The 137,060-nt window shown below is 33.4% G+C and overlaps 3 protein-coding genes across 3 annotated transcripts; 2 read left to right on the top strand and 1 right to left on the bottom strand.

Annotated features, from left to right (window-relative positions):
• Positions 1-16,145: 16,145 nt before the first annotated feature.
• On the bottom strand, positions 16,146-103,962 carry LOC142225125 (uncharacterized). Its single transcript, XM_075294901.1, has 4 exons — positions 103,784-103,962; positions 22,820-25,326; positions 16,386-16,508; positions 16,146-16,177 (listed from the first exon to the last, which is right to left on the bottom strand). Exons 2-4 carry the CDS (start codon positions 24,360-24,362, stop codon positions 16,146-16,148), a joined length of 1,698 nt encoding a protein of 565 aa, XP_075151016.1. The 5' UTR covers positions 24,363-25,326; positions 103,784-103,962.
• A 15,859-nt stretch (positions 103,963-119,821) lies between these two features.
• Positions 119,822-123,835, top strand: LOC142225124 (uncharacterized). The gene is made up of 2 exons (XM_075294900.1): positions 119,822-120,993; positions 121,069-123,835. The coding sequence occupies exons 1-2, from the start codon at positions 119,822-119,824 to the stop codon at positions 123,833-123,835; spliced, it is 3,939 nt and encodes a 1,312-aa protein (XP_075151015.1).
• Positions 123,836-124,066: 231 nt separating this feature from the next.
• On the top strand, positions 124,067-130,611 carry LOC142226608 (uncharacterized). The gene is made up of 2 exons (XM_075296701.1): positions 124,067-124,340; positions 129,276-130,611. Exons 1-2 carry the CDS (start codon positions 124,337-124,339, stop codon positions 130,091-130,093), a joined length of 822 nt encoding a protein of 273 aa, XP_075152816.1. The 5' UTR covers positions 124,067-124,336; the 3' UTR covers positions 130,094-130,611.
• Positions 130,612-137,060: the final 6,449 nt, after the last annotated feature.

The raw sequence follows: 137,060 nt of genomic DNA, 5'->3' as shown, positions 1-137,060 counted from the left end.
ATTTATCTGAGGGCTATATATAACTATAGACCGATATGGACCTAGTTAGACATTGTTGTTAACGGCCTTATAATAGCTCAATGTACCAAATTTCAACTGAATCGGATGAAATTTGCTCCTCCAAGAGGCTTCAAAACTAAATCTCGGGATCGGTTTATATGAGGGCTATATATGATTATGGACTGATATGGACCACTTTTGGTATGGTTGTTAAATATCATATACTACCACCACGTACCAAATTTCAACCAGATCGGATGAATTTTGCTTCTCCAAAAGGCACCGGAGGTCAAATCTGGGGATCGGTTTATATGGGGCCTATATATAATTATGGACTGATAGGATCCAATTCCTGCATGGTTGTTGGATACCAAGTACTAACATCACATACCAAATTTCAACCGAATCGGATGGATTTTGCTCTTCCAAGGGGCTCCGGAGGTCAAATCTGGGGATTGGTTTATATAGGGGCTATCTATAATTATGTACCGATTTCGACCAATTTTTGCATGGGTGTTTGAGGCCATATATTAACACCACGTTCCAAATTTCAACGTAATCAGATGAATTTTGGTCTTCCAAGAGGCTCCGAAGGTCAAATCTGGTGATCGGTTTATATGGGGGCTATATATAATTATGGACCGAAGTGGACCAATTTTTGCATGGTAATTAGGGACCGTATACTAACACCGTGTACCAAATTTCAGCGGGATCGGATGAAATTTGCTTCTCTTAGAGGCTCCGCAAACCAAATCGGGGGATCGGTTTATATGGGGGCTATATATAATTATAGACCGATATGGACCAATTTTTGCATTGTTGTTAAAGGCCAAAGACTAACACCACGTACCAAATTTCAAGCGGATCGGATGAAGTTTGCTTGTCTAAGAGGCTCCGCAAGCCAAAACTTGGTTTATAAGGGGGCTATACGTAAACGTGGTCCAATATAGCAATACCATCTGACCTACATCAATAACAACTACTTATGCCAAGTTTCAAGTCGATAGCTCGTTTCGCTCGGAAGTTAGCGTGATTTCAACAGACGGACGGACATGCTTAGATCGACTCAGAATTTCAATATTTCGATGTGTTACAAACGGAATGACAAAGATAATATACCGCCATCCTATGCTTGAGGATAAAAAAACATTAGTGCTTCATATTTGTGAAAATTGATAGAATCCCATAATCAATCCACTAGGGACTTTTCTTCTAAATAAAATTTAAATAAACGATATTTCCTTTTCGTGGGAAAATAAAGGACTTCCCAAAAAAATAAATGATTTGATGTTTATTCCATAATAAAGAGGATAGTATTCACCCAGCAAAAAAAAAAAATGCGTCGCCAAAAAAGTAGTGAAATGTTCTTTTTAGTGGTGCAAAATTGGCACAGAAGCAATGAATTTACGATGGGCTTGTCATAGGACGGATGTCCACCATTTCAACAGCCGTTGCACTGAATTTGCATCACTTCTTAAGGTGTGATCCGAATTCAGTTTTTTTTGATGTAAATTAAAAAAAATGTTGTGATATTTCGCCAAATAAATAATTTTTATAATTTTTCATCATTTTTCGAACGCTTGTCGGAAACGTTTACCTCAAATGTTTTAAAAAATTCGTAATTTTTGGATTTTGCATTTTTTGTGCAAAATTTAAATATTTGCGCCATTTTATTAATTCTCATTCAACTTGAAATAATAAAATTTTAAAATTACCCATTATGAAAAAGCGAGTTATAAAAAATTGAATTAAAAGAACTTCCTTCCATATTTGGGAGGAGATTTTTGGAAGTGCTTTTAAAGTTGTGTCTTTAACAACTTCCAAATTTTGTTGATGGCTCGTTAATAATGAAAAACAATACCATCAAAATTGCCACGACCACCACAATCTTAGGACCGGTATGTTTTTTATAAAGTTTTACATAACGAAATCGCAGAGTTGTTGATCTATGGTCTCGAAAACATCACGAATTCTATCATCGCGTTGATTTTATCCTTCAGGTGTTAAATCATAAACCGGCTTCTCAACAACGGCTTATATTTTGGGAGTCCCATAATACACAATTTTTCATGTAGAGCTAACCACACAGGTCTCTTCTGTGAAGACGTTTTCGATTGGTTTTATTTGTTCCTGAAGATTTTTTTTCTGACGAAAGAAAACTTCTTTGCTCTAAAATTCCGTTCCTAAAAAAAAAATTCTCAATGTTCATAACAATTATGATTAATTCCCTTACTGGCTCTGTACAAATCCAAGATATATTTGTTTCTGGAAATGGACTGTATCATATGAGCTGTTACGACTGCCAGAAATGCAAATAAGTATAGCCAGAAAATAAAAGAAATAGAATAGGTCAAAGTTAAATTTTTAATGTGGGATTTATTGAGCAATAAGTTGCGTACATCTGAGGGCCTTGCTACACAAGTGAAGTTCACAAAACAAGGGTACAATGGTTTCACATACAATCGAGAAGTTTTGTAGTTTAATGCCAAAATAGGACAAACATTATTAATTTAAGCTAAAGCGTTTTCTTAACTTTTTAGAGTTATTACATTTGAGATAAAATTTAAATTCAAACTCTTAATTCAATATTTAAATTGCCATAATTCATTTCATATAATTTATTAATATAATTGATTTTAACTATAAAAAAAACTGTATGCAACATTAGCAAAGTAAAGTTCCGCTAGTATTCAGTCCACAGACTCTAACCTGACCTGCATTTTATTATAATTTCTCTCATTACTGGAATTGACAGCAAACCGTTGGTTATCATTTTGTTTTTGGTGTAGCTTTGAGAGATAAAAAATCCAATGTGATTAACATTCATTGTTTTTTTTTTTTTATGTGGAAATCGAAACCATAATTAATGTAAACAGCCTCAATGGAATGCCAATTATGTGGAATTTATAGGTCATTATTAAAATTTACCTTGAATATTTTTTTTTATTAATTTCTCACTATTTTACACTTGTACATTGGTGGCAGTACATAACGCATGGGATTTAATTTCAATTTCAACACCACAATAACAATAAAAATAAAAAAAAGCAAGTATATACGGCCGTAAATTCGGCCAGGCCGAATCTTATGTACCCTCCCCATGGATTGCGTAGAAACTTCTACTAAAGACTGTCATCCACGATCGAATTACTTGGGTTGCGGTAACACTTGCCTATGGCAAGGTATCTTAAAACTTCTTAACACTGTCTTCTCAATTGTAAGTTTGTCCATACGTGGTATATATTTAACAAAAAAAAAAAAAAAACGATTTAATACGTATATAATTCAGTTTGACAAAATTTTTCTATGGAAATAAATATTTGACAATAGGTTCTATAAAATAAAATTTTGACAAAATTTTCTATAGATATAAAATTTTGATGAAATTTTCTATAGAAATAAAATTTTGACAAAACTTTCTATAAAAATATAATTTTGCAAAATTTATATAGAAGTAAAGTTTTAACAAAATTTTCTATAGAAATAAAATTTTGACAAAATTTTGTATAGAAATAAAATTTTGACAAAATTTTGTATAGAAATAAAATTTTGATGAAATTTTCTATAGAAATAAAATTTTGACAAAAGTTTCTATAGATACACAATTTTTACAAAATTTTCTATAGAAATTAAATTTTTATAAAATTTTTTATCGAAATAAAATTTTGACAAAATTTTCTATACAAATACAATTTTGACAAAATTCTCTATAGAAAAAAAATTTGACCAAATTGTCTATTAAAAAAAAATGACAAAATTTTCTATATAAATAAAACTTTGACAAAATTTTCTATATGAATAAAATTTGTCCAAATTTTTTAAAACGTAAAATTTTGTCAAAATTTTCTACAAATAAAATATCGACAAAATTGTCTGAAGAAATAAAACTTTTTATAGAAGTGAAATTTTCTATAGAAAAAATTTTGACAAAAGTTTCTATAAAAATATAATTTTGCAAAATTTCTATAGAAGTAAAGTTTTAACAAAATTTTCTATAGAAATAACATTTTGACAAAATTTTCTATAGAAATAAAATTTTGATGAAATTTTCTATAGAAATAAAATTTTGACAAAACTTTCTATAAAAATATAATTTTGCAAAATTTCTATAGAAGTAAAGTTTTAACAAAATTTTCTATAGAAATAAAATTATGACAAAATTTTCTATAGAAATAAAATTTTGATGAAATTTTCTATAGAAATAAAATTTCGACAAAAGTTTCTATTTTTTACAAAATTTTCTATAGAAATTAAATGTTGACAACATTTTTTATCGAAATAAAATTTTGACAAAATTTTCTATAGAAATAAAATTTTGACAAAATTCTTTATAGAAAAAAAAAATTTGACCAAATTCTCTATTAAAAAAAAAAAAATTGACAAAATATTCTACAGAAAAAAACTGACAAAATTTTCTATAGAAATAAAAATTGATAAAAGTTTCTATAGATATACAATTTTTACAAAATTTTCTATAGAAATTAAATTTTGGCAACATTTTTTATCGAAATAAAATTTTGACAAAATTCTCTATAGAAAAAAAATTGACCAAATTCTCTATAGAAAAAAATTAAAAAATTTTCTACAAAAAAAACTGACAAAATTTTTTATATAAATAAAATTATGACAAAATTTCCTATATGAATAAAATTTGTACAAAATTTTCTAAAAAGTAAAATTTTGTAAAAATTTTCTACAAATAAAATATCGACAAAATTGTCTGAAGAAATAAATTTTTTTATAGAAGTGAAATTTTCTATAGAAATTAAATTTTGACAAAACGTTCTATAAAAATATAATTTTGCAAAATTTCTATAGAAGTAAAGTTTTAACAAAATTTTCTATAGAAATAAAATTTTGACAAAATTTTCTATAGAAATAAAATTTTGACAAAATTTTCTATAGAAATAAAATTTTGACAAAATTTTCTATAGAAATAAATTTTGACAAAATTTTCTATAGAAATAAAATTTTGACAAAATTTTCCATAGAAATAAAATTTTGACAAAATTTTCCATAGAAATAAAATTTTGGAAAAAAATTCTATAGAAATAAAATTTTGACAACATTTTCTATAGAAATACAATTTTGACAAAATTTTCTATAGAAATAAAATTTTGACAAAATTTGCCATAGTAATAACATTTTGGTAGATTATTTTTGGCGATATGGCCCAATTTTTGTGTGATTGGCGATCGGCTATATATAACTATAGTCCAATTGTTGCATGGCTGTTAGCGGCCATATACCAATATACCAAATTTCAACCGAATCGGATGAATTTTGCTCTTCGGTCTATGTGTGGGTTATTTCAAAATATCGGATTAAAGCTGTGACTTCTATATCCTGAAATCGGGAAATCGATCAAAATGGGAGCTATACGAAAGCATAGACCAAAATATACCAAAATTAGCATATATATACCCAGCAAAAAAATTTGGAAGTTCTTCCAAAGGCACAACTTTAAAAGCACTTCCAGAAGATGCACTTCCAATGATGTTCTTTATTTTAACTACCCAGGAAGTTCTTTTAATTAAATTTTTTATAACTTATTTTTTTCATACTTTTAATGGATAATTTTAACTTTTTTTGTTTCAAATAGGTTAAAAACAGACTAAGAATTCATAAAATGGTACAAATCATTTAAATTTTGTCGACAAAAATGCTAAATCCAATCTGAACAAATTGATAATTTTTGAAAATATATGAGGTCAACCATTTCCGACAAGCGTTACAATCCATTTAAAAATTATAAAAATTATTTATTTGACAAAATATCACAGAATTTTTTAATTTACATCCAAAACATTGAATTCGGATCGCACCTAAAGAAGTGATGCAAATTCAGTGCAACGGCAGTTGAAATGGAGGACTTCCGTCCTATGACAAGCCCATGTTAAATTCATCGCTTCTGCGTCAATTTTGCACCACTTCCGGATCCAAAAAGAACATTTTCATTATTTTGTTGGCGACGCTTTTTTTGCTGGGTACTGGTCTTTTAGTATTTCTAAATTTGTAATTTGAAGCAAATCGAAAAATAAGTCAAATTGTCAGATCGGTCTATATAGGATCTACATCCGGACGTAAACCGTGGTTTACCAAATTTGGCACATCTCTTTATGGGCCTAAAATACTTTTAGATTTCCAACTTGAAGCTAATCGGATAAAAATTGTTGCTTCCATGATCTCCACAAGTCAAATCTAGAGATCGGTCAACATGGGGGCTATATCAAAACATGGAATTATGTTTGTACCAAATTATGGACCCAAAATAACTATCGAATAAAAATTACTTCCTCCAAGCTCGCAAGTTAAATCGAAATATCGGTATGGGGGCTATAGGTTAGGTTAGGTGGCAGCCCGATGTATCAGGCTCACTTAGACTATTCAGTCCATTGTGATAGCGCATTGGGGGGCTATACTGAACATGGGCTATTATTTACCAAATTTGGCACATCTTTGTATGGACCAAAAACGCATCTAAATTTTTAATTTCTGTGTGGCTGCTATGCCCTCAAGATTTCATCGGGAGATCAGTCTATATGGGGGCTATATAAAAACATGGATGTATTTATACCAAATTATGAACCAAAAGTACACGTCACGCCATGATACCAAAATATCCTGGGCAGGATTACACAGTGGGGCATTATTCTTTCTATTTCGAATGTAGTTTGTATTTTTCAAACTAAAATTGGACAAAGCGCAAATTTTGTATTTTTCAAACTAAAATTGGCAAAACACAATTTTCAGGATTAGTATTGAATATAGAAACCTTTTAGCCATAAAATACACTTCACGCCCTTTCTCCTAATACCAACATATTCTGGGCAGGATTGCACAATGGGACTTCTTTCCTTATATTAATCCATCCAAGTTGGTATATTTCCATTAAATTGGATAAAACATACTTTTCTGGTTTGGTTTGGAAATAGCCAGAAAGTACTTGTCACGTCCTTTCTCCTAATACCAACATATTCTGTGCAGGATTGCACATTGGGAAATTGTTCTTTATATTTCGGCCGTATTTGCATTTTTTCATAATATTGGACAAAACACAATTTTCTGAATTGGAATGGAATAAATAAACCTCTTAGACATAAAGTACACTTCACGCCCTTTCTTCTGCCATATCCTGGGCAGGATTGCACAGTAGGCCAGTTTTCTTTATATTTCTATCTTAGTTTGTAGTTTCCTATTAACTTGGATAAAACACAATTTTTTGGATTAGTTTGGAATATAGAAACCTTTTAACCATAAAGTACACGTCACTCCTTTTCTCCTGTCCCACTGTGCAATCCTGGGCAGGATTGCACAGTGGGACATTTTTCCTTATATTAATCCAACCAAGTTAGTATATTTCCATTAAATTGGATAAAACCTAATTTTCTGGATTGGTTTCGAATGTAGCGACCCTATAGCCGGAAAGTACTTGTCACGGGCTTGCTCCTGATATCAAAATATTCTGGGCAGGATTGCACAGTGGGACGTTTTTCTTTATATTTCGGCCGTAGTTTGCATTTTTGCATAAAATTGGTCAAAACACAGATTTCTGGATTGGTTTCGAATATAGCGACCATATAGCAAGAAAGTACACGTTACGCCCTTTCTCCTAGTACCAAAATATCCTGGGGCATTATTTTGGAAATGAAAAGTATCCCTAGCTCTCGATTGTAAGAATTTACTGATGCTCCATATTAGCTTTTAAATCTTATGAATTCAATGAATTTAAGTTTGAGAATAAAAAGAATTCCGTAATGCTTGCAAATATTTTACCTTGAAAATGTTTTCCTTTGTTTTTCTCCACAATATTGTGCTCTTATCAATTAATAATACGCAAATGTTTAACTTTACAATTTTAAGGATCTTAAGTACATGCACCCTTTTTGTCTTTGAGTACAATTTAGGCGGTTTTGTTTCGAATCAAAAAAAAAAAAAAAAATTCAAAGACAAAAGGTCATTTTGTTCTTAGATTGTTGGAAGGACTTCCTTACAAAAATCGACAACAAATAACGAGAAACCACAAGGATACGCACGAGGAAGCAAATTCTTGAGGACCAACATTTATTTGGGATTATTTGAATCGTCCTTTACGAAGCGAAATGAATTCCTGGGTGTGTTTTTTTTTAAGCTTCCATCAACGTTTGCCTCATTTATTTATGTTTGTCTTAAAGTCAGCCAGAGTAAATGAGAGTAGAAATACTCGTAAATATTTAATTAACAATTTAAATAGCTAATAATGAAGTGATGAATGGCATCGAAAGAAGCAGCAAGACATTAGAAAGAAGACTGGTGACCTCTATCATCATCAGCATCAGTCTTCGTCTGGCTTGATAATGATTATTACTAAGAACTCTGATGAGAGGATGAATGAGCAAATAAATGGATGGATAAATGGATGATTCTTAAAAAAGAAAGAAGCGAAGATGCCTGGCAGCCTCATCCATTCGTCGTCGTAGATTTCAACGACATTGCCTTGGAAAAAATCCAATTCATGGCCATAATGCAATTAAGAAATGTGTAAAAGCAATTTAAAATTTAAACTACGATATAAAGAATGAAAATTGTGGCATTAAGTATGACGATCATAATATCCATCCACTTGGTATGAGGAAAAAAATAAATTTCCGAATGGAATTATGTCTAAGTGTCAGAGAAGATTTCCTCTCAAACGGAAGTTGAAACGACGACTACATCGTTATTGAGTGAATGTTCAATAGAAAAATGATTATGCTTCAGCACGAAGGAGATTAACCTAAATTATTGAAATGTGATGATGTTAATAATAGTCGTGTTTTTTGTGGGGATATCTAAAGCAAAGCTATGACGTTTTTTTAATATTTAATAAATTTATATTCATTAGAAATATACCATTATTTCTAATGTATACAAATTTATAAAATCTCAGTATCACCGAATCTTTGGGGGGTCGAAATTTCGGTCAGATGAACACTATACTAAGGATAGTATGCAAGAAATTTTACAAGGTTGGGCTCAAAATACAGCCTCAAGAAAATCAGTTGAAATGCTAAGGTTCCAGAAATTAAGATTAATGAAGTACGTATATAGAAAAGATATAACACACTGAAAAAATATTTTGGTGATATTAAAGATTACGAAACCTAAATTTTAGGATGCGAAATTTACAAAATATTGATTTCTTTAAAATAACGAAATTTTAATTAAAATAAAGTTTATGATTTCTTTAAAATAACGAAATTTTAATTAAAATAAAGTTTATAATCATAGCTTCAAAATTTTTTTTCATTAAATTTAGGACACAAATTTTGCACATTTGCGCCCCTCCGTTAAAGTCACATGTCTTTGAACTAAGGCTAATTTTCCTTAAAGTAAATGAACATTTTTTACTTTGAAGTATCCGTTACAATTTGGATTTCCAATGTGGCATTTGTTTGTACATGAGTACCTTTATTAATAAACCTCGAGAAGAAAATGAAAATTTGATAAATGAAATCTGTATCCTAATTTTAAATTTAATGGTCCTAGATTTAAAACCAGATAGGTCGCTAAAAATTTCAATACCAAAATCCGTAATAGAAGGTCAAAATCTTTGGATCGACGTAAACTTTTTTTGAGTGCAGATTCTGGATAAATAAAAAATGTTTTTTTTTTATTACTACCGAAATTTTATATTCCTTGTCTAAACCTTCAAAGGTTTAATGAAATTTTCCAAGCACTCAACACTGAAAAAAATATTTACCTAGAATCAAAAAGATCACGCAACCTAAATTTTAGGACACGCAATATTCACAATATTAAGGAAAACATGTGTTTGAAATAATGAATGAATAAGAAGGTTTATAATTTTTGCTTCAAAATTCAATAAGAATTTAGAACACAAATTTTGGAAATTTGCGGCCCTCCGTTAAAGTCGCATGCTTTTCAACCAAGTAAAATTTTCTTTAAAGAAAAAAAAACATTTTTGATTTAAAGAAATCGTCCTTAAATTAACTGAAACATTGAATTTTTAGATTTAAGATAAAAACGCTTCAAATATAGGCTAAGGCATATTCTGAGGATTTGGTATCTTTTGTTTAACGTTTTTATACCCTCCACCATAGGATAGGGGGTATATTAACTTTGTCATTCCGTTTGTAACACATCGAAATATTGCTCTAAGACCCCATAAAGTATATGGGTCGTGGCGAAATTCTGAGTCGATCTAAGCATGTATATCCGTCCGTCTGTTGAAATCACGCTAACTTCCGAACGAAACAATCTATCGACTTGAAACTTGGCATAAGTAGTTCTTATTGATGTAGGCCGGACGGTATTACAAATGGGCCATATCGGAAAACTTTTTCGTATAGCCCCCATATAATCCGACTCTCAGATTTAGCTTGCGGAGCCTCATGGAGAAGCAAATTTCATCCGATCCGACTGAACTTTGGTACATGGTGTCAGCATTTGTCTCTAGCAACCATGCAAAAATTGGTCCACATCGGTCCATAATTATATATATATCCCCCATATATACCGATTCACCGATTTGGCTTGCGGAGCCTCTAAGAGAAGCAAATTTCATCCGATCCGGCTGAAATTTAGTACATGATGTAAGTATATGGTCTCTAATAACCATGCAAAAATTGGTACACATCGGTCCATAATTATGTATAGCCCCCATCTAAACCGATCCCCCGATTTGGCTTGCGGAGCCTCTAAGAGAAGCAAATTTCATCTGATATAAACCGATCCCCAAATTTGAACTCCGGAGCCTCGTGGATGAGCACATTTCATCCGATTCTGTTGAAATTTGGTACGTGGTGTTAGTATATGATCTCTAACAACCATGCAGGAATTGGTCCATAAATATGTAGCCGCCATACAAATCGATCCCCAGATTTGAACTCCGGAGCCCTTTGGAACAGCAAAATTCACCCGATCCAGTTGGAATTGGTTACATTGCGCTAGCTGCTAACAATCATGACAAAATTGGTGCATATCGGTCTATAGTTATATATAGCCGATCCCCAAAAAAAATCTATCAAAATTTTATTACTACAGAAAATCTTGCCAAAATTTTTTTACTAAAGCAAATTTTGTCAAAATTTTATTATTATAGAAAATTTTGTCAAAACTGTATTACTATACAAAATTTTTTCAATATTTAAGTTTATAGAAAATTTTGTCAAAATTTTGTTTCTATAGGAAATTTTGTTAAAAATTTATTACTATACAAAATTGTGTCAAGATTTTATATCTATAGAAATTTTTTCAAAACTTTATTTCTATAGGAAATTCTGTCAAAATTTTATTGCTATAGAAGATTTTGTCAAAATTTTATTTCTACAGAAGATTTTTTCAAAACTTTATTACTGTATAAAATTTTGTCAAAATTTTATTTCTATATAAAATTTTGTCAAAATTTTATTTCCAATGAAAATGTTGTCAAATTTTATTTCTATAGACAATTTTGTAACAATTTTATTTCTATAGAAAATTTTGTTAAACTGAATTATATACGTATTTATATATTGAATTATATACGCTTTTTTGTTTAATATATACCCCGTCTGGACTAACTTACAATTTAGAAGACGGTGTTAAGAAGTTTTAAGATACCGAGAGAGCCACCGTGGTGCAATGGTTAGCATGCCCGCCTTACATACACAAGGTCGTTGGTTCGATTCCTGCATCGACCGAACACCAAAAAGTTTTTCAGCGGTGGATTATCCCACCTCAGTAATGCTGGTGATATTTCTGAGGGTTCCAAAGCTTCTCTAAGTGGTTTCACTGCAATGTGGAACGCCGTTCGGACTCGGCTATAAAAAGGAAGTCCCTTGTCATTGAATTTAACACGGAATCGGGCAGCGCTCAGTGATACTAATCTAAGTGAGCCTGATACATCGGGCTGCCACCTAACCTAACCTAACCTAAGATACCTTATCATCGGCAAGTGTTACCGCAACCCAAGTAATTCAATTGTGGATAACAGTCTTTAGTAGAAATTTCTATGAAATCCGTGGTGGAGGGTACATAAGATTCGGCCTGGCCGAACTTACGGCCGTATATACTTGTTTTTATACCCACCACCATAGAATGGTGACGGGGGTATAATAAGTTTGTCATTCCGTTTGTAACAGATTGAAATATCGATTTCCGACTATATAAAGTATATATATTCTTGATCAGGGAGATTTTCTAAGACGATATAACGATGTCCGTCTGGCTGTCTGTCTGTTGTAATCACGCTAAAGTCTTCAATAATGAAGCAATCGTGCTGAAATTTTGCACAAACTCGTCTTTTGTCTGCAGGCAGGTCAAGTTCGAAGATGGGCTATATCGGTCCAGGTTTTGATATAGTCCCCATATAAACCGACCTCCCGATTTGGGGTCTTGATCTTATAGAAATCGTACCAATTTGCCTGAAATTTGAAATCTGGAGGTATTTTATGAGGTATTTTATGACCGAGGTGTGCCAAAAATGGTGAGTGTCGGTCCACGTTTTGGTATAGCCCCCATATAGATCGATCTCCCGATTTTACTTCTTGGGCTTATAGAAATCGCAGTTTTTATTCAATTTACCTGAAATTGGAAATCTAGAGGTATTGTAGGACCACAAATACGTGTGCCAAAAATTGTGAGTATCGGTCCATATTTTGGTATAGCCCCCATATAGACCAATCTCCCGTTTTTATTTCTTGGGCTTATAGAAATCGCAGTTTTTATTCAATTTACCTGAAATTGGAATCTAGAGGTATTGTTGCACCACAAATACGTGTGCCAAAAATTGTGAGTATCGGTCCATGTTTTGGTATGGCTCCCATATAAAACGACCTCCCGATTTGGGGTCTGGGCCTTATAGAAACCGTAGTTTTTATCCAATTTGTCCGAAATTGGAAATCTAGAGGTATTTTAGGACCGTAAAGAGGTGTGCCGAAAATGGCGAGTATCGGTCCATTTTTTGGTATAGCCCCCATATAGACCGATTTCCCGATTTTACTTCTTGGGCTTCTAGAATCCGAAGTTTTTATCCTATTTGCCTGAAATTGGAAATCTAGAGCTATTTTCGGGTCATAAAGAAGTGTGCCGAAAACGGTGAGTATCGGTCCATATTTTAGTATAGCCCCATAAGAACGATCTCCCGATTTAACTCCTTGGGTTTCTAGAAACCGTAGTTTTTATCTGATTTGCCTGAAATTGTAAATAGTCTGGTATTTTAAAATCACAAAAACGTGTATCGGATTAAGTTTTTATCGGTCCATTTCGGGAAGTGTCCTCAAGTCCTCAAGCCCTCCTGAAATTTCAAAGGAAACCCTAATATTTGGTTCATGGTGGTGGGTATTTAAGATTCGGCCCGACCGAACTTACTGCTGTATCTACTTGTTAGTTGAAATGTCTTCAATCACAGAAAATCAATTAAAAAATGAATTGACCCAATTAATTGTTGTGAATGAGTTTTGTTTCAATTAAAAAATTTGTTGAACCAATCTAATTGATTTTTTTTTAATTCAATTAAAATTTTAGTAGGAAATAAAATTTGTTTTTTTTCTGTGTCCATCCACTTGTGATTTTCCAGCAAATTGAAAGCAATCAAACTATTACACTTGAATTTCGCCACAAATATATTTATTCAAACTCTACTTCGAGTACAAATTATGTCAGAAACCTTTGTGCCTATGAGAATATTTGTTTTCAGTGTAGCACAAAAATAATGGAAAACTTACTACACCATTCAAAAATTTGCTTTCAATGTCAAGAGCATAATTTTTATTGGAAAGCTCCTCATTTCTAGAGTGAATATATGTATATTAAAAAAAAAAAAAAAAAAAACACACACACACACATTTCAAATAATTTACATAAAAGGTCCTCGTGTTCAATTCAAACATCATTGAAAATATTTTCGTAGTTATTCACAAAAGAGGAATCAAATAACCTTTTAGTACTTCAACTGTTCTAGCAGATTTAGACACAAATTTCATTATCTGTCAATTTTCCACGCTCACTTATCGATAGGACATAATGAAATTTTTTCTAAATAAACAATTTGGCAATATACCAGTACGAGGGTAAAGAAAAAGAGATTTCCCTTTTATAACTCATTCTCTCGCTCTCTCTCATCTTCTTAGCCATGGGGTAGAACATGTTATATGTTGGTGTTATGTATATATAGATGGGTTCAATGAGTCTGTAAAATAAATTTCGTGGAATTTATCCCTCCAATGAAAAAGAATTTTTTTGTTTTTTGGATGTAAAATGTTTGCCATGTTTACATGGATACGTTGGTGGTGACTAGAAGTGAAGAAGTCAATGCATCGGTTGAGTAATCAATGTAAGACAAACTGAAACGGAAATTGTGAAAATACCAGATGGTACAAGAAAAGGGTATAATACCATATATTGGAAGCATGTTAGACATACGAATAACTTAAGTAGCATGTTTTGGACAGAAATATTAAATAATATGTAATTCGGCACATATGGATTTCCGTACATAATTCCAAATTTTATATACAGAAAACAGAAAAATGTTTCAAAGGAAACAAATCATGCGAACAATTACTAAATTGTACTACAATTTTTGAGATTTCTACAATGCGTCGATAAACAACGAAAATGTAATGAACTTCTACTCTTTGTTAACTGCCAATTAAAATAAGTTTGTACGACCGAAAGTTCTGTAATGCTGAATTTAATATAGCTTCCACCAAGCGATTGCGTACAAAGTTCTACAAAGTTCCACAATCTTATTAACAGGTTGGCTGATAAGTCCCCGGTCTGACACATAGATGGCGTCGCAAGTATTAAATGCATATTATTTATGATTTATGTCAAAATTTGACGTATGTAAGTCAATTAGTTTGTCAGATAGAGCGTCTTTTGTGAAGTAACTTTTGTTATTGTGAAAAAAATGGAAAAAAGGAATTTCGTGTTTTGATAAAATACTGTTTTCTGAAGGGAAAAAATACGGTGGAAGCAAAAACTTGGCTTCATAATGAGTTTCCGGACACTGCCCCAGGGAAATCAACAATAATTGATTGGTATGCACAATTCAAGCGTGGTGAAATGAGTACGGAGGACGGTGAACGCAGTGGACGCCCGAAAGAGGTGGTTACCGACGAAAACATCAAAAAAATCAACAACATGATTTTGAATGACCGTAAAATGAATTTAATCGAGATAGCAGAGGCCTTAAAGATATCAAAGGAACGTGTTGGTCATATCATTCATCAATATTTGGATATGCGGAAGCTCTGTGCAAAATGGGTGCAGCGCGAGCTCACATTTGACCAAAAACAACAACGTCTTGATGATTCTGAGCGGTGTTTGCAGCTGTTAACTCGTCGATATGTGACTATGGATTAAACATGGCTCCATCACTACACTCCTGAGTCCAATCGATAGTCGGCTGAGTGGACAGCGACCGGTGAACCGTCTCCGAAGCATGGAAAGACTCAAAAGTCCGCTGGCAAAGTAATGGCCTCTAATTTTTGGGATGCGCATGGAATAATTTTTATCGATTATCTTGAGAAGGGAAAAACTATCAACAGTGACTATTATATGGCGTTATTGTAGCGTTTGAAGGTCGAAATCGCGGCAAAACGGCCCCATATGAAGAAGAAAAAAGTGTTGTTCCACCGAGACAACGCACCGTGCCACAAGTCATTGAGAACGATGGCAAAAAATCATGAACTGGGCTTCGAATTGCTTCCCCATCCACCGTATTCTCCAGATCTGGCCCCCAACTACTTTTCCTTGTTCTCAGACCTCAAAATTATGGTCCCAGGGAAAAAATTTGGATGCAATGAAGTGGTGACCGCAGAAACTGAGGCCTATTTTGAGGCAAAACCGAAGGAGTACTACCAAAATGGTATCAAAAAATTGGAAGGTCGTTATAATCGTTGTATCGCTCTTGAAGGGAACTATGTTGAATAATAAAAACGAATTTTGACAAAAAATATGTTTTTCCTTGTTAGACCGGGGACTTATCAGCCAACCTGTTACTTCGACTGTGGTAATAATTACTGACGACAAATTGTAGGAAATCATTTAACATTGTCTTCTAAACTGCAAGTTCGTCCACATATATCAGTTCGTCCACTATGTAGGCCAAAGTTTTTGATACTATCTCAAATCCTTTCAACTAATTGTGAGCCATATAAAGTTGTATAAACTTGCATTTAAATCGTAACCGATTGGGACATATTTAAAGCTAAAGCCATTTTTTTGAAATTACACACAAGTGCATTTATGATTTATCGGACAATAAATATGTATTAGAGAAATAGGTGAATATGAGCCAGTTTTATAATTTTTGCTACTTAGCAGTGGCGATTTGACAATGAAATGTGATAGATCTCGCCAAGATAGGTGGTTAATTGGTTTTGGTACAATATTTGGCCAAATCGGGCGACATTTACACAATTCGGAGCCTTGTCCAAACCAGTCAACGTTTCTGTGGAAAGTCATTATAGTGTGTAGGATATAACATGGCATGGCTAAAAGAGCTTCACGAAACCACACGTACACTGATGTGCCAGCCGCTGGCCAATGGGTAGGATCCATCGGGTCAATCCGGTATAGAAAACCCGCCGCCGTGGGATTGTCGATGACATATGCGATCGCTGATCAGTTATTTGACTGCAAGAAATATGAGGATATCTCCCACCAAATCCTCAGCCACACTATTCACTACATGGACGGCGGAAGTACGCTGGCAGTTGAATGTCAGAGTCGACAGCGAAGTAATTTCGACCACAAAATACACCAAGATTCTCGGGGTCACATTCGACAGCCTTTATCGTCTGCCCATGCCACTGCAATTTGTGATAAGCTCCGCCGTAGAAACAAGGTCCTCAAGTCGCTTGCCGGCAGCACTTGGGATACGGACAAAGAAACCTTGTTCACTACATATAAGGCAATTGACCGGTCAGTGGTAAACTATGCAGCGCCAGTGTGGACACCTCAAACGAGCGACATACAAATCTGTCAGAATGCTGCCTTTAGAACTGCAACAGGGTGTCTCCGCAGTACACCCCTCGATCACCTTTATGTGGAGACCAAGATCATCCCAGTGCGTCGACACAATTATATGTTGTCAAAGCAGTACCTCTTGGGTTGCTATCAAAGTTGTCATCCAAATCACCATCTTGTGGATAGGATACCTCCACCCAGGAATGTAAGGGTTGACCTTCAACTTCTAGAGCGCGAGATCCAGCGTTATAAAAGAGAGCCTCTAGGCAGCATACCAGACAGTCTGAACAGGATTCATGAGGATACTGTAGCTGAAGCGGTGAGAAGCTAAAAAGTTAATCCTGTTCTCGGAGCTCGACCACCGCCCATAACACCGGAGGAGAGAGAACTCCCACGGCAGAACAGGGTAGTTTTGGCCCAACTAAGATCATGCAAGTGTAGCCGCCTCAATTCCTACTTGTCAGTGATTGATAGCAGCGTAGCTGACGTGTGTCCCATCTGTAATCAAGGTCCACATGACACTCGTCACCTTGCCAAGCTAAGCCTACACGTCTCACGCCAGATCACTCTGAACACACCCCATCCTTGTCGCAGAGTTCCTTGATCTGGCTACTAATTCAACTACTAAGCATACAACAAAATTGATGAAACTACATTAAAAAACTGTTATAACAACAACAACAACAAGAGCTTCACGATTTCAAAACTGGGAATAGGTTTATAAGACGGCTGTACATAATTGTAGACCTATATGGACCAATTAGTGCATGGTTGTTAGAGGGCACATACCAATATCGCGTACTAAATTTCAACCGGATCCAAAAGGTTTAGAATGTCACATATGGTGGATGACTTTATTTGGCGGTTGTATTTAAAGTGGTCCGATAATTTCCATTTGTAATCACGGTTGCCACAGTTGGTAGAATTGTACCAAAAAATGGTAGATTTGTTACTGTTTGGTAGATAAAAAAAGTGTGTGGTTTATTTTTGGGTTAATTAAAACTGCCTGAATTTATTCTAATAATTGGTTGATAGTTTTGCTGCAAGTAGAGGGTGCTGATGAGGAATGTGGTAATTCCGAAACGTGCGTCCATCCAACCATCTTGCAGTCTATAGGGCTTTGCCCAAATAAATTTGACAAACATTATTTTCCTCTGTTGGTTAAGCTACACTTGTAGTTTAGTCAATGTATGGTTTTAAGCTGAAATAAAAAAAACAACAACAATGAAGAAAAAAAAATTGACAAATTTTCTATAGAAATAAAATTTGACAACATTTTCTAAACAATAAAAATTTTGACAAAATTTTCTATGGAAATAAAATTTTGAAAAACCTTTTTATAGGAATAAAAAATATGACAAAATTTAGAAATAAAATTTTGACAAATTTTTGAAAATTTTGAAAATTTTTCTATAGAAATAAAATTTTTACAAAATGTAGAAATAAAATTTCAAAAAAATTTAGAAACAAAATTTTGACAAAATTTAGAACTAAAATTTTTTTTATAGAAATATCAGTTTCTATAAAAACAAATTTACAAAATTTTCTATGGAAATAAAATTTTAACAACATTTTCTGTGAACAAAATCTTCTATAGAAGAAAAAATGTTGATACAATTTTCTGTAGAAATAAAAGTTTAACAAAATTTAGAAATGAAAATTTGAAAAAATGTTCTATAGTAATAAAATTTTGACAAAATGTTCTATAGAAATAAAATTTTAATAAAAATTTTATGGAAATAAAATTTTGACAAAATTTTCTAAAGAAATAAAATTTTGGCACACTTTTTGATAGGAATAAAATGTTGACAAAATTTAGAAATAAAATTTTGAAAAAATTTAGTAATACAATTTTAACAAAATTTAAAAATAAAATTTTAACAAAATTGAAAAAAAAATTAAAAATAAAATTTTTAAAAATTTTCTATAGAAATAAAATTTTTACAAAACAATGAATAAAATTTCGACAAAATTTAGAAAAAAAAATGACAAAAAATAAAATATATATAAAAAATATATAAAAAATAAAATTTTGACAAAATTTTTTATATAAATAAAATTGTCTATAGAAAAAAATTTGACAAAATTTTAACAAAATTTTCTATGAACAAAATTTTCTATAGAAATAAAATTTTGATAAAATATTCTATAGAAATAAAATTTTTGACAAAATTTAGAAATCAAATTTTGACAAAATTTTCTGTAGAAATAAAATTTTGATACAATTTTTTATAGAAATAAAATTTTGACAAAATTTAGAAATAAAATTTTCATAAAATTTTCTATAGAAATAAAACTTTGACAAAATATTCTATAGAAATAAAATTTTGACAAAATCTTCTATAGAAATAAAATTTTGACAAAAATTTGTATAGAAAAAAAATTTAAGAATGAAATTTTGGCAAAATTTTCTATACAATAAACCCAGCAAAAAAAGAGCTTCCAAAAAAGTAATTTGGATCTCCAATCTGTGATCCGGAAGTAGTGCAAACTTGGATCATCTCCACTGAATTTTACATGGGCTTGTCATAGGACGGAAGTACACCCTTTTTGGATCCTTTGCATTGCTTTAGAAGTTGTGCCCTGGAAGTTAATTTGAATGAAGAAATTTAAAATGCAAAAAAAAAAATTTTCAACCAATTTCACTTTTTTCCATCCATATGTTTTATTACACAATTATTTTCCTATCATATAATTTTTACAATTTGAAAAACTTTTTCGCTCCGACCAGGGGTTGAACCTGGGTTTGCTGGCACCATAACAGAACGCCTTAGCACACTCAGCCACAAACGCCATTGAACATAAAGCGTCGAAAGGTCAATTCAAATGTTTGTGATATGATCGTAATATGACACCAATGAATAACATTCTAATTGCTTCTCGCCATGTTCTTTATTAGTATGAACGAAAAGATAAGAAACGCAGGTTCAAATCTCAACAGCGGCATTTTTTATCAAATATTTTTCTAAAAAAAATATTTTTATGACATGCATATTTTATATTTTCGTCATATATTTTGGTATAAATATATTTTTTCCATTAAAAATCAACAAAAAAATTAAAAATTCTCGTAATTTGCAAAATGTTCTCAAAAGAACATCCATGGAAGCGAAAAAGTCAAATGACACAGGTTCAAATCTCAACGGGGATGAAATAAATTTTTTTATTATTATTTTTTTACTTTTGTATTAATTTTCTCTTGTTTTTATTTTTTTATTAGTTTTCTATTTTTTTGTAAAATTTAACTGTCAAAAATTTGCACTTAAACTAGCTTGATTGCGTTCTTTCTAATACTTGTCCACAAGGACTGCATCGGAAGTAGAAAAAACAAGTAAGGAAAGTCTAAAGTCGGGCGGGGCCGACTATATTATACCCTGCACCACTTTGTAGATCCAAATTTTCGATACAATATCACATCCGTCAAATGTGTTGGGTGCTATATATAAAGGTTTGTCCCAAATACATACATTTAAACATCACTCGATCTGGACAGAATTTGATAGACTTCTACAAAATCTACAGACTCAAAATTTAAGTCGGCTAATGCACTAGGGTGGAACACAATGTTAGTAAAAAAATATGGGAAGCATTTAAATCTGAAGCAATTTTAAGGAAACTTCGCAAAAGTTTATTTATGATTTATCGCTCGATATACATGTATTAGAAGTTTAGGAAAATTAGAGTCATTTTTACAACTTTTCGACTAAGCTGTGGTGATTTTACAAGGAAGATGTTGGTATTTTGACCATTTTTGTCGAAATCAGAAAAACATATATATGGGAGCTATATCTAAATCTGAACCGATTTCAACCAAATTTGGCACGCATATCCACAATGCTAATTCTACTCCCTGTGCAAAATTTAAACTAAATCGGAGTTAAAAATTTGCCTCTGTGGTCATATGAGTGTAGATCGGGCGAAAGCTATATATGGGAGATATATCTAAATCTGAACCGATTGCAACCAAATTTGGCACGCATTGCTACAATACTAATTCTACTCCCAGTGCAAAATTTCAACTAAATCGGAGCTAAAGATTGGCCTCTGTGGTCATATGAGTGTAAATCGGGCGAACGATATATATGGGAGCTATATCTAAATCTGAACCGATTTCAATGAAATTTGGCACACTTGATAATAGTACTAATTGTTCTTCTTGTGTAAAATTTTAAGCCAATTAGGGTAAAACTCTGGCTTCTGGACCATATAAGTCCATATCGTACGAAATATATATGGGAGCTATATCTAAATCTGAACCGATTTCTTCCAAAATCAATAGGGATCTATTCTGAGCCAAAACACATACTTGTGCCAAATTTTAAGTCGATTGGACTAAAACTGCGACCTAGACTTTGATTACAAAAATGTGTTCACGGACAGACGGACATCGCTATTTCGACTCAGGAGCCCACCCTGACCATTTTTGCCAAAGACACCATGTGTCTATCTCGTCTCCTTCTGGGTGTTGCAAACATATGCACTAACTTATAATACCCTGTTCCACAGTGTGGAGCAGGGTATAAAAATCATTGGGGGATCCCAAGATGCGCTTTAGAAGAAATGTTTGTGCAATTGGCCAAAAGGGCTACATCGGAAGTGGAAAAAAACTCAATGGGGGATTCTGGGATGGGCTTTAAAAGAAATGTTTGTGCATCAACTTCCAATTTTTCAAAATGAAATTTTTTTAGTTAATAGTTTTTTGGTAAAATTTTTGATAGTTTTTTGCAATACCATCTGACCTGCGTCACTAACTACCACTTGTGCTTAGCTTCAAGTTTGTTTCGTTCGGAAGTTAGCGTGGTTTCAACAAAGGGACGGGTGGACCTCGCTAGATCGATTCAGAATTTCACCAGGACTCAGAATACATACACTTTATGGGGTCTGAAACCAACATTACAATGTGCTACAAATTGAATGCAAATTTAATACCCATCCTACGATGGAGGGTATAACAAACAAAAATATGATCTTACAAATGGGAGTACCGGCAGGATTCGTACCCGGGTCATTATTGCCACTCGACCTAAAAAGAATCTACCAAAATTTGGAGAAAATTTTAATAAGAAACTACCAAACAAAAAAACTATATTTTGCAAAATTTTATCTCTATAGAAAATTTTATCAAAATTTCATTTCTAAAAAATGAAACAAAAAAAAATATATATTTTGTAAAATTTTATCTCGATAGAAAATTTTATCAAAATTTCATTTCTATAGAAAAGCTACGAAGTACCTCTTAGTTGGAGAAGTACCTTTTATTTTGCAAAATTTTATCAACATTTTATTTCTATAAAAATCCGTGTTATGAAGTACCTCTTAGTTGGAGAGGAATCTTTTGCTAAACCTACCAAAACATCAAGATTTCTACCAATCTACCAAACAGTAAAAAAATCTACCATTTGTTATGTGTGTTTGTAGTATGCAACTGGTAACCGATAATTATTGTGAATGGCAATCCACTATTTTTAAAACTTTGGTACTGGTAATGCAAAAGGAATGACTTTAGGTCTGGACAGGTAACTTATTATTTTTAAATACCCAATAATGCTGATGTTTATTACTTGTAATCCTGGAGGAATCATTAGTGGTTACCCAGTTTTGGTACCTTTTTAGTCAAATATTCTATAATTGTATTTAAAATCTCGTCTCTACGATATAATAGTCAAGCGTTTACATCTCTAAACATTACAATTTAATTACATTCATTTGGGTAATGTCACCCTCTCATTCGCACTATGTTATCATGCTTTCTTGACATTTTAAAACTTTCCAATTTACACTTCAAATTGTAAGACATAAATTCGAGGATTTAATTTGACTTTGATGGACACAATGGCTAGCACTTAGTCTCTGCATAGTCCGTGGTTATTATTGTACTTACCCGTTGGACTTGGTGTTAAGGACATCATGTCGAAACGTATATTACGTGGCTCAAACTGATAATCTTTGAAAAATGTTAATTTCGCTCCACGTGTCTTGTTCAGACCACTCACGGCTGTGTGTATGGCTCTTAGATATTCACGCTTTCCAAAATTCGTATGTGGGGCAATGAGACCAATATAGAGTTGTTCCTTGTTGGCAACCGATGATTTACTCATGCCACCGGCCAAACGTAACGCATTCGTTGGTGGGCAGGAATAAATTAAGACCATGATGACCATAAACATCGTTGAGAGATAACAAAAGGACGAAAACCTTGATGTTGATGTTGATGTTGATGAGGATGACGATGGCGTAAACAATGGATGCAGTGAATATTTGTTGGCAGAGATAGATGCTCTAGGTGATGAGGTTCCTCTTTGTCTGTCACTGTAGGAAATCACTGTTGAAGAATCGGCAGTAGACCAGGTATTTTTTCTGGTGGTGCTAGTGGTGGTGGTATTGTTTTTGGTATTCCTACTGTTGCCACTGCTTCTGGCATTTACAGCCACAACAAAAGCTGTAATTGTTTTAAGAAATCGCCTGAGTCGCCAAATGTATGTTTCGGAGGCATTGGCGGCATGGTTTTTGTAGCGATAATGTTGTTGCTGGAGGTGTTGATGTTGGCATTGGTAATGACATTGCTGATGGCTACCGGCAACACCACAAGGACCTTCACTACCACATTGTGGATGGTCATGGATGTTGTTGTTGTTGCTACTGCTATCCTGGTAGTGGCATTGTTGGTGGGTTGTTGGGGAAATGTTGTTGCTAATCCTGGTATTTGTTGTCGTTGATTTGGGGGAACATGTGGGCCCTGCTGATGTGGTCGTTGTTACCATTGATCCTTTAAGATCAGAAAATCTAACTTGCTTTATTGTTGTTGACTTTAACGTGGAACTTGGCGAATCGAACAAATCCCTTTTGGGGTCTTCAAGGTTCTCTTGATGCAATTCTTGACTATTATGAGACATTTTTGGACTTCTTGCTGTAAACTCTAGTGATTGTTGCCTCTGAGAAGACGGCAACACTTTCTCATTTTTCCAATGAGACTGATGATGTTGTGGTTGTCTTGTTAAGGATTTGAAGTTTTCCAGTGTTATAGGACAGGCAGTGTTCGTATCATTCATCCTTTTGGGGGAATTCAGTTTACTCCATATGTTTGATGAGGGCTTGTCACTCATCTTTTTGACTTGACAGATTTTCCAACGTTCATAGGGCGTTTTCATACCATCATGATGATGGTGGCATAAGGAAGGATTATCATTTCTAAACTCATCCTCATCATCATCAACTGCCTGGGCTGTGCCATCGATCTCCATGGGGCAACAACTATGGTGAACATTGTCTGTGGACAGATTTTGACTCCTGAGTTTTTGATGGTGCTTAACTGATACTGCAACTGATGTCTGGCATTGATGATGTCGTGGCCTCCAGCTGTTGTGTTGTAATGCAGACCTGCTGTTTAAGCCTTCATTGTTTAGAGCATGGCAAAATCCTTTCATTTTGTGATGATTGCTTTTTTGTTGTTGTTACTTTTGTTTTGGTCTCCCGTAACCTTCCTCAAAGGATTGTTTTCTATTTTTGGCGTTTTATGCCAACTTAACAAAATGGCACAATGAAGAAAAAAACTGGGATTGGGTGGGGTACAGAGAAAACTGGCCTGGCAATTGAACTTTTTCCCTTTGCTATCTTCGTTCGCTTAGTTTTTGTTCTTTTTGCGTTTCTTCACTAAATGTTCATTTTGAAAGGATTTGGGTTTTTATGGCACAATATTCGTAGCCCCCCATTTCCGCTCTCTGGGAAACATCATCATCAACATCACCAGTCGCGTTTTACAGGAATCATGTAGCCTGGATAACTAAGATATTTGCCGGTAGTTATTTTGTTGTTGCCTCTGAGACTGCTTTCAGTTTCGTCCTGTTAATGGCTATCAACGTCAAAGGAAATAAAATTCCAAAAAATCTCCTACTATAGGTTCCCTGCCAACCAACAAAGTGCAAAAAGGGTGATTCCCCACTTTCGACTGCTTATGAATTTACTTCAATGGCTTGATTGGCTTTTTTTGTTTTGGCTTTTGCTACAGAAAAGCTGCAAGAGATTTTGCCAAGTTCGTTTAGCTTCATTCAATATCTTTGCAAACTTTTGATAACGACAACCCCATTGTAGTTAGACACAAAGATGTTATTATATAAGCTAGGAAAAGCAATATTTCGTTAACGATTGGCAACAGCTTTAGAGAGACGAGTCAAGTGTATGCAATTTTGAAGGCCCAAACAAATCATCCGGATTTTCTTTTTAGGCTGTAGTGTTGCTTAGTACAAAATTGTATTGGAATTTTTGTCATTTGCAATTTCTTTTCAATCCTACTATTCTTAGTTGTAGTCTAGATTGGTTTTCTCATTTAGAGGTCATTTACATTTATTCCATTTGATTACTTTTTGGTTTGCTTTTTCACAACTTATTATTCTGTAATGAAAAGAAATGAATACAAGAGAATGTTTAATGAAAAGAATAACAAGATGACTTAGAGAAAAGTAAAATAGTTTCTTTTTGATTAACTTGATTGAATAGAGAAAAGGTTTACCTCTTAATCATGTACTTAAGTCACCCATAAACGTTAGGTGATTTTCCCCCCCAAGGCATAAAAGAGATAAAGGTGTAAAAATGTAGACAGTAAATAATAGCGAAAGACTTATTTTTATTAAATCACATTAGTGCAATTAGAAAAAAACAAGTTTGAAAAACGTGTATCGAAAACGTTTTCCTTTTGTTGCAGTTTTTTGAAATTCTTCGAAAATTTCAAATTATTAACACCAAAAAAAAAAAATTTTTTATCAAAATGTTTTTTTTTTCTGCAATAAAAATCAATATTGCTTGATCCAAAAACACATCCCATTTCATTTATATTTTCAGAACATTTTTGGAATATATGCAAAAATATATATAATCTTTTGTGTTTGGTCGAAGCAGGGATTGAACCCACGATCCTTTGTATGCCAGACGGGCATGTTAACCATTGCTCCACGGTGGCCAACTAATTTAATGTTTCTATCAAATAAAGTTTCTTTACATCGGCTAGTGGGCGCCGAAAACTATGCTTTATAAATATAACGGCTTGACTATTTGTGTTGCTTGTGCGTTGATGACTATAGCGATAATTGTCTGTTGATGACAATAACAGCTATGTAGCCCAGTGGATAGTGTGTTCGCTTACAAACTGTATGGTCCGCGGTTCGATTCTCCGTCCAGGCGAAAGATAAAATTAAAAAAAAAAAAAACAAACAAGTATATAAAGCAGTAAATTCGGCCGGGCCGAATTTTAAATACCCACCACCATGAATCAAATATGATAGTTTACTTTGAAAACTCTTCGTCGTAGTGGGTTACTTGATAATATATAGAATTGTAGGGGGTTTGATGACAAATCTTCTCCCAAGGCAGTCAGCTCCCGAAGACAAACTTTAAAGATTCTACCTATGAAGGCCAGATAAGATTCCAGATTTATGAGAACCAATTTTGTTTAAGTTTTAGAGAAATTATAAACATATCGTGTATATGATTAAATTACGCCTTGATTTGAAATCTTAAATCTGTAGATTTTTTCCGCCATTATTTAAATAAATACGATGAGTAAAATCTGTAAATTTTACTTTCAGTTTGAAGCAATTTTCATGATCAGTGCGCTTGCTATTTTAGAGAATTTTAGAGTTGAATAAACGAAAATACTTTATAAGAAAAGGAAATTTCGTTTGTCTAAAATTTCATTATAGATTACTAATTTCCAGCAAATCGGATAAAAACTACGGATTCTAGAAGCCCAAGAAATAAAGCCGGGAGATCGGTGTATATGGGGGCTACACCAAAACATGGACCGATAGGTACCATTTGCCAATCACATATTTGTGATCTTAAAATACCTCCAGAATTTCAAACAAATCGGTAAGAAAACATAGTCTCTAGACGCCCAAGAAGTAAAAATCGAGAGATCAGTCTATATGGGGGTTATACCAAAAAATGGACCGATATTCCTCAATTTCGGCACACTTATTTGTGGTCTAAAAATACCTCTATATTTCGAATTTCAGGCAAATCGGGTAATAAATACAGTTTATAGAAGATCAAGAATTTCAGGCAAAGCGGATGGTAAATATAGTTTCTAGAAGCCCAAGAAGCAAAATCGGGAGATCGGTCTATATGGGGCTATACCAAAAAATGGACCGATGGGCACCATTTTCGGCAGCATACCTTTTTATGGTCCCAAAAGAACTCTAGATTTTCAATTTCAGGAAAATCGGATAGAAAATATAGTTTCTAGAAGCCCAAGAAGCAAAATCGGGAGACCAGTCTCTATGGGGCCTATATCAAAACATGGACCGATGAGCACGATTTTCGGCACACCTTTTTATGGTCCCCAAATACCTCTAGATTTCCAATTTCAGCCAAATTGGATAAAAACTACGGTTTTTATAGGCCCAAGACTCTAAATCGGGAGGTTGGTTTATGTGGGGGCTATATCAAAACATGGACCGATACAGACCATTTTCGACTCACCTCTTTATGGTTCCAAAATACCTATAGATTTTCAATTTCATACAAATCGGATAGAAAATACTGTTACTAGACGTCCAAGAAGCACAATCGGGAGATCGGTCTATATGGGGGCTATATCAAAACATAGACCGATACGGACCATTTTCGACACACCTCCTTATGGTCCTAAAATACCTCTACATTTTCAATTTCAGACAAATTGGATAGAAAATACTGTTTCTAGACGCCTAAGAAGCAAAATCGGGAGATCGGTCTATATGGGGGCTATACCAAAACATGGACCGATGCGGACCATTTTCGACACACCTCTTTATTGTCCCAAAATACCTCTGGATTTCCAATTTCAGGCAAATCTGATAAAAACTACGGTTTTTATAGGCCCAAGACCCCAAATCGGGAGGTCGGTTTATATGGGGACTATATCAAAACTTGGACCGATATAACCCATCTTCGAACTTGACCTGCCTGCAAACAAAAAACTAATCTGTGCCAAATTTGGGGACGATATCGCCATTATTGAAGGCTGTAGCGTACAACAGACAGACAGGCAGACGGACAGACGGACATGCTTACATCGTCTTAGAATTTCTCCCTGATCAAGAATATATATAATTTATATAGTCGGAAATCGATATTTCGATGTGTTAAAAACGGAATGACAAACTTATTATACCCCCGTCATCATTTTATGGTGGTGGGTATAAAAAACAGGTAAGGAAAGTCTAAAGTCGGGCGGGGCCGACTATATTATACCCTGCACCACTTTATAGATCTAAATTTTCGATACCTTATCACATCCGTCAAATGTGTTGGGGGCTATATATAAAGGTTTGTCCAAAATACATACATTTAAATATCACTCGATCTGGACAGAATTTGATAGACTTCTACAAAATCTATAGACTCAAAATTTAAGTCGGCTAATGCACTAGGGTTGAACACAATGTTAGTAAAAAACAAGTAAGGAAAGTCTAAAGTCGGGCGGGGCCGACTGTATTATATCCTGCACCACTTTGTACATCTAAATTTTCGATACCATGTCACATGCGTCAAATGTGTTGGGGGCTATATATAAAGGTTTTCCCAAATACATACATTTAAATATCACTTGACCTGGACAGAATTTGATAGACTTCTACAAAATCTATAGACTCAAAATTTAAGTCGGCTAATACACAATGTTAGTAAAAAAAATATGGGAAACATTTAAATCTGAAGCAATTTTAAGGAAACTTCGCAAAAGTTTATTTATGATTTATCGCTCGATATATACGTATTAGAAGTATAGGAAAATTAGAGTCATTTTTACAACATTTCGACTTCGCGGTGGCGATTTTACTCCCTGTTCAAAATTTCAATTAAATCGGGGTAGAAGATTGGCCTCTGTGGTCATATGAGTGTAAATCGGGCGAAAGCTATATATGGGAGCTATATCTAAATCTGAACCGATTTCAACCAAATTTAGCATGCATAGCTACAATGCTAATTTTACTCCCTGTGAAAAATTTCAACTAAATCGGAGCAAAAAATTTGCCTCTGATTTAGATATAGCTCCCTATAGATATAGCTCCCTATATATGGGAGCTATATCTAAATCTGAACCGATTTCAACCAAATTTGCCACACATGACTACACTACTAATTGTACTCCTAGTGCAAAATTTCAACCAAATTGGGGTAAAACTCTGGTTTCTGGGACCGTATTAGTCCATATCGGTCGAAAGATATATATGGAAGCTATATCTAAATCTGAACCGATTTCTTCCAAAATCAATAGGGTTCTATTCAGAGCCAAAACACATACTTGTGCCAAATTTGAAGTCGATTGGACTAAAACTGCGACCTAGACTTTGATTACAAAAATGTGTTCACGGACAGACGGACAGATGGACATACGGACATGGCTATATCGACTCAGGAGCCCACCCTGAGCATTTTTGCCAAATACACCATGTGTCTATCTCGTCTCCTTCTGGGCGACGAGCGAACACCACAAAAATTTTCAGCGGTATATTATCCTCTCTCAGTATGGCTCTAAAAATGTCAAGCAAATCAGAGAGCGTACGTCTAACGTTCAAAAAGTAGGCAATGGGGAAGTCCCCTTCTCCGTCTAAATATAAAAAAATCAGGTACCCCATATTAATTTCACACATATTCTGAAAATTTAACTAAAACATAGAAGCTATTTTTATGTTGGCCTGATACCAATACAGGCTGGTTTTTCGTCCTAATTCATTACTTTAGAAGTTTCTTCGCTGTACTGCTAAAGTCAAGTAAATGGGGTCGGGGAGGGGCCCCGACAAAATATCGAAAAATAAAGTATTGGATCTTTCTCCAGACACCACCTCTAACTTTCCCTGAACATTTCAAGCAAATCGGAGAATTTTGGTGAAATAGATATGTGTATAAAACGCACTGGCCATATTTTCTACGAAATACGTATGGTAGTCTAATAGTGTGAAATTGGATATTGATAGACATTAATTACTGTGGATTTTCTTGTGAATTCATCATTTATGTGTATGTGTGTATACCTTTCTCGTATTTTAGACAGCTCCCTCGAGATGTACTTTTGCCACAACGACCACTAACGAACGCAATTATAAATCATTGGGGCGTATACGTATTTCTATCATAGCTTCATATAATATCACTACGCCACCCAGTCCCGATTTTGCAACCAGTATCTAATATATCCACAACTAGAGAATTTCAAAGAAGCAGATTAACGAGAAAATAAAAATGTTATCAATTCCGCGAAATAATTGTTGGTCATAGAATTTAGCCTTGTTTTGGTTTTAGTTAATAGGGGAATTTTGCAAATAGTTATGCTTGATAAGTTGCTTTCTCAATGTTCGAATAAAATTTCTTGGAATTCTATGGCAAAGAAATTATTTAAATATGCTAATATTTAGCAAAGGAATTCTCTAAAACTTACACAAAAATATATATGTATGTATATGTTTAAAGCTGTATGTATATGTTTAAAGCTGTAAAGCTGGGTATATTTAAAATATTCATATTTATTAAATATCTTAAATAGAGCAGAAATATTTTAGAAAGCTTCAATTTTTGCCAGAGAATTGAAGAATTCATAGGAAATACGGAATAACGAAGGCAATGGAAAATTTAATCCACATTTAATATTATTTTTTTTTATGATAATATTTCAATGATGACTTTGGTTGACATTTTTTTTTTTTTTTTTTTTTTTTTGGTCGTGCTTTTTTTTATTGAAATGAATGTAAACGTAAAGCATCCCTGAATTATTTCCTACCAAAAGGGCACAATAATAAAATGAACTTTGGCTTGAATAGCTAAAAGGCTTCTGAGAAAATAATGCCAAAAAGGAAATACGATTAAGTGTGACTGCTATTCTGGCTCTTTGAATTGTGTTTCGAAGTAACACTTTCCTATACATTTAAAAGCTTTAATTTTTATATTAAACACCATAGGATGAGGGTATAAAAATTTTCTTATTCGATGTCTTTCCAATATCGAAATATCGATTTTCGCTGGCTATAATATGACTCCTCTAGCAGATCCATCCTCTGATTTTACTACTTTAGGCCATGGAGGCAGCAATTATAACAAGCTTTGCTTGAAATTGGAATTCTATAAGAAGTCCGCATTAGAATTTGCTCAATATTTGAAATTTAGATTAGAGGTGTGCGTGTGACACGAAATTCTCGAGACACGCGTGAATCACATGAGTTGTAAACAAAATCCAAAGCCACTCTCGTGAATGGGACTAAAATAAATATGTCGTGCGTGAGAAATAAAAACGGTTCGTGAATAAAATTTCTGCAAAATCACACTCACAAAAATAATCAAGGTTTAATTCACACTGAAATTAAATTGGCTCTCGAAAAACTATATTGACTACCAAAATTTCATCTTCTGGGATTTTGTATGTGAGTTCGTGTGCGTGTACGGTGACTTGCAGAACGAACAGCAGCGCACGAACATACATACAAAATCCCAGAAGATGGTTAGTGGTACTAACCGAAATATTGGAAATAAATATTAAAACAAATGAATAATCGATTGTTTCTATGACCTCAAGCCGAACAAAATTAATAATGAGAATAAATTCTGATTATTAATAAAAATTTTGTTAAAACTTTACTTCTATAGAAATTTTGCAAAATTATATTTTTATAGAAAGTTTTGTCAAAATTTTATTTCTATAGAATATGTTGTCAAAATTTTATTTCTATAGAACATTTGCTATATTGCTACAGAAAAGTTTCTCAATATTTTATTTACGTATTTTTGAGTGTTGTTGTCCTATTTTATGTGGTATCACAATGAACTGAATAGTCTGAGTGAGCCTGATACGTCGGGCTGCCACCTAACCTAACCTAACACTCAAAAATACGTAAATAAAATTTTGAGAAACTTTTCTGTAGCAATATAGCAAATGTTCTATAGAAATAAAATTTTGACAAAATTTTCTATAGAAATAAAATTTTGAAAAAACTTTCTATAGAATTTTGCAAAATTTCTATAGAAGTAATGTTTTAACAAAATTTTCTATAGAAATAAAATTTTGACAAAATTTTCTATAGAAATAAAATTTTGACAACATTTTCTATAGAAATAAAATTTTGACAACATTTTCTATAGAAATAAAATTGTGACAAAATTTTCTATAGAAATAAAATTTTAACAAAATTTTCTGTAGAAATAAAATTTTGACAAAATTTTCTATAGAAATAAAATGTTGACAAAATTATCTATGGAAATAAAATTTTGACAAAATTTTCCTTAGAAATCAAACTTTGACAAAATTTTCCATAGAAATAAAATTTGGCAAAATTATCTATGGAAATAAAATTTTGTCATTATATTATTTCTACAGAAAATTTTGTCAACATTTTTTTTCATAGAAAATTTTTTAATTATATTATTTATACAGAAAATTTTATTTGGTTTTCATTCGTTTTGTTTTGTTATTGTTGGCTTCTTCCTTTAATCATTGTTGGTGTTTTTGATTTCAGCATTGACTAAACTTCTAAAAAAATTTTGTCAAAATGTTATTTTTATAGAAAATTTTGTCAAAATTTTATTTCTATAGAAAATTTTGTCAAAATTTTATTTCTAAAGCAAAATGGAAAATATTGTAAAAATTTTATTTTTAGAGGAAATTTTTTTTTTCATAGACAATTTTGTCAAAATTTTATTTCTCTATGAAATTTTGTCAAGATTTTATTTCCAAGAAAATTTTGTCGAAATTTGATTTTTAAGGAAAATTTTGTCAAAATTGTATTTCTAAGTAAAATTTTGTCAAAATTTTATTTATTTATTTATTTGTTCAGTCTTTGGATAATTCACAATATAATCCTTACAGACTCGCTAATTTCTAAATTGTATACATACTTCCAAAATGTTTCACTAAAAAATGTACTTATTTTTAAAATAAAATACATCCAAAATTTGATCAAAATCTTTTAAAGGAACGGATAGATCAAGATTACAATTTAAATTTATTGATTTAAATTCTCTCAAAGAAAAATTTTGTCAAATTTTTATTTCTCTTTTTTATTTTTATTTTTATTTCTATAGAAAATTTTGTCCAAATTTTATTTCCATAGAAAATTTAGTCAACATTTTATTTATTTCTATAGAAAATTTTATCACAATTTTATTTCTATAGAAAATTTTGTCAAAATTTTATTTCTATAGAAAATTTTGTCAAAATTTTATTTCTATAGAAAATTTTGTCAAAATTTTATTTCCATAGAAATTTTTGTCAACATTTTATTTCTATCGAAAATTTTGCAAACATTTTATTTCTATCGAAAATTTTGCAAACATTTTATTTCTATTAAAAATTTTGTCAAAATTTTATATTCTAAGAAAATTTTCTCAAAAAAAAATTTTTCAAACATTTTATTTCTATTAAAAATTTTGTCAAAATTTTATATTCTAAGAAAATTTTGTCAAAACTTTATTTCCATAGAAAATTTTGTCAAAGTGTTATTTGCATTGAACTTTTTGCCTAAAATTTTATTTCAATAGAAATTTTTGACAAAATTTTATTTGTATAAAAAATTTGGACAAAATTTTATTTCTATAGAAAATTTTGTCAAAATATTATTTTCATAGAAATTTTTTTCAATACAAAATGTGTTCGAAATTTTATTTTCATAGAAAATGTTGCCAAAATTTTATACTTATAGGAAGTTTGGTCAAAATTTTATTTCTATAGAAAATTTAAAATTGGAAAGGAATATTTACAAAATCTAACAAAACATCAAGAATTCTACAGCAAAAAATATTTACAAAATCTAACAACACATCAAGAATTCTATAGCAAAAATTCTACAATTTTTGCACGGAAGCCGTAACTTTCTTTCGCTGCTTGAAATTTTAAATCTAGCGGTACTTTCAGTCAGTTAAGAGCGACGTAGGGCGGCTATGTCAAAACACGGACCGATACATACCATATCACTTGATGGACCTAAAGTACCTATAGATTTCCAATTTAATCAAAATCGGATACATGTAGCGCCATTTATATACTCATAATTGAATTGAAAACAAGTAAGGAAAGTCTAAAGTCGGGCGGGGCCGACTATATTATACCCTGCACCACTTTGTAGATCTAAATTTTCGATACCATATCACATCCGTCAAATGTGTTGGGTGCTATATATAAAGGTTTGTCCCAAATGCATACATTTAAATATCACTCGATCTGGACAGAATTTGATAGACTTCTACAAATCTATAGACTCAAAATTTAAGTCGGCTAGTGCACTAGGGTGGAACACAATGTTAGTAAAAAATATGGGAAACATTTAAATCTGAAGCAATTTTAAGGAAACTTCGCTAAAGTTTATTTATGATTTATCGCTCGATATATATGTATTAGAAGTTTAGGAAAATTGGAGTCATTTTTACAACTTTTGGACTAAGCAGTGGCGATTTTACAAAGCAAATGTTCGTATTTTGACCATTTTTGTCGAAATCAGAAAAACATATATATGGGAGCTATATCTAAATCTGAACCGATTTCAACCAAATTTGGCACGCATAGCAACAATGCTAATTCTACTCTTTGTGCAAAATTTCAACTAAATCGGAGTTAAAAATTGGCCTCTGTGGTCATATGAGTGGAAATCGGGCGAAAGCTATATATGGGAGATATATCCAAATCTGAACCGATTTCAACCAAATTTGGCACGCATAGTTACAATGCTAATTCTACTCCCTGTGCAAAATTTCAACTAAATCGGAGTTAAAAATTGGCCTCTGTGGTCATATGAGTGTAAATTGGGCGAAAGCTATATATGGGAGATATATCTAAATCTGAACCGATTTCAACCAAATTTGGCAAGCATGGCTACAATGCTAATTCTAATCCCTGTGCAAAATTTCAACTAAATCGGAGTTAAAAATTGGCCTCTGTGGTCATATGAGTGTAAATCGGGCGAAATCTATATATGGGAGATATATCCAAATCTGAACCGATTTCAACCAAATTTGGCACGCATAGTTACAATGTTAATTCTACTCCCTATGCAAAATTTCAACTAAATCGGAGCAAAAAATTGGCCTCTGTGGTTATATAAGTGTAAATCGGGCGAAAGCTATATATAGGAGCTATATCTAAATCTGAACCGATTTCAACCAAATTTGACACGCATAGCTACAATGCTAATTTTACTCCCTGTGCAAAATTTCAACTAAATCGGAGTTAAAAATTGGCCTCTGTGGGCAAATGAGTGTAAATCGGGCGAAAGCTATATATGGGAGCTATATCTAAATCTGAACCGATTTGGCTGATATTTTGCAAGTTTTTCGAGACCCATAAAATATTTGGATGTACGAAACTTGAGGAAGATCGGTTGATATAAACGCCAATTATGACCAGATCGGTGAAAAATATATATGGCAGCTATATCTAAATCTGAACCGATTTTTTCCAAAATCAATAGGGATCGTCTTTGAGCCGAAACAGGACCCTATACCAAATTTTAGGACAATGGGACTAAAACTGCGAGCTGTACTTTGCGCACAAAAATACATCAACAGACAGACAGACGGACAGACAGACAGACAGACAGACGGACAGACGGACATCGCTAAATCGACTCAGAATTTAATTCTAAGCCGATCCGTATACTAAAAGGTTGGTCTATGATTTCTCTTTCTTGGCGTTACATGGAAATGCACAAACTTATTATACCCTGTACCACAGTAGTGGTGAAGGGTATAATGAAGGGATCATTTTAAGCGGGGCTTGGGCATTTCAGCAAGCTATTTTCTGCTCCATTAAGACATATTCACTTTTACATGCATTTGACCCAATTGCTGAAACACTTTTGCCACTCTGATTGAGGTATCTCCCAAAAATATGCAAACTTCGGAAACCGATCTCTTTGATTGAATAGGTTTCATCAAATACACCTAAAATTATTTATATTAAATGTATGTCCAAAACAGAGTCCTTTGATTTGCTACAGATCCCCATATTAAGCGTATTTCCACCATTTGTTATTGATCCATGATGGTGGCTATTTAAGATTCAACCAGCCGTATAAAACTGTCTATCAATAAAAATAATGAAAAAGGGAACTGTGCCATGCAAGGGTTTCACAGTGTACAAAGTGGTGTCGAAAAGACCATCATAAATAATTGAATTATTAAAGTCCATTATGCACACTACAGGGATTTATTTCAATAAAATGAGAGGCCAAGCCAACACACATGTATGTGCCTGTGTACCATATACCTAAGCCATAACGAATATGAAAAAAAAAATATCAACAACAACAACAACATTTGTTTCTTTGCAAGAATAAAATGAACTGATTAAGCTCGTCAAAAGGAAAGAGTTGTCCTACAATACCTCAACATTTCCAATTTCAGGTAAATTGAATAAAATCTGCGGTTTCTATAAGCCCAAAAAATAAAATCGGGAGATCGGTCTATATGACCATTTTTGGCACACCTCTTTACGGTCATAAAATACCTCTAGATTTCAAATTTCAGGCAAATTGGATAAAAACTACGATTTCTATAAGCCCAAGACCCCAAATCGGGAGGTCGGTTTATATGGGGACATTATCAAAACCTGGACCGATATAGCCCGGCAGACAAAAGACGAGTTTGTGCAAAATTTCAGCACGATTGCTTCATTATTGAAGACTGTAGCGTGATTACAACAGACCGACAGGCAGACATTCGATGTGTTACAAACGGAATGACAAACTTATTATACCCTCGTCCCATTCTATGGTGGTGGGTATAAGAATTTTAAAACAAACATTATAAACTTTATTTTAATTAATTCATTTCATTATTTCAAAGAAATTTGTCCTTAATATTTTGTAAATTCCGCAACCTAAAATTAAGCATTCGTAATATTTAATATCACGTAAATATTTTTTCAGTGCAATATTACTGAGAGGAGAGAATACACCGCTGAAAAACTTTTGGGTATTCGATCAAAACTGGGATTGAAACCCACGACCGTTTATATGTAAGACACCACGGTAGCTCCCATGAGCTGTGGCCGAAATTTTTGTCTGCCGACATTATCTGAATACAATTAGAGAGCGCCAATCTACCTTTACTGCGGCCCACACCAATATTATCGGCGGCGTTCTGGTAGTAAATCGAAGTTAATTTTACATTTTCATCTGACCTCTTTGGTAGATAAAACCGATCATTTTGTTTGTTCACTAACGACACAATTAGGAAGGATTACTGATCAGAGATTAACAACTGACCACATTTGTACAAGCGAAGAAACTCATTGGATTTTTCCAGTGTAACTTTTTATGCGTCGATGAGCTCTTTCACTTTTTATACCCTTCATCATAGGATAGGGGGGTATAATAACTTTGTGCACCAATTTTTGCGCCAGAATACGTATAGATTTTTAAATAAGGGTAAATCGAGAAAAACTAACTTGACCTGCTTGCAGACGGATCTATGCCAAATTTAAAAAACGAGAGATTCAATACTGAAGGTACTCGCTTAAATACAACAGACGTATCGTACATCGTTAGATCATCTTAGAATTTTCTCTGATCCAGAATATATTTATTTTATACAGTAGAACGCAAATATTTCGATTTGTTGCAAAGAGAATAGTAAAATTATGATAATCCCATCACGATTCTATGGTGCTGTGTATAAAACTACCACCTACTTCAGTTTTACTGTCATTAAGAAATACAATGTTAACTAAATACCAACATATCGATTTTTTATCCAGTTATTTTCAATGGGATTATTTGTTTGTAAAAAAATTATTTGCGCATGCAAAGAAAATCACTTCCAGTGATAAGCGATTTTCAATTAATGAGAATATCAATATCATTACCCAGTGGTTTTTAAATATCATCCAAAATCATCAAAGAGCAAGTGCATCATAGCAACGAAGCCCATTATTGACTAAAGGTAATTAATTATGGTAATATTTACATCATGGTTATAACGTAAAAGTGATTGAATAAATTAAGTCTTTCACTGACTGGGTCATATTTGTTACGAGTAAGGTCACTTAAAGGACATCAAACATGTAAGAAAGATTTTACATCAGGCCATATAGTAAAGTGCGGCTGGTATGTCTGCTGCAAGCTGTTTCAGATTGCCATCATTTCTAAGCCGCTCATTTGACCGATTTATTACAATGACTGCTTATTATATTGTTTACAAGCCTACAAACATATTTTGATCTATTGCATTCAGACATAAAGTGATGAAATTCAAGCGTGATAATGTGAGGTCCTCAAAATTTGGCTGATATACCATACGCAGCAATCGTGAGGAGGGCTCTCACGCATTTACAGTGGCGTGCAGAAATGAGTACATAATTATTATTATATTTTTTTTTTTAATTTCTAAACGAATAAAATAAACAGTAAGAAAGAAACTCAAATTAATTTTTATACCCTCCACCATAGGATGGGGGGTATATTAACTAGTCATTCCGTTTGTAACACATCGAAATATTGCTCTGTCGTGGTGAAATTCTGAGTCGATCTGAGCATGTCCGCCCGTCTGTTGAAATCACGCCGAACGAAACAAGCTATCGACTTGAAACTTGACACAAGTAGTTGTTATTGATGTAGGCCGGATGGTATTGCAAATGGACCCTATTGCTCCACTTTTACGTATAGCCCCCATATAAACGGACCCTAAATTTGGCTTGCGAGGCCTCTAAGAGAAGCAAATTTCATCCGATCCGGCTGAAATTTGCTATATGGTGTTAGTATATGGTCTCTAACAACAATGTAAAAATTGGTCCACATTGATCCATAATTATATATAGCCCCCATATAAACCGAACCCCCGATTTGGCTTGCGGAGCCTCTAAAGAAGTAAATTTCATCCGATCCGGCTGAAATTCGGTACGTGGTGTTAGTATATGGTATCTAACAACCACACAAAAATTGGTCCAAATCGGTCCATAATTATATATAGCACCCATATAAAACGATCTCCCGATTTGAACTCCGGAGCCTCTTGGAAGACCAAAATTCATCTGATTCAGTTCAAATTTGGCACGTGGTGTTAAAATATGGCCTCAAACACCCATGCAAAAATTGGTCGAAATCGGTCTATAATTATATATACCGATCCCCAAATTTGACCTCCGGAGCCCCTTGGAAGAGCAAAATTCATCCGATTCGGTTGAAATTTGGTACGTGATGTTAGTATATTGTATCCAACAACCATGCAGGAATTGGTTCATATCAGTCCATAATTATATATAGCTCAAATATAAACCGATCCCCAGATTTGACCTCCGGTGCCTTATGGAGAAGCAAAATTCATCCGATTTGGTTGAAATTTGGTACGTGGTGATAGTATATGATATTTAACAACCATGCTAAAAGTGGTCCATATCAGTCCATAATCATATATAGCCCCCATATAAACCGATCCCGAGATTTGGTTTTGGAGCCCCTTGGAGGAGCAAATTTCATCCGAAATTTGGTACATTGTGCTAGTATATGGCCGTTAATAACCATGCCTAACTAGGTCCATATCGGTCTATAGTTATATATAGCCCTCAGATATATCGATGCCCAATCACACAAAATTGGTCCATATCAACTTCATAATCAAATATTAGGGGTTCCTTTGAAATTTCAGGGGGTTTGAGGACAGATCAAGCAGAGCAGTTCAACCAGTACACTTCCCGAAGATAAATTTAAAGAAGACTATATCAGATTCTGAATTTATAAGAACCATTTTTTGTTAGAGTTTTAGAGGAATCATTAACATATCTTGTAAGTGTCCAAAAAAATTATAAAATAACGTCTTGATTTGAAATCTTAAATCTGTAGATTTTTACCCGAGAAGTAAAATCTGGAAATTTTACATTGAGTTTCAAGCAATTTTCATGATCAGAAGTGAAATCAGTCTATGTGGAGGCATTATCAAATGGACCGATAAAAACTTAATCCGATATACGTTTTTGTGAGGCTAAAATACCAGACTATTTACAATTTCAGGCAAATCTGATAAAAACTACGGTTTGTAGAAACTAAAGCAGTTAAATCGGGAGATTGTTCTTATGGGGGCTATTCTAACCGGACCGATGGGCACCATTTGCGACACACCTTTTTATGGTCCTCAAGTATCTCCAGATTTTCAATTTCAGGCAAATTTGATAAAGACTGCGGTTTTTGATAAAGACTACGGGAAGTCGGTTTATATGGTGACTATATCAAAACTTGGGCCGATATAGCCCATCTTCGAACTTGACCTGCCTGCAAACAAAAAAACGATAGCGCCATTATTGAAGGCTGTAGCGTAATTACAACAGACAGATAGACGGACATGCTTATAAATATCGTCTTAGAATTTCTCCCTGATCAAGAATATATATATATATACTTTATATAGTCGGAAATCGATATTTCGACGTGTTACACACGGAATGACAAACTTATTATACCCCATCACCATTCTATGCAAAAAAATCGTAAAGTAATTCAATTGTGGATGACAGTCTTTAGTAGAACATTCTACGCAACCCATGGTGGAGGGTACATAAGATTCTGCCTGGCCGAACTTACAGCCGTATATACTTGTTTTTTTTTTTTGGCTGTCAAATGCTCATGCAATATTGAATGCATATTGGTCTCATTAATGCCTAAGCTATCAAGCAAAAAAAGCGTCGCCAAAAAAGTAGTGAAAATGTTCTTTTTGGATCCATAAAATTGACGCAGAAGCGATGAATTTAACATGGCCTTGTCATAGGACGGAAGTCCTCCATTTCAACAGCAGTTGCACTGAATTTGCATCACTTCTTTAGGTGTGTTTTGGATGTAAATAAAAAAAATCTGTTATATTTTGTCAAATAAATATTTTTTATAATTTTTTATAATTTTTAATGTATTCTAACGTTTGTCGTAAACGTTTGACCTCAAATATTTTCAAAAATGCACAATTTTTTCAGATTGGATTTAGCATTTTTTTTTTCTACAAAATTTAAATGATTTGTACCATTTTATGAATTCTTACTCTCTTCTTAACCTATTTGAAACAAAAAAAGTTAAAAATTACCATTAAAAGTATAAAACAGCCAAGTTATAAAAAATTGCTTTAAAAGAACTTCCTGGGTAGTTAAAATAAAGAACATCATTGGGAGTGCATCTTCTGGAAGTGCTTTTAAAGTTGTGCCCATGGAAGACTTCCAATTTTTTGCTGGGTAGTATAAATCTAACGATAGGTCCCTTATTCTATATTGCAATATAAGTTGGAGCCCAGCACCTATGAGTTTCGGAACAAAAAAATGATTTATACGATTTTTACGAAATTGTCTTGGAGTGAACTCGGTTACATTCACCATATCATCGATAGACCCTAGTCCTTAATGGAGCTTCATAGCCACAAATTAATTAAGTTCATCGATGCACTGTTGTTGATTTAATGCACGCCAATAGTTGTAAAAAAATAATCGCATGAAAATGTTTACGATTTAATTCAATTTTTTGGGCGAGAGAATTTTTTTAAGTTGCCGTAAACGACACGAATAACGCTCGCATGTCAAATGTTCTGAGTACTTATAACCCCAAAAATGTGACGCTTTACGATAGAAAATTTAGTTGGCAAATTGCAACATCAGAGTTGCCCAATAACGCCAAATATGTGTTTTTAGTCATTAATACAAAAAAACTATATTTTTCGTAAAATTTTTATTATATGCATAAATTTTTAATTTAGTTTCAGCTCATGACACTATGAAGCAAAAATGCGTTTAAATTCAATATTTCAAATTGAATGAATCGCGACAAAAGATTAAATGAAAACAATTATTTATTAATTTTTATTCATATCTGACACAAATGAAAGTTATGCTTTTGGAGTACCAATAAATATCTATGGCCAACAGTGCTTTCGTCCTTTTGACACCACATCAGCTGTGACCTTCTGATACAAATTTAAATGCAAGCTTTTTACTTTTGGACAATTGTGAACTTTGTTCGACCATTTATTTCGTCAAAAATAAAAAAAAAGGAATTACACTTCATAACATGGCACAGACGCTTCCCTAGTATGATGCTGGTTTTTGTGATTTTTATTTTCGACAAAACTAAACATGTGAATTATTAATTTTTGTGCATTGTTTTATGCAAGTTTTTATAGCAATCACTCATGGGGCTGTTGTCATGCCACATTTTTTTTTCGGAATAACAAATACGGAAACAAAAAACTTTGGCCTAATTGTTAATAAACGTTTGACTATTGTCCTTTGTTCCAACATACAAACGAACAAATTGAAAGGCTGTAAGGCGAGAATAAAACTTTTAAATGTTTCACACTTGAAAATTTTGTTTTTATATTGCATACTAATTAATTGATGACATGTAATATTCAACTACATGTATGTTAACATTTATAAATTGTTAAATTTAATTTGATATGTTAGAAGAGTGTAAGATATTGTAAGTTCTTAATAGGCACATAGAAAAAATATCAAGTAAACAATAATTTTATTTAACCCTCGGACAGATACATGAGTCTGGCCAGACCTTTTTCGATTCTAATTGTAATTAAAATACATTTAGAATATATCAAGAGACTTGAAACTTCTGGTACCCTCCTAAAATTTTATACCTATCGATGTGGGAAAAAGTCAGGACGGAATATTCGACAGTAATAATGTAATAATATCAACAAAATAGCATATTTCCCATATAAATATATTAAAATACATAGTGGGTCTGGCCAGGCCTCATGTGTTACGAATGTGACTATCGAAACATGTGTATAACGGAGGGTTAAAGAGATGAAGTATTAAACACTCGCTTTGAGGGGAGAAATAGTTATTTTCTTTTTGACACCTTAGAGTTGCAAACATAGTATTACGATGAGTTCGGACAACTATTAAATATTTCTAAGACTGTTGAAAACGTAACAGGCATGTGGAGGGAGAGAGCATAAAGTTATTTTGGGATGGTCTCAAAACTGCATATACGACGAAAATACCTTGGATGTCTGTAAAGTCATATGTGGTATTGAGCACTGCAAAAAATATTGTAGTGAGACCAAAAATTTCATATCCTTAAACTACGAATGCTACGAATGCTAGCATAGAAGACGAATTTCTTTGATATAAATTTTTTCTTGGACAAGAGTAGATTAATTTTTTTATACCCACCACCATAGAATGGTGACGGGGGTATAAAAAGTTTGTCATTCCGTTTGTAACACATCGAAATATCAATTTCCGACTATATAACAGGTTGGCTGACAAGTCGTGATAATGAGTTTCCGGACTATGCCCCAGGGAAATCAAAAATAATTGATTGGTATTCAAAATTAAAGCGTCGTGAAATGAGCACGGAGGACGGTGAACGCAGTGGACGCCCGAAAGAGGTGGTTACCGACGAAAACATCAAAAAATTCACAAAATGATTTTAAATGACCGTAAAATGAAGTTAATCGACATAGCAGAGGCCTTAAAGATATCAAAGTAACGTGTTGGTCATATCATTCATCAATATTTGGATATGTGGAAGCTCTGTGCAAAATGGGTGCCGCGCGAGCTAACATTTGACCAAAAACAACAACGTGTTGATAATTCTGAGCGGTGTTTGCAGCTGTTAACTCGTAATACAACCGAGTTTTTCCGTCGATATGTGGCAATGGATGAAACATGGCTCCATCACTACACTCCTGAATCCAATCGACAGTCGGCTGAGTGGACAGCGACCGGTGAACCGTCTCCGAAGCGTGGAAAGACTCAAAAGTCCGCTGGCAAAGTAATGACCTCTGTTTTTTGGGATGTGCATGGAATATTTTTTATCGATTATCTTGAGATGGGAAAAACCATCAACAGTGACTATTATATGGCGTTATTGGAGCGTTTGAAGGACGAAATCGCGGCAAAACGGTCCCATATGAAAAAGAAAAAAAGTGTTGTTCCACCAAGACAACGCACCATGCCACAAGTCATTGAGAACGATGGCAAAAATTCATGAATTGGGCTTCGAATTGCTTCCCCACCCACCGTATTCTCCAGATCTGGCCCCCAGAGACTTATCAACCAACCTGTTATATATATATATATATATATATATATATTATATATATATATATATATAATATATATATATATATATATATATATATATATATATATATATATATATATATATATATATATATATATATATATATATATAATATATATATATATATATATATATATATCAGGGAGAAATTCTAAGACGATATAAGCATGTCCGTCTGTCTGGCTCTTCTAATCACGCTAAAACCTTCAATAATGGCGCTATCGTCCTAAAATTTGGCACAGATTCGTTTTTTGTTTGCAGGCAGGTCAGGTTCGAACATGGGCTATATCGGTTTTGATATAGTCCCCATATAAACCGACCTCCCGATGGGGCCTTGGGCTTATAAAAACCGTAGTTTTTATCCAATTTGGCTGAAATTGGAAATCTAGAGGTATTTTAAGACCACAAATTGGTGTGTCGCAAATGATCAGTATCGGTCGATGTTTTGGTATAGCCCCCATATAGACCGATCTCCCGATTTTACTTCTTGGGCGTCTAGAAACTATATTTACAATCCGATTTGGCTGAAATTGAAAGCCTAGAGGTATTTTAAGACTAAAAATTGGTGTGTCACAAATGGGGTGTACAGGTCCATGTTTTGGTATAGCCACATATGGATCGATTTCCCGATTTTGCTTCTTGGGCGTCTATAAAGTATATTTTCTAACCGATTTGCCTGAAATTAAAAATCAACAGGTATTTTAAGACCACAAATGGGTGTGTCGTAAATGGGGCGGATCGGTCCATATTTTGGTATAGCCCCCATATAGACCCATCTCCCGATTTTACTTCTTGGGCGTCTAGAAACTATATTTAAAATCCGATTTGCCTGAAATTAGAAATCTAGAGGTACATTTGGACTATAAAGAGGTATGTCGAAAATGTTTAGTATCGGTTCATGTTTTGGTATAGCCACCATATGGACTGATTTCCCGATTTTGCTTCTTGGGCGTCTATAAAGTATATTTTCTATCCGATTTGCCTGAAATTAAAAATCTAGAGGTATTTTAAGACCACAAATTGGTGTGTCGCAAATGGTGCGCATCGGTACATGTTTTGGTATAGCCCCATATAGACCGATCTCCCGATTTTACTTCTTGGGGCGTCTAGAAACTGTATTTACAATCCGATTTGCCTGAAATTGGAAATCTATTGGTATATTGGGACCATAAAGAGGTGTGTCGAAAATGATCAGTATCGGTCCATGTTTTGTTATAGCCCCCATATGGATCGATTTCCCGATTTTGCTTCTTGGGCGTCTATAATGTGTATTTTCTTTCCGATTTGCCTGAAATTGAAAACCAAAAGTTATTTTAGGACCACAAATTGGTGTGTCGAAAATGGGGTGTATCGGTCCATGTTTTGGTATAGCCCCCATATAGACCAATCTCCCCGATTTTACTTCTTGAGCTTCTAGAATCCGTAGTTTTTATTCAATTTCCAATAAATTAGAAGTCTAGAGGTATTTTAGGACCATAAAGAGGTGTGTCGAAAATGGTCCGTATTGGTCCATTTTTTGGTATAGCCTCCATATAGACTGATCTCCCGATTTTACTTCTTGGGCTTGTAGAATTCGTAGTTTTTACCCAATTTGTCTGAAATTTGAATTCTAGAGGTATTTGAGGATCTTTAAGAGCTGTGTCGAAAATGGTGAGAATTGGTCCATGTTTTTGTATAGCCCCCATAAATTGGTCATAATTATATATAGCTTCCATATAAACCGATCCCAAGATTTGGCTTGCGGATCCTCTAAGAGAAGCAAATTTCATCCGATCCGGCTGAAATTTGGTTCATGGTGTATGTATATGGTCTCTAATCACCGTGCAAAAATTGGTCCACATCGGTCCATAATTATATATAGCCCCCATATAAACCGATCCCCAGATTTGACTTGCGGAGCCTCTAAGAGAATCAAATTTAATACGATACGGCTGAAATTTTGTACATGGTAGAAGTATATGGTCTCTAACAACCATGCAAAAATTGGTCCACATCGGTCCATAACTATATATGATTATGCTCACAGTCGAATTTGGTGACAAAACTATAGATGCTCATAAAAAACGAACGCAACCAATCTGGCAGAATACAAAAATTACTTTTCTCCTCTCATCGAGTAAGTGATTGATTGCTTCGAGCCAAAAAGTTGAAAATTCCCTCACAATGTAATGATGATATTGTCCTAAAATTTGTCATATTTTCTTTTTTTTTTTTGTTTGCATGGAGGTCAAATTCGAAAACGGGCTATATCGGTACAGATGTTGATACAGACCCAATACCCCGATTTGGGGTCTTGGGTTTCTACATATCGTAATTTTTATCCGATTTGCCTAAAATTGAAAATCCTGAAGTATTTTAGAACCCAAAATAGCTGTGCGTAATATGGTGTAGATCGGTTCATAGTTTAGTATAGCCTACATAAAGATATATCTTTGATTTCTAAGACTTCTGCAAACCGCAATATATACATCCAATATGCCAGAAATTAGAAATCTAGAGGTAATTTAGGCATAGAAAGTTGTAGCAGTATATTGCTTGTGGTAGTATTTTTCTTATATCTCGCTTTCAATAACGACTTTGGAATACAACATTAACGTATTTATTCGAGAGATACTGGCAATATTGCAAAGAGTATACCAAAATTAGACTATGCGGACGTATAATCTTAGGCGCAGTCGAGGTCCACATTTACATGAAATAATGTTCAAATATTAAATTATATGGAACATACAAGCAATTTAAAATGTCATTAGTACCTTTCCCATTATAATATAAGAATTTATTATGGTTTGAATTTTTGTAATAAGTAAAAAAAAAATCGATTCAAATAGATTTCATGAATTTTTCTGAATTTGTTTTTTTTTTAATTTCGTATAGCTCTTAAAAAAATCACCCTATATATAGTATATGCATACGACACATTTGTTCAGAATTCTATGCCATTGACATTATTCAATTAATTTTAAAATAATTCCATTTTGATGTAAAAAACAAACTTTTCACCAATGTTAATTTTTCAATTCACTAAAAGGTTTCGAAGAAAATTTGCATACATATTAGATTTCTCATATGGATATTTGACCACTAAAGTACCAAATTATTATTTTTTTTTTATTAACGGCGCTCTCCTCTTAAATACTTAAGGTCCATTTATAAATGGAACATTTTCCACAAAATTTAAAATTCAAATTTTTATGGTACTTGTAGCCATCTGCCGTCGTCGTCGTCGTATGGAGAAAAAATAGCCCTTGTGCAAATCGCTCTATCTGCATATTTTTGTACATCCCCTTTTAGCAAGACCCATCATTTGTCATAGCACTTAGTAGAACCAATTTAGGTTAAAGTTTAACCTTCTGGGATGATAAAAAAAAACTAAAACAGAAACTTAAAAACCAAACAATAGTCACTCTCCCTTATACTTTTCTCTTTTTTTTGTTTAGGTCTATAAAAAGGCTTTTTTTATCCAGTGACCAGTTTGGCATTTTTTCCCAGTTTTATAGACAACATTACCATTTTATTTTAATATCGCCATTACCACGATATGTTGGCAGGACATTTGTGTATCTCTTTTTCCATCACTTTGTGGTGTTTTCTGTAGGAAATAGTTTTTTTTGGTTTGCTTATTTTTTTTTTTTTTTCTTTTTGTTCACAGTGACCAGATGGAGAAAAGATACTCCAAGTCCATATCCAACAATGCAAAGCTTAATTCAACTTGAAACTTAAACACTTTATACCACTTTAGATAATAGTGGATTTCCAGAGAGCTCCCAAAGACGTACTTAGACTTCAATTGTTGCTGTTGTGCCATTGTTGTCTACATTAAGAATTGCTAAACTATAAAAAAAATGTTGAGTATTATGTGCCTGATTAGGAGAATGAATTGAAAGTACATGTTAGCAAAGAATGTTGGATGGGTTCTAGTATCCCTTATAGAATGTGTTATATAAAGGAAATATAAGCAATGTAAAAAATCGCCATTAAAAAATAATACTCTCAAACATAAACCTAATTGGAGATAAAAAAATGAATCAGATATGGGAAATCGGTTCATATTGAGAATGTGTCTCAAAATCGGATAAAAACATAGCTTCTTGATACTTTAAGAAAAAATAGGAGATGTATAGCGCCCTATAAAAACTTTAAGAATCCTTGTTCCGATATTTGCAATCGCAAAAATTTTTTTTTTCTTATAAGGTAACAAATCGAGATACTCTCTGACCTCAAGACAATTTCAATTTTGACAAAAGTTTTATAGAAATAAAATCTTGACAAAAAATTCCATAGCAATAAAATTTTGATTAAATTGATTATAGAAATAAATTTTTGATTAAATTTTCTATAGAAATAAAACTTTGACAAAATTTTCTATAGAAATAAAATTTCTATTTTTCTTTAGATGTGAAGATTTGAAAAAAAATTCTATAGAAATAAAATGTTGACAAAATTTTCAATAGACATAAAATTTTTTATAAAAATAAAATTTTTACAAAATTGTCTATAGAAGTAAAATTTTGACAAAATTTCTTTAGAAATTAAATGTTGAAGAAATGTTCTATAGAATTACATGTTGACAAAATTTTTCTATAGAAATAAAATTTTGAAAAATTTTTCTATAGACATAAAATTTTGACAAAAATTTTCTATAGAAATAAAATTTTGGCAAAATTTTCTATAGAAATAAAATTTTGGCAAAATTTTCTATAGAACTAAAATTTTGAAAAAAAATTTCTATAGAAATAAAATTTTGAAAAAAAGTGTATAGAAATAAAATTTTGACAAAATTTTCTATAGAAATACAATTTTAACAAAATTTTCTATAGAAATAAAATGTTGACAAATTTTTCTATAGAAGTAAAATTTTGACAAAATTTTCTATAGAAATAAAATTTTGACAACATTTTCTATAGAAATTAAATGTTGAAGAAATGTTCTATAGAATTAACTGTTGACAAAATTTTTCTACAGAAATAAAATTTTAAATTTTTTTCTATAGACATAAAATTTTGACAAAATTTTTCTATAGAAATAAAATTTTGACAAAATTTTTCTATAGAAATAAAATTTTGACAAAATTTTTCTATAGAAATAAAACTTTGACAAAAATTGTCTATAAAAATAAATTGTTGACAAAATTTTCAATAGAAATAAAATTTTGACAACATTTTCTATAAAAATTTTTACAAAATTTTCTATAGAACTAAAATTTTGACAAAATTTTTATAGAAATTAAATGTTGAAGAAGTGTTCTATAGAATTAAATGTTGACAAAATTTTTCTACAGAAATAAAATTTTGATAAAATTTTTTTTCAACATAAAATGTTGACAAAAATTTTCTATAGAAATAAAATTTTGACAAAATGTTCTTTAGAAATAAAATTTTGACAAAATTTTCTATAGAAATAATATATTGGCAAAATTTTCTTTAGAAATAAAATTGTGATAAAATTTTCTATAGAAATAAAATTTTATTTTTGTTGTTTTGATCTCAGCTTTAAAACCATTGTGTTAAGTAAGGATGTAGTAATTCCGAAACGTGCGTCCATCCAAACATCTTGCAGTGTATAGGGCTTTTTCCCAAAAAAAAAATTTGACAAACATTATTTTCCTCTTTTGGTTAAGCTACTCTTGTACTTTAGTCAACGCAATGGTTTTAAAGCTGAGATCAATACAACAAATATGATTGAAGTACAAACCAACAATAAACAAGTATATACGGCAGTAAGTTCGGCCGGGCCGAATCTTAAATACCCACCACCATGAACCAAATATTATGGTTTCCTTTGAAATTTCAGGAGGGCTTGAGGCCTTGAGGACAAATTTAAAGATTTCGCCTATGAGGACTATATCAAATTCTGGATTTATAAGAACCATTTTTGTTTGAGGAATCATCAACATCTCTTGTAAGTGTGCAAGAAAATTATAAAATAACGTCTTGATTTGAAATCTTAAAACTGTAGATTTTCACCCGAGAAGTAAAATCTGGAAATTTTACATTGAGTTTCAAGCAATTTTCATGATCAGAATCAGTCAAGAAGTGAAGTCGGTCTATATGGAGGCATTACCAAATGGACCGATAAAAACTTAATCCGATACACGTTTTTGTGAACCTAAAATACCAGAATATTTACAATTTCAGGCAAATCGGATAAAAACTACGGTTTCTAGAAACCGAAGGAGTTAAATCGGGAGATAAAATATGGACCGATACTCACCGTTTTCGGCACACCACTTTATGGCCCGAAAATATCACTAGATTTCCAATTTCAGGCAAATTGGATAAAAACTTCGGATTCTAGAAGCCCAAGAAGTAAAATCGGGATATTGGCCTATATGGGGGCTATACCAAAATATGGACCGATACTCACCATTTGTGGCATACCTCTTTATGGTCCTAAAATACTTACAAATATCCAATTTCAGGCAAATTGTATATAAACTACGGATTCTAAAAACCCAAGATATAAAATCGGGAGATCGGTCTATATGGGGGCTATACCAAAACATGGAACGATACGGACCAATTTCGGCACACCTTTTGATGGTCCTCCAGTACCTCTAGATTTTCAATTTCAGTCAAAATGGATAACAACTATGTTTTCTATAAGCACAAGACCGCAAATCGGGAGGTCGGTTTATATGGGGACCATACCAAACCATGGACCGATGCTCACCATTTTTGGCACACCTCTCGATTTCCAATTTTAGATAAATTGGATAAAAACTGCGGTTTCTAAAGGGTGGTTAAATTGTAAGGGCCGATGTTGAATGTGAACCACACCTAAAAGCCAATTTTTTTCCGAATCTTATTTGACATTTCTCTATTTCAGACTTACTCACTTTGAACCATGGAGAGATACACAATCAAACAACTTGTTAAATGGTTCCACGAAATGGCAACGGTGGATGTTCAATTTTCGAAGAAAATCATCTTCAGTGATGAGGCACATTTTCACCTCAGTGGATTCGTCAATAAATAGAATTGCCGCATTTGGGCGAATGAGAATCCAAGAGTGATTGTCGAAAAACCAATGCACCCACAAAGAGTGACTGTTTGGTGCGGTTTATGGGCTGGCGGCATCATCGGGCCGTATTTTTTCTAAAATGAGGCCGATCAGGCAGTTACTGTGAATGGTGTTCGCTATCGTGAGATGATAACGAATTTTTTATGGCCCGAATTGGAAGATATGGATGTGGACGATATGTGGTTTCAGCAGGACGGTGCCATTTGCCACACAGCTAACGAAATAATGGCTCTTTTGCGCAACAAATTCAATGACCGTGTTATCTCACGTATTGGCAATGTCAATTGGCCGCCAACATCATGTGATTTGACACCGTTGAACTTTTTCCTTTGGGGTTATTAGAAAGAAAAGGTGTACGTCGATAAGCCAGCAACAATTCAAGAGCTAAAGGATGAGATAATTCGACACATTAACGGCAGAGAACCCCCATTATGCCTCAGCGTCATCGAAAATTTGGACCATCGGATGAAGGTGTGCCACCGAGGTCGCGGCGCCCATTTGGCCGATATTTTGTTCCATAAATAATTGAGTAATACCAATATATCATAAAACAAGTAAGGAAAGTCTAAAGTCGGGCGGGGCCGACCATATTATACCCTGCACCACTTTGTAGATCTAAATTTTCGATACCATATCACATCCGTTAAATGTGTTGGGGGCTATATATAAAAGTTTGTCTCAAATACATACATTTAAATATCAGTCGATCTTTACAGAATTTGATAGACTTCTACAAAATCTATAGACTCAAAATTTAAGTCGGCTAATGCACTAGGGTGGAACACAATGTTAGTAAAAAACAAGTAAGTAAAGTCTAAAGTCGGGCGGGGCCGACTATATTATACCCTTCACCACTATGTACACAAACATTTGTGTTACCTCTAAACTACTTCAAATTTGCTGGGAGCTGTATAAAGGTTTGAGTTTCCAGATACAAATACTTTTAATGGAGACAATTTTTGTCTCTAGAATTAACATTTAAGTCGGATAACGCCCTGGGATAAAACACAATGTCAGTAAAAAAAAAAAATATGGGACATATGAAGCGAGAGAAATTTTAATGCAATTGTACAAAAGAGCTATTACGATTTATCAGGCGATACATATGTATTCGAGATATAGGACAATTTTAGTAATATTTACAATTTTTGCAACTCATCAGTGGCGATTTTACAAGGATATTGGTTAGATCTCGCCAAGATATGTGGTCAAGTGTGGGTTGTGATATATTATTTGGTCAAGTCGGGCGACTTATTTACAACTCAACCGTTCTGTGGAAATTCTGGCACTACAGTGTATAGGATATGACTAAGATATGGGGAAATCATCACAGAATTCTGAATAAAGTCAGGGAATTTTGGCCATATTTGTATAAACTGGAAAAACCAATACATGGAGGCTATATCTAAATCTGAACCAAATTAGATCAAACTTGACACACCTAAATATCATATTAAATATATTCTCTGTGGAAACTATCCAGTCAGTTGGAGGAAAATCGCATTGAAAATGGGTCTAAAATATGAAAAAGTCTACCATATTTCCCTAACTCTGGTGTACGTATATGTAGGACTAAATTTGACATGCATAGTTGGAATAATAATTCTGCAATCTCTGCAAAATTTCACGTAAATGGGAGTATAACTTTGGCCCCCGTGGTCATATGAGTATAAATCGGGCGAAAGATATATATGGGAGCTATATCCAAACCTGAACCGATTTCAACCAAATTTGGCATACTTACCGATACTAACATATTTAACGTACTCCATGTGCAAAATTTGAAGCAAGTCAGAGCAAAAACTCTGGCTTTTGAGGCAATATAAGCTCAAATCGGGCGAAAGATATATATGGGAGCTATGTCTAAATCTGAACCGATTTAAACCAAATTTGGCACACATAACGCCACCGCTAAACATACCTCTCGTGCAAAATTTGAAGCAAGTCAGGGCAAAACTCTGGCTTTTGAGGTCACATAAGTGCAAATCAGACGAAAGATATATATGGGAGCTATATATAAATCTGAACTGATTTCAATCAAATTCACCAAGCATTGGTAGAATGCCAACTCTACTCTCTGTGCAAAATTTCACGAAAATCAGTAGTAAACTTTAGCCTCTATTGACATATGAGTCTAAATCGGACGAAAGATATATATGGGAGCTATATCTCAATCTGAACCGATTTGGATAATATTCTGCAAGTTTTTCGAGACTCATTAAATATTCGGATGTACGGAATTTGAAGAACATCGGTTGATAAACACGCCAATTATAACCAGATCGGGGATAAATATATATGACAGCTATATCTAAATCTGAACCGATTTTTTCCAAAATCAATAGCGATCGTCTTTGTTCCCCAAAACGACCCTGTGCCAAATTTGAGGACGATCAGACTTAAACTGCAACCTGTACTTTGCGCACAAAAATACATGAACAGACAGACAGACGGACGGACAGACAGACAGACAGACGACAGACGGACATCGCTAAATCGACTCAGAATTTAATTCTAAGACGATCGGTATACTAAACGATGGGTCCCAGACTTTTCCTTCTTGGCGTTACATACAAATGCACAAACTTATTATACCCTGTACCACAGTAGTGGTGAAGGGTATAAATATGGGAACGTTTAAATCTGAAGCAATTTTAAGGAAAATTCGAAAAAGCTTATTTATGATTTATCGCTCGATATATATGTATTAGCAGTTTAGGAAAATTAGAGTAAGTTTTACAACTTTTCGACTAAGCAGTGGCGATTTTACAAGGAAAATGTTGGTATTTTGACCATTTTTGTCGAAATCAGAAAAACATATATATGGGAGCTATATCTAAATCTGAACCGATTTCAACCAAATTTGGCACGCATAGCAACAATGCTAATTCTACACCCTGTGCAAAAATTCAACTAAATCGGAGTTAAAAATTGGCCTCTGTGGTCATATGAGTGTAAATCGGGCGAAAGCTAAATATGGGAGATATATCTAAATCTGAACCGATTTCAACCAAATTTAGCACGCATACCTATAATGCTAATTCTACTCCCTGTGCAAAATTTCAACTAAATCGGAGCAAAAAATTGGCCTCTGTGGTCATATGAGTGTAAATCGGGCGAAAGCTATATATGGGAGCTATATCTAAATCTGAACCGATTTCAACCAAATTTGGCACGCATAGCTATAATGCTAATTCTACTCCCTGTGCAAAATTTCAACCAAATTGGGATAAAACTCTGGCTCCTGGGACCGTATTAGTCCATATCGGGCGAAAGATATATATGGGAGCTATATCTAAATCTGAACCGATTTCAATAAAATTTGGCACATTTCACTATAGTACTAATTGTTCTTCTTGTGTAAAATTGTAAGCAAATTAAGGTAAAACTCTGGCTTCTGGGGCCATATATATATATATATATATATATATATATATATATATATATATATATATATATATATATATATATATATATATATATATATATATATATATATATATATATATATATATATATATATATATATATATATATATATATATATATATATATATATATATATATATATATATATATATACAGACGGACATGGCTATATTGACTCAGGAGTCCACCCTGAGCATTTTTGCCAAAGACACCATGTGTCTATCTCGTCTCCTTCTGGGTGTTGCAAACATATGCATTAACCTATAATACCCTGTTCCACAGTGTGGAGAAGGGTATAAAAATAAAATTACAATAATTTCCTAAATCAAATCATTCAAAATCAATTCAAAATCAACATCGGCCCTTGAAATTTTAACCACCCTTTAGGTGTGCCGTATATATTGTGTATCGGTACAGGTTTTGATATAGCCCCCGGCCCTCCGATTAGGGGTCTAGATACTAGAACCACAATTAGATGTGCTGAATTGGCATAGTCCCCATAAGACTGATCTCTCGATTTAACTCGATGGGTTTCTAGAAACCGTGATTTTTATCCGATTTGCCTGAAATTGTAAATACATTAGTATTTTAGACCCACAAAAACGCGTATAGATTTTAGTTTTTATCAGTTCATTTGGTAAGGCCCCACTACTTGAGGGTACAGAAAGTGCGCTGATCATTAAAATGGCTGGAAACTGAATGAAAAATTTCCAAAGTTTACTTCTCGTAACATTTAAGTAATGGGGGTAAAAATCTACAGATTTTATATTTCAAATCAAAGCGTACTTCATAATTTTCTTGCACTCTTACAAGCGATGTTTATGATTCCTCTAAAACTCAAACAAAAATGGTTCTTAGAAATTCCGAATCTGATATAGTATTCATAGGTAAAATCTTTAATTTTTTTTTGGGAAGTATACTGGTTAAACAGATCTGCTTGGGAGAATATCTGTCATCAAAGGAAACTATTATATTTAACTCATGGTAGTGGGTATTTAAAATTCGGCCCAGTCGAACTTACTGCTTGTTTATGTATATCTTTTTACATTAAAATGTGCTCTCCCTGATTTTGTTGCTACCATTAACTAAAATCATTTATTGTTAAGTCAAAGTACCTACACATGAACACAGACACATATTCACTCACCGATCTATATAACACTCACATAACATCCATACCCCATAACATACATACACATACACCAACACAACTATTTCCAGTAACACATTACCAGCATCAGTGTAAAAACTACAAAACATAAAAGTAAATACATTTTTGTTTTATTAATAGTTATAAACATAAAAATGTACTCTCTGTGAAATGTTCGTAATATATCTAAAAAAGAACGATGTTGGAACCACATATCGAGGCGAAAGGCAAACCATTGTAGGGCGTAGGGATATATATGAAAATTGCAGAAGAAGAATAATAACATCACTCATACGCTCGACTACACCGTCAGCAGAACAATCATCAGACAGACTGAGTACTGAGTGAATATTTCTTTTTTGAATGGTAAATACGAGGTCTTTACATTTTGTAGTACTTGAACTGTTGTGAACTCTATACGGGGCGGCATTATATTCACTAAACTACTAAACCATAAAGTAAACTAAAGCCAACCCAAGCAATAACCATCAGTTACATTTGGCATTGTTCTAAACTTTTGGGAGATTTTTAGTGGGAGTTTGTTTTTATTAGAAAAAAAAAAATAAACGAATAAATATTGAAGGGATAAATTCGATTTAGATAGATACAATTTAAATACACAATTTAAAATAAAATATTTACTACGCTAAGAAATTAATCAAAGGGGGATAGGTAAGTTTATGGCAGCCCGTTATTTCAGTGCCACTTAAACTATTCAGTGCATTAGATTCTTCACCAGAAGTGATGAACTTCTGTCTGAATCAATGAATGCGATTCTATGTTTAAATCAATGACCTACTTTTGTAGCTGAATCCGAATGTCATATAAAATTGAGGGTCTGCTAACCATTGGACATCGGTTTATATGCGGTATAGGTCGCTATGCCCCCAGCAAAAAGAAGTCATTGTGCCAAGTTTCAAGCAGATAGCTAAATTCGTTCGAAAGTTAGCGTGATTTCAGCAGACGAACACGGACGGACGGACATTGCTAGATAGACTAACATTTTCACCACGATTAAGAATTTAAGTGTCTGAGACCAACATTTTGATGATTTACACAAGGAGCATAAGGTGGAAGATAAGAAAAAATATTAGTGTTAGGATGGTGATGGATTTATAATACGTTTGTCACATTAAAATATCGATTTCCGGCTATATAAAGTATATACGTATTCTTGATTAGGGAGAAATTCTAAAACGATATAACAATGTCCGTCTGTCTGTCTTTTGTAGTCATGAACCAAACGGACTGAAATTTTGTGCAGACTCGTTTTATTTTTATACCCTCCATCATAGGATGGGGGTATATTAACTTTGTCATTCCGTTTGTAACACATCGAAATATTGCTCTAAGACCCCACAAAGTATATATATTCTGGGTCGTGGTGAAATTCTGAGTCGATCTAAGCATGTCCGTCCGTCCGTCCGTCTGTTGAAATCACGCTAACTTCCGAACAAAACAAGCTATCGACTTGAAACTTGGCACAAGTAGTTGTTATCGATGTAGGTCGGTATTGAAAATGGGCCATATCGGTCCACTTTTACGTATAGCCCCCATATAAAGGGACCCTCAGATTTGGCTTGTAGAGCCTCTAACAGAAGCATATTTCATCCGATCCGGCTGAAATTTGGTACATGGTGTTGGTATATGGTCTCTAACAACCATGCAAAAATTGGTCCATATCGGTCGATAATTATATATAGCCCCCATATAAACCGATCCCCAGATTTGGCTTGTGGAGCCTCTAAGAGAAGCATATTTAGTCCGATCGGGCTGAAATTTGGTACATGGTATTGGTATATGGTCTCTAGCAACCGTGCAAAAATTGGTCCACATCGGTCCATAATTATGTATAGCACACATATAAACCGGTCCCCAGATTTGGGTTGCGGAGCCTCTAAGAGAAGCAAATTTCATTCGATCCGGCTGAAATTTGGTACATGGTATTGGTATACCATGAGAAAATTGGTCCATATCGGTCCATAATTATATATAGCCCCCATATAAAACGTTCTCCAGAGCCTCTTGGAGGAGCAAAATTCATCCGATCCGGTTCAAATTAGGAACGTGGTGTTAGTATATGGTCGCTAACAACCATACCAAAATTGGTCCAATCACACAAAAATTGGTCCATATCGGTTCATAATCATGGTTGCCAATAGAGCAAAAAATAATCTACCAAAATTTTATTTCTATAGAAAATTTTGTCAAAATTTTATTTCTAGAGAAAACTTTGTTAAAATTTTATTCGGTTCATAATAAAATTTTCATCATTGTCAAAATTTTATTTCTATAGAAAATTTTGTTCAAATTTTATTCGGTTCATAATCATGGTTGCCACTCAAGCCAAAAATAATCTACCAAGATTTTATTTCTATAGAAAATTTTGTCAAAAGTTTATTTCTATAGAAAATTTTTGTCAAAATTTTCTTTCTATAGAAAATTTTGTGAAAATTTTATGTCTACTTTGTCAAACTGAATTATATACGTATTGGATCGATCTTTTCTGATTTAATATATACCACGTATGGACTTAGATACAGTTTAGAAGATGGTGTTAGGAGGTTTTAAGATACCTTGCCATCGGCAATAGTTACCGCAACTTAAGTAATTCGATTGTGGGTGGCAGTGTTTAGAAGAAGTTTCTACGCAATCCATGATGGAGGGTACATAAGCTTCGGCCTGGCCGAACTTACGGCCGTATATACTTGTTTTTTTTTTTTTTTTTTTTTTTTGTTTGCAACCAGGTCTATTTCGAAGATAGCTCATCAGTCCAGGTTTTGATATAGCCCCTATAATAAAACCACCATCCGATATGGGATATGAGTATCTGGATATAACTATTTTTATGCCTCATACGGTGTGCCACAAGGACCACCTTGCCCTCATGTAGATTTACCTTTAATTCATCCGATTTACCTTTAACTCAATATCCAGAGCTCACATGTTCACAGATAAGTGTGTCAAATCGATCTCCAGATTAAAATCGCAATTTTAATCCGATTACATTGAAAACTTAGACTTAGGGTATACAAATACGTGTGTCGAATATTGTGTAAATCGGTCCATGGGGCCAGGAAAAAACATTGGAAGTTGTTCCAAAGCTCAACTTTTTTTAACTACCCAGGAAGTTCTTTTAATTAATTTTTTTATAACCTATTTTTTCATATTTTTAAATAATTTTATTTTTGTTTCAAAAGGCTGTTGAAATGGTGAACATCCGTCCTACGACAAACCCATGTTAAATTCATCGCTTCCAATTTTGCACCACTACCGGATCCAAAAGAATATTTTCAATACTTTTTTGGAGACGCTTTTTTGGGGGGATGTATAGGCCTAAGTTTTGGTATAGCTTCTTTATAGTCAGATCACCCGATTTAACTTCTTGGACTTCTAGAAATTGTAATGTTTTTCCGATTGGCACAATTTAGAGCTATTATAAGCTCACACATAGCCGTGACGAATATGTTGAGTGTAGATCCAAATTTTGGTATAGCCGCTATAAAAACAGATTTCCCAGTTTGACTTCCTGGGCTTCTAGAAGTCGCAGTTTTATACAATTTACATGAAATTCAAAATTTATTGGTGTTGTAAACCTACAGGTGACGCGCCGAATATAGGGGCGTAGATCCAAATTTTGCTATATCCTCTATATAAACCGATCTCTCAGTTTGACTCCTTGGGTTTCTATAAATCGCAGTTTTTGTCCGATTTGGAAATCCAGAGGTATAATGGGTCCACAAAATCTATAGAATTAAGATTTCAAATCATATTGAAGAAATAATTTCATCGAATTTTTTGTGTGCTTGGATGAGGAGTTTAATATTCCTCGAAAACTCAAACAAAAACAAGTAAGGAAAGTCTAAAGTCGGGCGGGGCCGACTATATTATACCCTGCACCACTTTATAGATCTAAATTTTCGATACCATATCACATCCGTTAAATGTGTTGGGGGCTATATATAAAGGTTTGTCCCAAATACATACATTTAAATATCACTCGATCTGGACAGAATTTGATAGACTTCTACAAAATCTATAGACTCAAAATTTAAGTCGACTAATGCACTAGGGTGGAACACAATGTTAGTAAAAAAATATGGGAAACATTTAAATCTGAAGCAATTTTGAAGAAACTTCGCAAAAGTTTACTTATGATTTATCGCTCGATTTATATGTATTAGAAGTTTAGGAAAATTAGAGTCATTTTTACAACTTTTCGACTAAGCAGTGGCGATTTTACAAGGAAAATTTTGGTATTTTGACCATTTTTGTCGAAATCAGAAAAACATATATATGGGAGCTATATCTAAATCTGAACCGATTTCAACCAAATTTGGCACGCATAGCTACAATGCTAATTCTACTCCCTGCGCAAAATTTCAACTAAATCGGAGTTAATGGGCCTCCGTGGTCATATGAGTGTAAATCGGGCGAAAGACATATATGGGAGATATATTTGAACCGATTTCAACCAAATTTGGCACGCATACTTACAAAGCTAATTCTACTCCATATGCAAAATTTCAACTAAATCGGAGCAAAAAATTGGCCTCTGTAAGCAAATGAGTGTAAATCGGGCGAAAGCTATATATGGGAGCTATATCTAAATCTGAACCGATTTCAACTAAATTTGGCACGCATAGCTACAATGCTAATGCTACTCCCTGTGCAAAATTTCAACTAAATCGGTGTAAAAGATTGGTCACTGTGGTCATATGAGTGTAAATCGGGCGAACGATATATACGGGAGCTATATCTAAATCTGAAACGATTTCAATAAAATTTGGCACACTTCACTACACTACTAATATTACTCCTAGTGCAAACAAATTGAGCCAAAACTATGGCTTCTAGGATCATATTAGTCCATATCGGGCGAAAGATATATATGGGAGCTATATCTAAATCTGAACCGATTTCAATCAAATTTTGCACACTTGACTATACGACTAAGTGTTATGTTTGTAGAAAACTTCACGCAAATCGGTATAAAACTCTGGCTGCTGGGTCCATATTAGTGCATATCGGGCGAAAGATATATATGGGAGCTATATCTAAATATGAACCAATTTCTTCCAAAATCAATAGGGTTGTATTCTGACCCAAATTAGGAACATGTGCCAAATTTGAAGGCGATTGGACTTACATTGCGACCTAAACTTTGATCACAAAAATTTGTTCACCGACAGACGGACATGGTTATGTCGACTCAGGGACCCACCCTGAGCATTATTGCCAAAGACACCATGTGTCTATCTCGTCTCCTTCTGGGTGTTACAAACATATGCACTAACTTATAATACTCTGTTCCACAGGGTTATAAATCACAAATTTGATCTAATACTGGTTGAACCGATCTCATTGGCCGAGTATCTGTCATCAAATACTCTTCCAAGCACTGAAAAAAAGCATGACCGGTTCCAAACATTTTGTCTTTACACTGAAGACACTTTTAAAGACTAATTCATTAATTTCGAAGAATTTTTCACAATTATTAAGACAATTTGAACTCAGTCTATGCTAGGTTAGATCAGGTATAGTGACAGGCCGATATTTCGGGCTCACTAAAATTATTCACTATTAAATAGACTATTGTGATACCACGGTGGTGAACTTTCTCTTTCATCACTGAGAGTTGCCCGATTCCATGTTTAGCTCAATGACAAGGCCCGAGTTTGAACGGCGTTTCACATTGCTGTGGAACCACTTTAGAGAAGCTTCGACACACTCACCCAGTGTTGCCAGTATTTTCTCCAAATTAGGGAAATTTTTCATGAATGGGGACGAAATTTTTGAGTTGGGTTCTAGGGGATTTGATGGGGGAAATTTCACAAAATTTGGGAATTTTTGTGTGGACTTTCTTTCGAGAAATCGGTTTATTCTTTTTTAACAAAATATTTCCTATTTTGTCAAAATTTTATTTCCATAGAAAATTTTATCAAAATTTTATTTCTTTAGAAAATTTTTTCAAAAATTTATTTCTATAGAAATTTTATTTCTATAGAAAATTATGTATTTTGTTTTTTTTTTTAGAAAATTATGTAAAAATTTTATTTCTATAGAAAATTTTGTCAAAATTTTATTTCGTTTTGTTTGTTATTGTTGATTTTTCTTCAATTATTATTGTTGTTTTTGATGTCATCCTACAATCTTGCAGTTTATAGGGCTTTACCCAAATAAATTTGACAAGCATACTTTTCCTCCGTTGGTTAAGCTACACTTGTAGTTTAGTCAATGCATGGTTTTAAGCTGAGATCAAAAACAACAATAATGATTGAAAAGAAACCAACAATAACAAACAAAACGAATGAAGATGGAGGAAGCACGCTCAAACAAACCCAACTATATTCAAATCGACGATTTGAGTTTGGCAAAGGAAAAGAGATATGCCTGCAAATTTGCTTAGACAATAGCCGAATCAAACCTTTTTTTCGGAAGGTTCAAGTGTAGTTCCCTTTGGGTTGAGTGAATTACCCGAATTTATTCTGATAATTGGTTGAGAGTTTTGCTGCAAGTAGAAGATGCTGATGAGGAATGTGGTAATTCCGAAACAGTTGTAAATCCAACCATCTTGCAGTCTATAGGGCTTTGCCCAAATAAATTTAACAAGTATACTTTTCCTCTGTTGGTTAAGCTACAATTGTAGTTTAGTCAATGCATGGTTTTATGCTGAGATCAAAAACAACAGTAAAATTTTATTTCTATAGAAAATTTTGACAAAATTTTATTTCTATAGAAAATTTTGACAAAATTTTATTTCTTAATAGAAAATTTTGTCAAAATTTTATTTCTATAGAAAATTTTGTCAACATTTTATTTCTATAGAAAATTTTGTTAAAATTTTATTTCTATAGAAAATTTTGTTAAAATTTTATTTCTATAGAAAATTTTGTCAAAATTTTATTTCTATAGAAAATGTTGTCAAAATTTTATTTCTATTGAAAATTTTGTCAAAATTTTATTTCTATAGAAAATTTAGTCAAAAATTTATTTCTATAGAAAATTTAGTCAAAATTTTATTTCTATAGAAAATTTAGTCAAAATTTTATTTCTATAGAAAATTTTGTCACAATTTTATTTCTATAGAAAATTTTGTCAAAATTTTATTTCTATAGAAAATTTAGTCAAAATTTTATTTCTATAGAAAATTTTGTCAAAATTTTATTTCTATAGAAAATTTTGTCAAAATGTAATTTCTATAGAAAATGTTGTCAAAATTTTATTTCTATAGAAAATTTTGTCAACATTTTATTTCTATAGAAAATGTTGTCAACATTTTATTTCTATAGAAAATTTTGTCAAAATTTTATTTCTATAGAAAATTTTGTCAAAATTTTACTTCTATAGAAAATTTAGTCAACATTTTATTTCTATAGAAAATTTTGTCAACATTTTATTTCTATAGAAAATTTTGTCAAAATTTTATTTCTATAGAAAATTTTGTCAAAATTTTATTTCTTTATAGAAAATTTTGTCAAAATTTTATTTCTATAGAAAATTTTGTTAAAATTTTATTTCTATAGAAAATTTTGTCAAAATTTTATTTTTATAGAAAATTTTGTCAACATTTTATTTCTATAGAAAATTTTGTTAAAATTTTATTTCTATAGAAAATGTTGTCAAAATTTTATTTCTATAGAAAATTTTGTCAAAATTTTATTTCTATAGAAAATTTTTTTAAAATTTTATTTTTATAGAAAATTTTGTCAAAATTTTATTTCTATAGAAAATTTTGTTAAAATTTTATTTCTATAGAAAATTTTGTCAAAATTTTATTTCTATAGAAAATTTTGTCAAAATTTTATTTCTATGGGAAATGTTGTCAAAATTTTATTTCTATAGAAAATTTTGGTAAAATCTATATAGAAAATTTTCTCAACTTATGTTTTCTATATTACAATTAACTCCAAACTCGCATTTTCATGTCTCCAGCATTTGGAAGACGATCACCAGTCTCTTGGTGTTGTGGTTCGAAATCTTGATCTTATTGCAGCTTGCTGGATTATTATTACAGATTTTCTACAGCAGAGCCCTTTGCTTTATTTGGTTTTCAAAAAAAAATTGTCAAAAATGTGTTGGGACTTTTTTGTGAGGAATTTAAATTTAAATTGGGGATTTTCGGGGACGAAAACATCATAATTTGTGGACAAGAGCCAGAAAAATACTGATGTCACCAGCATTACTGAATGGGGATAATCCACCGCTGAAAAAACTTTTTGGTGTTTGGTTGAAGCACGACCCTTTGTATGCAAGCGGGGCATGCTAACCATTGCACAACGGTAGCTCCTCTTAATCAAACAAAAATTTTCTTTAATTTTAGGTACTATATTTTAAGTCGAAATTCTTAATTATAAGGGCAAACCGACTTTATAGAAAATTTATTGTCTCTTGGACAAGGAAAAAAACTTTATATCAGAGAAATGTGTCTTCTTTGCTAAGCAAAAACGCATTCGTATTTTAAGGACATGAAGTCTTTGGCCTTACGACAATATTTTTGTCGTATATTTTTCTAATTTGAGTTTGATTGAAATAGTATTCATATCAATTGCAATGCCTTAAGTTTTATTATGTCAAAGTTTCGCAACTTACAGTCATAAAGCATCACCAACTTGAACTCTCACCTAGAGTACATTTATGAATTTTAAATTGTCACGTCAAAAGCGAACTTTTCTTAAAAAAAAGCTTTTAAAATTTTACTTTCTTTGAAGATGCATTCGCAAAAAGTGAGTAATGAAGAAAATTAGATCAAGTACGCCCACAGAAAGAAATAACGAAACATTTTACAAGATAAACTTTCCCCTTAGTGTTGTTCAAAACTTCATAGCCTAGTTTTGCTTTTTTGGGCATTGGATTAGATGGGCATGGTAGCAGTTGTAATCTGAAATGTGGGGTTTAAAATTGAGCAGATTTTTCATCTATGCTTTCTTGATTTCTCTAACTCTTTTTTTTATTTTATAATATTATTTTAATATACATATTTAAACTTTTTTTATAGCTACTTGTTGTTATTTTCTTCCTTTCTACAAAAGGCCGATTGTTTTAGGCATATACACTCGAACACACACACTTATATACAAAAAAAGAAAATATTTTGTATATTTGCCAAAATATCCAACTTTTGTTTTTTTTTTATTGTGTTTTCCATTCAATTTAAACGGATGTTTTCGTGGTGGGCTAGGTTATTTTTTTTTTCCAGATTCTCCTTTTTCAAGGATTTTTTCTTTCTTTGAAATTTTTGAGTTTCATACATTTGTTCGTTGGTTGTTTGTATTTTACTTTTTAACTTGTTGTTGCTGGTGTTTTTTTTTTTATTTTATTTGATTTGGCTACTTTTGGCTTTCAAATAAAAAACAAAAAAAACATGACCGGGGTTTGAGGTTAATATTAAAAGCATACCGTGTCTTTTTTTTGGCTTTATTTGTCTGCCTTTTTTTCTGGTATCAAGAAGCTTACATGGCTAGGTAGTCATTGCATGGGTAGGCAGTTGCCAACATCTGACACAAAAATCACATCCAATATCCTCCGACTTTTGCACTAGAAAACTTTCACGTTTCCGTTTTTACGCTGTTAGTTAAATAACGTGTTACACATTTTAAATATCCTTGAATGGCGGGTGGTGGTGGTGCTGGTGATACATAAAGGAGGCACATTGGGGGATGCACCAAAAATACGAAACAAATGAATCCGCCATAGAAGAAATTGAAAGAAAATGTTTTTGGAGGTCAACTTTGTTTTAATAATTCCGAAAAATTCTTAAAATTTAATGAAATCGTCTTAAAATTTTTAGACTTTTTCCATTTTGACTGCAAAACAAAAAATCGTTTGCAAATAGGAAAATTTTTTCAACACTTTATTGTAGAGACTTTTTTAGTAGAGACCGAATTTGGGAATTTAAATTGTCGTTAATATGATTTTAAAGGACTCAGATAGCACATGAAGGAAACAACTTGAAAAAATGAATAAATTAAACTTTGTTTCCTAGAACTAAGTATGCAAAACAAACATTTAAAAAAAAATTGACTTAAAATACGTCTCAATTTAGAATTTCAGGCATTTTGGCATTATGATATCTATAAGCCCAAAAAATTGTGAGTTAGATGTAAAAGAGCACACATTTTGTTTTGATTCAATCACAAAATTAATTAATTTAATTAATTTTTTAATGGAAGTGGCTTCAATCACATAAATGATAGTATCAATGACCTGTTTAATTGGCTATAAAAAAATACTTTATTAAGCAATTTATTGATTTCATTTGCAAAAAATTTTATTATTTATACCCTAAACCACATAGTGGTCAGGTTATAATAACTTTGATCGGCAAAAAATGTTCCTACAAGAAATTTTGATTTTAGACCCCATAAAATATATATCGATCGACTCAGAATCACCTCCTGAGTCGATGTAGCGCTTGGCGTCCGTCCGTCTGTCCATCCATGTATTTGTTGTTCGCAAGATTCCGGTCGCAATTACCATATTAACCGATTTTTATGAAATTTGGTTTGCGGCGTTTATTTTTTGGTACAGGGATGAACGCTATTAAATTTGGAAAAATCGGATCAAATTTAGATATAGCTCCCATATAACAGGTTGGCTGATAAGTCCCCGGTCTAACAAAGCAAAACACATTTTTTGTCAAAATTCGTTTTTATTATTCAACATGGGAACTATGTTGAGTACAGTTAGTAGTGTAGTGAAGTGTGCTAAATTTTATTGAAATCAGTTCAGATTTAGATATAGCTCCCATATAACAGGTTGGCTGATAAGTCCCCGGTCTAACAAAGAAAAACACATTTTTTTTTTCAAAATTCTTTTTTATTATTCAACGTAGTTCCCTTCAAGAGCGATACAACGATTATAATGACCTTCCAATTTTTTGATACCATTTTTGTAGTACTCCTTCGGTTTTGCCTTAAAATAGGCCTCAGTATCGGCAATCACCTCTTCATTGCAGCCAAATTTTTTCCCTGCGAGCATCCTTTTGAGGTCTGAGAACAAGAAAAAGTCGCTGGGGGCCAGATCTGGAGAATACGGTGGGTGAGGAAGCAATTCGAAGCCCAATTCATGAATTTTTGCCATCGTTCTCAATGACTTGTGGCACGGTGCGTTGTCTTGGTGGAACAACACTTTTTTCTTCTTCATATGGGGCCGTTTTGCCGCGATTTCGACATTTAAACGCTCCAATAACGCCATATAATATCACTGTTAATGGTTTTTCCCTTCTCAAGATAATCGATAAAAAATTATTCCATGCGCATCCCAAAAAACAGAGGTCATTACTTTGCCAGCGGACTTTTGGGTCTTTCCACGCTTCGGAGATGGTTCAACGGTCGCTGTCCACTCAGCCGACTGTCGATTGGACTCAGGAGTTAAGAGCTGCAAACACCGCTCAGAATCATCAACACGTTGTTGTTTTTGGTCAAATGTGAGCTCCTGTGGCACCCACTTTGCACAGAGCACAATTCGTGATGGTCATAAATATTGAGCGTTGTAACAACGTTGGAAACTAACGTTGAAACAACGCTTGCTAAACAAATTAATTGACGGTTTTTAAAAAGTATATTTTCCATAAAATTTTTTTATGAATAATGGAGGTATTACTGTTGATATGAATTGATTTAGAATAGGATAATATTCATTTTTCATATTAATTGAAGGTGTACACTAAAAAAAACAGTGAACCTACCAGGAAGAACAATTTTGGTAAATTTTACAAATTTAGTCAACTGTACAAAGTTTTAACTAAACTAAACGCTGATTTCACAAATATAAGAGCATATCTGTGGATTTATGATAAAACCCCGTAAGTCTAAAAACTCAATTTTACAGGGAATCGAAAATACACCTATATGGGATTTCAAAAACTTCTGTAGAAAAGATCTGGAAAATGTTTAATATATATGTGATAGCTTATTTTTAGAGAAAGTTAGGAATTACCGACTTTTTCGTCATATGAAATTTTATTAAAAAAAAAAAACAAACAAACAACAAAAGAAACACATCTATGTGTTTTGTCGCATTGAATCCTGATCATAATCTGACTAAAAAACGACACAACTGAAGTTAAATATGCATTTATTTTTATTTGTTTTTTTTTTGTTCTATCTCGTCTTATGAGGTTTTGTCATAAGTCCACAGATATTTTTCGACTAATTCAAGAAACTTTTAAGACAAAATATTTTTTTCACATTTTAAAGATAATTTCGTTGTTTAAAGGAAAAAAGTGGAGTTCAAAATTGCAAGAATGTTCTTTTGGCGCATTTGGGGTAAAATGTACAAATTTTAAGAAATTCTTAAGTATTTTGTTTGAAATACGGACATTTGTGAATAACTTTTCCCCTTTTTTAGTTCATTTAACCAACCTACGCAAAAAAAAAATTATTAATGTAATTCCCTTACTTTCACAAAACACAATAAGTTCATGAGATAAAGTAGAGTTAAAGTGACTTTAGAGTCCTCGAGGGTTCACTTTTTATACCCACCACCATAGAATGGTGACGGGGGTATAATAAGTTTGTCATTCCGTTTGTAACACATCGAAATATCGATTTCCGACTATATAGAGTATATATATTCTTGATCAGGGAGAAATTCTAAGACGATATCCGTCTGTCCGTCTGTCTGTCTGTCTGTCTGTCTGTCTGTCTGTCTGTTGTAATCACGCTACAGTCTTCAATAATGAAGCAATCACGCTGAAATTTTGCACAAACTCGTCTTTTGTCTGCAGGCAGGTCAAGTTCGAAGATGGGCTATATCGGTCCAGGTTTTGATATAGTCCCCATATAAACCGACCTTCCGATTTGGGGTCTTGGGCTTATAGAAATCGTAGTTTATATCCAATTTGCCTGAAATTTGAAATCTAGAGGTATTTTATGACCATAAAGAGGTGTGCCAAAAATGGTGAGTATCGGTCCATGTTTTGGTATAGCCCCCATATAGACCCATCTCCCGATCTTACTTCTTGGGCTTATAGAAACCGCAGTTTTTATTCAATTTACCTGAAATTGGAAATCTAGAGGTATTGTAGGACCACAAATACGTGTGCCAAAAATTGTGAGTATCGCTCCGTATTTTGGTATAGCCTCCATATAGACCGATCTCCCGATTTTACTTCTTGGGCTTATAGAAACCGCAGTTTTTATTCAATTTACCTGAAATTGGAAATCTAGAGGTATTGCAGGACCACAAATACGTGTGCCAAAAATTGTGAGTATCGGTCCATGTTTTGGTATGGTCCCCATATAAAACGACCTCCCGATTTGTGGTCTTGGGCTTATAGAAACCGTAGTTTTTATCCAATTTGTCTGAAATTGGAAATCTAGAGGTATTTTAGGACCATAAAGAGGTGTGCTGAAAATGGTGAGTATCGGTCCATATTTTGGTATAGCCCCCATATAGACCGATTTCCCGATTTTACTTCTTGGGCTTCTAGAATCCGAAGTTTTTATCCTATTTGCCTGAAATTGGAAATCTAGTGGTATTTTCGGATCATAAAGAGGTGTGCCGAAAACGGTGAGTATCGGTCCATATTTTAGTACAGCCCCCATAAGAACGGTCTCCCGATTTAACTCCTTGGGTTACTAGAAACCGTAGTTTTTATCTGATTTGCCTGAAATTGTAAATATTCTGCTATTTTAGGCTCACAAAAACGTGTATCGGATTAAGTTTTTATCGGTCCATTTGGTAATGCTTCCATATAGACCGACTTCACTTCATGAGGGTGTAGAAGGCCAACTGATCATGAAAATTGCTTGAAACTCAATGTAAAATTTCCAGATTTTACTTCTACAGATTTAAGATTTCAAATCAAGACGTTATTTTATAATTTTCTTGCACACTTACAAGAGATGTTAACGATTCCTCTAAAACTCAAACAAAAATGGTTCTTATAAATCCAGAATCTGATATAGTCCTCATAGGTGAAATCTTTAAATTTATCTTCGGGAATATCCTGAAGTCCTCAAGCCCTCCTGAAATTTCAAAGGAAACCCTAACATTTGGTTCATGGTGGTGGGTATTTAAGATTCGGCCCGGCCGAACTTAGTGCTGTATATACTTGTTTAATGTACCTTTGGTTTTTTGAATGGAAAATATATAGTCAAATTAAAAACTTCAATTTAAATTTTCAGTGCTTTTTATTGGTTGTAAAAACCATCGATGCACCGTATAACGATGTTATCATTTTGGGGTTGTCAAAGCGTTCGTTAAACAATAAAAAATTGACCTAAACCTAAATTTTAGGGCACGCAATTTATACAATATTTAGGAAAAATTTACAATAATGAAATTTTAATTAAAAGAAAGTTTATAATCTTTGCATTACAATTTGTTCTTTAAATTTAGGACACGAAGTTTGGAAATTTGCCCTTTGTTTGTCTTAGTTATGACTTTGAACTAAGACAAATATCCCTTTAAATAAAAAACACATTTTCGATTTAAAGAAATTATCCTTAAATTAAACAAAATATTGAATTATTAAATTTAGGATAAAAGTGCTACAAATATAGCCTAAGACTTATTTTGAGGATTCAGAATCTAAACCAAAATTTGTTTTGGAATTAAATAAATATGTTTTACTTTGAAGTATCTGTGCGTGAAAAGTTTTATTAATATATCGGAAAAAGAGAATGAAACTTCGATAAATGTATCCTAATTTTAACTTTATTGATCCTACACTGAAAAAAGAGTGAACCCACCAGGAAGAAAACTTTCGGTTAATTTTAGAAAATTTTGAATATTTGTAGCAAATTTTAACTAAACGGTATTACAAACTTTGGCATCACGCCGAGGTCATAAAAATAAGAAAATATTTTTTGACAAATTCAAGAAAATTTGTTAGACATAATTATTTTTTTTTCACTTGTTAAAGAAAATTTTGTAGCTTGAAGGAATAAATTGGAGTTCAAAATTGCAAGAATGTCTTTAGTGCCATACGAAGTTAATGATGGGCTCATTTAGTTAAACTTTATGCTTCATTAGTGTATAATTTTTTCCTGTTTTTTAGTTAATTTAACTAACGTACGCAAAAAATTATTAGAGTAAAGGAAACTTTCTCCAAATACACTAGCCAACAGTCGTTTTGTGAATTGGTTCTAGCATAATTTTTCTCATTGATTTTGACCTACTAAACACGAAAATGAGTTTTAAAAAATTTTCTGTCGATTGGTTTTCGAGATACAAATTTTTGAACTTTTTATAGGTACACTTACAATTTTGAGCATATCTTTTGTCTTATTGGACCTATTTGATCCTGGTGCTACTCAAATTAAAGAAAATTGAGCCGTCAACAACTCGTTCTCAGAAAATTTTCAAATCGGGTAAGTAGTTTGGATGTTGGCGGCTTAAAAAGTTAAAAAACGGCGTTTTTTTTAGTAAAAATGTGGCAGAAAAAACCATATAAAAATTCATATAAAATATAAAACACGATGCTAACAGCAATTTTGGATAGCTGAAATTTTTACAAAGAAAATAAGCCCTTACTTAACAAAATCTTACAACAAATAGGGAAAAAGTATGCTAGAAACAATTCACAGAGAAAATTTTGTTATATGTGACCTAGTGATATTGTAACTCCATGAACTCAAATAAAGTTAAATTGGCTTTAGTGAAATAGAAGGTTCACTTTTTTGTGAGTGTAGACTTAAAGCTAGATAGTTGCCTAAAAATATCCTTATTTTAATGAAGCCATATCCAAGCATAATTTTTTTCAGTGTGCCTCTATATTTCCAAGTAGAAAATCGATTAAAAATTGCGGTTTCTAGATGCCCAGAAAGTGAAATCGGGAGATCGGTCCATATTGGGGCTATGCCAAAACATGAACCGATAGACACAATATTTGTCACACCTATTAGTGGATCCAAGCAATGAGAATTCCAATGATTAATTTAGTGGAAAAAATAAAGATTACCAACCAATTTACAGCTTGTTTCTGTATGTCGAACGATCTCTATCGATCGACTGAAATGCACAGAAACAGCTGATTTTTGGTTATAAATTCAGCTGTTAGTGTCCATTTCACTCGATCGATAGAGCTCGTTTGACATACGGAAACAGGCTGTTAATTGAAATTTCTTTCTTTAAAAGAAAAATTGTCTGCACTGAAAAAAAAGCATGCCCGGTTCCAAAGGTTTTGTCTTTACTTTAACAATTTTGGTATTGATTCCGAGCCAAAAAAACGGAGAATACAAGTAAGGATACTTTAAGACAAAATTCTATTTTTAATTTGAGTTTTGTTTACTTTTTTTCAGCTTTTTTCGTCATATGCTATCAAAATCCTTTAAAAACGAGTTAGCGACAATTTTATTTTCCAAATTCAGACTCGACTTTCAGTAGAATTTATACTATCTTTCAAGTAAAAAAAGTCTTAAAAATAAAGTGTTGAAAAACATGTCCTATTTTTAAACGATTTTTGCTTTATAGTCAAAATGCAAAAACACAACAAATTTAAAGACAATTTCATGAATTTTAAAGATGTTTTCTGAATTTTAAAGTCAAGTTGGCCTTACCACAAAAAAATTTTTCTTTCATATTATGATACCCATTTTTAAGTGAAATCACTTAATTATAAGGACTATACGAGTTCATTGAAAATTTTATCGACTTTTGGACAAAGAAAAAAACTTTATATTAGAGAAATGAGTCTTCTAATGCTAAGCTAAATTTGCATTCATATTTTAAGGACATGAAATCTTTGGCCTCATGACAATATTTTTTTCAGTGTGGATATAGGTTTAGTTATTTTTTTTTTCACTGCACTGTCCGCTATTCTTAATGACATGGGGTCATCTATATAAAAATTACCCCACTGTGCAATTGAACGAATTATTTTTTTATTGGCTCCACCTGCTGGGCATATATGCATGTGTACAAACTTTTTTTATGGACAAAAGAAAATCTGCACGGCGTCTTTGGTATTTCTATTTTTGTCTCAAAAATGTTTCGTTGCATACTAAACAGAAATTCCCATACAAACAAAAAAAAACTGGAGAAAACTGCTTCCCCATGAAATTTGTTGATTTTGCAATGTTATGAGTTTCTGGTATGGAATTTTAAATATGGTTCAAACTAAGTTAGTTTTCTTGTATTTCTTTAAAAAAAATCAACAACTTTGTTCGATGTTGTCTGGTTATTTGTACTGTCGTATAAAACTAGATGCCATTGAATGAAGTCAATTTCTTCTTTTTTTACAGAAGGAGGGGGTGAAAAAGTAGTATTTAAAGATGTATTCAAATAGTCACCATTTATATAGATAAATATTTTTTAGATAGGGGAAAACCAGGTCAAGACTAAATTGATAAGGGGGAACCATGCCAATAATTGTAAGAAATGTTTTGTTTTTCTAATTTTTCTAATGGAGTAATACTGCAGTTATTTCTTATTTTCTCAATTTATTCTATTGCAATCAATAGAGAGTCTCAATTCCAAAGGAGTGATAGAAAAATTAACACGATTTTTTTGCAGAGAAATAATGGAAAGAAAGAGAAAAAGAGAATAAAAATTAATGTTTAATAACTGTTTCTACTTTTTGATACCAAAACTCAAGTAAAAAACAAGTAAGGAAAGTCTAAAGTCGGGTGGGCCGACTATATTATACCCTGCACCACTTTGTAGATCTAAATTTTCGATACCATATCACATCCGTCAAATGTGTTGTTGGCTATATATAAAGGTTTGTCCCAATTACATACATTTATGTATCACTCGATCTGGACATCATTTGATAGACTTCTACAAAATCTATAGACTCAAAATTTAAGTCGGCTAATGGGTGGAACACAATATTATTAAATAAATATGGGAAACATTTAAATCTGAAGCAATTTTAAGGAAACTTCGCAAAAGTTTATTTATGATTTATCGCTCGATATATATGTATTAGAAGTATAGGAAAATAAGAGTCATTTTTACAACTTTTCGACTAAGCAGTGGCGATTTTACAAGGAAAATGTTGGTATTTTGACCCTTTTTGTCGAAATCAGAAAATCATATATATGGGAGCTATATCTAAATCTGAACCGATTTCAACCAAATTTGGCACGCAAAGCTACAATACTAATTCCACTCCCTGTGCAAAATTTCAACTAAATCGGAGTTAAAAATTGCCCTCTGTGGTCATATGAGTGTAAATCGGGAGAAAGCTATATATAGGAGATATATTTAAATCTGAACCGATTTCAAGCAAATTTGGCACGAATAGCTAAAATCCTAATTCTACTCCCTGTGCAATATTTCAACTAAATCGGAGTAAAAGATTGGCCACTGTAGTCATATGAGTGTAAATCGGGTGAACGATATATATGGGAGCTATATCTAAATCTTAACCGATTTCAATCAAATTTTGCACACGTGACTATACTACTACTTGTACTCCTAGTTCAAAATTTCAACCAAATTCGGCCAAAAATCTGGCTTCTGGGGCCATATAAGTCCATATCGGACGAAAGATATATATGGGAGCTATATCTAAATCTGAACCGATTTCAATCAAATTTTTCACACTTGACTATACGACTAAGTGTTATGTTTGTACAAAATTTAAAGCAAATCGGTATAAAACTCTGAATGCTGGGTCCATATTAGTGAATATCGGGCGAAAGATATATATGGGAGCTATATCTAAATCTGAACCGATTTCTTCCAAAATCAATAGGGTTCTATTCTGACCCAAATTAGGAACATGTGCCAAATTTTAAGGCGATTGGACTTCAATCGCGACCTAGACTTTGATCACAAAAATGTGTTCACAGACAGACGGACGGACGGACAGACGGACATGGTTATATTGACTCAGGGACCCACCCTGAGCATTATTGCCAAAGACAACATGTGTCTATCTCGTCTCCTTCTGGGTGTTACAAACATATGCACTAACTTATAATACCCTGTTCCACAGTGTGGCGCAGGGTATAACAAATAAGGAAAGAAATTTAACAATGTAAATTTAATTTGAAAAATTATGAGACATTCCAAAGAAGTAGGATGTTAAAATTATAAATTGTTTGGCAAATGTTTTTATGTATTTCAATTATGGGACAAAGGGGGAAAATAATTGTAAATTGCATGCATTGACGTCTGTGAAAGTCATTTCAAAAGTTACATTAATTTTAATAGTTTCTAGTTAACGCTATAAAATACACACACACATACTCTCGCAGGCACATGTACTTTAGCACATATGCACTTCATAATTAGGGATGACAACTATGAAAATATCTTTGTCATACTGAAATTAATCTTTGTTGCTAAACCATCAAAATGATGACCTATGAAAGGTATCACATATTTGGATTTCAAATAAGTAAATTAATTTGTTTTCAAAAGTGATCAAACTTTTAACTTTGAGCATTTTGAGAGGAAAAATTTGACCCAACATCAGCGTGACAGACCAGAAACCGCTAGATTTCCCCCAAAAAATAACTAAAATAAGGTAAAATTGCCGTAAGTTCGGCCGGGCCGAATCTTATGTACCCTTCACAATGGATTGCGTAGAAACTTCTATTAAAGGCTGTAATCCACAATCGAATTACTTGGGTTGTGTTAACACTTGCCGATGGCAGAATATCATTAATATTCTTAATATTGTCTTCTAAATTGCAAGTTAGTCCATATGGGGTATATGTTAGACATGACCGGTCTAAGGAGGAGTTCTATCACCTCTTCTTTGGAATGTTGCTATAAATAACCTTCTGGTTACCATAGAAAAAGAAAGGATAAAAGTGGTGGTATACGCAGATTATGTGGCTCTAGCAGTCAGGGGAAAATTCCCATCCACAATCAGAGATATTATTCAGAGGGCCCTCCGGATGACTGAGAAATGGGCGAAAGACAATGGTCTCGGGGTAAATCCTGCAAAGACAAAACTAGTCATGTACTGCAAAGATCGCAAAACTCCCACGTTTAGGCCCATTTCCTTAGGGAGTATTGAAATTCCCTTTGGTGAGTGTGCAAAATACCTTGGCGTTATTTTGGACAGGAAGCTGAACTTTAAGCTTAATATTGAAGAAAGGGCGAGAAAAGCAACGGCAGCTTTGTACTCGTGCAAAACGGCAATAGGAATATTAGTGGTGACTAAAACCAAAAATTGTGCATTGGCTATACACGACAGTGGTTAGACCTATAATGCTATATGGTGTTGTAGTCTGGTGACCGGCACTTCACCAGCCAACAAGTTTAGACAAAGTTCAGCGTATGGCGTGTTTGTGTATCTCAGGCGCATTCAGCAAGACAGGAACAAATTCCCTTAATGTCATGCTGCATCTATTGCCTTTAGACATTTTTGCCAAACAATCAGCTGCAACAACGGCTGTGCGGTGGCGCGAGCTATCGCTATGGTCGGAAAAAAGATACGGTTACAGTTCGGTCCTCAAAATAATTCCAGATGTGCCTAATGTAGTGGATTACACTTCGGCGAGTCCACTTTTCGACAAAAAGTTTGAGACTATAATCCCCAACAGTGAGGCGTTGTGAACACAGACCCCGGGGAATAAAGAATATTTAGATTTTTACACTGATGGCTCCAAATTGGATGGACAAATTGGGTTTCGGAGTATATTCTAATGATCTGGAACTTCGAATAGCGAAAAGGTCACCTAATCACTGTAGTCTTTTCAGGCTGAAATATTAGCAATAAGAGAGGTGGCGAATTGGCTGAGAAGTAATGTTCCAAAAAATGTGGGCATTAATATATACTCAGACAGTCAACCTTCAATAAAATCCTTGGACTCTGTGTTTCTCAACTCGAAAACGACCATCGACTGCAGCAACTCTCTCAATGAGATGGCTGAGCAGTACAATATTCACCTAATATGGGTGCTTGGCCATAGGAACATACCGGGAACTGCGAAGCGGATGAGTTGGCAAGGCTAGGGACTACCTTACATATTCCAGTGGAACTAGAATCTGTTGGTATGAGAAGGCTGTCATGATGGCAAATGTTCGATGGGAGAATTGCAAGGGCTGTAACGACGCCAAGCAAATATGGCCCCATTTAAACTTAAACCGCACACTAGATATGCTAGTGTTCTCGAGACGTCAGATATCACTCCTGATATCTGCTATAACGGGTCGCTGCCTGATAGGCGATTTTGCAAAAACTATAGGCGCGAAGTATGAGCTGTCATGATGCGGAGGAAAAGGAATCAATTAAACACCTCTTTTGTGAGTGTCCTGTATTTTGTGTAAAGCGCAAGCACCTTTTAGGAGCATATAGCTTCAGATTACTAGCGGATCTGGAAAACGTTAACTTAAGCAGTCTGCTAATGTTTTTGAAACAATCTGGTTGGTTCAACAAAGAAAAATAATCAGGAAGGTTTAGCGGTTAAAACTAGAAATGCCCATATGTAATAGGTACTTTTAGTTAATGTGGTATCACAATGGACTGAATAGTCTAAGTGAGCCTGAATCTTAATCGGGCTGCCACTTTAACCTAACCTTAACCTAGACATGACCGGTATTTGTAGGGGAGCCTGTAAATAAATACGAAAAAGACTGTTTTTCATATGTTTGGGTGTAAAAATTATATGTTTGGAACCCGCATTTTTTAACACAATATTTTTAAGTGTAAGCATATAATATACATAAACTAGCATAACATGTTTGGGACATATATGTTAATATGTTAGAACATATTATGTTTGGAACAAAAACTGTTGTAAATATAATATGCTTAGATGCAAACATATATTAATTTAGAAATAGCCTATAAACATATACGTGTTTAGAAAGAGAAACCTAGAGAGTATGCTGCAAGTAAAATAATGGAAGTAACCAATTGGCGCATTAAAAATATATCCACACAAACAAAATTTCATTAAAATTTTTTCTACCAGTGTATGCCCTAAGATGAAACATAATATGTTTGAACAATACAAACAACATTTTGTTTGGACCAATCCTGAAAATATATATATGCTTGAAGCAAAATGTGTTTGGGGTACATGTTACAGAAGCGATTTTTTGAGGGTGTATATGAACCAATTTTTGGGCGGTTTATATGGGGGCTATATATAGTTATAAACCGATATGGACCAATTTGTGCATAAATGTTAGGAACCATATACCAACACCACATATTAAATTTCAACCAGATCAAGTGAAATTTGCTCTTTCAAGAAGGTATGAAAAAAAATCAAGGGATCGGTTCTTATAGGGATACATATATTTGTGGACCGATATGGACCAATTTTGTGGTTGAATATTAGGGACCGTCTACTAACACCACGTCCCAAATTTCATTGAATATAATTTGTTTCTTTAAAAGGCTCCGAAAGCCAAATCTGGAGATCCGTTTATATGGGGGCTATGCGTAAAAGTGGACCGATATGTCCCATTTGCTATACCATCCGACCTACATCGATAATAGGTTAGGTTAGGTTAGTTGGCAGCCCGATGTATTACGCTCACTTAGACTACACAGTCCATTGTGATACCACATTGGTGAACTTCTCTCTTATAACTGAGTGCTGCCCGATTCCATGTTAAGCTCAATGACTTCTCCCTTATCACTGAGTGCTACCCGATTCCATGTTAAGCTCAATAACAAGGACCTCCTTTTTATAGCCGAGTCTGAACGGCGTTCCACATTGCAGTGAAACCACTTTGAAATCCTCAGAAATGTCACCTGCATTATTGAGGTGGGTTTATTCACCGCTGAAAAACTTTTTGGTGTTCGGTCGAAACAGGAATCGAACCCACGACCTTGTGTATACATCGATAGTAACTACTTGTGCCAAGTTTCAAGTCGTTCGGATGTTACCGTGATTTTAACAGACGGACGGACCGACATACAGACGGTCATCTCTAGATCGACCTAGAATTTCACCACGACCCAGAAAATATATCCTTTGTGGGGTCTTAGACAAATATTTCGATGTGTTACAAACGGAATGACAAAGTTAATATACCCCCATCCTATGGTGGAGGGTATAAAAATAGCCAGAAAAAACACTAAATATTTTGTGAACCAAACGTCACATTTTTTATAGAAATTTAGCAAATAAAAGCTTTGTGTTAATTATATTCATTATAAGTGAACTTTTATAAGACAGTGATAATATTTTTGACATATTAGCTCCGTTCGCGTACCCGATAATTGTTGATAATTATCACAAATTCGTTCGTCTTACTGAAAAAAAAAAAAATTGGAGTAAAATTTTGGCCTTTATGGGGGTTTAACTTAGAGAATGTACTCGCCGTCATTAGGGTTCTGGTTGAACATTTTATGCAATTTTTAAAGAAGACAAATAAATTGAAGTTCTTGAGCAACTTTAAAGGAGACAACCTCACGAAGAAGAAGATGAGAATATGACCTCTATGAATCTCAACGTCAAATATTTTCAAAAATCTAAAAATTTTAAAATTTTGGTCCACATCAAATTCCACTTACAAATCAAATTCCAATTTTATCTAAAGATCGATTGTTATTACTATAAACAAGTAAAGAAAGTCTAAAGTCGGGCGAGGCCAACTATATTATACCCTGCACGAATTTGTAGATTCACATTTTCGATATCATATCATATCCGTCCAATGTGTTGGGTGATATATATATAAAGGTTTATGTTCCCATATACCTATATTTAAATCTGACCAGATCTGGACAGAGTTCTACAATATTTATAAACTTTAAATTTAAGTCGGCTAATGCCCTGGATGTTGCAAACTTATGCACCAACTTATAATACCCTGTTCCACAATGTGGCGCAGGGTATAAAAATATATTTGGAGCAATAGAAAGTTCTATTTTTATGCCTTGCGACACACTTTGGAACAGGGTTTTATAAGATAGTGCATATGTTTGCAAAACCCAGAAGGAGACGAGATAGACACATGGTGTCTTTGGCAAAAATGCTCAGGGTGGGCTCCTGAATTGATATAGCCATGTCCGTCTGTCCGTGAACAAATTTTTGTAATCAAAGTCTAGGTCGCAGTTTTAGTCCAATCTACTTCAAATTTGGCACAAGTATGTGTTTCGGCTCAGAATAGAATCTTATTGATTTTGGAAGAAATCGGTTCAGATTTAGAGATAGCTCCCATACATATATTACGCCCGATATGGACTTATATGCCCCAGAAATCAGAGTTTTACCCCAATTTGGTTGAAGTTTTGCACTAGGAGTACAATTAGTAATGTAGTCAAGTGTGCCAAATTTTATTGAAATCGGTTCAGATTTAGATATAGCTCCCATATAAAGCATTCGCCCGATATGGACTAATTCGGTCCCAGAAGCCAGAGATTTACCCCAATTTGGTTGAAATTTTGCACTAGGAGTACAATTAGTAATGTAGTCAAGTGTGCCAAATTTGGTTGAAATCGGTTTAGATTTAGATATAGCTCCCATATAGCTTCCGCCCGATTTACACTCATATGACCACAGAGGCCAATTTTTGCTCCGATTTAGTTGAAATTTTGCACAGAGGGTAGAATAAGCACTGTAGCTATGCTTTCCAAATTTGGTTGAAATCGGTTCAGATTTAGATAAAGCTCCCATATATATGGTTTTCTGATTTCGACAAAAATGGTCAAAATACCAACATTTTCCTTGTAAAATCGCCACTGCTTAGTCGAAAAGTTGTAAAAATGACTCTAATTTTCCTAAACTTCTAATACATATATATCGAGCGATAAATCATAAATAAACTTTTTCGAAGTTTCCTTAAAATTGCTTCAGATTTAAATGTTTCCCATATTTATACCCTTCACCACTACTGTGGTACAAGGTATAATAAGTTTGTGCATTTGTTTGTAACGCCAAGAAGGAGTAATCATAGACCAACCTTTTAGTATACGGATCGGCTTAGAATTAAATTCTGAGTCGATTTAGCGATGTCCGTCTGGCTGTCCGTCTGTCTGTCCGTCTGTCTGTCTGTCCGTCTGTCTGTCTGTCTGTTGATGTATTTTTGTGTGCAAAGTACAGCTCGCAGTTTTAGTCCGATTGTCCTAAAATTTGGTATAGGGTCCTGTTTCGGCTCAAAGACGATCCCTATTGATTTTGGAAAAAATCGGTTCAGATTTAGATATAGCTGCCATATATATTTTTCGCCGATCTGGTCATAATTGGCGTGTATATCAACCGATCTTCCTCAAATTCCGTACATCCGAATATTTTATGGGTCTCGAAAAACTTGCAAAATACCAGCCAAATCGGTTCAGATTTAGATATAGCTCTCATATATAGATTTCGCCCGATTTACACTCATTTGCCCAAAGAGGCCAATTTTAACTCCGATTTGGTTGAAATTTTACACAGGGAGTAGACTTAGCATTGTAACTATGCGTGCCAAATTTGGTTGACATCGGTTCAGATTTGGATATATCTCCCATATATAGCTTTCGCCCGATTTACACTCATATGACCACAGAGGCAAATTTTTAACTCCGATTTAGTTTAAATTTTGCACAGGGAGTAGAATTAGCATTGTAGCTATGCGTGCCAAATTTGGTTGAAATCGGTTCAGATTTAGATATAGCTCCCATATATAGCTTTCGCCCGATTTACACTCATATGACCATAGAGGCCAATTTTTTGCTCCGATTTAGTTAAAATTTTGCACAGAGAGTAGAATTAGCATTGTAGCTATGCGTGCCAATTTCGGTTGAAATCGGTTCAGATTTAGATATAGCTCCCATATATATGTTTTTCTGATTTCGACAAAAATGGTCAAAATACCAACATTTTCCTTGTAAAATCGCCACTGTTTAGTCGACAAGTTGTAAAAATGACTCTAATTTTCCTAAAATTCTAATACATGTATATCGAGCGATAAATCATAAATAAACTTTTGCGAAGTTTCCTTAAAATTGCTTCAGATTTAAATGTTTCCCATATTTATTTTTTACTAACATTGTGTTCCACCCTAGTGCATTAGCCGACTTAAATTTTGAGTCTGTAGATTGTGTAGAAGTCTATCAAATTCTGTCCAGATCGAGTGATATTTAAATGTATGTATTTGGGACAAACCTTTATATATAGCCCCCAACAGATTTGACGGTTGTGATATGGTATCGAAAATTTAGATCTACAAAGTGGTGCAGGGTATAATATAGTCGGCCCCGCCCGACTTTAGACTTTCCTTACTTGTTTTTTACTAACATTGTGTTCGACCTTAGTGCATTAGCCGACATAAATTTTGAGTCTATAGATTTTGTAGAAGTCTATCAAATTCTGTCCAGATCGAGTGATATTTAAATGTATGTATTTGGGGCAAACCTTTATATATAGCCCCCAACACATTTGACGGATGTGATATGGTATCGGAAATTTTGATCTACAAAGTGGTGCAGGGTATAATAAAGTCGGCCCCGCCCGACTTTAGACTTTCTTTACTTGTTATAATTACAAAAAGCCTAATTCGATATTCACAGTTTTTCAATGTCCAAATTCTGTTCAGATTTAAATATAGCCCCCATATATATGTTTGTGCGATGGCGGCTTTAAAAAAATCAAAAGTCAAAAAACGAAGATTTCTAATCAAAACTTATTGGTAGCACCATAAATTGGCATCCCTAATCGAACCCCTTGAACAAAAACAAAAATCTATTAAAGTTTTTCTAACAGCTATTGCTTCGCAAGGACATAAAAACGAGCGAAAAGAGCGTATGAAAAGTATTTTCATTCATGATCAAAAGTATGAAGATGCCTTCACATCATATCTCCTGCATTTTCACTGAATGTAATGTTCCAGAGGGCTTGGATGACGTTTTGTAGCAACGCTATCACCAACACAGTCGAATTTTCTGACACCTATTCTTCATCCTTTTTAACATACGAAAATAAAATTTTCGTTTTTTTATATTTGGGAGGTGAAAGGTATTTGAATTAAATTATTTTTTACATAAACTTGATTTTAATATGCAATGCATTTCATGACATTAAATCGTAAATTTAATGTGGGCCATTATTGAAATTATCTCCAGACAAACATCGTTTAATGACGATTTTATGCTGCTTTGCAATTTCATGCACACTTAAATGGATTAAATTGAATTTAATCCAAGGGAAAATGCAGGCAAAGCAACCGAGACAATATTTTTAGGCTTGGAAAAGTATGCTAGGTAGAAATGTAAATATCGTCTGCATTACTGAGATGATAAAGCAACGATGGAAAAAGGTAAAAAATTACTAAAGTCGGTCAGAGTAGACAACATTAAAAAGGGTGATTTTTTAATACATATTTTTTTTAATCCAATTAATAATTCTGTACATAGATTCCTACCCCAATTATGAGAACGAGAAGTAAGAGCGCATATTGTACTTCTTATTTGGGGGAAATTTGAATTTGAATCTAAATCGAAACGGCTAAATCAACTTCTTACAGATAAAACCAAAACTAGATAGATCTCTTTATGGAACTAAAACACCTCTAGATTTCCAATTTTAATGAAATCGGATAAAAATTTACGAAATATCTCTTTATGGACATAAAATACCTATAGATTTCTAATTTTAAGCAAATCGTATAAATACTGCGGTGTCTAGAAGCCCAAAAAGTTAAAGACCAAATTTATCCAAAGCCACGCTACGGTGCTAGAACACTTGCCCACGAACTGAACATATCGTGGGAACGGATGCAACACCTTTTGAAAAATGAGTTTGAACTAAGGTCAGTGGAGTTCCAAAAAATAGCAAGTGCTCGCCGATGTTCAAAAGAGCCAAGCAGATGCTTACACTGAAAAAAAATATTGTCGTGAGGCCCAAGATTGCGTGTCCTTAAAATACGAATGCGAATTTTACTTAGCCTAGAAGATGAATTTCGCTAATATAAAGATTTTTTCCTTGTCCAAAAGTCGATAAACGTTTCAATGAAGTCGTATTGTCCTTAGAATTAAATGATTCGACTTAAAAATGGGTATCATAACATGAAAGAAAACATTTTTAGGCTAAGATCACCTTGACTTTAATAATTTAGAAATATTCTTTAAAATTAATGAAATTATCTATAAATTTGTTGTCTTTTTGCATCTTGACTACAAAGCCAAAAATCGTTCAAAAATAGGGCAGGTTTTTCAACACTTTGTTTTCAAGACGTGTTTTACTTGAAACATAGCATAATTACTACTTGATGTCGCGTCTGAATTTGGAAGTTGTCGTGGAGTTGTCGTTAACATTTTTTTAAAGGACTTTGATAGGATATGAAGAATAAAAAGGAGTAAAAACGAAAAATTAAAATTTGCTTCCTAGTACACAAAACCCAAATTTAAAACAAAATTATGTCTTAAAAGTGTCCTTATATAAATTCTCCGCTTCTTTGGCTCGGAATCAATACCAAATTCATTAAAGTAAAGACAAAATCTTTGGAAGCGGGTATGCTTTTTTCAGGGTGCTTATACAAAAGTGCCCTCCTACCTAATTTGGTTTTCTTCAATGACAAATTGACCACTTTGTGAACAAACAAAATGATCGGCTTTACTTTTCAGAGAGAGAGAGAGCCGCTGAAAAAACACCGTTGCCAATGGTGTAGTTTTGAACGTGAGGTCAAAATGAACGTGCCAACCAAGAATGTCTCAAGGGAGCCACCGTGGTGCAATGGTTAGCATACACAAGGTCGTGGGTTCGACTCCTGCTTCGACCGAACACCAAAGAGTTTTTCAGCGGTGGATTATCCCACCTCAGTAATGCTGGTAACATTTCTGAGTTTTTCAAAGCTTCTCTAAGTGGTTTCACTGCAATGTGGAACGTCGTTCGGACTCGGCTATTAAAAGGAGGTCCATTGTCATTGAGCTTAACATGGAATCGGACAGCACTCTGTGATAAGAGAGAAGTTCACCAATGTGGTATAACAACGGACTTAATAGTCTAAGTGAGCCTGATACATCGGGCTGCCACCTAACCTAACCTAAGAATATCTCAAAAAGGAGGTACTACGTTCATTTGTACTACACAATGACCACCGAAATATCCCGATTTCAATGCAAAAATGTTAACCGCAGACCATGAACATTTTAACAGGACTCAGAACCATCGCACGCGTCAACCAAGAATAGCTCGAAAAGGATGTTCCTTGGTTCATTTCGACGGCATAATGTACACTCCGGTCATTCATATTCAAAATATTAAATATAAATTCTTCATAAAGCCCCAGCAGCCTAACATTTTGAGGATTATAGGAAAATGTGCTAAAGACAGTATTGAAGCCTTGGACAGTGAATTTCAGCCGCATTCCCACACGACACATCCCATCGCACGCGTCAACCAAGAATGGCTTAAAAAGGAGGTTTCTCAGTTCATTTCTACCGCAGAATGGCGACAGAAGTGTCCGCATCTCAGACCGTTGGACTTATGCGCCTGAGGCATTTTGAATGAGCCAAAATACAAAAAAAGCAGGTTTGATAATGTTGACTCTTTTGTGCTTTTTTTGATACATTTCGACTGCCAAAAGCACCGTCGAACGACCTCAAGCCATTTGGTACCTTTTCATCACAATTACTCTATATAGAGTTATTCTGCCTTAAATGTAAACATTTCTGAGATACAAACTGAACTCTAAAAATTTTAAATAGCAGACATTGAAGAAATAAACATATACCAAAATCAGGTTATTTTATTTTATTATTACAGGATCTCAACATTTTTTAGAGGAATATTTTCTATACCCCATTCGTTCGCAAATCTGAAACGTGGAATATGATTTTTTCCGCCACACTGAAGAACAGAATATTATAATATAGTGCATATATTTGAAACGCCCAGAAGGAGACAAAATACATGCATGGTCACAGTTGGTAGAATTAAAAGGTAAATTTTTTACTGTTTTGTAGATTTCTTGATTATGGTAGATTTTGCAAAGAGGTACTTCTTCACAAATTTTCTATTGAAATAAACTTTTGACAAGATTTTCTATAGAAATACAATTTTTTCAAAGTTTTCTAAAGAAATAAAATTTTCACAAAATCTTTTATGGAAATAAATTTTTTACAATATTTTATATAGAAATAAATTGTTGACAAAATTTTCTATAAAAATAAAATTTTCAAAAAATTTTCTATAGAAATAAAATTTTTTACAAAATTTTCTATAGAAATAAATTGTTGACAAAATTTTCTATAAGAATAACATTTTGGCAAAATTTCCTAAAGAATAAAAAATTTGATAAAATATTTTATGGAAATACAATTTTGATAAAAATTTTCTATAGAATAAAATTAACAAAAAAATTTCTATAGAAATAAATATCTTACAAAATTTATAAATAAATAAGAAAAAAATTTTGACAAAATTTCCTATAGAACAAAAATTAGACAAAATTTTTTATAGAAATAAAATTTTGACAAAATTTCCTATAGAACAAAAATTAGACAAAATTTTTTATAGAAATAAAATTTTGACAAAATTTCCTATAGAAATAAAATTTTGACAAAATTTTCTACAGAAATAACATTTTCACAAAATTTTCTATAGAAATAAAATTTTCACAAAATTTTCTATAGAAATAAATTGTTGACAAAATGTTCTATAAGAAGAAAATGTCGACAAAATTTCCTATAGAATAAAAATTAGATAAAATATTTTATGGAAATACAATTTTGACAAAAAATTTCTATACAATAAAATTAACCAAAAAATTTCTATAGAAATAAATTGTTGACAAAATGTTCTATAGAAATAAAATTGTATGCAAAAATGGTAAATTTTTTCCTAATGTGTAGATTGGTAGACTTCTTGATTATGGTAGATTTTGCAAAGAGGTACTTCTGCATAAATTTTCTATTGAAATAAACAAGACTTTGTATAGAAATAAAATTTTGTCAACATTTTCGTAAGAAATAAATTTTTGACAAAACCTTCTATGGAAATAAAATTTTGACAAAATTTTCTATAGAAATAAAATTTTTACAAAATGTTATAGAAAACTACAAATTTTGATAAAATTTCCTATAGACAAAATTTTTATTGAAATACAATTTTGACAAAAATTTTCTATAGAATAAAATTTACAAAAAAAATTCTATAGAAATAAAGTTTTCAAAAAAATTTCTATAGAAATAAAATTTTAACAAAATTTCCTATAGAAATAAAATTTTGACAAAATTTCCTGTAGAAATAAAATTTTGACAAAATTTTAAAAAAAAAATTAAAAACCAGTTTCATATAGTTATCACAGTAATTGTTGTTGACTAGAAACGAGACATTGTGTGATCGTTCACCAATCAGGTGAATTCAGCAATGTCTTTAAAAATAGATTTTGATTTGTTGGTACATTAGTGTAGTAACAAATCGAAATCTAAAAATAAGATTAAGGGATTGTAAAGTTATACGAAAAGATGATACACAGTGCGGGTGAAAAAATGGTTAAATTTGGGAAGAATAATTCTCGTATGTAAATTTCATAAGAAATTAACATAAAAGAACCAAATTGAATCATCTCACCCGGCCAGATCTCGCTAAAGACTATGGAAATGTGTACTGGCCAACACTGAAACATATATGTATAGTCAGGCTTGCGAGATGGGTATCTGGTATTTTCTTTTCAGTAACTTAATGATGTCAATTCCCTTAATCTTCCTGTCCAATAAGCTCGAATAAATATTGTAATAATTTCTAAAATTAAATTTTCACAAAATTTTCTATAGAAATAAATTGTTGACAAAATTTCCTATATGGAAATCGTTAGCTTAATGTGTAAAGGTGCAAAGTCAAATTTTTAAAATTTTGCAGGAGAGACAAAAAATTTAATAAATTGTGAAATAAACCTATTTTAGAAAAACTGTACATGCAGTTAACACAAATGTTTTCAATACAAGCAGTAAACTTTCCGCAAAATCGCACACAAAAATTGCTATTAAAATTTTTTGGCAAAGCCTACTCAACCTGAAATTTGATTTAGCACGCGTACAGGTTCTGACTTAGCACTTTTACACATCATTACTAAACAGAGATTAAAGCAGATATTTAATATATATATATATATATATATATATATATATATATATATATATATATATATATATATATATATATATATATATATATATATATATATATATATATATATATATATATATATATATATATATATATATATATATATATATATATATATATATATATATATATATATATATATATATATATATATATATATATATATATATATATATATATATATATTTTTTTTTTTTTTTTTTTTTTTTTGGTAAACTATGTATTTTTGATTTATCTGTGGATATGCATTTTAATCCATTTTCTTAGCACCTTTACACATTAAGCTAACGAAATACAATTTTGACAAAATTTTATTAAAACTTAAAATTTACCAAAAAATTTCTATAGAAATAAATTGTTGACAAAACTTTCTATAGAAATAAAATTTTCAAAAAAGTTTCTATAGAAATAAAATTTTGACAAAATTTCCTATATAAATAAAATAAAATAAACATTTTCACAAAATTTTCTATAGAAATAACATTTGTAGAAAATTTTCGCAGAAATAAAATTTTGACAAAATTTTCTGTAGAAATAGAATGTTGCAAAGTAAGTTTTTTTTTATTGTCAAAATCAACATCATTTATAATCCCTTGGTTTGTCAGCCATGTGAAGTCCATAATTCGAACAAGTAGATACTGATTCTAATTGTTTTTTTTTTTTTTTTTTGTTATTTTCCACACATTTACTTTTTAACAATAAAGTTTAAATTTAATTTAAAAATTAAATAATACAGAAATAAAATTTTAACAAAATTTTCTATAGAAATAAGAAAATTTTGTTAAAATTGAGAGTAATTACAACAAGAGACTAACACTGGAGATGTTGCACATTCTCAATACACCAACACAGAAGCGAATAAACTATAAGACAGACACTGACAATTTGGCGCAAAGCTACAGAAATCTCATTAGAAAAAGCAAAGCGCAGCAGAGTAAGCGTTAGTAATGCAACAGACACCGTCGTTAGCTATTTACTCTACAGTTGGTGTATTATTTTTGTTTTTTTCATGAGTGTTTTTAATGTAACATGTAATTTGTACGTATTTAAATGTATTGTGTATATATTTTCTTTTCTATTTGTATACGCAGAAAAAAGTTTCCCGATGAAGTCTTTCAATGAAAAGACGAAATATTGAATAAATAAAAAAAAAATCATCCAGATCTCGAGCTCGTTTTTATCAACAATTATCAATTGAAATAAAATGTTGCAAAATAAGTTTTTTTTTTATTGTCAAAATCAACATCATTTATAATCCCTTGGTTTGTCAGCCATTTGAAGTCCATAATTCGAACAAGTATATACTGATTCTAATTGTTTTTTTTTTTTTTTTTTGTATATACTATATACTGATTCTAATTGTCTTTTTTTTTTGTTATTTTCCACACATTTACTTTTGAACAATAACGTTTAAATTTAATTTAAAAATTAAATAAATACCTGAAGTACGCTTCCTGTAGTGAAATCTAAAATTACTACATCATCATATGTGTTGGAGGTAACTCATGGAAAATCCGATTAAATAAAGTCTTTCATATGATTTGAAATCTATATTCTGTATATTTTTACCCTCATTATAGACAAAAAAATAACCTGTGCCAAATTTCAGGACGATAAAACCAATATTGATGGCAGTATCGTGATTACAATAGACACACAGACAGACAGACATTGCTATATTGTCTTTACATTTGTCCCTGATCAGGAACACATATATGATTTATATAGCAGGAAATCAATATTTCTTCTGTTGTTTCTAACTGAATGGCAAACTCATTATACCCCATCACCAACGAAGCATAAATTTGAATTTCATACAAAATAGTTCAGTTTTTTTTTATTTTATTAATTTGAAACTTTAACCAAAAATATACCCATCTTGAACTTTGTATGGCTCTAAGGGCATTTTTACAAATTTGAACTCTAATTTGTTTCTTCAAACAATGTAATTTAGCCATAAAAGAATAAAAAATCAATTATGTAGAAAAACATTTCCAATTTTTTTTTAAAGATATTTAACGCCGTTTATTTATTTAAAAATTTCTAAAACAAACATAACTTTCCTTTCCTGCGGGTTTCCTTTATTTTGAGTATAAATATTACCATTAAGGGTATCGTGAAAACTATTTTTGTAATATTAGGTAGACATAGTGTACAGCATCCTATAATACCTTCCAAATATTAAGAATTCAGTATGTGAAATTATGAAGGGTATTCTATATTCCCTTACCCCGATGTTATATCTTCTTATATTCTTTTCTTGTTTTTTTTTCGAAAATATTTGTAGATAACAACAACGATAAACTCATCTCCATCATCACTGAAGCCCAATTATCTTCCTTGCATATTCAAGCAATGATGGCAAACAATGACGACTTAGAGCGACTTTCAGTTTCAAGTTGAGCAATTGAAGGCTTTGTTTTCATTTTTCTTTTTGTTTATTTATTTTGTTTTTGCTACCAAAATAAATTGAATTATAAATTTGATAATTACAAATGAGAAAGGACATTTGTTGTGTTTGTCAGATCACGAAGAAAAGTTCAGTTTTAATTAAATTTATTTTTCTTTCGCTTATCTAAAATTATGATTAACTCATTTCCAAAAGGGGTTGATGGCGATGGCCTGGTAGCTTGTGGCTAATGACTTTCCTTTAGAATTTTTTGACCACAAACTCTTTGTAAATATACAATTGAATTTAAGACAATTCTATTTGATTATATCAGTGAAATTATTTGGCGTACAATTCAAGGTTAGACAAAGTCGATTATATTATAACCTACACCACTGCCGAGTAAGTAACCCAGCAAAAAATGAAGCACTATTTCAGCAGGATTGTAAGGGAGAGAGGCAGTACCAACTGCTTACAAAACAACCGAATCAGCGCTGATTTTTGTGGGCGATGTTCCTATTTATAGCAGCTTCAACATAGCGCTGATATGTAAGTAACTTTTGAAATATCTGGCACATATTATTCTAATTATGAGTATACCGTACACCGGCAAGTCGTATAAAATCTGCGGCATCAAATTGCTCAAGCAGTCAAATTAAGAAGGGGGAGGTAATTTTATATGGGGACTCTATCAAAATCTGGAGCGATATGGCTAAGTCGGGCGGGGCCAACTATATTATACCTTGTACCACTTTGTAGGTCCACATTTTCGATACCATATCAAATCCGTCAAATGAGTTGGGTGCTATGTATATAAGATTTATTTTCCCATATATATACCTTTAAATCTGAACCGATTTGGATAAAATATTTTAGACTTCTTAGAAAATCTCTGGACTTCAGATTTAAATGTCTTGGGCGGAGCACAATGTTAGTAAAAAACAAGTAAGGAAAGTCTAAAGTCAGGCGGGGCCGACTATATTATACCCTGCACCACTTTGTGATCTACATTTTCGATACCACCTGAAATCCTTCAAATTTGTTGGGTTTTATATATAAAGGTTTTTATTCCCATATACTAACATTTAAATCTGAACCGACAATATATTTAAGGTTTCTTATTATACCCTAAACCACATAGTGGTCAGGGTATAATAAGTTTGATCGGCCAAAAAATGTGCCTACCAGAAATATTGATTTTAGACCCCATAAAATATATACCGATCGACTCAGAATCACCTCCTGAGTCGATCTAGCGCCTGGTGTCCGTCCGTCCGTCTGTTCATGTATTTGTTGTTCCCAGGATTTCGGTCGCAATTATTAACCGATTTGGATGAAATTTGGTACAGGGTGTTTCTTGGGCACAAGGACAAACGCTATTGAATTTGGTAGAAATCGGATCAAATTTAGATACAGCTCCCATATATATGTATCGCCCAATTTCGACAAATGGAGTCACGTTGCGCTTTTTTACAAACCGATCGTCATCAAATTTTGCACATAGTAAACTTTTTCATCACCCTTTAAGTTTGCAAAATTTCATCGACATCGGTTCAGATTTAGATATAGCTCCCATATATATGTATCGCCCGATTTTCCCAAATTTGGCCATAAAAACCTTATTTATTAAGCGATCTTACTCCAACTTGGCTTACTGTAATATTTTATGGTACTGACAATATGTGCCAAAAATAATCAAAATCGGTTCAGATTTAGATATAGCTCCCATATATATGTATCGCCCGATTTTGCCAAATTTGGCCGTAAAACCCTTATTTATCAACCGATCGTAACCAATAATAGCTAAATCTAATCTTCTATAGCACTAACTGTATGTGCAAAATTTCATCGAAATCGGTTCAAATTAGATATAGCTCCCATATATATGTATCGCCCGATTTGGAACAACAAAACATTTATTTGTGCCAATTTTGAAGTCGATTGAACTGAAATTGCGTCCTAGTCTTTGATCACAAAAATGTGTTCACAGACAGACGGTCATGTCCACATACAAAAAAAAAATTTCTCCGATTCAATCACGAAGTTAATTGATCCAATTAATGTTTTAATTGAAAGTCTTCAATCACAGAAATGATAGTATCAATTAAAAAATTAATTGGAGGTCAATTTAAAAATTAATTGATCCAATTAAAAAATTGATTGATACTATTAATTTTTGTTTCAATTAAAAAATTTGTTAAATCAATTAAATTTTTTTTGTCGGACTGTATCGCCCGATTTGGAACAACAAAACATTTATTTGTGCCAATTTTGAAGTCGATTGAACTGAAATTGCGCCCTAGTCTTTGATCACAAAAATGTGTTCACAGACAGACGGTCATGTCCACATACAAAAAAAAAAATTCTCCGATTCAATCACGAAATTAATTGATCCAATTAATGTTTTAATTGAATGTCTTCAATCACAGAAATGATAGTATCAATTAAAAAATTAATTGAAGGTCAATTTAAAAATTAATTGATCCAATTAAAAAATTGATTGATACTATTAATTTTTGTTTCAATTAAAAAATTTGTTGAATCAATTAAGTTTTTAATTGAATATTTTTTAAAACTCAATTAAAATTTTAATTGGAAAAATTATCGTAAATTTTTTGTCTGTGTATATCGACTCTGGGACTCGCCCTGAGCAATATTGCCAAAGACACCATATGTCTATCTCGTCTCTTTCTGGATATTGCAAACATATGCACTAACTTATTATACCCTGCTCCACAGTGTGGCGCTGGATGTTTATTCTAGACTTTGTGCGAAATTTGACGTGAATCGGAGTAAAACTATGGCCTCTGTGGCCATATGAGTATTAATCGGCCGAAAGATATATGGGAGCTTTATCTAAATCTAAACCGATTTCAACTAAAGTCGGCGTGCATAGTGCGAATCTTATTATTATTATTGGATTACAACTTTGACCTCTGTGGTCATATGAGTGAAAATCGGGCGAAAGATATATATGGGAGCTATATATATAAATCTGATCCGATTGTAAACAAAATCAATAGCAGTCTATTGGTCTAAACTGCGACCTAGACTTTGATAACAAAAATTTGTTCACAGACAGACGGACGGACGGACAGAGGGACATGGCTAGATCGGCTCAGGGCCGACCCTGAGCATTATTGCCATGTTTCTATTATACCCTGTTCCACAGTGTGGTGCACCGTGCTCTATTTTAGCATAATGGCTTAAATATTGAAGGCTATAGCCTGCAAGCACACTCAAAAAAAAGTTTACTTGGATCCAAAGATTTTGACCTTCCCTTAAGGATTTTAGTATTGATTCCGAGCCAAAGATGCGGCTTCTTTAAAATAATGACATATTTGACGGACCTCCCTGGCTTTAAATCTAGTATAAATAAAATTAAAAAAAAAATTAGATACAGATATCATTCATCGAATTTTTATCCTATTTTTGCGATATATTAATAAAGGTATTTATGTACAAACAAATTCCAATTTAAAATCCAAATTATGACGATTTCTTTAAATTAAAAATCTTTTTCTTTATTTTAAAGAAAATTTGCCTTACCTCAAAGATCTACAACTTCAGAAGAGAGACGGAAAATTTCAAGATTTGTGTCCTAAATTTAATGAAAAAAATTTGTGAAGTAAGGATTATAAACTTTAATTTATTTTGTCCTTAACTTTGGGCAAATTTCGATTCATAAAAATTAATATGCATAACCTTCCATATTAGGCCAATATTTTTTCAGAGCAGACGGACATCGTCATATTTTATTTTTAACTATTTTTTTAATTTATTTTATCAAAAGCAAAAAATGCCGGGAATACATCAAATTTCAAAATCACTTTAGATTGGCATGAACTATAAATATCTAACGGTCGACAAAGCCATCACAAGCTGCACGATTTTGGCCCAATGCCGGCGAAGCGCTGTCTTAGGATGATCGATACTTTTTCAGTGCCAACCTTAATCTAAACAAGTATATACGGCCGTAAGTTCGGCCAGGTCGAATTTTATGTACGCTCCACCATGGATTGCATAGAAACTTCTACCAAAGACTGCCATCCAAAATGCTCCAGACGGAAAAGTCCAATGAATTGAGATCCGAAAATTTTGGTGGCTAACTCATTATTGGATGATACGAGCGATGGTGCTGAGTCCTGTTGGAATGTCCATGGCCCGCGGTCCTTTTTGACAAATAAACCCGATCACTTTGTTTGTTCAGAAACTGCTTAAGTTGGAATGATAATAATATATCTTTCGAAGAAAAGAAAAACACATCGTTATTACACTATGGTTTTTACTCTGATTACTTTAATGATTTCATTCCTGTCATAATTTGAGATTTTTTGGAATTCCATTATGCACAGGATTAAAAAGGGAATTCAAATGACTTTCATAGCTTTCTTTCATCAGGATAAGAAGTCTCCTATTACTAGCCTTCATAATATAACAAGCAACGGAGAGATTCTCCAAAATGACACAAAAACATGCCATCACCCCTTAATTTGAGGCTGGAGTTTTATAGCTAGACTTTATTACATTTACAACACAAACCAAAGGCGAAAAGGCAATAAGAAGCCAAAGTCACACACAAAAGACAGTAAGTACACAAAAACAGCAAAAACCGACAGTTTTTCAACATCCATGAATGTGAAAATTGATGCAAGGAGTGTCATATAATCAGGCCTAGTTGTCCAGCAGGGTTTTTCCTTTTTGTCCAGATAATGTGACAAAATCCAATAAAAATTCACGCGACATTAAATATTTGATTGAGCTTTCGTAAAAACAAGCCATGAAACCAGGGGACATAGTTATCGGGGATGTCCTGTAGGTTTTTCTTGGATGATAAAAAATTTTTGGGGAGTAGTTAAGCAAACACTACAAACAAAAAAACGAAAAAAGGATAGCCCAAGGCGGTATTAGACATAAGGCCATGATGATATTGGATCAAGTATTGTCATTCTTCTTATTATTGCTATGGATGAGTGTAAAACGAGTGAGACTTAGAGATATTTGACCTTTTTGGGATAAGCGGAATATTGATATTGGATTTTTTCTTCATTGTTTATTCCATGTATGGGAAATTTTATTGCCAGTCAAATGTTTTAAGAAGTCACATGTAAACATCCGTTTCTTTTATTTCCAAGCCTAAGAAAACAACACTCTAAGGCAGACGATGCCAAGTTTTTATCACTAGCCAATGTGTGAGTTTTTTTCTTTTCATACCCCGCATAGGCATGAGTTCTATGTTTGCATTTAATTTCCTACAAGATTTGATTTCTTTGAACTATGAAAAATATTAAAATTAAATTTATAGTAGACGAATATTTTTTTTATGAACCCCAAACTAAGACTTTACATTTAAAATAAATTATTTAAATATAATTATACACGCGAGGAAAAAAAAACTTTTGGAAAGCGTGTACCGAAAACGTTTTTCTTTTGTTAGAGTTTTTTGAATTTCTTCGAAAATTTTAAACTTTTATCACCAAAAAATTCGTTCGCTTCAAAATTTGTATTTTTTCAATAACAAAAATTTTTTTGAACCAACAACACAGTCCATTTTGTTTATAACAAACACTGTTTTCTGACTTTAAGTCTTTAATAAGACACATTTTAAATGTAATGTTGAACAGCTTTTCGGGTTCTTCCGAACATATCTGGAATATAGACCAAATGGACTCCGAGCCGAATATTACGAGTTGCAAATTGTTTATTCTTAAAAACACTGCATTTTTTTGCATATTTTGAAAATCTTCATCGTTAGCCGGACGCTGTTGGATTTAAGTTTAGAACCACATGAAAGTACACATAAAAACCTTTCTTCTCATACCAATATATCTGTGAATGCAGAAAGTACTATTCCATGAAACACAAACATAACAAGAAACAAGTAAGGAAAGTCTAAAGTCGGGCGGGGCCGACTATATTATACCCTGCACCACTTTGTAGATCTAACTTTTCGATACCATATCAAATCCGTCCAATATGTTGGATGCTATATGAACCCATACACATATATTCTGTATATCTGACCAGATCTCGACAGAGTTCTACAATACTTATAGATTTTACATTTAAGTCGGCTAATGCGCTGAGGTGGAACACAGTGTTATGCCAGGGTCACACTGGGCAAATATTTTACAGAAATCGAAAAAGAATCCATTGCCATAGCCAAACCAGCAAATATTTTGAGCTCATATTGGATATATAACATCATGGTGGGGTTATTCTCCAAAAACCGTATCCAGATGTTTGGATGATTTTTCTGGAAAAATGTTTGACACTCATTTTGGTCAAATATTTGCCTAGTGTGACCATAGCCTTAGTAAAAAACAAGTATATACAGCAGTAAGTTCGGCCGGGCCGAATCTTAAATACCCACCACCATGAATCAAATATTTTAGAGGAATCATTTACATCTCTTGTAAGTGCGCAAGAAAATTATACAATAACGTCTTGATTTGAAATGTTAAATCTGTAAATTTTCACCCGAGGAATAAAACCTGGAAGTTTTACATTGAGTTTCAAGCAATTTTCATGATCAGTGCGCCTTCTATACCCTCAAGAAGTGAAATCGGTCTATATGAAGGCCTTCCCAATTGGATCGATAAAAACTTACACGTTAACGATACACGTTTTTGTGAGCCTAAAATACCAGAATATTTACAAATTCAGGCAAATCGGATAAAAACTACGGTTTCTAGAAACCCAAGGAGTTAAATCGGGAGATCGTTTTTATGGGGGATATTCAAAAATATGGACCGATACTCATCGTTTTCGGCACACCTCTTTATGGCCCGAAAATACCTCTAGATTTCCAATTTCAGGCAAATTGGATAAAAACTTCGGATTCTAGAAGACCAATAAATAAAATCGGGAGATCAATTTATGGGGGCTATACCAAAACATGGACCGATACTCACCATTTTCGGCACACTTTTTTATGGTCCTAAAATACCTCTAGATTTCCAATTTCAAGCAAATTGGATAAAAACTACGGTTTCTATAAGCCCAAGACCCCAAATCGGGAGGCCGGCTTATATGGGGACCATACCAAAAAATGGACTGATGCTCACCATTTTTGGCACACCTCTTTATGGTTCTAAAAGACCTCTAGATTTCCAAGTTCAGGTAAATTGAGTAAAAACTGCGGATTCTAGAAGCCCAAGAAGTAAAAACGGGAGATCGGTCTATATGGGGGCTATACGAAAACATGGACCGATACTCACCATTTTTGGCCATGGACGTCGTGAATGGGCAGAAGGTTCCAAGAAATGGCAACAGTGGATGATCAATTTTCGAAGAAAATTATCTTCAGTGATGAGGCACATTTTCACCTCAGTGGATTCGTCAGTAAACAGAATTGCCGCATTTGGGCGAATGAGAATCAAAGAGTGATTGTCGAAAAACCAATGCACTCACAAAGAGTGACTGTTTGGTGCGGTTTATGGGCTGGCGGCATCATCGGGCCGTATTTTTTCCAAAATGAGGCCGGTCAGCCAGTTACTGTGAATGGTGTTCGCTATCGTGAGATGATAACGAACTTTTTATGGCCCGAATTGGAAGATATGGATGTGGACGATATTTGGTTTCTGCAGGACGGTGCCACTTGCCACACAGCTAACGAAACAATGGCTCTTTTGCGCAACAAATTCAATGGCCGTGTTATCTCACGTAATGGCGATGTCAATTGGCCGCCACGATCATGTGATTTGACACCGTTGGACTTTTTTCTTTGGGGTTATTTGAAAGAAAAGGTGTACGTCGATAAGCCAGCAACAATTCAAGAGCCTTAGCGCCATCGAAAATTTGGACCATCGGATGAAGGTGTACCACCGAGGTCGCGGCGCCCATTTGGCCGATATTTTGTTCCATACATAATTGAGTAATACCAATATATCATAATAAAACAAGTATATACAGCAGTAAATTCGGCCGGGCCGAATTTTAAATACCCACCACCATGAATCAAATATAATAGTTTACTTTGAAAACTCTTCGTCGTAGTGGGTTACTTGATAATATATAGAATTGTAGGGGGTTTGATGACAAATCTTCTCCCAAGGCAGTCAGCTCCCGAAGACAAACTTTAAAGATTCTACCTATCAAGACCAGATAAGATTCTAGATTTATGAGAACCAATTTTGTTTGAGTTTTTGAGAAATTATAAACATATCGTGTATATGATTAAATTACGCCTTGATTTGAAATCTTAAATCTGTAGAGTAAAATCTGGAAATTTTACTTTTAGTTTGAAGCAATTTTCATGATCAGTGCGCCTGCTATTTTAGAGAATTTTAGAGTTGAATAAACGAAAATACTTTATAAGAAAAGGACATTTCGTTTGTCTAAAATTTCATTATAAATTACTAATTTCCAGCAAATCGGATAAAAACTACGGATTCTAGAAGTCCAAGAAATAAAGCCGGTAGATGGGTGTATATGGGGGCTATACCAAAACATGGACCGATAGGTACCATTTGCTACTCACATATTTGTGATCTTAAAATACCTCCAGAATTTCAAACAAATCGGCTAAAAAAACATAGTCTCTAGGCGCCCAAGAAGTAAAAATCGAGAGATCAGTCTATATGGGGGTTATACCAAAAAATGAACCGATATACCTCAATTACGGCACCCTTATTTCTGGTCTAAAAATACCTCTAGATTTCGAATTTCATGCAAATCGGGTAATAAATACAGTTTATAGAAGCTCAAGAATTTCAGACAAAGCGGATGGTAAATATAGTTTCTAGAAGCCCAAGAAGCAAAATCGGGAGATCGGTCTATATGGGGGCTATACCAAAAAATGGACCGATGGGCACAATTTTCGGCACACCTTTTTATAGTCCCAAAAGAACTCTAGATTTTCAATTTCAGGAAAATCGGATAGAAAATATAGTTTCTAGAAGCCCAAGAAGAAAAATCGGGAGATCAGTCTCTATGGGGCCTATATCAAAACATGGACCGATGAGCGCCATTTTCGGCACACCTTTTTATGGTCCTCAAATACCTCTAGATTTCCAATTTCAGGCAAATCATATTGTAAATATAGTTTCTAGAAGCAAAATCGGGAAATCGGTCTATATGGGGGCTATACCAAAACATGGACCGATGGGCACTATATTCGGCACACTTTTTTATGGTCCTCAAATACCTCTATATTTCCAATTTCAGGCAAATTGGATAAAAACTACAGTTTTTATAGGCCCAAGACTCCAAATCGGGAGATCGGTCTATATGGGGGCTATATCAAAACATGGACCGATACGGAACATTTTCGACTCACCTCTTTATGGTCCCAAAATACCTCTAGATTTTCAATTTCATACAAATCGGATAGAAAATACTGTTTCTAGACGCGCAAGAAGCAAAATCGGGAGATCGGTCTATATGGGGGATATACCAAAACATGGACCGATACGGACCATTTTCGACACACCTCTTTATAGTCCCACAATACCTCTAGATTTCCAATTTCAGGCAAATCGGATGGTAAATATAGTTTCTAGACGCCCAAGAAGCAAAATCGGGAGATCGGTCTATATGGGGGCTATATCAAAACATGGACCGATACGAACGATTTTCGTCACACCTCCTTATGGTCCTAAAATACCTCTAGATTTTCAATTTCAGACAAATCGGATAGAAAATACTGTTTCTAGTCGCCTAAGAAGCAAAATCGGGAGATCGGTCTATATGGGGGCTATACCAAAACATGGACCGATACGGACCATTTTCGACACACCTCTTTATGGTCCCAAAATACCTCTGGATTTCCAATTTCAGGCAAATCTGATAAAAACTACGGTTTTTATAGGCCCAAGACCCCAAATCGGGAGGTCGGTTTATATGGGGACTATATCAAAACTTGGACCGATATAGCCCATCTTCGAACTTGACCTGCCTGCAAACAAAAAACTAATCTGTGCCAAATTTGGGGACGATAGCGCCATTATTGAAGGCTGTAGCGTGATTACAACAGACAGACAGACGGACAGACGGACATGCTTATATCGTCTTAGAATTTCTCCCTGATCAAGAATATATATACTTTATATAGTCGGAAATCGATATTTCGATGTGTAACAAACGGAATGACAAACTTATTATACCCCGTCACCATTTTATGGTGGTGGGTATAATAAAATTACCATAATTTCCTAAATAGTTCGTGTTTTATTCAAAATCAACATCGGCCCTTGAAATTTTAACTACCCTTTACATACATTTAAATATCACTCGATCTGGTCAGAATTTGATAGTCTTCTACAAAATCTATAGACTCAAAATTTAAGTCGGCTAATGCCCTGGGGTGGGAAACATTTAAATCTGAAGCAATTTTAAGGAAACTTCGCAAAAGTTTATTTATGATTTATCGCTCGATATATATGTATTAGAAGTTTAGGAAAATTAGAGTCATTTTTACAACTTTTCGACTAAGCAGTGACAATTTTACAAGGAAAATGTTAGTATTTTGACCATTTTTGTCGAAATCAGAAAAACATATATATGGGAGCTATATCTAAATCTGAACCTATTTCAACCAAATTTAGCACAATTGACTACACTACTAATTGTAGTCCTAGTGCAAAATTTCAACCAAATTAATAGGGTTCTATTCTGAGCCAAAACACATACTTGTGCCAAATTTTAAGTCGATTGGACTTAAATTTCGACTCAGGGACCCATCCTGAGCAATATTGCCACAGACACCATGTGTCTATCTCGTCTCCTTGTGGGTGTTGCAAACATATGCACTAACTTATAGTACCCTGTTCGACAGTGTGGCGCAGGTTATAAAAATGTATCACTTTAACACAACATTTGATATAATATTCTTTCTTGAGGAATTCACAGAAACTGTCATTACAACTCAAATACAACAAGTTTTCTAAGAAATTTCATTGACCTTTGGGCTAATTAAATATATTTAATAGTCTTTTCAGAGAATTGATTAAAATTATATTGATTGTGTGTAGCATGTAAGAACATTTCTAAAGAAAATCTTAGTAGATTATAACAGGTAGCCGTCTCAAGTTGTTTTTTATATTTACCCTTGTTTTGATTTCATATTAAAGATTGTCATTTGAGGACTGTTTTTCATAAAATCTAAATGAAAATCTTAAGGGGTTAAATTTCGTTTGTTATGGTAAATTGAACATACAACATTTAAATAAATTGAAGTTTATGTGGCATTTATCTTTCGAAAAAGAAAATTCAATTGCTCTTCCTGGCTTTTTATTGATTCCTAAAATAAAACATTTATTTTAAAGTGCCATCATATTTTCAGTATTTTTGATGCTGCATTTCTGATTTTCATTTATAGGCTCAAAGGTTTTCTTTTTGAATGGCCTCATATCCGTATTAATTTTTTGTTTCCTTTCAACACAATTTTCACGCACAATTTTTGTTGATTGTTATGGTTATAATTTTTCACTTGTTTCGTGTTTCCGATTTTTTTCTTCGTTTGTTTTGTTAAGGAAAATTTCCCTTATTGGTGCTGTTGTTGTTGGCATCAAAAGATTGTTGATGTTGTTTACAATATTTTGCAATATTGTTGCCGTAAGACGATGGCTATGATACACTAAAATATTTCAAGGACTTTCAACACTGCACTATATACACGATGAGGACAACGAGGACGACGAAAACGGCTCTACGACGATGATGTAGATGGTAAAGAGGACCACGGTCACGATGACAATGACTACAACTATACAAACCACAACAGGCAGACAGACAGACTAAGAGACACGCATAGTGAAAATAGGGTAAGGATAAAACCACATACATACATAAAAATGTATGTGGTAACATCACTAGCAACACATCTTTATTTTATTTTCCACATTGTTTGCATTTTTTTCTTTGCAAAATAACACTTTTTTCACTTGCTTTTATTCAATTTTGTGTGTATGTGTGTGTGTGTTTGGAATCGGTCAGCAAGTGATGCTTTTAGGCTGTTACAAAACATTTGTTGTTATTTTCGTTTTTGTCGTAGCATACTTTTAGGATGTGGCAATTTATTATGCTCTCATAAAATTGTAGAGGAAATTTATTTTCGTTGTTATTTTGGTGAAAGAACGAAAAGGAGTTTCACTAAAGAAAAAAAAAACTAAATAAAACACATAGCACATGCACACACTCAAACACATGAACACTTGGGAGTTCTGTGAAAGGGAAAGGACAGTGAAAGTGGAATAAATCCTTGCTAGTCATAGCATCACCACGACCATTATTATTCGCTATGGTTCGTATGTTGTTCACCTCGAAACGCATACAGAAGAGTCCACACCCAAAAAATGTGAAGCATAACATTTTCTTCTATTTTCTCCCCTCTATGCTGATGTTGTCGTTGTTTTTGCCCATCACGATTTTTATTCTTCCTGCACAATCACTCACACACACACACGTGTACACTGAACCACTCATATACATGGTAGATTTCTCTTTTTTGTGTTGGATTCCCCATTTTCACCCCACCCATTTCTCTCTAGAACCCTAGAGTTTCTCTCTATGTAATATTATCCCAACTGGATGACTGTTAGTTATATCCTTGGTTACGATTTTTACAACAGGACTAAATATTTGGGATTCCGTTTTTTTAATTTATTTTTTTTTCTCACATTGGTTTGGTTTTTTTTTGTTTTTTGTAAAAGTGTGTATGTGTGTGTATACAAGCAAGTGTGTTTTGTTTGTTTTTTTTTTTTATCTACACAGAAAAAAATATCACCAAAATATTTCCAATTAAAAAGTTAATTGAAGTTGAAATTTTTTTCAATTAATAAATTAATTGGTACAATTAACTTTTTAATCAAGATAGAAACATTAAGTTAATTTAGTCAATGATTGAAAATTTAAAAATTTTTAATTAAAAATTTAATTGATACAATTAACTTTTATTCAAATTCGGAAGACTAAGTCAGTTAAAAAAGTGATGAACATTTTTTTAAATTTTTAATTAAATTTGTTTTTTTCAAACAATCAATTGTTAATCCAAATAAAAATTCTGAGCCAATTCAGAATGTAATTGAAAATAGTTACCTTTTTTAATTACAAAATTAATTGAGTTTTGCAATCAACATCAATTAAATTTTTAATTGAATCAATTAAAAAATTAATTGAAATTTGGTAATGAAATCAATTAATTTTTTAATCAAGAATTTTTTCTATGCCCAATTAAAACTGTGATTGATACTATCATTTTCGTGATTGAAGACATTTCAATTAAAAAATTAATTGAATCAATTAATTTCGTGATTGAATCAGAAAAAAATTTTTTTGTGTGTAGCTTTACATTTCATAGACGATTTTTATTAGTTTTTCTTCTATTCCCCATATAGGGAGGGCTATGAGAATAAAAGACTTTTATGTGCTAACGCTTTTAATGTAAGGAATCAACTAAAGACCCAATGCCTCAATTTTTAAGCAATGGGCCACCAGTAGCAGCAATATCTGCTACACGATATAAGGCAACTGGCAGCATCGGCATCATCATCATCCTCATTGCCTTTTTGGAGCTTTGTAATGAGCATACGACTTTTTTACAGCTGCCAGGCTAGGCGCGTCTCTTAACGAATACAACAATAAAAAGGCGATGGGGAAAAAGATCTACGACATCATAGCTAACACTAATACACAGGCATAGACATTTATACAGGCTTGCAGAGACACCAAATAACCAAAAGCACTTACACACACACAAATTTATATTACATTTCACGCACTTCATACTAAAAAGGCATATACCAATGAATTATAACATTACTATTTTTTTTGTTGTTGTTATTATTCATGAAGGATATGGGGGGATTTGTTATTTAAAGAATTTTTTTTGGCATGGTATTCTTTTTAACATTTCTTTAGTAATTTTTATTTTTTTTTTTTTTTTATTATTATATTATAGATCTACCTTTTTTAATTAAATTTCTTATATGTTTTCTATTTTTTTTTTTTTTTCAATATTGTATTTTTTGTTTTTTAATATATTTGAATTATTTTTATTAGTTTTCTTTTTGTTTTTACTGCGTTTCTTCTACACTTTTTTTCTTCGTTTGGTTTTTTTTTTTTAAGTTTCCCGTTTTGTCCGTTATCAAGACCGTCCGTTACGAGCAACTATCACACACTAAAGATATGATTTCCCTTACGATTCAGCTTCGTAGAAATGTTACGTACATCATGCACACAGCATCCTGTCGTTATCTCTAGTGTTGTTGTTGTTGCCATTGTTGACGTTACGGAAGCAAAGAGTAAAACCAAGAGTCATCGAAAGAGCAAAATCATTTTGCGTCATCAAATGAAATTTATGAATTAAGAGCTTGTGACGTTAAGAGATGCTGCAGGTTGGGATTTTTCGTTTGTAGTTATAATAATTTCGAGGGCCTTTTAAAGAGTATATGAATTAGGCGATTGTTTACTATGGCACTTAATTTGAAATAAGGTGTTCCTTGTTTATTTTATTTATGGATTTAGACCTAAAAAATTCCTGTTCACTAATTTGAAGTTTGAAGTTTTTTATATGTCTGGACTCAAAAACAAGTAAAACCACCAGCCAATTTAACTTTTTTAGTTCATGTAGTTATTATCTTTCCTTGACTTTAATAATTTCTTCTGTACTATAGTTAAATTTGGTAAAAAGTGGGAAAATTATACACACATGAGTTTCATATTTCATACATGTCTAGAACTTCGTATGGTGCTGGAGACATTTTTCCAATTTTGAAAACCAATTTTATTTTTCATATTACGAAATTTACTTTAACATGTACAAAGATAGTAATAATGTCCAATAAATTGTTGTAATACAGTTTAGTTAAATTTTTCCAAAATTAACCATTCTAATGGATTCACTGTTGTTTGAGTGTATTTGAAGTCCATCTTAGGAAAAATAAAGAACTGTCGCCAATACAAACATTTCATGTCCTTCAAATACGATTGTTTTCAGTGCAAAATAAAAGTAATAAATCCAAATTTTTTTCTGAGTACAAACAGAGTAAGAATTAATAAAATGCCCAGCAAAAAAAGCGTCACAGAAAATATAATGAAAATGTTCTTTTTGGATCCAGAAGTGGTGCAAAATTAACGCAGAAGCGATGAGCTTAACATGGGCTAGTCACAGCATGGAAGTCCTCCATTTCAACAGCCGTTGTACTGAATTTGCATAACTTCTTTAGGTGTGATCCGAATTCAATGGTTTAGATGTAAATTAAAAAATTCTGTGATATTTTGTCAAATTTTTATATTTTTTTATAATTTTTAATGGATTCTAACGCTTCTCGGAAACGTTTGACCTCAAATATTTTCAAAAATTCACAATTTTTACAGATTGGATTTAGCATTTTTTTCGACTAAATTTAAATTTTATGTATTCTTAACCTGTTTTAAAAAAAAAAGTTAGAATACATAACAGGTTGGCTGATAATTCCCCGGTCTGACACATAGATGGCGTCGGTAGTATTAAATGCATATTATTTTTATAACATATAGTACCAACCTTCAATTTATTCGTGCCAAAATTTGACGTCTGTAAGTCAATTAGTTTGTGAGAAAGAGCGTCTTTTCTGAAGCAACTTTTGTTATTGTGAAAAAATGGAAAAAAAAGCAATTTCGTGTTTTCATAAAATACTGTTTTTCTGAAGGGAAAAAATACGGTGGAAGCAAAAACTTGGCTTGATAATGAGTTTCCGGACTCTGCCTCAGGGAAATCAACAATAATTGATTGGTATGCAAAATTCAAGCGTGGTGAAATGAGCATGGAAGACGGTGAACGCAGTGGACGCCCGAAAGAGGTGGTTACCGGCGAAAACATCAAAAAAATCTACAAAATGATTTTGAATGACCTAAAATGAAGTTGATCGAGATAGCAGAGGATATGCGGAAGCTCTGTGCAAAATGGGTGCCGCGCGAGCTCACATTTGACCAAAAACAACAACGTCTTGATGATTCTGAGCGGTATTTGCAGCTGTTAACTCGTAATATACATGAGTTTTTCCGTCGATATGTGACAATCGATGAAACATAGCTCCATCACTATAATCCTGAGTCCAATCGACAGTCAGCTGAGTGGACAGCGACCGGTGAACCGTCTCCGAAGCGTGGAAAGACTTAAAAGTCCGCTGGCAAAGTAATAGCCTCTGAGGTCTGGATTCGCATGGAAAAATTTTTATCGATTATCTTGAGAAGGGAAAAACCATCAACAGTGACTATTATATGGCGTCATTGGAGCGTTTGAAGGTCGAAATCGCGGCAAAACGGCCCCATATGAAGAACAAAAAAGTGTTGTTCCACCAAGACAACGCATCGTGCCACAAGTCATTGAGAACGATGGCAAAAATTCATGAATTGGGCTTCGAATTGCTTCCCCACCCACGGTGTTCTCCAGATCTGGCCCCCAGCGACTTTTTCTTGTTCTCAGACCTCAAAAGGATGCTCGCAGGGAAAAAAATTGGCTGCAATGAAGAGGTGATCGCCGAAACTTATTCTGAGGCAAAACCGAAGGAGTACTACCAAAATGGTATCAAAAAATTGGAAGGTCGTTATAATCGTTGTATCGCTCTTGAAGGGAACTATGTTGAATAATAAAAACGATTTTTGACAACAAATGTGTTTTTCTTTGTTAGACCGGGCACTTATCAGCCCACCTGTTATATCTTGCGCTCTATATAGATTCATATGACCACCGAAGGCCAAAGATTCACTCTGATTTGCACAACGTTTTGCACTGAGTTTAGAATTTATATTTTAGCAATATTTGCCAAATTTGGTTTTAATCGATTAATATTTTGATAAATATGTACGCCTTATTTGGGGGAATATCGTAGAATATTTTACAGCCATTTGCAATGAGATTTTACTCCAATTTACTTGATATTTTACATACTGAATAGATTAAACATTATATTTAAGTGTGTCGTATTTGATCCAATTCAGTTCAGAATTTCTTCCGGTTTATGTAATTCTGACCAAAATACCCACATTACCCATTACTGAATTTTTTGTAAAAATTTGTAGTAAACCTACACACTGTAATTCCAGACTTTCCACAGAACGTTTGAGATTTTTATAACGCTAGCCCATAATTGACCACCAATCGTGGCGAGATCTGGTCAATCTCTTTGTAAAATCACCACTACTAAGTACAAAATTTTTATACCCTCCACCATAGGATATACCCCCCATCCTTAACCTTGTCATTCCGTTTGTAACACATCGAAATACTGCTCTAAGACCCCATAAAGTGTATATATTTTGGGTCGTGGTGAAATTCTGAGTCGATCTGACCATGTCCGTCCGCCCGTCTGTTGAAATCACGCTAACTTCCGACCGAAACAAGCTATCGACTTGAAACTTGGCACAAGTAGTTGTTATTGATGTAGGTCGGATGGTATTGCAAATGGGCCATATCGGTCCACTTTTACGTATAGCCCCCATATAAACGGACCCCTAAATTTGGCTTGCGAGGCCTCAAAGAGAAGCACATTTCATCCGATCCGGCTGAAATTTGGTACATGGTGTATATGGTCTCTAACAACCACGCGAAAATTGGTCCACATCGGTCCATAATTATATATAGCCCCTATATAAACCGATCCCCCGATTTGGCTTGCGAGGCCTCTAATAGAAGCAAATTTCATCCGATCCGGCTGATCGGATCTCTAACAACAATGCAAAAATTGGTCCACATCGGTCCATAATTATATATAGCCCCTATATAAACCGATCCCCAGATTTGGCTTGCGAGGCCTCTAAGAGACGCAAATTTCATCCGATCCGGCTGAAATTTGGTACAAGGTGTTAGTATATGGTATCACAACCATGCAAAAATTGGTCCATATCGGTCAACAATTATATATAGCCCCCATATAAACCGATCCCCCGATTTGGCTTGCGAAGCCTCAAAGAGAAGCAAATTTCATCCGATCCGGCTGAAATTTGGTACATGGTGTTAGTATATGGTTTCTAATGACCATGCAAAAATTGGTTCACATCGGTGCATAATTATATATAGCCCCCATATAAACCGATAACCAAATTTGACCTCCGGAGCCTCTTGGAAGACCAAAATGCATCTGATTCAGTTGATATTTGGTACGTGGTGTTAATATATGGCCTCAAACACCCATGCAAAAATTGGACGAAATCGGTCCATAATTATATACAGCCCCCATATAAAGCGATCCCCAGATTAGACCTCCGGAGCTTTTGGAAGAGCAAAATTCATCCGATTCGGTTGAAATTTGGTACGTGATGTTAGTATATGGTATCCAACAACCATGCAGGAATTGTTTCATATCAGTCCATAATTATATATAACCCCCATATAAACCGATTCCCAGATTTGACCTCCGGTGCCTTTTGGAGAAGCAAAATTCTTCCGATCTGATTGAAATTTTGTACGTGGTGGTAGTATATGATATTTAACAACCATGCCAAAAGTGGTTCATATCAGTCCATAATCATATATAGGCCCCATATAAACCGATCCCGAGACTTGGTTTTGGAGCCTCTTGGAGGAGCAAATTTCATCCGAGTCAGTTGAAATTTGGTACATTGTGCTAGTATATGGCCGTTAACAACCATGCCTAACTAGGTCCATGTCGGTCTATAGTTATATATAGCCCTCAGGTAAATCGATCCCCAATCACAAAAAAAATTGGTCCATATCAAGTTCATAATTGTATATAGCCCCCATATAAGCGACCCCCATATTTCAATTCTGGCTCTCTACGTACCGTGCAAAAGTCCATATCGATTCCTAATTATTTTTAGACTTACCTACACATACCTTTTTTGTCTAATATATACCACGTATGGACTAACTCACAATTTAGAAAACGATGTTAAGAAGTTTTAAGAAGAAGTTTTTCAATTTTTTTTAACAATGACCGGCTTGGTTAAATAAATTAGATTGCTGATAAAGCTTGCTGAGAACTAAAGTTCTTTTTAAGACCTTTTCAATTGTCTATAAAACATACACTCGAAAAAGTTTACTTGGATCCAAAGATTTTGACCTTCCCTTAAGGATTTTGGAATTAAATCCGTTTTAAGACCTTTTCAATTGTCTATAAAACATACACTAGAAAAAATTTACTTGGATCCAAAGATTGTGACCTTCCCTTAAGGATTTTGGAATTAAATCCGAGCCAAAGATGCGGCTTTTTTAAAGTAAAGACACTTTGTAGCGACCTATCTCACTTTAAATCTGGGGTCAATAAAATTAAAATAAGAATACAAGTCTCATTTATAGAATTTTCAATTCCCTTTTCGCGGTATATTAATAATGCCATTGATGTACAAACTAATGCCATTTTAAACATCCAAATTATAACGGATACTTCAAAGTATAAACTTTTTTCTTAATAAAAAAAAAAAACTTTAAACCAAAGATGCTAAATCCTCAAAATAAGTCTAAGCCTAAATTTGAAGCGTTCTTATCTTAAATGTAATGATTCAAAATTCTTTAATATCAAGTAAATATTTTTTTCAGTGTATCTGAAAATTATTATTTTTGCTTATGCCTAGTTACTGTGGAATGCAATCTGGTCTGATCTCAATAAAGGACGATACCTAATGTCTGAGATATCTAAATATCTATGGGATTTTTTTCTGACTGCGCCTAATTATATCTCATCATATATACATAGAAAAATTATTGATCTAATGGAATATATTTTGTAGCCTACATTTTCGGACACGCAATTTACATAATATTAAAAACAAATTTCTTTAAGATAATGAAATTTTAATTTAATTTAATTGTCTTGGAACTAAGGAAAAATTTACTTAACGTATTATTGCAAATATGAAGATAAAAATCAGGAAAGTATTTTTTACTTTGAAGTAACTGTTATAATTTATAACAAACATGTAACATTTTCAATTTTCACATATTTTTCCGTTTTGGCCATCGGTGTAATCCTTTGAGGACTTGTGTTTTTGGCTTTCAATTAAAAAAATAAAAATTTGCTAACTTTGAAAATGTCACGATAGTTTTCAGAAGTTTGTAAAACATGTACAATTTTCAAATTTTGTCTTTTTTTCATCTCGGTGGTGGTAAAATTTATTCTTCTTTAATTGTGCTTTATATTTGTCATTAGTTTTCCATTCAAAAAATAAACTAATGCTAATTATGAAAGATTTACGTTATGTTTTCAGCAGGTTGTAAAACATGTAAAAATTTTACAAGCTTTAAGCTTATTGGTTAGAAACATTTCAAAACTTTAAAAAAATTGGTAACATTTTAATTTTCTGAATTTTTTCTTCTTCATACTTTGAGTGAGAACTACTGATGTTGGCCGAAGTCGACTGATGAGTTTTAAACAACAAAATCCAAAACATGGGATTGGCGATTTATGTGAAAATTGGGTCAATTGAAAATTTAGTATTCCCTCAAAGTTTCGATATATCCATATAAAGACCGTTTTTATATGTTTTATCACACACATGAATAGAGACGATATCTGGTACACAAAGTCCATAAACTTGAACTGCTAAAGCGATTCGTCCTTAATTTTAAGTGATCCGATTTTAAACTCAAATTTCAAATATATCTTAATTACATTAATTCTCCGCTTCTAGGTCTCGGAATCAATACCAATATCATTATCCTAAAATAAAAATCTTTCAAATCAGTGAAGCTATTTTTAGTTCACAATGAATAAACGTAGGTACTTGGCTTTAGCCGGGGAGAAACTCAATTCAAACAATCTTTGAATTTCAATACAAGTTTGTTTTTCAGTCAAAAAAGTTTGGGCAATTAATTCAAATAGTGAGAGTAAAATAATTTATTCGTCATTTTGTACAACTTAACATCCATTGAAACAAACATAAATTGTATACAAAAGGAATCTACTTTTCCACTCCAAACAAGCCGTAAATCCTTATCATCAAGCTCGTTATCATGGTCATCATTATCTGGATTGATAAAGGTTAACAAAACTGATCTGATTACAATTTACAAGCATTTGCCGAAAAAAACACACATACACAAAACAAAATAGACAACTATCAAAAGCTGACACTTGTGTATATGTGAAAAGCTCTTAAATGCTAAACTTCACTTTTTATGGGTAACATAAGGAGACCATACCATATACAAGAGTGGTCAATGGGATGTGAAAAGGGAAACTCTCTTCAAATTGAAGCTAAAGTGAAAAACAAACCAATTTCACGAAGTTGTAACATGATGGCATTGCCGCCAAACCCATTTTAGCCGATAATAACATTGTGGAATCAAACCTATATACACACGCACACATACATTCGATTACTACTAGACTGTGGCTAGAAAAACACTTCAATGTCACCAATTTGATTGTGGTTGTGTGGACACCATACATAGTTGCTGACGACGTCAACATTACACGCCCTTAAAATTCTTGCACGATATAGGATGCTGTAATGCTCTGCTATATATGTGACACACATGCACACATACACAAATGGATATAAGGATTTCCTGCAAAAATTCCTAGAGTTCTAGAGGAATATTGAATTCTCTCTTTAGATTCACAAATTTATTAAATTAAAGAGTCTAGAATGTTTATTGTTTTGCTCTTTTCCCTACTCTTTCTCTCTCGCTATATATTCCATGGCGAATATTACTTTCTGAACTTGTAAGTAATGAAAGTGAATTTTCTAATTATTGTCAGCTAATGTGTCAAATTTGAGGGTTCACTGTCAATTGACCTACAGAGTCTGTCTGTCTGTCTGTCAATTTGGTTTTGTTATTTTCATGCTTGAATATGGATAAACAAAACCTTGTACGCATGACTTGCCATACCTTTTTTGGGGATTATAAAAAAAAAACACAAATAAAGAGAAAAGAGTCTACCATTTGTCTCTTGTGCAGCATTTTCTTAACAAAGAGCAATTACTTCCTTCCGTTAAAGGGGTTCATTGTTTACAGCATATAATAGCAGATGGAAACCACGTGTTGATATGTTTTAGTCATGCGCACAATATAACCTTCAAAATTCCAAGCCAAAGTCTTTTATGCAAGTTACTCTCATTAATTTACTTCATATTCTCTTGCTCGCTCTTTCTCTCTCCATGTGTGTACAGCATCCGGCAAAATAGCTGCGCATTGACTTTGTATCCAATTTCATACGCAATTTGTTCTATTGCTGTTGTTGTTGTTGTTATTATTGTTGTTTAGTTAGACTTTCGTTTTGTTTGTTACAAATGTTCGGCTGTAAACGTAATCAAAACATAGTTAACCTATACTCTGTGACCTAATCTTGCTCTAATGTAAATATAGGAACACTCACACACCCACACCTATTTACATGTACATAGTACATGGGTGAATATTTTTCTCTGGCTTTACTCTGAGACTAAATGTCGTTATGCTGTATCATCGTGATTATCAACACAACCAACATTTGACTGGTGTTCTGGTTGCTTGCTAGTCATTATTCATTGTAGTGCTTCCAATGTTCAATTGAACTATAGTGGTACCACATTCAAAAAATTGTAGTAACACATTCAATATTATTGAAAAATTTTAACGGATTTTATTTTATTTATGTTTTTTTATTATATCCACCACCATAGAATGGTGAAGGGGGTATAATAAGTTTGTAATTCCGTTTGTAACACATCGAAATATCGATTTCAGACTATATAAAGTATATATATATTCTTGATCAGGGAGAAATTCTAAGACGATATAAATCCTCTGCTTGGCTGTCTGTTGTAATCACGCTACAGTTTTCAATAATCGTCCTGAAATTTGGCACAAATTCGTCTTTTGTCTGCACGCGGCCAAATTCAAAGATCGGCTATATCAGGTTTTGATATAGCACCCATATAAACCGATCCTCCGATTTGGGGTCTTGTGCTCCTAGAAGCCGTAGTTTTTATTCGATTTGCCTAAAATTGGAAATCTTGAGGTAATTTAGGACCGCAAATAGTCTTGCCGAAAATGGTATGTATCGATCCATATTTTGGAATGGCCCCCTTGTAGACCGATCTCTCGATTTCATTTCTTGGGTTTCTAGAAACCGTAGTTTTTATTCGATTAGGCTAAAATTGGAATTCTAGAGGTATTTTAGGACCACAAATAGGTGTGCCGAAAATGGTATGTATCGGTCCATATTTTGGAATAGCCCCCTTATAGATCGATTTCCCGATTTTACTTCTTGGGTCTCCAGAAACCGTAGTTTTTATCCGATTTGTCCGAAATCGGAAACCTAGAGGTATTTTAGAACCACAAATAGGTGTGTATCGGTCCATATTTTGCTATAGCCCCCATATAGATCGATCTCCCGATTTGACTTATTAAGTGTGTAGACATCCCAATTCATTTGAAATTCAAAATCTGGAGATAGTTTGGGACTACGCATAATTACGCCGAATATGGTGTTTATCGGTTCATGTTTTCGTATTTACCTCATACGGACCAATCTCCAGATTTTTCCTCTTAGGTTAGGTTAGGTTAGGTGGCAGCCCGATGTATCAGGCTCACTTAGACTATTCAGTCCATTGTGATACCACATTGGTGAACTTCTCTCTTATCACTGAGTGCTGCCCGATTACATGTTAAGCTCAATGACAAGGGACCTTCTTTTTATAGCCGAGTCCGAACGGCGTTCAACATTGCAGTGAAACCACTTAGAGAAGCTTTGAAACCCTCAGAAAAACTTTTTGGTGTTCGGTCGAAGCAGGAATCGAACCCACGACCTTGTGTATGCAAGGCGGGCATGCTAACCATTGCACCACGGTGGCTCCCTCTTAAGTGTGTAGGCATTCCAATTTTTATGGGATTATGCCGAATATAGTGTGTATCGGTTCATGTTTTCGTATTTGCCTCATACGGACCGATCTCCAGATTTTACCTCTTAAGTGTGTAGACATCCCAATTTTTATGCGATTTGCCTGAAATTCAAAATCAAGACGTATTTTTGGTCCACACATAAGTAAGCCGAATATGGGTCGTATCTATCGATTTTTATATACCCCCTATATATACCGATCGCCCGATTTGATTTCGGGACACCGCAATTTTTATCCGATTTGCCGTAAATTCAAAATTTAGTAGTACTTTCGGTCCATGGTTTCGTATAGATTCCCATGTGTTAAGTCTATCGATTTCTATGTTGGTATATATGTTTGATTAGCAGAGTGTCTGTCATCAAATTCACCTGAAGTTCTATTTTATTTATATTTATCAAGTAACCAACGTTGAAACAATGATTTTTTCTTTTGGACCAACATTTCCATCCATTCCTATTTTTCCACAAATTAAATTAATACCATTCAAAAGTTAAAATTTATCCAAAATTTTACTTCGATAGAAAATTTTGTCAAATTTTTATTTCTATAGAAAAATTTGTCAAATTTTTATTTCTACATAAAATTTTGTCAAAATTTTATTTCTAAAAAAAATTTGTCAAAATTTTATTTCTATAGAAAATTTTGTCAAAATTTTACTTCTATTGAAAATTTTGTCAAAATTTTACTTCTATTGAAAATTTTGTCAAAATTTTACTTCTATAGAAAATTTTGTCAAAATCTTATTTCTGTAGAAAATTTTGTCAAAATTGTATTTCTATAGAAAAGTTTGAAAAACACAACAATACCGATTTGATGATAATGGACAAAAATCAATCAAAGTCCATTTGGTCCGACAATCGAACCAAATTTAAAAATTTTTAATTTTTGGACCAATTTTGGTCCGATCGGACCAAAATGGCAACCCTGCAAGTAACCTAACGAAGAGTTTTGTAAGGAAACAATTATATTTTTTTATATTTTTTTAAAATACATCGACAGAATTGCCATTTATTGTTGTTTTTATACCCTCCACCATAGGGTATATTAACTTTTTCAATCAGTGTGCAACATATCGAAATATTGGTCTCAGCCCCATAAAATATATATATTCTGTGTCGTGGTGAAATTCTGAATCGGTTTAGCGATGTCCGGTCGTCCGTACGTCTGTGGAAATCACGCAAGCTTCCGAGGGAAACACGCTATCGATATGAAACGTGGTACACGTATTTGTTATTGATGTAGGTCGAATGGTATTGCAAATGGGCCATATCGGACCATTTTTAGGTATATCCCCCATATAAATCAACCGTCAAATTTTTCTTTCGGATACTTTTGGAAAATATATACCCACTAACAAGCATGTAAAAATCGGTCCATAAACCTATACCCATATAAACCTATACCCAGATTTGAACAACGGAGCCTTTTACATTCACCGTGGTGCAATGGTTAGCATGCCCGCCTTGTATACATAGGGTCGTTGGTTCAAACCCAGTTTCGACCAAACACCAAAAAGTTTTTCAGCGGTGTATTATCCCATCTCATCTGATGCTGGTGTCATTTCTGAGTGTTTCAAAGCCTATCTAAGTGGTTTCACTGCAATGTGGAACGCCGTTCGGACTCGGCTTTAAGAAGGAGGAACTTGGCATATAAACGGGCAGCACTCAGTGATAAGATGGAATTTCACCACCGTGGTATCAGAATGGAATGAAAAGTCTGCGTGAGCCTGAAATATCGGGGCTGCGACTATACCTAACCAACCCAGTAAAAAAAGCGTCGCCAAAAAAGAATCAAAGCGAATTCAGTGGTTTGGGTGTGAATTAAGAAATTTTGTGATATTTTGATAAATGAATAATTTTTAAAATGTTAATGATTGTTAACATAATGCATTCTAATGCTTATCTGGAACGTTTCACTTCAAATATTTTCAAAAATTCTAGTATGCATTTATCATTTTTTTTTTCGATATATACCTAGTTAGGCATGGTTGTTAACGGCCATATACTAGCACAATGTACCAAATTTCAACTGACTCGGATGAAATTTGCTCCTCCAAGAGGTTCAAACCAAATCTCGGGATCGGTTTATAAGGGGGCTATATATGATGATGGACTGGTATGGACCACTTCTGCCATGGTTGTTAAATATCATATAGTAAAACCACGTACCAAATTTCAATCAGATAGGATGAATTTTGCTTCTCCAAAATGCACCGGAGGTCAAATCTGGGGATCGGTTTATATGGGGGCTATATATAATTATGGACTGATATGAACCAATTCATGCATGGTTGTTGGATACCATATAGTAACATCACGTACCAAATTTCAACCGAATCGGATGAATTTTGCTCTTCCAATGAGCTCCGGAGGTCAAATCTGGGGATCGGGAGGTCAAATCTGGGGATCAGCCGGATCGGATAAAATTTGCTACTTTTAGAGGCTCCGCAATCATATCGGGGGATCGGTTTATATGGGGGCTGTATATAATTATTGACTGATGTGGACCAATTTTTGCATAGTTGTTAGAGACCATATACTAACACCATGTACCAAATTTCAGCCGGATCGGATAAAATTCTCTGAGGGGCTCCGCAAGCCAAATCTTGGGATCGGTTTATATGGGGGCTATATATAATTATGGACCGATGTGGACCAATTTTTGCAAGGTTGTTAAAGACCATATACTAACACCATGTACCAAATTTCAGCCGGATCAGATGAAATTTGCTTCTCTTAGAGGCTCCGCAAGCCAAATCGGGGGATCGGTTTATATGGGGGCTATATATAATTATGGACCGATATGGACCAATTTTTGCATGGTTGTTAGAGACCATATACTAACACCATGTACCAAATTTCAGCCGGATCGGATGAATGTTGCTTCTCTTAGAGGGTCTGAAAGCCAAATTTGGGATCCGTTTATATGGGGTCTATACGTAAAAGTGGACCGATATGGCCCATTTGCAATACCATTCGACCTACATCAATAGCAACTACTTGTGCCAAGTTTCAAGTCGATAGCTTGTTTCGGTCGGAAGTTAGCGTGATTTCAACAGACGGACGGACATGCTCAGATCGACTCAGAATTTCACCACGACCCAGAATATATATACTTTATGGGGTCTTAGAGCAATATTTCGATGTAATACAAACGGAATTGAAAAAAATTGACTCGAATGAACTTCCTGTGCAGTTAAAATAAAGAACATCATTGGGGAGCGCTTTAAAAGCGGTTCCAAACTTTTAAAGCTGTGTATTTAGAAGAACTTCAAAATTTTTTGCTGCGCAACCTAACGGAGCTTTTTAGAATGACAAATTCCATGCGATTCGGTTAAAATTTGCCTTCTCACATATATGTAACAATTTATACATTTCAGTACATACCCAGCAAAAAATTTTGGAAGTTCTTCCAAAGGCACAACTTTAAAGCTCTTCCAGAAGATGCACTCCCAATGATGTTCTTTATTTTAACTACACAGGAAGTTCTTTTAATTCAATTTTTTATAACATGCTTTTTTCATATTTTTAATGGGTAATTTTAACTTTTTTTGTTTCAAATTGGTTAAAAACAGTTTAAGAATTCATAAAATGGTACAAATTGTTAAAATTTTGTCGAAAAAAATGCTAAATCCAATTTAAAAAAATTTTGAATTTTTGAAAATATTTGATGTCAAACGTTTCAGACAAGCGTTAGAATCCATTAAAAATGATAAAAATTATTTATTTGACAAAATATAACAGAATTTTTTAATTTACATCCAAAACATTGAATTCGGATCACACCTAAAGAAGTGAAGCAAATTCAGTGCACCGACTGTTGAAATGGAGGACTTCTGTCCTATGACAAGCCCATGTTAAATTCATCGCTTCTGCGTCAATTTTGCACCACTTCCGGATCCAAAAAGAAAATTTTCATTACTTTTGTGGCGACGCTTTTTTTGCTGGGTATATATATAGCCCCCATGTAGACCAAACTCCAAATTTGACCAACTAAACCGTTTGGAAGAGCAACTTTCATCCGATTCGGTTGAAATAGGTATTTATTCTGCCTTTATTTATGTAACATAGACTCCATATGGACTAACATACAATTTAAAAGACAATGTTAAGGAGGTTTAATATACCTTGCTGTAGGTCGAATGGTATTGCAAATGGGCCATATCGGACCAGTTTTAGGTATATCCCCCATATAAATCAACCGTCAAATTTTTCTTTCGGATGCTTTTGGAAAATATATACCCACTAACAAGCATGTAAAAATCGGTCCATAAACCTATACCCATATAAACCTATACCCAGATTTGACCAACGGAGCCTTTTACATTCACCGTGGTGCAATGGTTAGCATGCCCGCCTTGTATACATAGGGTCGTTGGTTCAAACCCAGTTTCGACCAAACACCAAAAAGTTTTTAGTAGTGTAATACGTATAGACTGATCCACTTTAATGGCCTTTTTTTTATGGGCTTTTTTTAATGGGCTTTTTTTAATGGGCTTTTTGTGATAGGTCATAAGGTCATCCAAAAAAAAATTTTCCCTGTATGCATGAGTGTCATTGTATTGAGTGCATTGGCTGGCTGTGTGGTGCATGTGCATGTATTGTGAAGATGAGATAGGGAGGGGGTGAGATAAGATTTTGGCTGTTGGGAAATTTTGTGTTATTCGATTTGATTTCTTGGTTGACTGTGTGGAGTTTTCTGATCGCCTAGTATTGAACAATCGCTGAAACCTAGATTTGGTGTTTATTTATGTGCCATAGAAGAAGCGATAGGGTGAAGAGATAAGCGATTCACTGTTGAGAATGCTATTGATTTGTTTAGCATTCTGAAATGAGAGACAGAGTGATCGTCTGAGATTCTGAAGAAATGCATGTGCATGTACATGTATCGTGAAGATAAGGTTTGGAGGGGGTGAGATTGGCTGTTGGGAAAATTTGAGTTATTCGATTTGATTTCTTGGTTGGCTGTGTGGAGTTTTCTGATCGCCTAGTATTGAACAATCGCTGAAACCTAGATTTGGAGGAAGAAGGTGTAGGGGGAAGAGATAAGTGTCTCACTGTTGGGAAATCCTATTGATTTGTTTGTCATTGCACAGAATGACCACCCAAGATGTATATGTATCGTGAAGATAAGGTATGGAGGGGGTGAGATAAGATTTTGGCTGTTGGGAAAATTTGAGTTATTCGATTTGATTTCTTGGTTGACTGTGTGGAGTTTTCTGATCGCCTAGTAAGATGTAAACATTGATGTCTAATTGCATACAAAATATCTATGAAAATCAGGCAATGTGTCTATTTGTTTAGATTTTTTATGTATTTGTTACTTTTGAGAAGAAATGTGTATTTATAAAGGGATAAATATCTCATTCCTCGAAGAAATATATAGTATATTCATTTGAAATTTTACTTCCCAATTGAATTCTAAACCCCGACTTAGCAATTCATATGCACGGAGTTTTACGTTGTGAATACAACATTTAAAAAAAAACTGAAAAAACAGAATTTTGTTAATTTTTTGGTGTTTTACAAAAAAAAAATCGAAGTTTTACGTTGTGAAAAAGACAACATTTGTTAACAAACGAAAAAAAAAAAAAAAACAGAAACGGACACGTTGTGAAAAAAAACAACATTTGTTAACAAACGAAAAAAAAAACAGAAACGGACGTTGTGAATTTTTTTGGTGTTATACAAAAAAAAAAAAAAAAATAAATAAATAAATAAATCAAAACACGTAAAATACGTTGAGACTTTTTGTTGCAAAATAATAAATATAAACAAAAAGAAAAAAGAAAAGAATCGTACCTTTTAAGAAAAAATTGCGATTTATTTCTTGTGCTGCAAAAAATAATTAATAAAAGGTTTATTTATAAAAATTTAAAAAAGAAATATTTGAAAGAACTTTAAACAAAATGGAATCCCAAATGTTGACGTGCAAAGTATGCAGAAAAATGTTCAAAAGCCAAAATGCACTCCAAAAACATTTGCAGACACACAAAACGTGTAGTTTATGTGGTTTGATGGTGCGAAATGTCTATGCATTGAAATTACATATGGAAATTCACCAAGCGACAATGCATAGACAAGGTTTTGGACAACAACAGGAACAACAACAGCAACAACAACAGCAACAACAACAGCAACAACAACAGCAACAACAACAGCAACAACACATAAACATGTCCGTGGGAGGTGGAATCTACCCCCAACAACAATATAATTGGGATCAGCAACCAGGGCTTAATCCAGGGTCCCAACAACAACAACATTTTAACTTGCTGCAGCATCCAGGACCTATCTTTCATCAACAATTGCTGCAGCAAAATCAAAACTTGGAGCAACACTCAAACATATTTGAGCAGCAACAGTTTAATTTTGACCAGCAACCAGGGCCTAGTCATGGTCAGAGGAATTTAAATAAAGTATGTGAAATATGCAACGTCTATGTAAACCCAATGAATTGGTTCAAACATCACCAGTCTCCGAATCACATACAAAAAAGTGATGTTATTATAAATAACCAATTTAGACAGACGATGACAGGATTTAAAAATCGTGTAGGAACTTATACGTACCTAACCCATATGAATACCATAGATATAAATGAGGTATTCGAAGAATGTAATAAGAGTTTACACCTGTTAATTTTAAATTCACTGGCGAAGAATAAAAGTCTGAAGATAAATATCCAACTAATTGGGGAATACATAAAGTTGGGTGGTGAAGAGCTCCAAATGCAACACATGTATCATGTGTCCAAAATGCAGAGACTGGTTATGTCAGACAACATTGAGGATTTCATTAAAAGGCATATTGAGGAAATAAAGAGTCAAATGGCGGATTTCCAGGAAAGAGACTCTGGATGGACTTTGACTCGAATTGAAAAATTTGAAATCAACATCAACAAATGGTCTGGCTTTTGTGGTTCCCAATATATTCCAACGCCACCAAAATTATATTCGAAAAAAGCATGTATCAATGTCAGAAATACGGATGAATACTGCTTCAAATGGAGTGTCATTTCGGCGTTAACTTCCCCAAAGCCGACCCACCCAACGCGAACTTCATCCTATCGAGTAGATATCAGGCAGCAGAATATTTTGTTAGAAAACAATATAAATTTAAATTTTGAAGGGCTAGAATTCCCTATGCCTGTGCAAGAAATCCCAAAATTTGAAAAGCTGAACCCAGGAGTTAGTATTAATGTATATGGGTATAACCGGAAAGATGACACTGTCATCGGGCCATACCACATATCCCAGAATGTTGTTCCAAATGGGGTACACATTAACTTGTTGTTGTTGGAGAGTGGGGGTAAAGCACATTATATTTGGATTAAAGACATGTCAAGGTAAGAAAAAAAAATCCTTCATTTCATTTTTTACTTAAATATTAATAAAATATTTTTTTATTTTATTTGTTGTAGATTATTATCTTCGCAGTTAACCAAAAATTGTAAGAAATTAAAAATTTGCGACAGATGCCTGCAATACACTTCAAACTCCGACAAGTGGTCGAATCACTTAAAGGAATGTTCCAACATTGTAACCACCGTACCGGATGCAGGTAACAATTTTATTCGCTTTAAAAACATAAGTAAAACGATGGATGTCCCTTTCGTTGTGTATGCCGATTTTGAGTGTATACTAGAGAAAGATAGTTTAGGATCAACAATAAATAAGCACAAACCGTGTGCTTTTAGTTTTTATATAAAATGTAGTGTAGATAGTTCGTTAGATAGATTTAAGATTTATACTGGGGAGGATGCTGGGGAAAAATTTGTTAAATATTTAGATTTAGAATGTAGAGATATATACGAAAGGTATTTATCATTAAAAAAACCAATGTGTCCCTTATCACCTATTGAGGAATCCAGTTTTCACGCAGCTCAATTGTGTCACATTTGTGACAAAAATTTAGATACGGATAGGGTTAGGGATCATTGCCATATTACTGGAAAATATAGGGGGGCGGCCCATAATGAATGTAATTTAAATTATAAGATCCCAAAGTTTATACCAATCTTTTTCCATAACTTTTCGTCATATGACTGTCATCTATTTATTAAAGATTTACTAAACCTTATTCCTGGAAATACCTCAGTTATACCGCTAAATAAAGAATTATATATATCGGTATCTCATAAAATTAAATTTGATAATGGGGATCTTTTAGAATATAGGTTTTTAGATTCTTTAAGATTTATGCCTTCAAGCTTGGATAGCTTAGCTAAAAATCTGTTAGATGACAAAATGACTACGGTTAGATCTAATTTCTCAAATGACCACGAATTTAAAATAATGAGAAGGAAGGGTGTATTTTGTTATGAATACTTGGATTCATTTCAAAAACTTAAAGATATAAACCTTCCCTCTATAGAAAACTTCTACAGTAAATTAACCAACAAAAGTTGTAGTCAGGAGGACTACAATCACGCTATAGAAGTTTGGACAACATTTAATTGTAGAACACTTCAGGATTATATGGAGTTATATTTAAAAACGGATGTCCTTCTACTCACAGATATATTCGAAAACTTTCGAATCTTATGCAAAAGCATACATAAGCTGGATCCTTGCCAATATTTTACGGCGCCTGGTCTATCTTATGATGCTATGCTAAAGCTGATAACATCGGATGGTTTTAGCCTAGAATTGTTGAAGGATGTAGACACATACAACTTTATAAAAAATGGCATTCGTGGAGGTATTACTCAATGTAGTAAAAGATATCACAAAGCCAATAATAAATATATGAAAAACTTTAATCCTGATATTGTATCTACATTTTTATTATATCTTGATGTTAATAACCTATATGGATGGGCGATGCAGCAATTCTTACCATATGGTAATTTTAAATGGGTTGCAGAAGCTGACATTATTAGGGATCCTAACGTAATCAAAAATTTTAAATTCGATTCTCCTGAAGGGTATATTTATGAAGTTTCAATAAGTTGTCCACCCCATCTACATAATAAATTTAATGATTTACCTTTAGCGGCTGAAAACAAAAAAGTGGGAGGATCGAAACACAACAAACTTGTTGCAGATCTTACACCAAAAGAAAGGTATACCATCCACTACATGACACTAAAACAATGTTTAGAGCAGGGCTACGTTCTAAATGAAGTGCATAGGGTGCTTACTTTTAGTCAAAGACCATGGCTAAAGGAATATATTGACAAAAACAATGATTGTAGGAAAAAAACAAATATTGCTTTTGAAAAAAATTTCTTTAAACTATTGAACAATGCAGTATATGGCAAAACAATGGAAAATGTTGAAAAAAGAAAAGATGTGTCTATTGTAAAACAGTGGGCATATAGTGACAGGCGTAAGTTAGGTGCTGAAGCTCTAATTTCAAAACCAAACTTTCATAGTATATCCAAATTCACAGACAATTTTTGGGCTATTCAAATGAATAAAACAAAAATTGTTTATGATAAGCCAATATACTTAGGATTTTGTATTCTAGAATTAGCTAAGTGGAAAATGTATGACTTCCACTACAACTTTATGAAAGAAAAGTTTGGTGAAAGAATACAATTAAACTATATGGATACAGACTCTTTCATATACACCATCGAATCTGAAGATGTGTATGAAGAAATTAGACCTCATCTTACTACACATTTTGATACATCTGAGTATTCCGAAGATAATCCTTTCAATTTTCCTCTTGTAAATAAAAAGGAAATTGGATTAATGAAGGATGAAAACTGTGGTAAGATTATGACAGAGTTTGTCGGTTTAGGTCCAAAAATGTATTCATATACTGTTGAGGATGGTTATGAAATTAAAAAGGCTAAAGGTGTGAAAAAAAGTGTAATGGACAACTATAAAATTGATGACTATAGGAATTGTCTATTTACTAAAGAAAAAGTTTGTGATACAATGCTCACTTTTAGGTGTAAGCTACACAACATCTATACGAATGCCTTGAAAAAAGTTGTATTAAGTCCGTTGGATACAAAGCGTATGATCAAGGAAGATGGAATTAATACTTTCGCGTGGGGTCACCATGAAATTGAATCAAGTATGGAAAATATGCTAGTTGATATAGATGGCAATGGTCTAGATTTAGATTTAGGAGCAATCGAAACTGATTCCTCTTTAGAAAATTTAGTTCAACAATATACATCTGATTTTGATATGGATTTTAATGATCTAATGGATATAATTTTAATGTAAATACACTAAACTATTTATTATGTATTGTATGTATTTAAAAAATTTAACATTGAGAATTGTTATTTATATAGAAAAAATGTAATAAATAAAATGAAAAAATTGATGTATACATTTTTGTTTTATTTTTATTTATTTTAAAATTGATTATGGATATAAAGGTATGTATGGTTCATTGAAAAAAAAAAAATTAAATAATTTTTCGCACATTTCCCGTCAATGGTGTATATTCAATATAGCGATCGTGAATTATTAAACAATATGCTATGGTGTTTGCAGGAATGGGTTTACTGGTTTCGAGTTCAATTCTGACATCTATGGGACCTTGTTTGACCATTTCATTTTGGTGGCTAACATCGATGACTGCCATGGGGGTGTTCTTAAATTCAGCGCTTGTTAGTAATGGTTGTGGTTCTTTCATATAAAAGCTGTGTTGAAATTTGGCGTACATGTCATATAGAATAGCATATCTATTATCATCAAATTTGAGATTAAGATCATCATATGGGTAAGTATCGGAATTTAGATGAACTTTTAAATTTACTAGATTACAATGTATAAACTTGTTGTTTTTTTCAAATACCACGATTACAAATCTGGGGCGCTCTCTATTTAATGAAAGCTTTACATTCCAATTACATTTTGTCGCATTTGGGAATGTAGGATTAAAGTGACAATCCCAACTCCGAAAAGCAAGCGGTAATGTGGTACCATCTTTAATCATTTTTATAATTTTCAACTTTGTTATATCGGAAGCTTGCACATGTGGTATTCTCCATGTTATATTCTGTATAGTTAGTTTAACCATTTCTTCAGGCTTTGTGGAAAAGCAAACATTATGATCATTTGAACTGCGCAACAAAATTAAGTCATGTTTACAGTTTAACACGATTTTATTGAAGTCCTCTGCGAAGCCCAACAATAATTTTAACGGAACATAAAAATTAAATGACCCGTTTTCCATGTCATTGTGTTTACTCCATCCTGCATTCAGCATCATATTCGAATCCAATTCATTGAGAGATAAATAATTTTTTATAGTACTCGCCATTCCTAAATAACGTGTTCTATCAATTTCAACCCCATTGATTTCATAACGAATCTCATCAAACATATGTGCTACACAATTATTTCGCAGTCTAGCATTTGGTGTTGCTATACCATCCATCAGCGTTATGAAGCCTTCTATGTAGATATAACTTTCAGTAGGTAAGACATAGAGATCTTGATTTTGGATTGTTATTCTAATTTCATCATTATTTTTATATGACTGTATATATGGCATATAGCTATGATAATCCTTCTTAATAATGCTTTCATCAGAAAATGGTTTTTCTGCAACGCTTAATATTTCAGACATTTTTCTTAAGCTGTAGTTTTAAAGATTTTAGGAATAGTTTATTTTCTTTAGTTAATTTACGTTTTATAGATTGGGGCAGTATATTTTGTGTAATTAGCTTGGCTGCTCGTTCCGGAATGGAATCATTACCTATTTTATTGTAATATTTATTATAGATAATCATTTCGCTTTCGGTTTTAGATGAAATCGTAAAGTAATCTCTTCACCCCGAAAATTTATTATACGCCTTTCTTGATCCACAATCCAAACTTTTAGACAACTTATTTCCTTGACATTCACAGGTAAATAGATTAAATTCCTGGGTATCTCATCCATTTTATATCCTGGAGAGACATTCATAGCAAACTCATGTATTATATGCGACGGTGTGTTATTCATATATGATCCTGTGATTATATTACATTGGACTTGGATGGCATTCACTTTCATTATGTTCACTGATTGATGTGATTTATGTCGTGCATTAGGTACCAAAATTCGATTGTTGAAGCCAAATAGCGCGCCAATAGAACGATCTTTGTTAAAATCAATAATGTCGTGGGAGGAATATATTTCAATTTGAAGTGTATTATTATTAGCCTCAATCTCTAATATTTTGTTGATATTTTTCTTTACATATTCATGTTTTAAAAATTTAACAATATCCTCCAGTTCATAAGATCCCACCGGAATTTCAATGCAATCACCACCAATGTGGAAAAGATTGTTATCATAGTCAATATTTGGAATTGAATTATACGAATGAAAATCAACTAAAGCACATTCATATTCATCATTAAGTTGTATGGGTGGGAAATAATTGGTTATGAGCACCGACGATCTTCCGCTTAGGGCTAATGTAATTGACATTATGAAAACTTGCTTTAGAATGAAAAACAAAATTAAGTTTCAATCTTCTTTATTTATTTTATATTACTAAATACACATCATAAAATTTCATTCTTATTAATCCATGAATTGTGGTCATTAGAAAATCCCAACCATTTAACATATGCTTGTTGACCTTTTGTTTTTAGAATTTTTTCAACGAGGTAAACATCAGGGTGTCGTGTTCGCAGAATTTCTTCTCTATAGAAACCTCCTTTTATTGGATTACCTTGATAATCTTCCAATAGATATGTGGTAGGATTAGTGTTTTGGATAGAACTTATTCGAAAAATTTCCGTACTGAAATTAGGTGTATATCCTTTTTCAAATATATTTTTATATTTACTTATGCGAACATAGTCACCAACATGGAAGTTTGAGGGTTTATATACTTTAAGATGATTGTAAGCAGTTTTTAAAATATAATCCTCATTATTTTTATTGACATCAATAGGAGCCATTTTTATTGTTCTGTGTATTTTCCGATTATATTGATTAACTAAATTTGGTAAAATGTCAATCCACTTATAGGAACCGTTGTATGAGAACTCTTTAAACATAAAATTTTTTAGTGTACGATTAAAGCGTTCTACGATGGATGCTTTCATCACACTAAATGTGGAGTAGTGGTTTATTGAGTACTTTTGCGTAAGACTTTTAAACTCTTTATTAAAAAATTCTTTACCATCGTCTGTTTGTAGATTTTTAGGTGTTCGACCTTTGTTCAATATTTTTCTAAATGCATTGGAAACATCATATGCATTCTTAGTTTTAGTTGGTTCTGCCCATGCGTATTTTGAAAATGTATCGATGACGGTTAAAATATATTTATATCCTCTATTTAAAGATGAATAAGTTCCCATTTCAACCAAATCAGCCTGCCAAAAGTCATCAATTCCCTTCATTATATATCTCCGACGGGGAAATTTTTTCCGGGCTTGAGTGTGTATCTCTTGTACTATTCCTCTTTTGGCCATTGTCACTTTGTAATTAAATTTGATTAATGAACTTGAGATGTTATTCGCATATCCGACAGGACTGTAAATATATCCTTGATAATAGTTTTTAACTGCGATATTTCTTGATGTATTGTATTGACTTCAATATTTAAGTCTTTTTTTAGTAATTCACGTGAGATTTCGATTTGTTTTTGTAAGTAATTTTTGTTGACTGCGTCTGCACTTTCCACCGGTACCCCCACGTTTTTAATCTTTTTATTTTGGAAATCGATGTTATTATGCTTGTCAATAGCAATACCAAATATTTTCGGAACATATCTTTTCAACTCACTAGAATTTGAAAAGTGACCAAACTTATCGACGCTCATATCTCAATTGAATGCAATTGACAATTATCAGAATATTATATTGGCCTCCCTTAATTCTTCAATTATAGATATTATTTCATTGTTATGATTTGAATGGCCAGCTTGTTGAGATGCAATAAGAAGTTTTAAGCGCTCAACTAATTCATTCGGATCATCCCAATATATATAGTTTGGTTTATTTAAATTTAGGCTCATTAAACCTTTACCAGTGTAAGTGTCACCAAAAAGTTTCTGGATAATCTTTTTATATTTATATCCTTTATTCCCTCGTATTTGACCAACAGAATCATAGTTCTTGCGATGAGCATTTGTTCCCAAAAGAATTTTCTTGTATATATCCAATTCCAGTGAATCATACTTTTGTGGCTGTTTATGGGTAATTAATTCAAACAAGCCTGGCGTGTTTGCCCACGATTGATTCCCAACAACAATCTTATCATCGCTAATGTTAATAGGACTGTTTCCCAATTTCCACACTCCATTTTCATCTTTATATGGTCCATATACAGTATCGAGAGTTTGATCATTAAAAAGTTTAGTTAAATTAATAGTATAGAAATTATCATCTTCCAATTGTGAAAAATAATTTTCTGAATTTTCTTTATTGTCGCTGTCTTCATCACTTTGAGAATCCAGTTTAGAATTTATAAGTTTTTGAGAGTGTTTATCAAAATTTGATTTAGGAGGTTCGGTCTTTATTGGTGTGCTACTTTCAAACTTAAAAGTAGGAAGTTCTTTATTTCGCTGTTTCATTTTCTCATTTTTTAATTTCATTAAATTATTCAATGGATCTGTTAAAGGCTTGAATACATTTTCCAGTTTATGTGAAGCGTCGTCTTCTCCTAATTTTATGCTTTGAAATTTTTTTCTCAAAATTTTTCGAGATTTTATTAATTCTTTCAATATTTTTTCATTCATATTGTATCACCAATAGAAATCTTTTGAATTAGTTTAAACCGATAATGCTAACTGATGTATCGCTTTCGAACCGCTTTCGAACCGCTTCCGAACTGCTTCCGAATCGCTTTCGTACGGCTTTCGAACTGCTTAGATAAGTAAAGAACCGCCCTTAAAATAATTTCAAATCGGTTGCAGATGAGTTGGGGTGTATGTAGACGTCTGCATACAGTGGAAAGACATATACTACTAAGGTGTAATAAATATGTCAAAACCTTTTCTATATCTTCCATCAGCGATTTCATCGTCTTTGCTTATAACCATAAAACCATACCTATCCCTCCAACATTCACGACATATATCCACAAACATTTTATAGGACATATCGCTACCCACATGGTCATTAAATATATGTTTCATATTCGTTTCATCTTGCTTAAAAACAACAATTATGTTTGCGTTGTCCCGTATCAAATGTTTTGGTATGCGACTGTAAGTTTGGCATAAGTAAAATGAGTCTACATTTTTGTGACGACCCATAGAGAAATAATCACGAATATTATTCTGTTTATCGCATGCGACATCATCAAATATCATTATAGAGTTTCGTTTTGCTTCATGTGGCGGTATAACATCGTCGTTGTTGTTATATATGAAGTATCCCATACCACTTATAGGCTCAATTAGTCCTCTCAGGTATTCATATTTGGGTTGATATAACGATTTTGAGTACAAATATATATTTTCAAATGTTAGCCCATTTTCACTTTCTATAAGGCTTATCATAACATTAGTTTTTCCGCAATTTGATGGGCCCACAATTAGACATCGAATGGAATCGGGTAACAATGAACCATGTTTCGATTTATTAGGTTTCGCTTGCGTAAAATCTAGATCACGAACAGAAATACTTGTATCCTGTTTAAGTAAACGCATATTGACGACTAATTTATTATTAAACTGACCAAATAAATTTATGTGTTTATTTTTAGTTGAGAGCATATATATGTTTGTATTTCGGAAGAGACAAGTCAATCGCAAACGATCCATACAAGGAAGAGGATTCGTAAACAATTTAATCAACGCCTTACCAATTGAGCTACATTTACCCGGATACCAATTTTGTGGACCAGGAACAAAACTCGATAAAAGATTGAAAAGGGGTGATAAAGGGATAAATGCTTTGGATGCAGCCTGTAAAATTCATGATATAGCTTATTCACGAAGCTCAGATATTGAAAAACGCCACAAAGCAGATAAGGAACTCTTAGAGAGGGCGTGGGAGAGAGTAAAAGCTAACGAAAGTACTTGGGGTGAAAAATTAAATGCTTATTTAGTCTCCAACGCAATGAAAGCAAAACTAAAACTTGGCATGGGTATGAGGAAGAAAAAAGCATGCGGACGTACAATTTTCAATTCAACAATTAAAAAAGCCAACACACTACTAAAGAAGCAAAAACCTGTTGATATTAACTCTGCAATAAAAATCGCTCGGAAAGTTATTAATTCATCATTCAAAGGGAAAAAGTCACATGTCGTCATCCCAAGAGTTATTAATGTTCCTAAAATTGGCGGTTTTCTACCATTGGTTCCTATTATAACAGCACTAGGTGCCTTGGGTGCAATATCTTCGGGTGTATCATCGATAGCAAGAACAATTAACACTGCTAAAGATGCTAAAAAGCAACTAGAAGAGAGTATGCGTCACAACAAAAGTATGGAGTCAATTGCTATGGGTAAAGGACTTTATCTTAAACCATACAAAACTGGTATGGGTATTACCCTAAATAATACGGATACAAAAAACTAATATCTAAGCTACCTAACAGACCGCTGACAGATATAGACATCCAAATATTTGGGAAAGAATATATACCACATTTTCGAGGAGTCTTTATGCGAGATAATCTTCCGAAAAAATGTCAAACAAAAGAATGTGGTGTAGTAAACTTAGACTCAAGTATAGGATCTGGAACTCATTGGGTAGCATATTATAAAAACCACAAAGAAATTGAATACTTTGACAGTTTTGGAAATCTTCAACCCCCACTAGAAATATTGGTTTATTTAGGTCCCAATATCAAATATAATTATCAACGAGTGCAAAGGTTTAATGCATTCAATTGCGGTCATTTATGTTTACAATTTTTACTCCAAATTGTATCACAAAAAAAAAAAAAAAAATAATGTTTAATGTTCTCTGTTATTTGAATATAAAAGCAAGATGAGACTTTCCTTGATTTAGTTGGCTACGAAATATTGTCCGTTATACTTCGAATCATGTATGTACCGGATTTTGTATTGGTGGACTTTCAATACTGTCATGGGAATGATGACAGCATATATATAAAAGAATTGGCGTATATGCGAGGCTATTCTGTCGTACCCAGCTATTTCCTATTCAAACCCCCTTTCGATAACAGAGAACTAGTCAAGGAGGGTAAACGGAAAAACACATATTGTAAAAAATATGTTCACGGCTTAGATTGGAAAGATGGTGATATAAATTACACTGAAGTTGGCGATGCCTTGGAACCACTAAATAGTTATAAGTATGTGTTTGTTTTTGGACAAATTAAGAAAGAATTCCTTCAAAAATATTTAAATACAAATATTGTAAATCTAGAGTATAGAACAATTTTCCAAAATATGAGAAGCTACTATACGCATTGCCCTATGCATAAAGATAGGAAATTCAAGTGTGCTGTAAATAATATATTTAAATTATTTATATATATAGAGAAATTTTATGAATCTATAGAGGAAATTATTTATGAAGAAATACAAAACTAAACAATATTTCTAAACAAAAAAAAAAATAAATAAATAAATCTAAATAAAATAAAATTCATCTGTGTTTCAATTCATAAATTTTACATGTATTCCAATATCAAATATAATTATCAATTAATGTAAAGCTCTGAAATGTAAACTTGATATTTAACACCCTCATTTTCTGAATATAAAAGCAAGATGAGACTTTTTTATATTTAGTTGGCTTCGTAAAATTGTCGGTTGTACTTCTCATCATGGTCAATTTTCAAAAATCAGATTTTGTATTGGTGGACTTTCAACATTGTTTTGGAAATAATGATTGCATATATATAAAGGAATTGGCGTATATGCAAGGCGGTTCCGTTGTACCAAACTATTTTTTATTCAAACCTCCTTTCGATAGGAGGGAACTTGTCAAGGAGGCCAAACGGAAAAATGTACATTATAAGAAATTTATTACTGGCTTAGATTGGAAAGATGGCGATGTAAATTACACTGAAGTCGGCGAGGTCTTAGCACCCTTAAATAGTTTTAAGTATGTGTTTGTCTTTGGAAAAATTAAAAAAGAGTTTCTTGAAAAATATCTAAGCACAAATGTTGTAAATCTAGAATATAGAACTGTTTTCCCAAATATGAGAAACTATTATACCCATTGTCCTATACATGAAGATAGGAAATTTAAGTGTGCTGTAAGTAACCTATTTAAACTATTAAGATATATAGAATGGCATGATTGTATAGATGACATGATTAGTAAGACAATAAAAAATGAAAATTGTTCACAACAGTAACCCATATGCTTTAGTATGTATACTGCGGTGGGATTATTTAGTTTTATAATTTTTTCTTGTTCTTGTCCACCCAAATTCAAACTAATTCCAAATAAATGAGAAGAAACATATATGATATTAAAATGTTATTTTATTTTTATATTACTTTGTTTAAACTTAAATTATTTTTAAAATTTTTGCATCAGGATGTAAATAGAGTAAATCTTCCAACATTTCCCTATGACTTTCCGGGTCCATGTCATTATCTGCAATCCTCATTAAGTCATCCAATGATATTTCACAGAGGAAATGTTGGCCCTCCGGTATATTCTGTTCTTCCACTTGCATGTTGTTTAGGATTCGATCATTCAGATTTACGTTTTCATCCTCATCATCGCTGAATATAATTTGGGATGGTGGTAAGGCCATTTTTTTCTCGTGATGTTGAGTTGACGAAGGTTGAATTGAAACTGTCCCTATGAGTTTCTTTTGGACACTCTTTGAAAAACTGAAAATTCATAAATTTTAGAATTCCATTGTAGTGAATGGAAATTCGATGCATTTGAGATAATTTTTTGTTTGGACACTTGTGGTTTTCAAAACACTCAAAATATTCTATAAGCAATACATTATGAAATGTGATTTCTATTGCATGTTTGTTGTTTCTCAAACCCTATGACAAATTCTAAAAATTGACAAGAAAAAAAAAACACAATGGTTTTGTTTCGAATTTCATTCTTTATTTAAAATTTTAATTTTTTTCTTTTAATAATTAATATGGTGCGTAAAATGGATCGGAGGACAAACACTGTTTCAACTCCAATCTGCTAATTGGATTCTCCTTATCGTCTGAAATAGACACTTTTGAAACAGAAAATTCTCCAGAATCTATACGTTGAATTGTATCATCATCCAGGCTGTTAAATCTTTTGGGTAAATATAAGATTTGATCATCCACCAAACGCAGCACTATAGAATCCCCATACTTTGTAGTTGTCCTATAGCATCCTTCAATAGAATAGTCCTTATGTGTAACCATATCCTTAATATGTAGGATACGTTTTAAATTTTTTTCATTGAAAATGGACACGACATCTATAGCACCGGACATATTTATTTATTTATTTATTCTAATTCAATTACGTTTTCTGAACTGTGGTATAATTCCAGAGAGCATATGGCTTTTATAAGCGATTGTTCAATCCCAGGCGATCAGAAAACTCCACACAGCCAATCAAGAAATGAAAACGAATAACACAAATATTCGTTTTCATTTCTCAGTCCGACGATTTTTTTAATGACCTTGCGACCTATCATAGAAAGCCCATTAAAAAAAAAAAGGCCCATGGACAGACACTCTGCCTCTGATTTTAGAATGCTAAACAAATCAATAGCATTCTCAACAGTGAAACACTTATCTCTTCACCCTACCACTTTTTCTATGACACATAAACAAACACCAAATCTAGGTTTCAGCGATTGTTCAATACTAGGCGATCAGAAAACTCCACACAGCCAACCAAGAAGTCAAATCGAATAACACAAATTTTCCCAACAGCCAAAATCTTATCTCACCCCATCCCTATCTCATCTTCATGATACATGCACATGCACCACACAACCAGTCAATGCACTCAACACAATGACACTCATGCATATAGGGACAGCCAAACTAGAGAATCACTTATCTCTTCACCCTATCCCTTCTTCTATGGCACATAAATAAACACCAAATCTAGGTTTCAGCGATTGTTCAATACTAGGCGATCAGAAAACTCCACACAGTCAACCAAGAAATCAAATCGAATAACACAAAATTTCCCAACAGCCAAAATCTTATCTCACCCCCTCCCTATCTCATCTTCACGACACATGCACATGCATTTCTTCAGAATCTCAGACGGTCACTCTGTCTCCCATTTTAGAATGCTAAACAAATCAATAGCATTCTCAACAGCGAATCACTTATCTCTTCACCCTATCCCTTCTTCTATGGCACATAAATAAACACCAAATCTAGGTTTCAACGATTGTTCAATACTAGGCGATCAGAAAACTCCACACACTTTTCCCAACAGCCAAACTCTTATCTCTCCCCATCCCTATCTCATCTTCACGATACATGCACATGCATTTCTTCAGAATCTCAGACGATCACTCTGTCTCTCATTTTAGAATGCTAAACAAATCAATAGCATTCTCAAGAATCACTTTAGGTTTCAACGATTGATCAATACTAGGCGATCAGAAAACTCCACACACTTTTCCCAACATCCAAACTCTTATCTCTCCCTCCCTCCCTATCTCATCTTCACAATACATGCACATGCACCACACAGCCAGCCAATGCACTCAATACAATGACACTCATGCATACAGGGAAAATTTTTTTTGGATGACCTTATGACCTATCACAAAAAGCCCATTAAAAAAAGCCCATTGAAAAAAGCCCATAAAAAAAGGCCATTAAAGTGGATCAGTCTATACGTATTACACTACTTTGGTATAGCCTCCATATAGACCGATCTCCCGATTTTACTTCTTGGGCTTTTAAAAACTGTATTTACTATCCGATTTGCCTGAAATTGGAAATCTAGAGGTATTTTGGGACCGTAAAGAGGTGCGTCGAAAATAGTTCGTATCGGTTTATGTTTTGGTATAGCCTCCATATAGACCGATCTCCTCATTTTACTTCTTGGGCTTATAAAAACTGTATTTAGTATCCGATTTGCCTGAAATTGGAAATCTAGAGGTATTTTGGGACCACAAATAGCTGTGCCGAAATTGAGGTGTATCGGTCCATTTTTTGGTATAACCCTCATATAGACCGATTTCCCGATTTTACTTCTTGAGCGTCTAGAGACTATATTTTCTAGCCGATTTGCTTGAAATAGAAAATCTAGAGGTATTTTAAGATCACAAATAGGTGTGTCGCAAATGGTGCATATCGGTCCATGTTTTGGTATAGCCCCCATATAGACTGATCTCCCGACTTTATTTCTTGGGCTTCTAGAATGATTCATGGTGGTGGGTATTTAAGATTCGGTCCGGCCGAACTTACTACTGTATATACTTGTTTATTTGTTTGTTTGTTTGCTATGACATCTGTGTAAAGTATTTAGTATACATAAAGTCATTGAACAGACAACATCATATTTTTTCACCGTATTAAAAATGTCGAATTTTTCTGGTACAAAGTTATGTGTTGTGGAAAGCATTACTTTTTTGTTGTCATATGAAGAAAATTGCCTCAGAGTTGCATCGAATGCTTGTCGAGGCATATGATGATTATGCTCTATCAGAAACAACATGCAAAAGATGGTTTCAATGGTTCAGAAATAAGATTTTGATGTGTGAAATGAAGAACATGGAAGACCACCAAAAAAGTTTGAAGACTTCGAAGATGGCATTGTGAGTCAAAATCAAATGGCAGCAATGTTAAAAGTTTCACAACAAACTATTTCTTATCGTTTAAAAGCTATGGGAAATATCCAAAAGTACGGCAATTGGGTGCCACACGAAAAAACGACCCTTGCAGACGTTTGTACATTTATCACTTGTACGCAAAACCGAAGACTTAAGACACAAACACAAATTTAGTTAAAACGCACGAGATTGTTCCAAAAACATTAGCAGACTGTTTAAGTTAACGTTTCCAGGTCCGCCAGTAATCTAAAGTTATATGCCCTTATTACTTGCTTACACAAAATGCAGGACACTCACACAAGAGGTCTTTAATTGATTCCTTTTCCTACGCATCATGATTATACAATAGTTTTTGCAAAATCGCTTCCTGATGAAGCGACCCGTTATAGCAGATATCAAGAGTGAGATGTGACGTCTCGACAACACTAGCATATCTAGTGTTCGGTTTAAGTTTAAATGGGCCCATATTTGCTTGGTGTCGTTACAGCCCTTGCAATTCTCCCATCGAACATTTGCCATCATAACAGCATTCTCACGCAGTATGAGCTTGCAGGTAGCCAGGGGCATACCAACAGATTCTAGTTCCCCTGGAATATGTGAGGTAGTCCTTAGTCTTGCTAACTCATTCGCTTCGCAGTTCCCCGCCATGTTCCTATGGCCAGGCACCCATATTAGGTGAATATTGTACTACTCAGCCATCTCATTGAGAGATTTGCGACAGTTGATGACCGTTTTCGAGTTAAGGAACACAGAGTCCAGAGTCCAAAGATTTTATTGCAGGTTGACTGTCTGAGTATATATTAATGCCAAAATTTTTGGAACATTAGTTCTCAGCCAATTCGCCACCTCTCTTATTGCTGATATTTCAGCCTGAAAAACACTACAGTGATTAGGTAATATTTTCGCTATTCGAAATTCCAGATCTTTAGAATATACTCCGAAACCCACTTGTCCATCCAATTTGGAGCCATCAGTGTAGAAATCTATATATTGTTTATTCCCCGGGGCCAGTGTGCACCACGCCTCGCTGTTGGGAATTAGAGTTTCAAACTTTTTGTCGAAAAGTGACCTCGCCAAAGTGTAATCCACTACGTTAGGCACATCTGGCATTATTTTGAGGACCGAACTGTGACCATAACTTTTTTCCGACCACAGCGATAGCTCGTGCAAGCGCACAGCCGTTGTTGCAGCTGACTGTTTGGCCAACATGTCTAAAGGCAATAGATGCAGCATGACATTAAAGGAATTTTTTCCTGTCTTACTGAATGCGCCTGAGCTACACCAGCACGCCATACGCTGAATTTTGTCTAAACTTGTCGGCTGCTGAAGTGCCGGCCTTTTTGCACGAGTACAAAGCTACCGGGGATTTTCTCGCCCTTTCTTCAATATTAAGCTTAAAGTTCAACTTCCTGTCCAAAATAACGCCAAGGTATTTTGCACATTCAACAAAGGGAATTTCAATACCCCCTAAGAATATGGGCCTAACCGTGGGAGTTTTGAGATCTTTGCAGTACATGACTAGTTCTGTCTTTGCAGGATTTACCCCAAGTCATCCGGAGGGCTCTCTGTATAATATCTTTGATTGTGGATGGGAATTTTCTCCTGACTGCTAGCGCCACACTGCTAGAGTCACCAAAGTTTTCCATATAAAGGATTTAAGTCACTTTTGCTATCATCCTCTTTCTCAGCACTGGCTCATCAATGTTCACTTTTCATTCGATGAAAATGAATTCTCAAGGGCATTTCGTATAGAAGTTATATGGCACCTCCAAGAATAAATGCATATTTATGTTTAATTGAAGTTAT

The sequence above is a fragment of the Haematobia irritans genome, chromosome 2 (assembly GCF_050003625.1).
Source record: "Haematobia irritans isolate KBUSLIRL chromosome 2, ASM5000362v1, whole genome shotgun sequence".
Lineage (NCBI taxonomy): Eukaryota > Metazoa > Arthropoda > Insecta > Diptera > Muscidae > Haematobia > Haematobia irritans.
The sequence above is the reverse complement of the archived record's forward strand: the minus strand, read 5'-3'. Positions and strand labels throughout refer to the sequence as shown.

What these genes read in the sequence shown, in the direction of transcription:
- LOC142225125 (XM_075294901.1), bottom strand. Translation starts at nt 24,362, where the DNA reads ATGAAAGGATTTTGCCATGCTCTAAACAATGAAGGCTTAAACAGCAGG. An exon ending in CTTAACACCAAGTCCAACGG is followed by an intron (nt 16,509 to 22,819) that starts GTAAGTACAATA and finishes CCCATTGGCCAG; the next exon opens with CGGCTGGCACATCAGTGTAC. An exon ending in TGGACAAGGCTCCGAATTGT is followed by an intron (nt 16,178 to 16,385) that starts GTAAATGTCGCC and finishes AAATGGCTTTAG; the next exon opens with CTTTAAATATGTCCCAATCG.
- LOC142225124 (XM_075294900.1), top strand. Translation starts at nt 119,822, where the DNA reads ATGTCCGTGGGAGGTGGAATCTACCCCCAACAACAATATAATTGGGAT. An exon ending in TGGATTAAAGACATGTCAAG is followed by an intron (nt 120,994 to 121,068) that starts GTAAGAAAAAAA and finishes TATTTGTTGTAG; the next exon opens with ATTATTATCTTCGCAGTTAA.